Below are 144,179 nucleotides of genomic sequence, written 5' to 3' on the forward strand. Positions count from 1 at the left end.
CATCCGCACAGATAAAAAGGGAATGTCCAAAACACACACACACACACACATACACAGACACATACGCTCACACACTTTCCCTTACTCCAGATACTTTCTCTTCAGTTTTTACCCTCCAATGTTCCACCCCCCAATGTTCCACCCCCTACTCCTATCTCCCCCTCAGGACAGGTTCAGGGTGAGGGCAGCTCAGAGGGGGAGAGGATAGAGAGATAGAAGGAGTGAAGGCATGGAAGGAGGTGTAGCAGCACCAGTCCATTACTGCTACGTGGATCCCAGTTAAAAACCACAACTGATGAGATACTGCCATGCTGCTTGTGTGTTAGAGCCGGCACAGAGCAGCTTAGCTCAGCCTGTCCTGAGGACCAATCGCAGCTCTTGCCGTCTCCGTAGTCCCTTGACGGAGTGACGGACACTTAAAAAATATTTCGTGCAGACGGAGACGACGCAGAGGCTCTTCGACAGTCTCTGCGTCGACGCAGAGTCTCTACGTAGCCTACGCAGAGCACTTTACGCAGAAGTATAAATTGGGCTTTAGTGTGTGTTGGTCAGTGATTTCATGTGTGGATGCATCAACACACACACACACACACACACACAGAGAGAGAGAGAGAGAGGAAATACATGGAAAACACCATGGAGTGTTACATAGTGATTGAGTTCTAGTGTTAGTTCAGGTTTTCTGAAGTGTTTTTGTAGCACTGACCAGCTGAAGATGTACGAGAACATGTTTTTGTAAAACTCACTTTCTCACACCAAAGTCCACTGAGAACAGCTACAATTTAAGCTCACAGAAGGACGAGAGCTGCTGGTCCACTGGTGCCTCATTTGCTAAGTTTGTGTCACTAAGGTAAATCTGAATGAAGGACGTTAAACACTCAAGTCACAGAATAACACATTTTTTTAAGAAATAAATCTACAATCTACTCTTTCGTATGAGTTGTTGAATCAAAGTTATGATTCATCTGACAGTATATCACATTTTTAGTAGTGATATAGGTAGCAATAATTGTGCAGAAATCACAAAATATATTGTTTTTCTTTTTGTGCATTCAAGATTTCACAAATCCAATCCGATTTTAAACATTATCAGTGCTTTTTGCTCAGGTGTGTTTATATAGTTTGTGTACATGAAATCATTTTTTTTTCCAGATTGCCTAGGTTGTGCTGATAATAAGAATATAAGAAACTCTATATTGCATATTTTTAAAATCTCTGTATACTCTTATGTTTAAAGAACGGAAGTTCCAATTAACACTGTTTTTTGGTGTGTGTCTGTGCCTTTATCTCGTTTATGCAAGCGCTCTGAAAACGCCTGGAATTGTGACCTAAGGATCCAATCTCCTGAGCAGCAGATCCTCCTGCTCTGGGCACTAGTCCGCAGAAGAAGAAGAATGTCCGTTGTGGAGGTGAAAGTGTCTTCTGAATGTTAAAACTCATAAAAACGACTTTTTGATAATGAGTAGCAGTGCATCCACCTTTCCAGAGGGGGAGCTGCGCTTCTGAGAGCTGACTTGCTAATTATGTCACTTCCAGGTACCTGGCCATCACAAGACAGTTGAGAAAGCTCTCGTTGGCTGGCCAATCACAACACAGTTCAGTCTTCTGGGGGTGAGATTTCAGTCTGAAACAGCGCCAGTGACGAGAGCTTCAGTGAGGAGATTTTGATCAGCTGGTTTGCAGCAACTAGGAGGTTTTTGACCATAAAAATGTTAAGCTATGTAAATAGACCTCCATAACTCACATATGTGTAGTAGGACCACCTTATGGGAGCTTTAAACAAAAAAACAGCCCGAATGCTCTGTGTTCTAAGGGTTACAAATCAACTTTAAAGGTGCCATATGTAAGAATGTGGTCAAAAACTGTTACTACATTCAAATTCAAAATACCGTCTTCAAGTCAAGTCTTTTAGGTTTCGTTTTCTGATGTAACTGGCAACCCGGGGTTGCGCGGCAGCTGAGACTCTACTGACTGCAATGATTGGTAGATGGCGGTAGGTGGCGCCACATGCCAAAACATGATTTAAAAAAAAAACATGATTTGCAGTCTGCAAAAAAATTTTTTTAATGAAAATATTTTGTCTGTACTGTTGTTGGTGAGTTCAGTTTGTTATATGAACATTATGTCTGAGTCTCTGTGACATATTAGGAGGATTTAATGGCCAGTTGCTTTAGATTTATTACATAATTCACCTTTAAAAAAAAAAAATCTGAAATATATTTTTAAGTAAAGTTTTGTTTTGAATTTTTTTTATATTTTTTTTATGCAGATGATACACTGATTTATACCAACATGCAAAAAAAGTACATGCTGTTATTAGATGTTACATTTTGTAATAACTGTTTTGGAGGCAGAAAGGAATCACATCACTAAAAAAACAAAAAAAAAACAAGGTAAGACATCTTCATCTACCTAATTATTGTTAGTATACCTGAAAAAAAAAAAAATATATATACATATATTTCCTGACTTTGTTAGATGACGAGCAGCTGCTCAAATGGCAGGGGCGACCGATTTATGTTTTTGCTGGTGGGTTCTCATCATCGTGCTTGCATGATTGTTGCTATTTTGACACGCGCACATTCGTTTCATAGTAAAACACAGATCAATTAACAGCAGCGGCCGCAGTGAACGCACGCACGCACACGGACACGATCTCTTTCACAAACACAGTCTACTCGCTGGTGATGCATATGAGGATTTTAATGTCAATCATGCAACCCTAACGCAAAAGACTCCGATGAAGAAAAAAGAAAAAGGAAAAACCAAATCCACAACCCAACACCACAGCCTGGATTGAACAGCATAGCTACCGTAACCGCCTATAAGTTTATAGGTAATAACACCAACTCAACAGCAACTTCACTCATTAATTAAAGAAATTATCAAAACCACCAAAACTGAAGCAAAAAGGCTCAAATAAAAAATCTCAATGCAACCCATTGATAGGTAGTGGTCATTAACAAAGCAATGACAAGAGTATACTGGCACATGTTAGTGCTCGGCGATCTCCGGGAGCATCCACAGAATCGGCGCCTATGATCCCATTGTCCATTTCAATATTTCTAAGATATTTCTTTATTCTTAGACAAGGGATTCCCTTCAGTGATTGGTCTTTTCTATGGACACCGAAGTGACGTTACCTAAAATTCTGTTTACGGCACACGATACTGTCGTAATTCAGCTCTGAGAGTGACCCTTAAGATTCAGTCCTACACTTCGCTGAAAGTGTGAGTAAGACGCTTGATAACTAACTTTTAAGTGCAGCTTTCAGTGAAGATTTTTTTACTCATAAGTCTACTAGTAGCAGGGTTCTTAGGAGTAATTCTAAGACGCTTGATAAATACGGCCCCAGATTTCTATCTTTTTTCTCCACATACAACAAGCAGCCACTTAGTTCACTCATGCCTTGGGCTGGCTCTGCTTCAGAGGACATTGCATTGATTTATATTCATTTCCTGGAGACTTTTACCTTAACCATAACGACTACTGGCCTGAACCTAACTCTTAACACACCTTAACACTAACCTCATCCTAAACATACAACATGTATTCACCTTAAAATGGTTGTGGACTTGCTTTTTGTCCCCATAAAGAATATAGTCCCCATAATGTGAGTGTGTAAACAGCTTTAGGTCCCCGCAACATGAGTAATACCTGAATACACACACACACACACACACACACATCTTAAAATGTCCCAGACAGTTCTACAGGAACACCAGAACTCAAGTGTAAAGCAGAGGAGGGGGAACTGAAATCATTATCTGCCTAACAGTGAACAGATGCAGCGACAGAAGATGGAGGGCAGAGAGCAGAGGCACCATTCCTGAATTAGTTTTTCTTTTTTCTTCTTCTCCTTCTTCTTCTTCTTCTTCTTCTTCTTCCACATTTCTTATCATATTCTGGCAAAATTGTGGACTAATAGAATCCGGCCTGGAACAAAACGTTTCAACCACTCGAGGTGTCTTTGATGTGACTGATTGATTTGCCAGATGCCTGGATGGCCTCCAAAGTGGAGCCATAATTTCAAAGATTATGATAAGATTTGCTCTACTTGTGTGTTCAAGAAGTAAATAGATTCATTTTTCCCAGGCCTGTTCCTGATCAGAGAGGGAAGGACAGAGGAGGAAGTCTGGTTGGAGACAGTAATGTAAAATTTAATTTTCAAACTGATGTTTTTAAACCTGGCCAAAAAAAAAAAAAAAAAAGGTCACATTCATTTTTTTCACATGGCTGTAAAGAAATCCTTATTTTCCTCCGAAAATATCAAATCGATATTAGTAAATACATAATCTGCTCTTCAGCAGAGAAATATAGGAGCTGATTCTGATTTAGGAGTTTGAGGAGAAAAAAAAGCCTTGAGGGCAGTTGATGGAAGCCATGCAGAGTGAGGCTGACACAGAACAGTGAGGCAAAGGGCGGAAACTCACAGCTTTAGGGTACATTTGTAATTTACAGTGTGTGATCTCTAAACGCGGATATTAAAATCATTACTTCTTTGTGTTAGCATAAGCGCTCCTCGACTCCAGTCAAAGGACGGTGTTTTATGGCTCTTTTATGTAATAATCTGCAGCCGTTAGTCTCCTTCCTCTCCTTCTCCGTGCCGCTCTTATCATAGATGGCCATTGTGTACTTATTACTGAGCCTGTAATCCAGTTATCAATCCTGGCACCAGGGGGGAACAAGTACATACAGTTCTGAAGGTCGACTCACAGGAGAATTGATTTAGAGAGAATAGGCGTACAGACAGAGACAAAGATGGAGCGATGAAGATAAAGGTGGAGATAAATATTTGAGGATAAAAACACCCATGGAGGCAATGTCATACTCAAGTTTAGGACAAACAAATACTGTATTTACATTATGTACACACACACACACACACACACACTTGGAGACTTGGTAGGTTTTATGTTTGTCACTAAGACTAACACTAAAACATTAAACTTTTCAGTGTTTTAGTGTTAGTGTAACAGTGATAGTTACAAGTCTATTTAACATTTTATGTATCTCTTTTAGTGCTACTTTAACACTAATAGAGACATATTGAATACTATTTCAGATTTGATTAACTCTTTCATTCTTACTATAACTTACTTGAAACTTGAGTTCAAACTCCAGAGTGAATTCAACTCACTGCATTTTTCAGTAGTGCATTTTTGAGTGAACAACTTGGTTTTACATTTAAGACAATTTAAGACAATACAATAAGACATTTTTAAGCCCTATTTGGATGGCATTAGTTTTGAATGGGGAGGTGGAGTAATGTGATTCTACAAAAGCATGTGTAATATCAATTGACAATTTGTATGGGATAAGGGATCTCTGTAAAACTACCACAATTGAGAGGGGTAGATGGGGGTAAAACAACTTCCAGGATCTCTGTCTGTCCCAGGAGACCTTAACTGGGCCCAGTCACTGGCTGGTGACCACCCTGACAAGGCACGTGTTCTGTCACCCTACAAAGTAGCAGGAGGGCAATGTCAGGTAGCGAAACCAACGATCCCCACACAAAGAACTTCACCCAGAGTATTTTAGGGTTACTTTCACAATCAAAGTTACATGTAACACTTTCAGAATGTAGTTTCACATTTGCACTGTTACTTCAACACGGATAGAGTTAAATGTAACACTATTTTATTTAGTCTTACTTTCACTTAAAAGTAAATGGTCCTAACCCAATTCCTTTAGTGTTACTTTAACACCAAGATAGTCAAATAAATAACTATTTGTCTATTAGTATTATTATTTTAACAGGGACGATTACAGTTAACACTAATAGTTTAATTTAACACTTTTTCAGAAATTAATCACTATTTTGCTGTTGATTTTTCACCCAAGTGACATTCAGCGCTATTTTACAGTGTTTTTTTGTTTACTGTTACTTCAATTACTTACATTGAATAGTATTTGGTCCTAATGGGAATTTGTGATAATTTAACTCTTCGAGTTTTACTTTAACACTAAAATAGATAGACTTAGCACAATGTGGTGTAGTTAAATATTTTAAAGAGCCCATATTATACCCTATTACCCCAAGTTAAACTAGTTCCTGATGCCCTAATGAACATGTCTGTGTCGTGCTTTAGTCAAAATATCATAAGGATGAAGCACAATAGCAGTTCAATAACCCTGCCAAAACAGCTACTTTATCAGTGCAAAGTGTACTGGTCTCTTTGTGTGTGTGTGTGTGTGTGTGTGTGTGTGTGTGTGTGTGTGTGTGTGTGTGTGTGTGTGTGTGTGTGTGTGTGTGGAAAAGGTGAAAAACAGAGGGGACAGAGAGGCTGACAGGGAGAAAAAGTCTTAGCATTTATGTGTGTGTGTGTGTGTGTGTTTGTGTGTGTGTGTGTGTGTGTGTGTGTGTGTGTGTGTGTGTGTGTGTGTGTGTGTGTGTGTGTGTGTGTGTGTGTGTGTGTGTGTGTGTGTGTGTGTGTGTGTGTGTGTGTGTGTGTGTGTGTGTGTGTGTGGCTCCATGTATCTGGAATTCCACAGCAGAGTAAACACTGAGTCAAACTCTTGTGTTTTATGTCAGGCCAGAGAAATTCATTATGTCTTATCACACTTTCAGAGGTTTTTTGGGGGTCAGTAGCAGAACATAAACCCACACATGTCGTCAAAGTTTATTTGTGTGCACTTGCATATTGTTTCACTCCTGCCTGTTTTTTTTTTGTTTTTTTTCAGAAACTGCATATAAGGGGCAAAGGCCTGCGCTGAAATGTAGCGTTTAATAAATGGGCTGCTCTGCAGGAGTTTGCATGGAAAAGTCATTGCTGCATTAACAGATGGAAGGAGGCACTCAACATAAAATGACAATTACATTTTTTTTTAAAGTCTGCTTCAGAGGAATCTGGTTTCATTCAACAAACCAAAAAAACTAAACATACTGGGTTGAGAATGCCGAACAAGGACACTCTGGAAAGAGTTGCCTTTGAAATATCCATTTCCAAATATTTAATCAGTACAAATACATTAGAAAAAAATCGAATGTACTATCAATACTGGATTACACGAGAGAATCCTTCAGGCTTTGTTTTGCATAATCTGGCCACAATGACCCTAAGAAAAGTGAAAACAATAAAGAATAGAAAGGAGGACATTGTTGGTGAAAACTGATTCCCAAGGCATTCCAGACATATCTGTCTGCTACCATCCAATCTGCTGCCTGTAAATGGTATGCTCTCGATACAGAGAGGTATTCATTCCCTTCCCCGTGGCCTTAGCATTTTTTCTTTTTATTGACCCTAATGATCAAAGGATGTTTCCAAGTTGTTCGCTCGGGCACTTGAGCACAACCTTTTCCTTTCTGATTTGAAATACCTTTGATTTTTTTTTTCTGCATTCATGTAATGGAGTCAGGGGCTTGAATGAGTTTGAAGGCCAAACACAAGCATTGTACACTCAGAAATACAAAATTAGTTGTTTTGACTGGCGAGGCATGAGCTAATTAGCCTTCAAAGCAACCATAAAGACTGTCCCAACCCTCGCATGAACTTTATTGACTTAAACTCTTTACCTTGTGCCTTGTTACTTTCTCTGTCTCAGTTTCCTTTGCACACAACCCAGCAACTTTCTTGACCTAGAAACCAGTTAGCTCCTCAGTGGATAGAGGCTCCCTTGTGTCCTGGATGGCTTTTCCTCTCACTGAAGCAGATATACCCTTGGCCCAGTTCATCCACAGCTCATCTCATGCCCATCAATATCGCTGCCATGTAAGCTGTTTCATGTGCTGTTAAACATTATTGAGTACATCAAGCACTCTGATGCAGTTAAAAATCCCAAGTGTGAGGCTCTTAGTTGAGAATAAAAAGGTTTACAATCACTAGTAAATTTTTGTATATAGCTGCTAAATAACTATTATGTGCATCAATCACTGAACGAGCTGAGCATTGGTTTGATCATCTCTTAACAGATTATGCATGGACATTTGAAGAAACTGCAGGTGATGTTGCAAACTTTCTTGTTTTCAGTTCATCACATTTGTACGAAGGAGTATTATTAGGGCCAACCCAACGGATGTATTTTTTTTTTTTGCCAGATCTGCTGAGTCACTCTAAAAAAACTCAGGTCATACAGTATAGTTAGTTTTTGTCCTGAACTTTGAAGTCGTTGCTTTGTACCTGAGTGATATTGAGTAATGATTATTCAGATCATCAGCAAATCAACCAAAACTTTTGCCGGATTTTTTTCTTTTTGCCTGACTTTTTATTTTTTTTGCCGGATTTTTTTCTTTTTGCCAGACTTTTTATTTTTTTTGCCGGATTTTTTTCTTTTTGCCTGACTTTTTTTTTTTTTTGCCGGATTTTTTTCTTTTTGCCTGACTTTTTTATTTTTTTTGCCGGATTTTTTTTTTTTGCCAGACTTTTTTTTTTTTTTGCCTGATTTTTTTTTTGCCTGACTTTTTTATTTTTTTGCCGGATTTTTTTCTTTTCTTGTGCCGCATTTTTTTTTTTTTTTGGCAGTTTTTTCCTTTTTCTCTGGTTGGCCCTAATACTCCTTCGTACATTTGAGCAGAGGTGGTTGTTCTCAGGAAGGTTTTTTTCTGAAAGTGGAAAAGTATGTTTGCTCCCACAGATGGACCCTATCTTTCTACTGCTTTTGACATTGTGGCCCACTTGGAATACTGGTGGAATACTGGCTAGCACTGTTGCCTCAGAGCAAAAAGACCCAGATTCAGGAACCCCCTCTGACCAAGGGCCTTTCTCTGTAGAGTTTGCATGCTATCCCCACGTGTGTGTGGATTTCTCCGTGTACAGTTTCCTCCCACAAAAACATGAAGAAGTTAATTGGACACTCTAAATCAACCTTAGGTGTGATTGTGAGAGTGTCTCTCTGTCCTCAACCCAGCAACGTCTTTCACATTAAAATGATCAGGGTTTGTGGTTCGAGATGAACCAACTAAGAAAAAAGGTGATTGACACTTTTCCCGTTGCCAGTGGCGGTTCTACCCTGTCATGTTCTATTCACCCCTTCATCACCCATGCATAAAACGTGACTTCACAAAAGAGTCGGAAAAAGAAGAAGAAAACAGCGACACCATGAAGCTTATTGAAAATGTCAGTCATCACTGTTTTTCGTATTATTTATCATCTATCTGTAATTATATGAATAAAAGTGTAAACAGAGATTAGCCAAATGTTTTAATGTTGAAAAAAATGTTGTGGCAGGGACTTTTATATAGAGCCAAAGGACTCTAAGACAGAGGGATTGGTAGAAGTGGAGAGACATGAAGCTGCAGAGGAAGAAGAAGAGGGAGGAATTATTTGTGTGCATAATCCAGCCCGTTTTCATTCTGAGGGCACCATATACAAATGCATAAGCTATCCTTCCATGCCTGACACACCGGATGGTGTGAGCCAACGGTGAATATCCACTAAGCCTAACCTATATATTTATCCTAACTCTAACCTTAGTCCTGTTCTAGCCGCTAACTTCATACTCTGACTTTTATTTGACTCATTTCTCTGCTCTGAGCATCTAAATGTGACATCAGTAGATTTACATTGGAGTCAATTGAAAGCCTTGTGCGTTTCTTTCAGATGTGGAAGGATATCTTGTTCATCTGTAAGACGACGCTTTGAGAGAGCGCAGCTGTATATGACGCTCTGAGATGAGACGGTGTTTCATAATCAGGTATTTACATATGAGCTCCTCCAAATGTCTGAAAGCCTGCCCATAATTACTGCATTGCATATTCCCAGAGCGCTGTGTACCCATTCCTGTAGCTCTGTTCATAAAGAAATAAGAGTGTGCTTCAGGCTTGTGTTTAACACAAGTGTAATTGATTCTATATTGTATATAGAATCCATTCCAATATAGGACAATATTATTATCCTTGGCATGTACCCCCATTAGGGTGATTTGGGCTGCGTGCGAACAAGGACACTGCTGAATATGTCTTTTGCAATTTGCAATGGGAATCAAGGAACTGATCATTCCTTTTTGCAGGAATGTATATCACACTGGACAATCCTGATTTCCCCGATGGCTACTCATGGTAATTAACCCACACTGACCAGCCTTGACGCTTTCCAACACTGGTTCATCCTCTCCAGCCTGATTTGACTCACCTCAGACCTTCCTCTGCTTGCTTTGCAGATTGTCTCATTCCCAGTTTCAGGGGTAGAGCTGTACCCTGACCACACCAGATAAATGAACCCTAAATACTTTGTCATGAAGCAAAACTGTTGGAAATGAATGACCTCCTTCACATGCTTCCTTTCTCCTCCTCCTACAACACCTCTTCTGAGTTTGTGTACGTTCAAGGGCACAGCAGCGGTGGAGATAAGCCCAGGCTAAAATGATTTTGGTTTCTATAAAAGCTTTATTGTACATTGTGTGGCTGTGTGTGAGATTACAAAAGAGAGATGGTCTTTTTTGAGGTGATGACCTCAGTAGGGTAGAGATTTAGTGAAGTGCATAAGGGCAACATTCTCTTTGATGGATTGGAACATTGTGTTGCAAGTCATGAGACAGCACCCGTTTATCCAATGCAAGAGAAACAAAACGTGAGTTGAGAGCGTGGATTTTATTCACTTTATCTGTTTGTACAAATGTATCTTTTCTGAAAGTAACTCCACCTCCAGTGCATGTTTCCCTCTCAACCAGAATGTGTGTATCAGTTGTACACCTGAGACATATTTGCTTGATTTACTTATTGTTGTGATGAGGACTGCACCTGCCGCAAATACACACCGTTTGTGTTTTGTGTTTGACGTCACCCAGTTAGCCACCACTCTGAATTCTCCAGAAAACTGAGGTGGAGAGTGCCACTTGACATCCCGCAGCTGCATAGTATTTTTATTATTCTTCTGTCCAAAACAAAGCCTATAACTCAGTCCCCCCACCCCTCTTTTCCACTCCAGATCGTAAAGGCGGGAATGAAAGGCGAGCGGCTGTTTTACTGCGGGGAGTGGGATGTAAATCCTGTGCGTCGTCAAATCAGCAGCGGCTGGTTTGAAGAAGGCCTTCATGACTCTAGGGGGTACAAAGCCGAACAAAGAGACACCATCTTCTCACAGGTATAGACCACTCTCACTCTGCAGTGAATGTGAATGTAAACACTGCAAAAGAATGGATTTTCAAGAAAGTGAAATAACCCTAATTTCTCGGATGTTGCCCAAAAATAAAACTAATCTTGGCAAACACGTTTTGAACTAAAAAAATTGTCAAATTCTAAGATTTTTTTTATTATTTGTCTTAATTAGATACTACAAGCTTTACTTTAAGCCTGAATTACTAGTAACAGGTTGTTAATGGGCTTAATACTCCACCTACAAGTGGGGCAGAGATTCAGTTTGCACATGCACTGTCCACGCGATTCCAAAATCTGGGCTGCACACGTTGATGACACAAATCACGTCAAGCGTGCGATGCACATTGGGTCCTCGCGCGCTGTACGCAGAAGTAAAGCAGGGCCTTGATTTTTGCTTCAAGAGCAGCTTTTTATCCTCTACCCTGCACTTCCTCTGCTAACTAGCCTTACCGTGTGACCTTAAGTGCTGAGAGTGTGCTATGCTGACGAGCGCAGTGACTGTATTTATGGCTCTTTCATAGGTCCCACATGAATTATGCACGAGGTCTCATCGTGGCATGCAGAGGAGCGCCGTGGATGTAAATCGATAGGTGCTCACTTCGACTGACACATAATGATATCTCCCCTAAGCAGCTCCCCTCATCTTTTCTCTCTGTGTGTTATTCGCTGTCATCTTACACCTCATCCCTGGATAATAATGTTTACCAATCCAACATCACTCATGCTTACAAAAACACATGTGAGCAAAACATGGGATTAGGGAAGCTTTGAATGTCACACAGAATTCAGCGGGGGAAAGATGAATGAGTAAATTCTGTTTATGAAGGTGATTAAAGGAGGAGAAGAAGTGAAGACACTTTGACTGGGGCTATTTTTCTTTCTTTTATTTTGGAGGTGGAGTGTGTCCTCAGTGAAAAGAGAAACAGATGTAATGCCATCACTGTGTGACACTCTATTCTAGAAATATTAATAGTTGAACTGCCACGATGTGTTCTGTAAACTGCAGTATTTTGTTACATTAAAATTGTGTGCATATGTTGTGTAAATAAAAGTGTGTATATATTCTCTTTTCTGTCTGTAAAGGCCTTTCCAAATTGTAAGTGTAGTTTCCCTTAATGTGGAAAAAAAACAAGAGTGAGCCAAAACGCAGACCCAGAACTTCAATACAGATCATACCATGGGCTTGTTGAACTGCTGCTGCCCTAGTAAATGTAGTTTTCCATTAAAAAGTCACATGTTTATTCATCCAAACAGTTGCAAAATGAATAGAAAATATAGTCAAGACATCTACAAGATTAGAAATAATGATTTTTATTCAAAATAATAATTTTGCCCTTCAAACTTTGCTTTCGTCAAAGAACAGCAAAACTGTTTTCAGCTGTGCTAACATCATTGCTCAAGGGTTTTCAAGGGTTTTTTAATCATCCAAAAGCCTTCTAACGCGATTAGCAAACACAATGTACCATTAGAACACTGGAGAGATGGTTGCTGGAAATGGGCCTCTATACACCTATCTACATATTCCATTAGAAAAACCAGACGTTTGCAGCTAGAATAGTCGTTTACCACATTATCAATGTAAAGAGTGTATTTCTGATTCATTTAATGTTATTTTCATTGAAAAAAATAAAGACATTTCTAAGTGATCCCAAACTTTTGAACGGTAGATTAAGTATTTGGCAATAATAATAACAATAATAATAATTCAAAAAATAATATCTCATTTTTAAAGTTACATAGAATTGTACAAGAGTTATAGAATCATTCTCCATCCAGTGAGCTGTTGGCTGAAAATCACCCCCTTTTTTCCAGCACACCCACTAAGATTGAAGTGGATCGGTTGAGTGGTTGTCAAGGAAATTTAGAGGGTAGATGAGTTAGTTTGGGACATAAATTTTAGAAAATGGCCTGCTCTTGTTACAGACCTTGCCATTCAAATATGAAGAACACAGCAGGAGATTGTCTGGTTCTCTGAGAATTTCCTGCCGTATTCTCACATTAAATACGACTAGAGAGCTGACAAGAATAGTTCTGGAAAATGTGGGAGGCAACATTTTGTGTTCTTGCACACCATCATGAAACATCTGAATGCAAGATGTCCGAGTGAGATGTCAATGTTCAGTTTCTGAACGAGGATAAGGAAATACAAAATGACTGGGATTTAAATGGACACGTTATTTTCCTGAAAATACAGTCACATTTTTTCTGCATTTTTTTTTTTTATTATTATGGTGGCGGGAGGAAACATTAGCTCAGCAAATCCTGCATATGTCACAGGCTCGTCACTGCATTTCATTGTGAAAATAATCCTCCTCATTTTTCTCCTTAATGTGTTTTTGCTACTAGAATGTTCTTGGGTCGGTCTTTTTCTGTAGCGTGCTCAGTCACTGGAAACGTCTTTTCCACTCCATTGCCATCAGCCTCCTGTCCCAGTTTCGGAGAGACTGAAAGGAGTGTTTACAACTATCATTTGTTCCCAGCACACAAAAAAGGCTCCACAAACGCCTGACACACCTGTTTTATGGGTCAGAAAGGTCATGAACTGAGAACCGATGGGGCAGAGGAAGTGTTTATCTGGGAGTTGAGAGTCTTAGACCAAACCTGTTCCCATGCCGGTGTCTCTGGCTTACATTTTCTCTCTACCACATTTTTATTTTTACTATTTTTAGTTTTATTTATTTGGTTTTAGGTGGCCTTTTTTATGTCTCTGCTTGTGTTGTGTGATTCTGTTCTCTCTCTTTCTTTCTCACACACACACGCACGCACAAACACACAGTTGTGCTTTCACTGAAGCAGCTTTGACCACTCTCACACGGGCAAGTAGTGCTAATCCACCAGGCTTTGGCTCTTCCCAGACCCCACACACACACACACATATTGGTTTCCATGACTTCAGAGGACATTACATTGACTTCCATTCATCTCCTGGAGATTTAATCTAACCCTAACCATAACTACTACTGGCCTAACCCTAACCCTAATCTCATTTTAACCAAACCACATGTATTTACCTTATAGGGACTTCATTTTTGTCCCATTAAGGATCACATAACGTGACTGTGTAAACAGATTTAGGTCCCTACAAGATAAGTAATATCTGGAACACACACACAGAGCAGCAGCTCCTCCAGAGGCCCTCACTGACGAGCCATTGGCGCCGTATTACATTAAAGGTCAGTTAACAAGAGTTTCCATATTAGCTCTGCCTTCCGTTGGTGGCCCTCTCTGGGCCAAATAAATGAAAGCATTGTCTGTCAGGTTGCCTGTTTGATTCCCTCGTATAGCGGAGAGTGTTTGATTTTTTTTGACACATGGCTTTGGGAAAAGTGAGATTATCTAAGTGTGACAGTGCCAATGAGTATGTGAGGAGTGACATGTAATTATGGTCATGTGCAGTTTCTGGATTAGACTGCAAATGTAATACTCTGATTAGAAACACAGTGTGTGAATATCATTAAAGCAAGAACATATTGACTGTGAAATTGATCAAAACTCTACCTCTCAACCCCAACACACCAGCTGTTTGCATAGCTTTCAACAATAACACAATGTTTTTCAGTCGTGACGATGGGATTGTTGCGATCCAAACCCATGTGCACATGTGGAGAACGTACAAACTCCACACAGAAAGGCTCTCTGTTGAACTGGGGATCCAACACCATCAGCCGCTATAGCCACTGCTTCCAGTTAAAGCTCTGGCATGTAATATAGTGTCTATGTTGTGCTTTTACCTTTCCTGATTGAAATCAACTCTCCTGGTATAGGAGTCACTCAATCAAACTGCAAAGCATTGGTTAATTTCAACTTCCTAAATATAAGGGATTCACAGCTCGGGGCAACAAAAAAAACAAAAAACATTTAAACGTATAGTTCAGGTTTTTTTTTTAACTATGATTATACCAAGTATTGTTCCAGTAAACCAACCTGAGACATGGACACTTCAACATGGCTGCCAGAAGAGACACAAACAAAAGGCTTCATGAAGTCTGCTGAAGTCTACGATATCTAAGGAACTAGATATCTATCTGAATGGAATCTGAAGTTCATGTCACTCCGTGAAATACTCACTCCCCCAGACCAAATTATATCCAGGGCACACAAGTCATTGATCCACTACTGCCTCAATCATTCACTTCAAATGATATTGTTATTTTGTGAATTTGGTGTTTGAAAACCTTTGGCCATAACCTGAGTTACATAACTTTGCCAAACAAGGCCACAGTAGACCAGTAGCTCCTGTGTCCCTGTGAGCTAAAAACACTCACTTTCGAAATGGACGGGTGTGCTGCAAACATATTCTTATGATCACCATAGACTTAGGCAGATGTAGATAATATTTGGTGTCCCCCACAGGCAGATATATGTTCAGTGAGTGCCAGCACCTAAATATGTGTGAGTACCTCAGACAAAAGCTTTTCAAAAACAGCCAAACTTCTACTTAAACAACTTTAAACTTTTCTATTTGTAAAAAAAAAAATAATAATAATAAAGAAAAAAAATAAATGTTTCTTAGATTTCTTTACAGACATAATTAACTTAAAAAATATTGATAATATGAGAACAAACTTAGCTTACTGACAGTTTCACTGTGAAGATACAGTTGCTGTCAGCCCTCGGGGCCATATCTTCTGAGAGAAAAGCCAGGGGTCTATTTTTAAGTGAACTGAATTCCACCCGGCGAGTACAATTTCCTCTTCTCTTTCTCCCTTTACTCACTGTCATCCCCAGTGGATGTGTTCATCTCCTTTGTTTCAGGGACTGAGTTACCCCTGCAGACACTTTATTTAGACTAGAGAAAAAGCAGAGGCTGGAGTGAGAAGTGGATCATGAGTGAGGACGAAAAACAGGCAATGGAAAAAAGGAGTACATTTCAGCGTAAAAGTCATCACAATTATTAATCAATCGATGTGAATGAACAATATTTACACACAGGCTTGTCGAAACATAAGGAAAATGTGTTCGTATTAGCCAAATGTATAGAACTCTGGTTTAGCTGACATCACAAATCTCTCATGCAACAGTTGGAATCAAAACAACGTAATTTTGGAAAAGGCTGAGATTAAAACCACAGATGTAGACACATACTAGGCGACCCATCTTTGGGTCCCGTCCCAGACTTTGACAGTTTGAGTGATATTTGCCTCCACCCTCTTGTACCTATTGCCTGCATTTGTGTCATATCACTTCAGAATATTATAAACATGGACAAAATAACAGAAGCCAGAATATTCTTCTGTGCTTTTATTTATATTTCTAACACCCATGAGGCCAAGAGGGGCTGGTGGACAAGAGTTGTTTGGGTTTTTTCCCTGGACCTCTGACCACTGTTAGTTAAGAACGGTTTCTTGACCCAGTTTAATTGCCAATTAATAAGAGGCAATACTTTGGTTTCCATGGTGATTGCCTCCCCAGATGGGTCCCTTAACCTGCAGTAATGATGGCAAAGATATAGCAATAATAGTTATTAATAGGTGAAGAGCCCCAGCAATAACAAGCACTGACTGGAGAACTGAGCTGAAAATAAAGGTTATCCTTATAATAACCAAGTTTCTTATTCTGTGTGACCTGAGCCAGGTTTGTGACTGACCCATGATAGCTGCTTAATGGACTGTATAACTAGTGTCATGGGTTCAGAGAGTGCCAGCAGGCTAACCGGTGAACCAAAGCATGAACCACTTCATTCAATTAGCCCTAACTTTAACCTTATTACAACCATGCTTTGTCTCCATCACTATATGCCAGTGTGGTCTCAGTGAACCTAAATTATCCAGTAAAGTTTGTAAGCACTTGTACATGTTCCAACACGAAGATGTAACTGCTCTTATATTAAAACAAAAACATTTTGTATACACAATTTTAGGGCTTTATTATACTATGTAGTGGCTAATCCGTGTAGCTGCAAGTGAGAGGAGAAAGCTTCAGGCTGAATTTAAATAGTTAGGTTGTCAGGTTTATACAAACGGCAGATGTGAACCCAATTGCATGACAGAACAGATGGAGACAGAGCAGTTCAGGTATAATAAGTCGAGTTTATTTGACAGTGTTCAAACCAGGAAGTCAGTCCGCGTGGCAAACAAATCAGGCAAGGAGCAGGCAAACGGGAATATCTCAGGTCGCAGATGTCGATCTAAATGGCTCTGTAGTCTGTACACAATTGGATAGACCTACACCCAATCAGACCAATGATCTGGATGACTTTAGCAGAGCGACAGCAAACATGACAACGAATGTGCTTGTTGTAGTTTTCTAGGAGTGATGACTGTCTAGTAATGGTGTCTAATTATGTATGTATGTAATGGATGTATACAAAAGCTGCTAGACGACACTTCTCTGTCTTCATCGTGCTGAGCACACCTCCGCTGGCGTCCTTGCTGGCACACTCGGGGGAGATCACCCAGGCTATATTATAGTCTTACACATTCATTTCCTATGTCAGCCGTTTTTGATCAGGAACACCAATGTGTAACTAATGTGAATAAACCACTCAAAATTCAATGAAAGTGTTATTTGCTCAGATACTTAGTGTGGGCGAGATCATGACGAAAAAAAGATGAAAAGCACAACATTCATGCCCGAGGAAAGTTGTGAAATGGGTCAAATTAGACCAACCACAGGAGGAAGGTTAACTACTCAAAAGGCTATATGCTATACTTTTACACCCGCAAGCACATTTTCTCACAAATATACACAAACACACTGTACTTCTTCTTCCTGCGCACACATTTTTACTGGGTCTCCAGGGCACACACTCACACCGCAATCCACTGTACAGTCAGCCTTAGTTGTTCTTGGACTCTGGAGTCTAGTTAGCAAAGGCCAGTATCAATCATTCAGCCAGTGGAGAGCAGCTCAGTCGATGGGGTCGTGTATGGGTGAAGAACCTGGCCCAGGCCCAGAATCCTTCACTCCAAGGGGGGTGGAGGAGCCCAGACGGGGCAAGGCTGGAGTTCGGGGTTTGAATGATGTTTCAAATAGGATGTGAGGAGGCAAGCTGAGCACGGCTAAATGAAAGAGCTGCAAATAAATACGCAGGCAAATTCCGGCCAGCTATACCAGCCGTCTGCTTATTACACGCAGCTTTATTAAGTACTCAATTTTCACTGTCCAAAGAAAGCACGCTGAGCTTTGTTATTTCTGAAAAACACAGTCCGGCCTCACATTAGACTCTATCACGCTGCATGATCTCAAGTCCAGTAGTTTTCACTGATTTCTAATTAGCAGAGATGAAGAAGAACATGGAGAACAGGAAATACCATCTCATTAAGTCATTAATATTTAAGAAAAAAATCATCTTATGCTAATTTGGAGTCATTAAGGAGTTATGCCCTCCACAGCATGCATTGGGACACACTTGACAGGTCAAACTATAGCCCTAGGTTATTTAAAGTCTATAGCTAATATGACCTGCATGCTTTTGGTGGAGAGAACCAAGGGAGAATCCATACTGTAGCAGAACAGGGAGGTTCCCATACACTGGGGTCATGATAGAGAAATATAGGGCATCAGTCTGGTTGTACTGTATGCTATTAAACATCCTTTTCCATCTGAAAACTGAAGTTTGCAAATTGCTCACTCTCTCGCAACAAAGTCCATGGAAAAAATCTGCCATTTTACATCACAGCTCACAGAAGTCCAATGAGGCAGCAGCAGAAAAGCAGCAGCAGACAAGCAGCTCCTACGTCTGCATGAGCTAAAAACACAGATTTTCTCTATTGAGTTTGGTGTGGGACAGTGAGCGATTTATAAAAGTTCATTTCCAGTCAGAAAAGACTATTTACTGTGGACAGATTGTATTAGTCTAAAATCAAGTACAACCACACTTCAAACAACTTAAATAATACTTTCAGTTTAAATAAACTCCACCAAATGTGTAAACATCCTTGATCAACCTGTGTTGTATATGAAGAAAATGCTCTACTTGGAGTCAAATGTTCAGATTTGACTCCATGGAAACAGTTACACCAGGCTGCTGATGTGATGCAATTCCTTGATATACACAGTAAAAAGACAAAACAGGGTATTTTATGGAGTTTTACGACACACAGGAAGCCAGAACAGAGATTGGTACGATCCTTTCGCTTCATCAATTTTATTAGGAACTCTGGCATGAGTCATCTTTCAAATCTGTGATTCAAGCTCTGTTTTAATGATAATAGTAGTATAACTGTGATTAGAGTTTGATTTACTGTGTATTGGTTCATCACATGATTAAGTTTGCATTATGACAGCTTTATGTCAAATTCCGATTGGGGCAGGGCATTTCTCTGGCACTGAGGCTTCGGGTTTTTTTCATTTTATAGGACAGACTATTCATCGGGACTTGTTCATTTATTTATTACTTTCTTTCATGCTTTGCCTCCATTATATTAAAAACTCAGCTGTTGTTAATCTTCCCAATATTGTTTGCTGTTCACTTGCAATTTCACATGCTGCAGATAAACCCTTGATAATACGTTGCTCGATATTTTATGTTCCTGAAATATAATATGTGACATATATATATATATATATATATATACATATAAAGTAATACATGTTCATCCTCTATATATATGAAGATATAAGTTTAAAATATAACTAGCAATTTCATATTGTGTTTTAAATTTAGACACTATAGTACTATACATCTAGACTATTGCTACAGGTCCTATTGTAAAGTTTGTATATGTACAAACTGTACAATAGGAGTCTTTGTTCATATGTTCTGTGCATATGTTTTTTTGTATATTACCTTATATGTACATATTATTGTGTAAATTCACGCTACATTTGTGTATGGATATAGCCACAGACATATTATTAGCCCTATTGATTATAGTGTAATTAGTTTAATTATTTTAATTAAAACCACAATTATATGTTATTTGTTATTTTTGTTTTCAATTGATCGATGCATGCTTTATTGTCAGGGTCGTTTGTGTTTTTTATTTTTTTTATTTTGTTGTTTTATGGGTTGTAAATATTTTATATAACTGTGTCTGTATACATGGTTTTATTATACGATAAAACCCAGCCAAAACAATAGCAGTATTAGTGTTAGTGTGTATTGGCGTCGTAACCGCAGTGGTCGTAATACATTTTTAATGTGCAATACAAAACCATATCGTCTTACGTCACACAAAACACACACATCTCTTGTGTGAAGACTTGAAAGAAACCTGACATACAGGCTGAAACAGTGCTGCATGATCTTATCATCAACGTCTGCACCACAGTCATCTGGCATGGCTGCTATTTGAATTCCATCATCTGACCTGCTGAAAAGTGTGGATTAGGAGTGTGCAGATCGTGCGTGCATGTGTGCGTTTATATGCCCACATGTGAGCAGTGATAGGAATCTGGTTGCTGTCAGAAGTCCAAAGTCCGAAGCTGCACTGAACGGAGGAAATCGCAGCGTCTGACTCTGAGCAGGATTAGCGAACTCTCCGTCTCCTTTCATCTGCACTCTTTTTTTCACAACTGAGCTCACAGCAGATGATGGATCGCTGTTGTGTCACAAGGTGCTTCTTTCTTTCTTTCTTTCTTTCTTTCTTTCTTTCTTTCTTTCTTTCTCTCTATCTAGCACATATAACACCGGTCGTATTAGGGTTCAGCACATATGGGCTGTCCACATGAAAACATAGTTAGGTGATATATACCCGGAAACTACATTTTGGGAGCATTTTGAAATGCTGTTTTTTATTGGGTTGTTTTTTTAAAAATTAGTGGAAAATCTCAAAATGACCCCTTTGCATTTTCATGTAGACAACCAATACACTATTTTAGGAAAATGATGATGTCATCCTCTTATTCTTGTGTTTTGGAGATGTTTTGGTCTTTTCACTTTCCTCAGTCACGCTGAATGTCTTCTGTCACTGTGTCTGTGATTGTATATGTGTAATTTATACTTTAGAATAAAGCATGCTCAATAAATTCTTCTCCAATTTTGGTGTAACCAGGGGTACAGTGCCACATATGTGTGCCTGGCATATGTACTACAGCATTTTGGAGTGTTTATGGAAAACTTTTTAGAAATGACAAAGAAAAACATCATACATTTTGTTCCATTTCCTTGTGGATCGGGCTATAGTCAGCACTGACAGCACAGTGCGCACACCTCATTGTCTCTCTATCAGATAGCATATTCTCACAAGAAAATTAGGTTTTTCTACAAAGAAATTCAGCATTTTTCAGTAATGGGGACACAGGAGCTGCTGGTCTACTGCTGCCTTGTTTGAAGGTTTGTGTTGAGATAACTCAGTGGGAACATATTCACACTCCAAAGTCACAAAATAACTCATTTGAATTTACTTTTGTTTTAAATGCTGTGTGTGGGTTTTGGTACTGGGATTCAGCAGTGTATGGAACTATACTGAACTTTACCTTAAGTAAGGTTGAGACATAATGACAAGCATATTCTTAGGATATCATAAACTAAAGCAGGTGTATATTTTTGAGTTGTTTTTTTTTTGTTTAGTGGCTGCCATGTTTTACTGGGAATGAGGATCTGCTTTTCACAATGATTTCCTGTGCAGGGGCTGCACTTGCTTGCAGTCAGCGCATGCCAGTAACTCATACAACCACACTTCAAAAATACCTGCACCATCCCTTTAAAGGGTGTAATTTGCAAAGACTTCAACATGAATCCCCTTGCCTGTCTTCCAATTTCTCCTTTCATCCACTCGTTCACTTTTCTCTTTTCCAATCTTCTCCCTCTGTCTTTCTTTATACACACAGCTGTCTGTCCATCTCAGTCTATCAGGCAGTTATCAAGGGGGATTTTGAGTGTTGCTTTCACTGTGATAACCAGGTTTCTGCTTGAGCTGATAGCCTGCTGGACGTTAACCGAGGGGGCAGGAGGTGATGGAAAGGGGGGCGAGGATTGGCTTGATTAACCATCATCTCGCCGGCAGATATAGAAGCCACATCCATCACCCACTTGCCTCTGCAGACAGAAGAGTCCCAGACAAGCAACCTGGTGGCAAGAGAAAGTGGTTTGCTTTAGAGATTAGCATTTTGTATGTTTGTATATGTGTGTGTGTGTGTTTGGCGAGGCTAAAGGTCAGCCTATCAGGTGGGGCCACCAGTATGGCCAGTGGATCAAGATAAAAAGAAATTGAGTGGTCAAGTAGGTGACCTCCCCTCGCCATCATTTGGGGAACAGGCAACTCACAGTGGCGCCCTTTGGCCCGGAGATGAGATTAGTCTGGTGGGGCTGATAAAGCTTTACGTTCTCCCAACAAACCAGAGATTAAGCTCCTTTCCCACCAAGAGCAGGTGGGGATAGATGCCACTTACTTAAAGGTGTCTCTGTTGTTGGTTTAGCATGTAGCCTTGAGCGAAAAAACATGTTACTCAGTAGACTTTTTAAGTGTTTTGCTGAAGCCTGTGCTAATCTTCTAGCTAGACCAATCATACAGAAGTATTTACCCTCTATGCTGCAGTCACACCGGACGGTTTACACACTATAGACCTATTCGGACGGGATTACTTTTACATGGAGTGCATACTACGCTGCTCCTTGACATCACAAGTGCAGACACGGATCAACATAGTGCCTCAATCCATACTTGAAAATCAAATCAGGAGATGATGGAATATCTTAATGAATGCTGGTCTATTCAGACAGGATTTTCCAGACCCTTTATACCCATGGTAAAAGTTGCTGTAATCTTTACATCATGCGGTAATGATTACTGACATGGCACATTTGGACGGGACTAAAATCACAGAGATGCTTTGGTAATAATTGACCTCCACCACATATGTTGGCGCTGGAGCATGTATGGTTTTTTGTCTGTCTCTTAGCAACATAACTCAAAATTTGGATGACATTTTCAGGAAATGTCCACAATGGGACCAGGAACAAGTGATTACATTTTGGGTGTGATCCGTACATGCTGCGCACCAGCAGGATGTATTTTGTAGGCACTGAGCTGCCTTGGTGGAGGTCTGCACTCTCCGTGTGCTTTTCTAGTTACTTTATCCCACCGACTCATGTAAAACTAATCTCTTACGAATAGTGCCACAACTATGTGTGACACAACGTCATGTCTGTGTCCAACAGCCAGTCAGACTCAGTTGGTTCACAGGGAAGGAAAAAATGACCGTCTCTGTGTGTTCACACCAGGAGCTCTACACTAGAAGTTTTATCGACAGAAACCATTTAAAAAAGGAAAAAGCTTAAAAAAATTAAAATAAAGTCAGCGAGACTGCCATTGTGTCACCTTATAAGCCTCTTCTTGGTTTTATTATTAGTGTGTTATCATCCTGTTCACTCACAGCATATTTGTACCTATTGTTTATAATGGGTACTTGTGAATTTCACTTAAGTTTTTCACTGCCTGTCCTTTTACCAATTTAGTCACAAATGTAATAATTTCCAAAAAGGAATTATTGAATTCTATCAAATTATTTTGCTAGTCTGACAAGAAGACAACTCAAATTAAATGGCATAGATGAGCTACAAGCATAGCAACAGCCAAGTTACAGACAGTGTCCCACTACAGTACCAGCTACAGTAGTGTCAGAGTGATTGCATGTTTAACCACCCTTTAGTTTGTTATTGTGATAAATGTGTCTTTTTTTCTCTCTTTAACCTTTAGACAGATGTTGGCAGCCAATGCATATTTGTATTTGAAAGCAGCCATGCTTGATGAGTGCTGAGTAGTGCATTCATAAACAGAGGAGAGCTCCTTCTCCTTCATCTCCATCTCCCTCACAATACCTTTATCATCCGCCCACATCCTGAGCTGAAAATCCCTATTTGGACTCCCAGCTATTACAGAACAAGACTAATGTCATGTCTTCAAGCTGAAATAGAGTGAGCAGCAGCTCTGTGCGTGTGCGTGTGTCTAACAGAAGGCAAATTGAGATGAAGGTCACCTGTTTTTTTTGGAATGTTCAGACTGTAGATCACTGTAGTTGCATGATTGTAAGTGTGAAAGGTCTCAATGCTGACAGCATACTGAAAATATATTTTTATTGGTGCAAACCTCATTGCTTACTGAAGGCGGATTTCCACCAGGCGCGTTACAGCCACGGCACGTCAGCGGTGCGGTCACTATTGCCGATCGCTTCCATTCTAATCAATGTGAGCATTCCCACCAGACGCGATGCGGCGCGTCTCAGCAGCACTCCCGAAGTGGCTCGACGCAGCTATCGATAGGTAGCAGTTCTATTTTTGCCGTTATTGCTGCTGAGTTGTGCCAAGCTCAACAGAGCAGATCGCACCAGACAACAAATCCGACCACAGAATCAAAGTAAAACACAATACGCAGGTCATATCGCCTGTCACAGCTTCACATCAACATTAAGTCGTAACTGGTGCTACTAGGTCAACAGGCAATTCATCAGAGCATCTCGGAGAGTCATAATGTACGACGAGAGACTGATTGTTGAAGTGGAGAAACATAAAATCATTTATGACACCAGATCAACAGTTCTTCCACGTCGGAGAATGAAAAGAAGCTGTGTTGTTGTTTCCCAGTTCTGCTACTCTACATGCCGAACGTCGTAGGGCTAGACACTTGCTGGCTGTGCCAGGAGCATGTAAATGGGTATGAAAGATGTGCTGTATGAATGTGTGAGTGAGTGTGCAAGAACATAAACTGTAGTGTAAAGCAGCTTTGAGTGGTCAACAAGATTAGAAAAGTGCTGAATAAATGCAGACCATTTACAATGGACAAACATCAATCGTTTGCGATTCACTGTTGACTCACTGTTGAAAGCTCATTCGTAGGTTCTCCTACATGCTTGGATGAAAAAATTGAGCTACAACATGCATCTTCAACCAAAACATTGTACACACTGTACCTTTAAAAAAGGCTCATCCACCAAATGAGACAGCAGTAAACCACCAGCTCTTGCCTCTCCATAAGGCGAAATCGCTGATTTTCTATAGGAAAATCTATTTCTATGGACGTTGGTGTGAGAGAGTGACCCATTTAGAAATTCAGTTTCCAGTGAGTATATGTAGGGTAGTGTATATTCTAGAGATATACTCTTATGCTGGTGTAGAATTTATCAGGTGAGCCTTTTGTAGTGGCTAAAATATTGTTTTTCTTTCCTGCTGGCAGCCATGTTGTTTCTGAGATCAAGCGTCAATGTCTCAAGCTGGTTCCCACAGCTCAGTCAGTGATGGCTATGTATCCCTTTAATGCCTCCTCTGATTCTTGATGCCTTTCATATTGTGGGCTGTTTGTCCTTGAGTTTTTTTCTGTTTCAAGAGTGCGTTGAAACAAGGTAGTATTTGATGGTTACACACAAGACGTTTGACGACTTAGACATTTCACAGCCAAATTAAGAAACCGTCTCGCCGCCAGACTTTGCTGCTGTTTTCTGCTCGCACAGACATTTAAATCCCCCGGTGGTTCCATTGCATATGCATTGGCCATCAAGTGTCCTCAGACGTAATACCTCGCAGTCCAGACACAAGGTCAACTCTAAGCATCTTGATAAATATGTGCAGACTGTTCAGAGGTCCTGTTGATTTTCCCACTGAACCTTTCAGCTCTCGTTTTTTTGGGGGGTTTTGGAATCTTTTCTCCTTTTACTACCCATTCTCACATTTCCTGGTACGTCATCGCAGCCACTCAAATTGTCCTTCACAACGACAAAAATGCCCACCAGTCACCCGCAGAGTTAAGAAAACTCTTGACTCAAAATTGCTTGAAGCAGCTGGAGATTAGAGTCAAAAGCATTTGGATTATGGATTATGCCATTGTGTGGACCTGAGGACGTTCTTAAGTTTGACAACACAAAGGACAGCGTAATCGTAATGTCAGTGTGAAGGGTGATGTCCTATTGTGATTGGCTTAGAGGACAGACCAGGCAGAGTTTTTTTTTTTTATTCTTTTGAATCAGGAAATTGAATTATGAAAGAAAGTGACCTGATGAAAAGGATTGCAATGACAGTATGAAGCTGCAGGAGTTAAGCCAGTTTGAGGGGCTGGCACTTCACCTAAAGGTTTCTTAATTAGATTGGTTGCCAAAAGCTTCTCTGGTGGTGTGTGTGTGTGTTTGTGTGTATGGGTGTGTGTTGAAGTTGTACCTGAAGAGGTAGAACAATGGCACTCAAACAAGTAGAGTGGTTTACATAGATCTACTGACTTGGTCTTCAATTTAGCCTCCTTGTTTGGTTATAAAAGTGAGAGGGCGAATTGAATTGAGACTTGATTACGTTATCACAGCTAAGACAAGTTATACAGTGATTGAGGATGAAGTGTTTTTTTTAACATAGAATAACCCGAATCCAAGACAAGAGTATGAACTCTGAATAACTGCCAATGATTTTCAGATTCATTCTTTTTTATAGCTTTTGTGTGTGAAAACTATAGATTATGAAAAAAACAAATGATTGTTGTCATGGTTGTCCTATCAAGTTCCTGTAGTTAATCATGCACTGTTGTTATACGAGCTAATTTATTACATTTCCTATTTAATTTTTGAAATTCACATGTTGTCCAGTTTCAGGTTTCTTCATTTCATGTCCTTCTGTGTTTCCCATCCCCCCCTTGATGACCTGCACCTGCCCCGATGTGTTCCACCTGTCAAATTGTCTCCCCTCACCTCGCATGTTCTCTGCCCTTTCCTGATTGTCCTTCGAATCCAGTGTTCCTCTTATCTTTTGTGCGACTTCCGAGCATTATGTAGACCATTTTTCTGACTACTGACTACAAATTTACATGCTGTTTTTTCAGATATTTCTGCCATTGAGTGTCTTACTAAACCTTGAATTTTTCATTACTAGGTTGTGCATTTTGTGGTTCTACCTGTTCAACCCAGCTTTGATAATTATGGTAAATGGACTTTGTGGCAAACTCCCTTTTAAGATCTGTTTCACCTTGAGCCTGATCAGAGACCCCAGTCAGACCTGAGATTAAAGTGTGTGTGAAACAATAAAAAAAATATGTCTTGTAACTTTGTTGTGTTACAAAGCATCTGAATATCACTGTCTGTCAGTGTTTGTACAGAATAGTAATGTAAAGGCACCAATATCAACCCCCCTGTTCAACAAACATGTAGAGAAGCTGAATGTTCACCATTTTGGTCGCAATTTAATAACATTAGTTACAGCTCTGCTCTCTTTCTCCCTCTTCCTCTATCAGTGTTACTGCAGCCTCACAGTGACTGCAGTAACACTCACAGTGATGGAGTTTTTCGCATCAACGGAAGATGCAGTTGCGGGACAAATACGTCTGAGCTAGCCAGCCGAACAAAAGTTACTGTAGATGTAGGTGCAGATGTAGGTGGAGGTCCCACACATTCAAGACACACACATTTCAATAATTTCACACTTTTCTCACGCTGATAAGTGATAAGTCACTGCACATGAATTAGTAATCTATGAATCAATGATACAAAGGCAGATTGCTCTGTATAGTTATTTCGTACAGCGGTCTTGATTTAGCGACCTATCAGCCAATCACAAAATAGCATTTCTTGTTGCCGGGTAAACACACTGGTTGCAGACTGGACATACTGCGATCTGATTCGCACAGCTTCACCAATTTACACCGCTTGCGTCTCAGGTCCACCCTGCACTTCCACACATCTGGAGTCACGGGGCTAGGTTCTTGCGTTGCTTCTCGCAGGGGAAACACACCGTAAATGTTGCAAACACAAAAACAGGACTAAATAAACAGGAGCACGCTGGGCTTGCAAGGATTCTTTCTGTTATGGTAACAAAGGGACCAGACCCAAATGCAAGGGGCCTGCACGTAATGTTTGATGTGAAGTTGTGATAGGGTATATGACTTGCGTATTGTGTTTTATTTTGAAAGGGGGCGGAAGTGTTTTACTTTGTCTGTGTCAGACTTCCTGTCTGGTGCAATATGTTGAAATTTACGTGGTTCAGCAGCGGCAACGGCAAAAATAGAACTGCTACCTATCTTAAGTGCTTTGGCGCGGCGAGCCGCTTCTGGGACGCTGCTGAGACGTTCCGCAGTGCGCCCAGTGGAAATGCTCTCATTGATTAGAATGGAAGCTATTTGCAACGGCGACCGCGCCGCTGACGTGCTGCGGCTGTAACGCGTCCAGTTGAAATCGGGGGTAAGGCAGCGGTGCTGGAGGAGAGGGAGGAGGGGCTCAACCGGTGATCAGACAGCTGGACAGAATCAGTAGGCCTTTATTAGCACATTTGCAACCTGGTTCTGGTCTGTCTGTTTGAAAGAACAACATGGTGTTTTAAACTAGTCCGACAACAGATGCGTATGTATTTTTCTTATACAGATTGTTGTGTTCTGATTCTGATGTGTTGTAGTTATTATGAGAGAAATAAAGGACTTTCAGTTGGGAAGTGTAGACAGCCTTCACCGACAGAGGGCTAACTCGACTTATACTCTGGTTAGATCAGTTTGGCAGACAGCCAATGTTTCCTTTCCATGTGACCTGCACTCCCTCTGTCTGAGTTGTTTTTTCTTCCTCTCACATTAAATTTTTTTTCTCGCCATCTTGTTTGCTTTTGTTTTGCTTCATTCTCTATTTCTTTCAACAAAATGCAATCTTTTTTTTCCCCCATGCAAGCAGTGCTGCCCTACGGATGACAATGCCAGTAGGTCTCTTAGATTAGATTGACAATATTAAATTCTGTACAGACATTTTTGTTGCCCAGAGAATGAGTACACTCTCTGCAGGGATCCATTTCAAAATTTCAAAAGTTTTGACAAATATAAGATGGATTGCAAATACATTTGTCACAGAGATTCAAAATCATTATTATTATTTTATTTAACCTTTACTTTCCTCCTGGACTTAGACTTTGGATATCACAACTTGTTTTTCCTGTGCCAACAACAGGTCAAAGTATTTTGCATATCTTGTTGTTCTATCTTGAGTTGTTCTGGTACAAAAGTCTGCACAAACATAACAAAACGTTACCTGTGACTTTGTAAACCACTAACTCCCTGCACCAAAGTCCATGGAAAATGATTTTACAGTATGGCACACAGGAGTTGTTGATCCATTGCAGCCAAATCAGAAGACAGCTGCTCTTCAGGAGCCGCCATGTTGGATGAAAACTAAAGCAGCAAGATGTCGCTTTTCGTGGGTTGGCGCCACCTCTAGCACAGCCAGGGCTTTATGATTGGTTCCCTTCATTAGGATTTTCTGCAGAGCATGCTTCAAATCAATAAAAGTGGACACAAGTGGGCGAAACAGCTCTTACAAGTTGCCCTTCAATCTTAAGCTGTATCAGCACATTCAGCCCTTGAATTTGAAGGAAGTGGTCCTAGAAACTCCTTGAAAAGTCCCTGAATTTGTTGTCAACCAAGGTGTGGGAACCCTGGGCTGGGTTCGCCGAGACTAGAGTTCATCTCTCAGGCTTGGAAATGCTGTGCTATGTGTCAGTACATAATATAAGCACACTTCAAATGATAGGTTCTATGGTAAGAATCACCATGGATGATCAAAGTATAGCCCTCATACGTACTTTATATATTATTTAAATGAAAGGTCTATAGCCTACTAACTATAGTATAAAAACAATCCATTCCATCTTGTGCCTCACTGATCTTCATCTGTTGTCCCCTATGAGCTTGCCAAAATTCTGTGAAGGAGGCAAACTTTCCCCTCCAGGACTGATAACCATCTTCCACAGCAAACTTCAGAGCTTTTAATGTATGCATGCCTTGTGCTGGTGATTTCTCAGGACATGTGTTAAATGCCATTTGGCTCAACGTTCGCCCTTGCACCGTTTCTAAAACTGTCCTTTTCTTTCCCCCCGTCTCTCTCTTGGGCCCTTATCAAAGACTGAGGACAATCAGCGGTTTATCGCTGCGGGAAATGAGTGCAGGAAACAGATGTTGTACTGATTAAACACACACATGAATCCACACACACACACACACACACTGCCAATGTGAACAGTGCTTACTGCTGCCTCAAGGACCGAGAGGAGCGGAGGGCCAAGTCTTGGAGTCATGATATCGGCTGTCAAGGACACTAACTGCCAACACTGTGCCCTTTTCACCATGTGTACGTGTGTGTGTGTGGTGAAGTTACAGGAGTGACGGAGGAAAATTAGGAAATGAATGTACTGCCAAGAAAGTGATGTTCTACCATGGCCTCTCCCTTCTGTTACGCGACCCTTTCATTATATGCAATCATATAATACAGCAATCAATGAATAATAGGTAATCAGATCTACACATACACACACACACACACACACACACACACACACACACACACACACACACACACATAATACCTGCAAGACTGATGAAACTACTGATGACTTTAGCATGTCTGTCTGTGTGTGTGTGTGTGTGTGTGTGTGTGTGTGTGTGTGTGTGTGTGTGTGTGTGTGTGTGTGTGTGTGTGTGTGTGTGTGTGTGTGTTGTATTTGGTACCTCTTTAGATCTTTTCTGGCATAAACAATAGTTGTCATGGGGACCAAATTCTGGTCCATTACTGAAAAACTGGTTAAGTTTGACTGTTTAATTGGTTATGGTTATGGTTAAATGAATGGACGTCAATGCAGAGTGGGTGTGTGTGTGTGTGTGTGTGTGCGTGTGTGTGTGTGTGTCAATGACAGACGGGGATATTATCATATGGTTTCTACTTTAATAAGAATGCACTTGGCACCCCCTTTATTTTCTTCACTTTAGGCTATTATTTTACAAACTAGATATAAAAGGACATAAATAAATGACATAAGTTACATGTACCTAGAGCTCCTTGACCAAAAAAAACAAATATAAAACAAAAAAAGAAGCCCAAAAAATAGGATTGTGTCAAAAAAAAAGATTGAGAGAATGTTAGATCTACATGGCTAGATCATATGGCATTGGAAGGCATACAATGAGAAAACAATAACGGAAGTTTTGTTGTTGTTTTTTTAAACCTTTTTTTTTTCAAATCTTTTGACATTTTAAGTAAAGGAAAAAAGTATTTTACAGTACATTCTGGTTTCCTTCTCCTTTCTAATGTATCTTGCATAATTCCAAACAGGTCCTTTTTTATGATAGCTAAAACAAAAACAACAACAACAACTAAAATCTTTGCCAAAACAGGGAAGAGCAGTAGAGCTGTATTAAGGGCGGAGGTGTCTTCTTGAATTACATGAAGCAGTTATGAGTTCAAAAACATTCACATAAGTATATTTCTAAGAGATAATCCAACACAATGAATAACGTCCATTGATTTAAACCTGTAGTGGTATAATGTGCTCTGGAACAAAAAAAAAATGAACCAGCAGGTTTCTCCTTCTCCTTCTTTTCTCTTTTAAAATGCTCACAAGTTCAACAGTGAGATACAGTCGATCCGACGTGTCCAGAAACTCAAGTCTACATTTTTGTCCATTTGAAAGCTGCAGTGACTGCCAGAGAAGAAATGAGTCGCATTCCAGAAAGCCGTATGATAAAAATGCTGTTGCCGGGTAGAGTTTTGCACAACGGGACAGCAGCAGGAGAAAATAAAACCTTTTTTTTTTTTTTTTTTTATTAAATTTTCTGACACAAAAGCTAAAAAAAAAAAAAAGGTTCAGGGTTGTTCTAATATGTAAAAACAATACAACTCTGTTATCTCTTCCTCCTCAACAATGGCATGAATACAGACACAGTTACTGACAGTACTTCAAAGACTTTTTCACACGCGCGCACACACACACACACATATCATCTTCACGCACTCAAACACTTGTTACTTTACATGCAGACAGAACAAAGGCATAAAAAAAAAAAATCACAAAATAGAATGAAACTTTCAAAATAAAAGCACATTATCTGCTGGAGCAGGGCTTCTCTATTATATTACATTCTTCTCATTGTCTCTTGTTTTTGCGCTGTGAAATCAGTCAGAGTTATTCCACCGCAAAACAGGCGGGTGGCTGGTTTGTCAAGCTGACACGATGGGTTTGTCATCTCTGTGTCGGAGGAGAGGAGAGCTGGGGAGGACCGGTCTGGCAGGAGGAGGAAGACAAAAGAGGAAGAGCTCCAGTTGAGCCTGGGATCGTGTTTTCGATGGACGGCAGCAGCTGGGGAGAAAGAAAAGAAGAGGCTGCATCAGTCACGGCGGTTTTGAATGTAAACAATTTAAGCTTGGCATCCAGTCCTGAGCAACAATACGGCTCTCCAAGCTCCAGCTCCTGCTCCAGCTCCGGCTCAGTGGAACATTCGACTCATTCGCAAAAAACAAAATTGTCCAGATAAAGCCAGCAGCAGCACTACAGGGGCAAAATATGGATTTTGTGGCAACGAAGATGTATTAACTTGTGCGCGCCACATGCTGATGTGTGTATAATACATGAAACATGCCCTTGGCTTATTGGCACAGATCAAAAGGCACGACAACTCGCGCTGAATGAGTGTTTGTATTAGATGATTACTCTATATGGATTTAACAGCCGCACAACCGCACCATATTTTTTTTAATGCTAACACACATCAATCCTTTGTAAAGTCTACAACTTGACTCAAGCAGCTGATGACGAATTATAGTCCGTTATTTATCATATTCTTTCATTAAAAAGCCTTGTACAGCATTTTTTTATTTTACTTATTTTTTATTAAATGAAGCAAATTTTTTTTTTATATCTCCTGTTACTACTATTGCGTTCATGCAACAATTCAAAAAGAGCAATAAATAAATTATAATTTTTTTAGTCCTACAATGGGAAAATATAAGTTGCCACAGCAGCCTTAACAGTAAATAATAAACATGCATTTCCACATTTATGAATGTACAATATAGACGACCCTGGGTGTATTGAAAGGCGCCTTCAAATATAATGCAATATTATTATTATTATTATTATTATAATAGAAGATACCAACTATTAATAAAATCGGATAAAATGATTTGATTTAAATGTAGATTTGGATTTAAATGAAAGATTTACAGTATTTTTAAAAGAACTGTTAACTTTGTGAAATAAGGGAGTATAATTTTAATTCATTAATAATATACAATTCTAAAAAAACACATTCCTTCTAAATCTACTACTTCTATTTTACTATTTAACATGAACCACTTAGATTCCTAATGTACATAGAAATGTATTTAGTACTTGTCTCATCTTAATGACATTTTTAAATGCTACTGATTAAATATCTATTTCCAATAGGTTTTGCTAAATTACAACATGTCGACTCAATCAGAAAGTGAGAACAAAGTAGTTGATGATGAACTTTCATTTATTAAGATCCTCCTGTTTTCAGGACAATATGTTTTGTATATGTTTTGCGGGGCCTTTTTTTTCACTACAATTCTTTTGTTTTCTGGGAGTTTTTTTTTAAACTCTTGTGCTCTCTGTGCGTCTGACTGCAGGTCAGCAGTCGATTCATTCTTTTCATTAGCATACGAGCAGCAGCAGGACTGCAGACTGATCACAGACCTGTGGCTGTTATTGATCTGCTCTGGCTGCCTGCAGTGGCATGACCTGCATGTTCATTAACAGTTAGTGGAGCTGATGGGGCCAGAGATTGAGGTGGGGTTAAGAGCCATCTATTTTTATGAGTGTGACAATACCTGTTGGTTGATTATATTATAAGCGTGCTACAGTGATAAAGGGAAGTACAATCAATTCAATAAATATGTGATTTTCTATGGGTATAGCAACAAAAAGTACAATAGAATTGATCCGAACACGCAGGATAAGGAACCTAAATGACGCATTTGAGTCTTGTTCACTATTGAAACTTTTAGGTGGAGAGACGGAGGGGATTGTGTCTATCTTACAAAAAAGAAAGAAGTGTAGTTGAGCATTAGTAAGAGCATCACATTTTGAGCCAGGACCAATTGGTGAGAACTGTGTTAAGAGAAAACATTAAAAACGTAACAAATTAATAAATACACTGGGGGAAAAAAATTATAAAACTACAATAAGCATGATTTCTGGGAACTTGTTCCTATTTTTTTTTGCCTAAATAGGAAAACAATCTTGTCAAGCAAGTTTTGCACTCGAAAAAATATATAATAAAATAAAATATCTCACTTTGTCTATATAAAATATTACAGCTTACCTTTAATTACCAGTAACAAGCTAAAACTGGCTTGCATGAAATCCCAACAGCTCCTTCTGGACACTGGAGTGTATTAAGTATGTGTACAGAATTCTGCTTGGTGTGTGTTTGCAAATATACAAAATTCTAAGGGATACATTTTCAAAGTCAACATTTCTCACATAATTTCCTTCCTTGTAACGAGGAAGGCATTCTTGAATTGTGGCCAGTTTTCATCTAGTTTTTGGCCCTTTTCCTGATTCATAAGGTACATTGATTTGATTTACAAGGTAGTTTTGAGTATTTCCTGCCAAGCAGAATTTGCCGATTATTTTTCTTGAAACAATAAATTGTAAATACATTTAAGAAGGGCTGTTTTTGCAGTGTAAATACTACATTTGAAGGTCCAAGCAATTTATGTTTTGTTCAGTTTTGAGGAAGGGGTGCTTTTCACTTGTAGGTTCTAAGAAAATGCTGTACACCAATTTATTTAATATTTCCCTTTTCAAATGTTGTTCTTCTTTTCCCCACATATTTTGCACTTTTTTTCTTTAACATGAATTATATAATATATATATATATATATATGTAATGCTTAGGTTCATGCTGCAAAATAAATAGTATTAAGACAAAAAATACCTTGATGATGGTGTGAGTAAAGGTGGATGTATTTTCTTGGCGATGACAACGCTGATGATTCTGATGGACTTGGCATCCATTTTGCCTTTGTTGGATAGTTTTGTCCTTGTAAATCCTGCCAATAAATTCCTTCATTCTGGCATCCAGTCCGTAAAAAGGCATATCAACTGGTCCAAACAGCTGTCCATCAACAGTGGTGAGGAGGAGACGCTAGGTCCCGCAGTAGCACAGCTTCGATTCCCATTGCAAGATGAGTGGAAGAATCCAAATTGTGTGTTTTTCTGAGGTGTGGGAGAGCTTTTTGGGAGGAGTGGGGGTGCAGGGGAGTGGGAAGTCTCCTCTGGAAGATCAAAAACAACCTCAGCAACGTCCAGAGGGCAACAAAATATGGCGTTCTGGGAGAAAAACAAGGCCAGAACTGAGGGAAAGAAAAAAAAAATACAACAAGCGCCGCAAAGTAAGCCCCCTCCTGCACTGCCATCTCCCCTTGGAATAAATCCTCAACCTCTCAGAGATGTCCTGGTTATATCTTGACGTGCAGGATTTTGTTTGCGAGATACCAAACAGATCCAACTTAGAGAGCAAACAAAGGTGGCTGGGGCAGCCGGCAAGTTCCACAGCAACAAATTTAATGTACAATAAACACAGTCACAGGATATAAAAAAAAAGATGGAAAGAAAGGAAGAAAATCTGCTCTGCGGATTATTCCAGAAAGAAAGTTCCAGAAACAACATTCTGCCCTTGATGAGGAAGAAAGGTGTGGTTCCCCTCCTCCTTGCTTTTCCTTCCAGACCCTTAAAGGCACTCCAGATTGGCCTTTCGGAAGCACTTTTCCATCCATCCCTTCATCTATCCATAAATGCTGCAGACAGCAGTGCCCCATTCTCCAAAACAACAACAAAAAAAGGGCAAGGTAAAGGTCTGATAAAAAAAAAAGTGCAATTTTCTCCACTTTTTTTTCTCGTCTTCATCAATTCATTCTCTTTTGTTTAGATCCAATTTAAAGTGCACGGATGAGGTAAACTATTTCTTCATAGTTTGTTTGTCTCTTTTTTTTTTCTATATTTCTTCTTTTTTGTTATTTATTTATTTATTTCCCCCCCCCCATAAGAAACAAAGTCGCTTCCATTTTGCCGTTGTTGGGATCTTGTCAGACAGGAACCATTCTGCCTTGCATCTGTTGCATTTGGGACAGCATTCCTTGGACGCTGGTCAGGATCTTATTCTGGTGGGCTGCTGAGGAGATACCAATGCGAGCCATGTCCCTGAAAAATAGAACAAATATAGGAGGCCTTTTAGGACGGCGGACAACAATAACAAACAGACGAAGGCCTGAAACACATGATTAATTTTACAGCTTTCCAGGGGAAACCAGTCTGGCAGTTTTACTGCTGTACGAGGAATTCCACATGCCAACGCAGCACTTCTGATCCTCACATCATAAGAACTGAAAAACTATAAATGTTACAGACAGGTGGCAACTTTTCCCCTCTTCTTGACCAAATAGAATTCATAATTTGTGTTTGGACTAAGCCTGCTGCATCTAGGACACAGAAGTTAAAAAAACGCTGCTAGTTACATTATTATTTGAAAAGTCACGGGACGCCCTACTCACACAGTAGGAGCAATATATTCAGTTACCGCTCAGCAAAAAAAGGAGTCGGTGCAATAAATACAATTAAGTCATGAAATTAATATTCTAAGGTTTCCTCAGAACTGTTACATCATACAATGTTGTTATCCTACTCTATTTTAACTTGAACCCTCTCTGTTTAGACTAAGTTTTGTTTGGTTTAGTTTTTGCTTTCTCTCTACTTGTCTGCTTGTCGTTCCTACTCACTCTTGTGTCATATGGACCACGGCCTCTGGAGTGGTGTAGCCTGCAGCTGTGAAGTTGTCCATGTATCTCTCCATGCCGATGGCCTGCAGCCAGTCCTCCACTGTGGCCACGGCTGAGGACGTCTCTGGGCTGCTGGGTTCCAGCAGGGTGGTGTTGGGCCTGAGAACGGTTGAGAAACAACAGAGAGAATTCATTTCATGATCTGGGGTTTGGTGGAAATCATTTCACATTTCAGCTTGGCTAAACGGCAATGTAATGGTCTGGGTGGAGTTGCACCAATTTAAGCCTCTACTGAATTCATGATTTAGTAATTACTAAACCACACTAAAGCCTTAGGAATTACTCTCTGGTATGGACGCTGTGGCAAAATATCTCAAAGAAATGCAAACTTGAACAAATGGAGGCGGAGCCCCATTCAGCTGAGCTGTTCTCCATTTTCGGCGCTAGAAAGTCTGTGATTTTGATTATTTAGTCACAGCGGAAATAATAAATATCTGTGTCATTTTACTGATCAAAGGAGTCTGAGAGAGTTCTGTCTCCTCCTGTAGTGACATCATTTTCTCTAAACAAACCATCGTTATCTTTGTGCTTCATTCTGTTAGCGAGGCTAGGTTGACACCATCTAAGGCAGGGGTTCTCAAAGTTTTAATACCTGAGGGCCAATTTAGGAACCCAACATTGGACTGAGGGCTGCCGAAGGAAAAAAAACTGTACTTGTACTAATTTTAATGACCAGATTGCAGTTCTACAGTTTAGCTTTAAGTAATATAAGCGTTAATATAATGTAATTTAAGAATTGATATAATAACGCTTTATAATTTACTGGGTAATTACCCAGTATTTTGGCCATTGTTCTTACCTTCTAATTACAGGTTAATACCAAGTAACACATTTCTGTTACCATATTTACTGGGTAAACAGCTAGTGGGCTGTAGCTACCTGCTTATTACCAGCTTATAACCCAATAATACACTAAAATTCACCATATAGAAACTAGATAAATACCCAGTATTTTTGTTTACACTTATTGGTCTGTATCCAGTAATGTCCAATAAACATTTAACAAGCTTAGTAGCTCCTGGATTAAAACTATCAACTGTAATTCATTGCGGGCCGCCAGAAATGTTTCTGCGGGCCGCCATTGGCCCCCGGGCCACACTTTGAGAACCAATGATCTAAGGGGAAGGTGTATACAATTCCTTCGCTTTATACAATTGCTAGTAAAAGTGGTGTAACTGGTGGGTTTTAAATTAGGGGTTGCTAAATCATGATTTAGTGAACACTAACTCTAATGCTACGTATTAACCGAAGCCAAACAGAAACGGCCACTTTACGGGAATCGATGTCCTCACATGACACATAATTTACACATTGTGTAATTTAAAGAGAGAAAAATAAAAAATAAAAACCCTGCAAGATGGAAAAATGCATCACGCCACATTCCTCTGTCCTGTGTCACTTCTTGATGGGATCAGCAGGTCTGTCTGCTTAATTCCTCCTGGGTGTATGTGACGCACACCATTTAGTTCAAATATAGATCAATTGAGCAAAGTATGGGAAGTAAGTAAAAGCACCGTTACTGTGGTGGCATCTCCAAGAAGTTGAAACACAAGCTCCATGAAGAATTTCTCTACTTCAACTTGTGTTTGTGTTTAGTGCAGTGAAAATTTGGTTTTTACAAAAAAATGCTCCATGAAGTCTCAAAAAGCAGACGCCATTAAAATAAACCTACAGTGAAATACAGAAATTACACTCTAGGATAGGTTTTATTTGAGAGCTTAGAAAGTTACAGTGATGTCAGTATGTCACAGTAGGGCTGCAACTAACGATTATTTTCATGATTAATCGAGTACTTGTTTGGTCCATAAATTGATCAGTGTTTGCCAAACCTGATGTCTTGTTATGTCCATAAAACCAAAATATTTAATTTATGTATCTGTGTTTGTATTTGGAGCAAAGAAACCAGAACATATTTACATTTAAGAAGCTGAAAAATTGTTGGAAAATTGTTGAAAAACGGTTTAATCAATTATCAAAATAGTCAGCAATTAATTTAGTAATCGAATAATAATCGAATCATCGTTGCAGCCCTATATCACACAGTATTTTATTTATTGAATCATAGCAGAGTTGAAGGGAAAAGGAGACACATTTAAATAATCCATTTCTGTATTTTCTGAATATTATGGACCATGAGTTCAAATTGGAAATTTAGCTTGTGGCTAGTTTGTACCACGTCTTTCTATCATCGATTAGTCACTGTTTCCCTCATCGATTTTCTGATTATTTCTGGGTCAAAACCAAGGAGCAGAAAGTGTGGAGCATGTACAGAATGTGTCAGCTTGTTTGGGTCCAGCTGAACATAGAAACTCAACTCTAAATGACATAACCCTTGGTGTTATGCTGTGTTCTATTTAAATCAGAATTCGGAAATCAGAAGGATTTAGGAGTGAGATCAACCGGGGTTAGCCATTGTTAGTGATAACAACAGGTAAAGAATTTGAAAGGAACGCCCATCGACCTTGGAAATTCCGTTTTTTTGGATATAAATGGAACACGCCATTAATCGTTATTAGTACAATGGTAACATGTATTTGACAAGGTTTTAATCAGACTAACACATTCATTTAATTTTGTCTAACAACCCTCACAGTAATGGCAGCTCCATTAGAGGTAGCCAGTATTGGTCATTGAGAAAACACTCATCCTGGCTTCACGTTTATACGATTGGTGTCATCCTCACACACAGCTATTCACTTCATCAGCACATTTGTCTATCTCTCTTTTTCCCCCACTTCATTTCCTAAAGTCTTTTGAGCAGCAGCAGCAGCAGCAGTGCTGTCAGGGCCATGAAACATTTACACGGGAATGCGTGGAGTTCTTGTTCTGCTCTGGTGACTCTTAAATTCTCTTTAGTGTTCTTTCTATGTTGTTGACTTGAACTGTGAGAACAGGATGTCAGACTTTTTAGGGCGTCATCAGCAGTCAGTCGGTGGAGAAGCCTGTGCATCATGACCCTACTTCACACACATGATGTTCTCCTTTCCCTCTTTCAACTGTAAAAGCTGCATTTACAAGATTCAGTTCAGCTAATTACACCACAAGAGCTGCCCTCTTGCTCTCATGTGTGTGCCATTAGATGAGTGTGTCCACATTTTTGCGTGCGCTCACACACTCATTAAACACAAACAGAGTCCCACCGGCCTGCGCTGAGTGTAAACACACATAGGTCATTCTTAACACATTTAACCACTAGAGAGTAATGGTTGGTGGAGCTGTTGGGTCATGTGTTTTATATTTTTATTTTTTTTAACAATGTACTTGTCAGTTGTCAACGTGACATTCAGAAATGTGGGTAAAAATCAAGAAACAAAGAATTCATAAACTAATGTTAAAAAAAAAAAAAATCGTCATGTTAGCTTACCGGGTCATTACATATTACATCTCTTTTAATGGAATCCAAATCTTTTTTCAAATGTCTTTTTGACACACAATTTGGGAGCTCTTTCAGCAAATTCAACAATTTCTTAATTTTAAGAAATATCTTAATTTTATGAATTCTTTGTGCCTCTGGTTAGTAGCTCAGTTTGCCATATTATATCCATCCAAAATACAACAGAAAATATATGTTGAGTTAATTTAATGAATTGTCTTGGTATTTTTTTGGAATATAAAATTCTTGGTGTCCTTTTGGTATTTTTTTTGTGTATTATGTAACAAAATGAAATAAGATGTCTCAGAGGAGTAAAAATGTATTTTAAAAAAATATATTTTTTGAAAAGTAGAAAATATTTGTCTGGCTGCTCATCTCCTATTAATTATGATGACATCCCACCTTGTTTATCATTCAGACTGAGAATTACCGACAAAGACCACACCTCCATATCCAGCAGTACCTCCTTTGTGTGGGCATGTGGGTGAAAATATAAATCCTCTGTTCTCTCACCTGACAGCAGTCTCTCCTCCAGTCCTCTTCAGAGTGTTGGGGTTACGAATCAGCTTGTCCAGCATATTGACGATTTGCCCAAACTTGGGCCGGTCAGCTCTCTCTCTCTGCCAGCAGTCCAGCATGAGCTGGTGGAGCGCCACGGGGCAGTCCATTGGCGGCGGCAGCCGATAGCCCTCATCAATAGCCTTGATTACCTGAGAGGTAGATTAAAGCTGCTGTAAGTCACTTTGTGTCTGAGTTTGTTTGACAGGAGTCAGACTGTATATTGTCATATTTCCCCTTAATTTTATAACCTTAACTTATTTTTTAATCACCTGAATTTGGCCTCCAACGTGAGACATTTGCTTATGCATAAATACAAATTTCTAATCATCATTAGCGGGAGCAGGCAGTTGAATTCACTGTGTAATGAAAAAAAATTGATCTAGAGCAGGTATTTAATCAGCCCTGCAGTTCATTTTTGTGTGTTTGGAAAATGTTTGACAGTAACCTGGGAATTATTAAGATCACGCTGGCCATATATCATCATGCGTGTGATTGCATTTGTCCTGACTTACGTCCTGGTTGCTCATGTCCCAGTATGGTCGTTCGCCATATGACATCACCTCCCACATGACGATGCCATAGCTCCACACGTCGCTGGCCGAGGTGAACTTCCTGTAAGCGATGGCCTCTGGGGCCGTCCAGCGGATTGGGATCTTCCCTCCCTTTAATTGAAAGATGGACTGATCAATGAAATGTGACAACGCTGACAAGTAAGGTGACACACACAGAAAGACGAGACACACTCACTACACTACCTCCTGGAGACTGTTAACCACCTCATGTTAACCACCAACATATCTTTGCCTTAAAATTAAAATTAAGTTACACTACATGTGCTGTTCCGCTGTGATCACAGGTGGAAAAACTACAATTTTCGAGCAGCAGGTTTACATACAAAGTCAATGCACAGAAGTGAATTCCGGGTTGGCTGGGCATCTACCTGGTAGATGCAATAAATGCGAATGCACACAAGAATAGCACAAAAATAATCTAATGTGACTGTGTACAAATATTTAGTTATGCCAGAAACAAACACACAAACTCACCCTTGTGGTGTACGCAGCCTCTGGGTCATCCTCCAGTACTCTGGACATCCCAAAGTCAGACACTTTGCACACTAGGTTGCTGTTGACCAGGATGTTGCGAGCCGCGAGGTCCCTGTGAACGTAGCTCATGTCTGAGAGGTACTTCATGCCCGACGCGATGCCGCGCAAGATACCGACCAGCTGGATGACAGTGAAGCGGCCATCATTCTTCTGCAGAGGGAGACAAATTGTTATCATACAAAAAAAAAAAAAGTTATCCTTTGGCTTAAAAGACCTGGGAATTATGCCATAGCATAGTTAAGCTCCCTTAGGTTAACACTTAACAAGGCTTGAGAAAACTGAACTATCCCATTAATGCTCTCAAAGCGAATCATAACATAAGTGATAACAGCTGATAATTGCAGTAAATGTTATGTGAATATGACTATGTTGTGCCTGCATTAGAATGTTTTAAAAGTTTTTTTCAGAAGATCTGACTCAGAGACAGCATTTACTTTTCCCACCCGTTATCTTTCACAGTCGGTGTAGGTTTTGTGGGTTTTTTATTTTGTTCCTGGAAACACAGCGGTTAAAGCTCCACCGGCCGCCATTTCAGAAACACAGTAAGTCAATTGAGATTAGGGTGAGTGCGAACAAACGCTTGTAATTTTGCCTGGTTGACATTACGGCGGAGATAAGAGGGGATCAGGCGGCTACGGGTGTGTTGCACGCTCACACACACGCACACATGCACGCAGACAGACATGCATGACTGACCCTCAGGAATGCATCCAGCGATCCGTTTTCCATGTACTCTGTGATTATCATCACTGGCTTACCTAGAGAAAGAGAGAGAGAGAGGGGGGAGAGGCAGATGATTATGGAGGTAAGCGATGCACATCAGAGCCCGACACAGCGGGAGGTGTTTGTGTGTATGTGTGTGGGAGGGGTGTCAAGGGAGTGTCTGCATGTGTGTGTGTGTTAAGCCATCCATCTCTGTCCCATCGTGATTTAATTAGCTCAGAGTTACGGTTGCCCTGACGTTTTTTTCCCCCCGGCTCATGTGAAGGCATCTCCACCGAAGCGAATTACACACACACACTAATGCACAAGCACAAATTCTTGAGTTTATGCAAATACCCAAAGTCCCATCACAGTCACCCACCCAGAATCCCTCTGACTTTCTCTTTAATGTCAGTCACTGTCCCTTTACCCTCTTTTTCCTCTGCCAACTTTGGTCGCATCTGTCACTCTCCTGCTAGTTCCTCATTATATTGCGTTCTCTTATTTTTCTCCTACTTTCTCACTCCCTTTTTCTCCCCAGTCTGCCCCTCTTCTCTCTGGCCTTTTTCACCCCATCCCTCTGCCTTCCTCTATAGCGTCTCTCTCGGGGGAACGTCTGTGTCTTTATCTGTACGATGGGGCTGGACATTCCCTGGTGGGTCTCTATGTGTCTTTGTCTCTTGGGATGAAGATGAGGGAGGAGGACAGTGGCCATGAGAGAGAGAGGAGGGGGGGGGGAAGTGGGTGACTTGTTTTTGTTACAAAACGGCTGTAAGCTGGTGCCTAACCAGCCTCGACGACAGCACATGCTGAAAAGTGCTGCCACCGATTCCTCCCAGGACCGTGCTGTACTTTGCGTTCCATTTCAAGTGGCACAGTTAAGGTGAATTTAAAAGCTTATTGTGCTGATGGGAAGTGCTTACTGCAGCTTAATGCCTCCAGGGAAAGTTGTATAAAATGTGAGGTGAGGTTTTGCCGCCGTGCCAAGAGGCCGTCAGTCACCACCTTACCCACCACACGACTGGCACTCCAGCTCCTGCAATACTCCCTCGCCAAAAAAAGAAATACGGAGGAAGTGGAGTTAAAGTTAGGGAGAGTATGGGGCCCCCCTCTTTGTCAGCCATCTTTGTTCCCTTTGTCGTGCGCCTCTGCCCCAAGGCTGCCCATGATTGACAGCTCTCCAATCAAGTCTGGGGAGCGTCTGACCTGCGACCTTAAACTCTCGCCTTCCTAGCCCTGCCCTCTTCCTCCCATGCATTTGCATGCTAATTTCTTGTTGACTGAATACGCCTGGACGCCTTTGGCAATGAACTCTGGGCAAGGGCCCCACCATTGGGACGATTATCACCTGCCAACTAAACAGGGGAAGGGGAGAGACTCAACGGGGGCTCAATATTGCGGGAACACTGGGCAAACGCTCTCTTTAGTCTTTGGCGTTTGCCGTGAACACAGATCTGGCTCTTAAAAGCAGATCTTTTCTAAATTAGCATGGTCTTAATTTATTTAAATCAGATGTTCAACACATCACGTCTGATTTTTTAATCATGCTGGAAGATGGTGGAGTAAAGCCAGCAGTTCTCAGTGAGGGATTTTTGCACATTTATGTATGTTAGTGCCTATTTGGAGTTCCTCCATAATTAATAAGGCTTAATTGGCTCTGTTGGACATGCCAGCAAACTGAGGCCAGATTGAGAATTCCTTTTAACTTGACTGTAATAGAGAGTGGAGTGCAATTCAAATAATGGACTTTTAATAGATTCCGCTGACACACTCAAGTGTGAAGGACTAATTTGCCCAAACCTTGTGTCAAGCTCTCAAGTAAGAGTGGAAGGAGGTGGAGTGGGAGTTATCCCATAGCCCTCTTGCTTGGGCTCACCATCCTTTCATGTCAGGTCCCATCTCATATGCTTCCTCCATCTCTCTGTCTCGCGCCGTCTCTTTCTTCCCTGGCCTCCACTTCAGCAATTCCACCATCCTTTTGCTTTCTCCCTCTGTTGTTTTTGTCTTTTCTCTAATCTATCAGCTTCTAACTGCCTCCCTGTCTTTCTCTCTCCACGTCTCTATTTGCACCTTCCCTGGCTGCAGCCGGTGCCCAATTTCTTTTCCTTCCGCCAGTCCATCTGTCTGCCTTTTCTCTGTCTGTCTCACTCCGTGAGGTCAATCCCCCATGGAGAGAGCGGTGTGATAGGTGATAAGCAGTTCTGCCTCTGCTGCTGTTCACTTTAAGTTCCAGCCTGGCTCAGTGTGTACAGTCTGTTCTCATCTATCTGCATGTGTAGGATCTTCTAGACTGAGAGAAACGGTGGTATCTAGCACAGATAAGACGTGGCTACTGTGTCATGACACATTAAGGCACCTCATCTGTCAAACCCAGGCTGATGCTGGCGATCAGATACGCTGATACTCATGCACATATACAGTACATGTGATGTAGGACACACAGACACCAACATGTGCTAACATAAGACATTTGCACATGGAAACTCAGTCAAGTTGTCAGGAAAACCAACAAAAAACATACAATTGCCATGATGAAGCTGTCCTGACCCATTAACTGCAGCTATCATGATGGAATGTTGATATGAATGAATGGAGTGCCATTCTCAACCCCATAAACACAAATACAGTGTTAAACGTCAGTGCAGCATGTTTGCTACCAAAAGAATTGCAGTGTTCCCGACTCCTATAAAATAAAAGGGTTGTAGCATTTCATTATGGTTTTAAGGTGGAAAGTAACAAAATACATTTATTCAAGTTACTGTATTGAATACTTTGTTTCTGTATTTTGTATTTGTTAAGTAAAAATTCAGCACAATGAAGACCTACAGGGGGAAAATATACACCAAAACCAGACGAATGATGATGTTATTAGCACCAGCACTGGCGCATGAACGTGCGCCAAAAGTGACGTAATATCTCCAACATTTTTTTGGATTTCTGACCCCTTGTCATATTTCTACTACCCTCACACCCCACGCAAAGTAACTTTTACTTAAAGTACATTTCAAATGAACCACTTTATACTTCTACTTGAGTACATTTTCAGATGACTACTTTTACTTCTACTTGAGTAATATTTCCTCAAAGTATTGATACTTTTACTTGAGTACAATATTTTAGTACTTTTTCCACCTCTGTTGGCATCACATTTGAAGAATTTCTAATTTGTGTGCTAAATATAATCCAAGAGATAATGTTGGTCAAGTAGCAGCAGCCACAGAAATCAGTCCAACTCATTCTCCGTTGCTAAACAGGGGAAAATGACTTGAGGAGAAAACAGCTGATGTCACACCGCTGTCGCCAAGTTTTTTTCTTTTTTTTCCCTGAAAGATGTACAACCACTCACTCCAGTGGATTCCATTGATTTGAGCAGAATACCTTGCCCTTAGGTAGTGAGGTAAAAAGCACATGTTGCTCTTCTCTCAAAGCTCTCCACCTCCACAGAGAATTGGTATTGATAAGCAGTTGTTTGTACTGATAAAATCCAAATGATTCCTTTTCCTAATGCACATGCACATCTAGTCTAACAAATAGCATCAGGGAGAAGGTGTAAATAGGAAGGAGGAAACAAAGAGACAGAGTGGAGGTAGAGCCAAGGGCAGAGGGAGGGAGATTTGGCCGGAGTTTTGTGGCCATGCAGCAGCAGATAGAGGAGGGATAGGGTATCACTCCCTAACCCCAAACACATTTACGGCTGTCACCATGATTAATGAGCCTGGTGCTATGCTACAGGGCCTGGTCCTGGACCCATTAGACTCCCCTCCCTCTTTACTGCCCAGCAACTTCCCCCTCCCCACCAATGCTGGACCCCTTCCATCTGGACAGAAGCCACCCGGGGATACCCTGAACGGGACAAAAGTCTCCATATACTATACATGAGTGTGAATATAAGTGTCCTGGATAGTTTGCAACATAAGCAGCGTGTGTAACTTCACAAACGGTAGCATTGAAGCACACAGTGACAGGTAAGGATTCAGTTCGTCTCTACTCTCACCTTTCCCCAAAGTCACCCAAAACCACAGATGTACTTTGTCGTGATTTATTGTTACAATTTATTTCAATGTAGAAGGGGGGACAGGAAAAAACGTTTAACATGACGCCAGTGTGAGTGTGCGTGTACATGTGTATGTGAGGTGAGCATTGTTAGAATCTATTATAGCAAATTCAACCTATTTTACACCAAAGTGAGTCAGTACAGGTTATTCTTCATCTTTAAGCTTCTCCCTTTAGGGCTTGCCACAGCAGATCATTTGCCTACATCTTGCCCTATCCCTTGTGGGTTTTTTTTTTAAATGTGAGTAAACTTGCTTGAATTTGGCATCCTTTCCTTTTACCAAATCGTAACACTTTTCTTCCTGGTTTTCTTTTTTCCTTCACTGAGTTGTGTTTGACATCACAAATAGGCATGAACGATAAGAGTGAGTCAGTGACATGTCCAATGGCAACAATTTATGGTCGCATCGTAATGCCATGCAAGACCAATGCGGAATATGTGACTAGACTGAATAAAGTAGAAACTTGAAATGAACAGACAAGTTCTTCACCCGGGTGTCATGTTTCCAATACCAGAGACAGAGCCCATAAAAAATTATTGCAGAATAATGTGATGCAGGGGTGAATATCGACTGAATCTATTCTCATTACAGACCAAATCCAGATGTTATTACATGTAAGAAGGTTTTTTTGACCAGTGGAAATAGTCCTCCAAAGAGTAAATAACAAATGAATTCACTACGTACATTTGGTGACCACGCCCTCCAGGTGAATGATGTTTGGGTGGTCGAACTGGCCCATGATGCTGGCCTCGGACAGGAAGTCCCTCCTCTGCTTGTCTGTGTATCCAGCCTTCAGAGTCTTGATGGCCACACAGATCTCTCTTTTGCCCGGCATCTTGAGGCGTCCGCTGCAGACCTCGCCAAACTCCCCTGCAAACACACAAGTGTTCTGTTAGCACAGCACATGCTGTAAATCACACCAGGAAGGGTGCGTGTTCTCAGGTTAGTGAAAGTCCACTTTAAACATTGATCAGGGTCTCCAATACCTCACTCCCCCTCCCCTGCTCACCTTCTGGTGCACAGACAGAGGGGGAAAATGGATATTGATTCTTCCTCTTTATTATTTTGTCATTGGATGACTTTTCTCTGGCCACAGAAAAAGCAAGGACAACATATTTAGCCGGCCTTGATTTTTTTTTTACTTATTGAACTGTCTAGAGACCAAATGTTGCTGGCTTGAAAAACACTGTACATGCAGGAACAGCAGCATACTGTATTAAACCCAGCTCCTAAAGTGGATGCTTTAATTCCAAATATGTATCAGCTTCCCATTGATGAAAAGTGGTTGAACACTATAGCACTATAGCTCACCGATGCCAATGACTTTCTCAATCTTAATACAGGAGGCGTCGATCTCTTTGGCGAACTCTCGGACGGCTTGGTTTGGGTCTTCGTAGGTAAAGGGATCAACATATATCCTCACTCCTGTAGGAAAAATGTTTGCAAGAAAGAAATAAAGGAAGGAAGTAAAAAAAAAAAAAAAGAAAAGAAAAGAAGGGGGTGAAAATGAAGGTTAATTCATTCCGGCAACAAAACTCCATCTGTTCTTCATTTCCATCATGCTACAGGCTACACTGCCTCCCTCTCTGGAGCCTCCTCCTCCCAATCCTCCTCCTCCTTTCTTCTCTTCATACCCCGTTTCACACTCTTGACTGCGCTGCGTTTCATGTCACTGTGGCCGACTTCAATAAAGACTGGGTTCATTAACTTGAAATTTTTGTGGGATGCAAATAACAACACTGATTACTTGATAATGAGGTGTTTGGCGCATGTTGCGATGCGAGTACATTCACTATAAAACAGTTTGCCCCCCCCCCCCACCCCCTGTTTTATGGGCTTCATTTGTGGTTGAAAGTGCAAGAACATGACACCTGACAGCGCAAATGTTTGCCAGTTACACAGCGTGTAGTAGGTGGTGTGTTTACATGGACGTACCTTGATGTAAGTGCTTCTCTTCATCAGAGTCCTGCTTGGCCTTGCTGTACTTACTCCTTCTGGGAGAAAAGAGAGGAGAATGGTCAGAGAAAAGGAAAAGCAGCAAAGTGTCTCCACTAGAAATAATTAAAATCTCATGCTAATGATGACGATGGCGTGTCATTCCAGTAATCCTTGATTAAAACTAATACCAAGGTTCCTCAACCGATTTACAGCATACATTATTGAAATTCTGTGAAGCACCAATGCCATCACTGGATACTGATAAATTCAGTCTCGTCCCTCGAGCAGAGTAGAAAGGAAAATAGCAAATTGAGTAGAAAGGAAGGGACTAGAGGAGAGGAGAGAGGAAAAGAGAGCATTAGAGTACAGTAGAAAAAAGTAGAGAGAGAAAGATTAGAGTCGAAAGGAATAAGAATAGAGTAAAGTCGATCCCTCTCGTATGTCTGTCCACACATATGTAGCTTACTTTCAGCAGGAAACTGGTATGTGACCAGTTGACCTGACCTCCAATCCTTGTTACATTAAATCTAAAACTCATCTCCTTTTATATCACGGTTTGCTATTATTTTCTCCATCAAGTGAATGTCCTTCCTTTATCAAACCATTGTATTAAACCTGACCAGTTGAATGTACAATCACAGCTTACATGTTCAGATAATGATCATCTGTATAACAGTATGAGAGTATGACATATGACATATGACATATGATACCTCTGATAAGGAACATTCTGAATAATAGGTATTGTGAGTTTTACCGCTACGTTATTTTACTGCTCTATACTTTTACTAAGCTAAATAATAATCTGCAGTTTTAATTTGTTTTATTTCAAATACTGTCCTTAAAATTTGGCCTCTCCACTTTAAATCTGATAAGATATCCTTGAGGAGTGTTGGTCTCTGAAGGGCAAACAGCAAAAACACGGAGTAGAGAAGCTGGCGGGTAAAAAAGCTATAAATAAATCCAAGTGAAAAAGCACTTAAATCCCTCTGAATCCCTCAGGCAGACTGACACCTGTGCTCATATTGATGTGTGGGGTCAGTGCTGGAAATGAGCAGATGTACGATACATTGTCCTCCTCTGCCGCTGTGTAATGATGGTTTAACGGCTACGTGATTACAGTCCCTCCCCACAATCACAGGATGACTGCAGCCCCACAATGACAGTGGCCATCACATGCATATAAAAAAGCTTGAGACAAACACCTGCTTGGTTCAGGAAGGGGAGAGGCAATCACATGGAAACGAGAGGACGGACACACACACACACACACACACACACACACAGTCAACAGCAGCCTTCATTTCCATCGCCAATACACACATGCAAACAATGCAAACAATGATTTGTTTTCCATAAGAAGAACAAAGACACACAATCTGCAGCAGTCTTATTGAGGACACCCATGTATTTAATGTATTTCTGAGCCCCTTAACCTAACCTTAACCATCACAACTAAAGCCTTAGCTTTACCATTATCCTCAATACCCTATATCCTTAAAATCACATTTTTACCCATGAACAGCCATTTTAGGATGTGTCACAAAGTCAGGACCAGCCAAAATGACCTCATTTTGTCAAAATAGTCCTCCCAAAGATACACATACAAGTACACACACAGCGAGAGACAGGCCTCCTTCACACAAACAAACAGTGATTTGGTTTCCATATGAAGAGGAGAACATCGACAGATGCTGATAAAAGGCTCATACACACACAAGCAGGAATCAACATGCAAGTCAATAACAATCCCCTCTCCGTGTCACCACACACACGAGACAAAGCCTTTTCAAACAGTAGGATGAGCACTATCACACACACACACACATAAAAGGGGAGTGTGTGTTTAACAGCCGGAGGTGAGGCAGCCCCATCTGCATGTAATCCCATCTCTGTGACGGCGCTTTGTCCCGCTCGCTGGTTCACACCCTGAGATTGGGTCACTTTGCACATCCCACCTGATGCCTCTCTCCGTCTCACTCTCTGTATTCTATCTCCCTTTTTTCATTGCCCGCTTATCTCATTGTCCACCCGTCCCTTCCCCCTCCCTCTTCCTCTTCCTCGTTCTCCTCGTGGCAGTCTGCAAAGCGCAACAGTAGAAAATAACCAGCGACTGGGATTACAGCCACTATAAGCGGAAAGATAGAGGCACACGGGTGTTGTGATGATGTGAGGAGTCTGGGAAGGAGGCAGAGAAAGAGGGAGCGAGGGAGGTCACTGATTGCATCTCTTCGGCTGTTGGAGCTGTCAATCACGGTGCCGGTGTGGCGAGTCATCACTTGTCCAACGTGAGTCAATCGGACTGGCTGTCCTAGTGCGTTTTTTGAGTGACGTCTGTCTCCTGACAGCTACTTTTCCCGTCGCTAAGTAAGACATCGTTCTCCTCAGGGGGGGAAGTCAGAGAGACAGAAAGCAGAAAGGACAGAGGGAGAGATGGAAAGGGATGGAATGAAGCTCACCTTCGGCTGATGACGAAAGCGCTGATGAGGATGATGAGGAGGACAACACTGCCCACCACTGACACCAGCAACACTGTGGAGTTGGCCCCGTCACCAATGATAGGAGCTGGAACTGTGGACGAAGAAAGGAAATCATCATCATCTTTGCATCATCAAATCATCCCTGAAACAAACAAACATATTTAATCTTGTTTCTATTCATCCGTTTTTACAATTCCTCCTCTCTAGTGCGTTGCAGGTCCTCGAGAGACAAAGGTTGCTTATTAGAATGTGAGTTTGACCGTGTCATTATCATGCACCACTGTCTATATTTACATTACAAAGAGGACACCTGGGCTAATAGTGGCGGTTTGTCTGCCTCTGTTTGTCTGCCTGCCAGGTTTTGAGCAGCTTAGCTGAAAAAGTACAGGATAGATTTGGTTGAAATTGTCTGGAGATGAAGGCTATGAGTCATGGAAGAAGAAGAAGAAATAATAAGATTTTGTTGGTGGTCCAGACACACATCCAGAATCAGGGTGTTTTTAAATAATGTGTATTGACACTGTGGGAAACTGTAGCCTAAGCATAGTTTGGCAATCTCCAAGTGCTTCACTGTAGTTCTCTCGTCCTTCAAGAGTGCAGATATCTGCAAATGGACTTGTTTGAGTTTTGTTGAAGTTGTTTCACCTCCCATCCAAGAGGCTGCCGTAATTTTGGGAACAGTTAAGACCAGAAGAAGCCTCATGTATGAGAGGTGAAACATCGAAAGCAAGTCCACTTGCTTATCTACACTCTTGAATATACAATGACCTGAATGACTGAGAACCTTCACTGACATTCTTCTCTTGAATGATTCTGATTAGATGCAGAAATGAATAGTCAGAAATGTAATACATCTTAGCCATCATATAATCAAATCATAACCTTAATAAATAAAACATGAATCAATTCATGAGCCACCTAGAGATGTCCTCCCCTACATTTGCAGCCATGCATCATAATCTGTCAATAATAAGGGATACTTTAATGAGGTCAATCAAATATGTTAATAAAGAGTAGGAAGTTATCATCAACTAATATTACAACATGTTTGTTTAGGCCATTTAACCAAATTAACAGCAATCGACCTTTCAGTATGTATATTCCTTCCTCCACTCTTAAATATGCTTAGTATCAGCTAAGCAGTGGTTCTCTTCCTCCAACAGAAACCTGTGGAAATCTTGGGATCTCCACTCCATTTTGAAATAAGCGTCTCTGAGTTTTGAGAAATTCTTGGTGGCACTATATGAGAGTCTTTATTGACTGACCCACTGGGAGGTCAGTGAAGTTTAATGGGCTAATTTAAAATTGTGATCACGGTCCACCCATGTAAATGCTGCTAAAGTTGTTTTCTTGGGCTTTAACTTTGTCTCAGAGTCAGCTGGAGACAGTAAATACTTACTTCTTGGCTTCAAATTGCTCACATTTAAATTGAGGAGAAGCAAAAAAAAGTAGCTCTCAGCACCTTCCAATGGAAAATGTCAAAAACAGTATTATTCTTCAAAAACCCATAAAGTTTGAACTTAGCTGGCACATTCACTGAGACTCATTGCATGTTGAATAATGGAAGCTACTCAAGTTGCCAGTCAGGTGCTGGAGCACAATATCATTTATCTTTTATAGTTGACAGCTATGCTGATTAATGACTCCACAATGAAAGGGACAGACTTATAAAAGATGCTATCATTGCAGAGTTTTGCAGAGGGAGGCGTGATATATCTGGCTCTGAGCCGCTCTCTGCATCTGCATTCATGTCATCAAGAAAAGTAGAGTAAAGGCATCGAGGCTGAGCTCACCGGAGTTGGTCATGAACTCAAATGGACCGCTGAATTCCCCGTATCCTGCTGCGGTGCGAGCCCGCACATGGAACACATAGGAGGTGAGAGGAGTGAGGCCCTTGATTTCCGTGTTCCTTGATGATGTTTTTATGATACGGTAGCTTCTTTCATTTTGATCCTGAGGAAGGCAGATAAGAGAGAGACAGACAGAAAGAAATGATCAGGAGTGTTTTTTTGTTTTTTTTAAATGCATACATTCTGCTAGGGATACACCTGCTGTCCACCTGGTGCTGACTTATTTTTGGCCACAACTTAAATATCAAGCGTAAAAGAAAATTAGGTAACGCTTTCTTTTACAGTCCCCTAATTACCAGGTATTTACCTGGTAAATTCATGGTAACCTAAAAGTGTTACTAGGTAATTACCAATGGTAATAAGAAAGTAAATACAATGAAACTATGGCCAACATACTGGGCATTCACCTGGTAACTATATAGTAAATTATAGTGTGTTATTGGGTAAATACTGTGGGTAATAACGAGGTAAGTACAATTAAACTATGGCCAAAATGTTGGGTATTTACCTGGTAACTATATAGTAAATTATAGTGTGTTATTAGGTTATAAGCTGGTAATAAGCAGGTAGCTACAGTCCCCTAATAACTAGCTATTCACCCAGTAAATATATGGTAACAAAAATGTTTTACTAGGTATTAGCCTGTAATAAGAAGGTAAGAAAAATTAAACCATGGCCAAAATAAAGGGTAATTACCTGGTAAATTAAATTGTGTTATTGGAAAATTACCACTGGTAATAAGCAGGTAATTATTTCCCCGTTATATGTATGGTAAATCAAGATTGAGTTACCAGGTAAATGTCCAGTATGCTGGCCATAGTTTCATTGTATTTACTTTCTTATTACCATTGGTAACTACCTAGTAACACGTTTGTGTTACTATGAATTAACCAGGTAAATACCTGGTAATTAGGGGACTGTAAAAGAAAGCGTTACTGAAAATTAAATAATTAAAATGTCCTTAGTAACACTAATACGCAGTTTGTGTGTATAAAATAGCATGCTGAGCATTGCTATCAACTGGTATTGCTAGAAAATCTACTAACATAAGCTAGCCCAAGATATGTTTGCATCCATGTTTTTTTTTCTGACTTCTCAACTGGAACTCAACGATGAACTCAGGGGTGGAGTCACTCCAACATGGAACACATGCAAATGCAGAATACTTCTTAAACAGAAGGGAAATGCTTGTCCGGACGCATACTAATGTTTGATTGATTTATTTATTTAAGTAGTAAGGATGTTGCCCACATCTCCCAAGAGACCCCTCACCTTCTCATAGTACTTGACTTCATACTCTAAGATAACCCCATTGGCTCTGTCTGGTGGCTGCCAGGCCAGTGAAATGGTGTGTCTTGTGATGTCCTTTGCCTGGATGGAAGTCACCGGAGATGGAGCTGGTGAGAGGATCAAAGAAAGAAAACAAAATTAGAGATAGAACATAGAGCAGTTTTAGTCAGTTGTTGTCTCCCTTTCCTTCTTGTTGCTTTCAACATTGGAGACACTCAGTCTGTTTTGTGTTGCTCTCCTAAACCCCCCTCTCTTATGCTCCTGCTGAGACACTAAAACAGTGGGCCAGGCCACAAGACAACCACTTCCAGTTGTTTTTGAACTTGGCTTCCATTTGAAAGCTGAGGCGTTACAAAGCTGTGTGAATACACAGCAGTACTAATATTCTTTTGGACTATTATTCCTGAAGTAATAGTTGGTGTCCATAAAACTCTACTAGTTTCCCTTTGGCTGATGCTAGAATCTCATCCAATTTCCATACAAACGCACAAAATAACTTCAAATTCTGCATATGCCCAGCTCACCCTGCAAAACACTGCTACAATCTGCCCCAAAACAGCTCAAAATGAGCTCAGTGCCTTTACTCTTTATGTCTTATAGGGAGCAAATCAATTGGTTTTCATTAAAGCTCCAGTGGGCGATCTTATCTCAGGTCCTTTTCTGCCTCAGCTGATAATGAGGCCATATTTCAAGCAGCCGTGTGCTATCTGCATTCAGACGCTTTTAACATGTGAAGGTTAAAGCGCAGATAATGGCTCATACTCGTCCTCTCCCACCAGTGTGTCACAGCTGCACAAATCAGGACTTTATCTACGGGGTCTGTGTGACAAGGCTAAAATTGGATCATACACACTCAATGCTACAAAGAGAAAATCCATAGACGTAGGAGAGATAGAGTTGTAAACAGAGAGACACTCATGTACAGATTGAGTTTTTGAACAGTCAAGAAGATAAATGGGGACAGGTGGAATAATAGCCCCACAGCAACACAGATGAACACACACACACAGACAACACAGGGACAAAAGGAAAGAGGACAAACACATTCTGCACACATGGAACCTCAAGATGTATTTCTCTTTTTCTCTTCTTGCTTTTCTTTTCTATGCCATCGCCCTGTCCTAGTCTCTGATTGGGTGGGGGAGCTTGAATTAATGGTACATTCCATTAAGGGTGTGTCAGGGTTGTTCCTTCAATGGGAATACTGACCACAGACAGGTTGCCACGTTGAGCATTGTTATCGACTGGTATTGCTAACAATGGCTAGCCCGAGCCCCGGCATAGCATAATCAGGGGGTCTTCACGGGTGGTGTTTTTTTTTAAATATTCCACACTTTGAATTGAGTTCAGATTGAGTGCCAATTAGGGCTGCTTAGCTTCAACTAGCATAACATATATTACTGGATTATCGGGTCAAAAATCATCAGTCATATAAACGTTGCTTCAGGGCACAACTACCCTCAAAAATTAACGGAGCCCAGGCAGTATTTCATTTTGACATCTGGTCTTACAAGTTCTTGAGGCGGGAACCTTAACCTCTGAGACCCACAGATACTGTAACCTTACTCATTTCAGACCATCTGCCTTTTAAAAAATTACAAGCGGGATGATTAATGAGGGCTTTGCGGTCCACTGATTATGATTGGATTATCTATGACATTATATACATTCTCATCACTTTGACCGGGGGCTCCAGGGAGCCTAGCCTCCAAGCTAATGCTAACAAAACCCTGCTTTTAGCTGCAGATTGAGTTCAAACAGATCTGGAATTCAACCAGGAGCCACGGATAGAGTTTCAGAGACAGCGAGGAAGCAGCAGGATGGAGGGGCAGAATGGTGTGGGCTGAGATGGAGATAGAGAGGGATGGGATTGCAGACATCTCTTGGTAAATAGATTAACCCAAGCTTGTGTCATCCTGTTGGCCTAATGTGTTGCACCTCTGTTAAACAATTAGATGGCAGCCATTTGTATCCCTCCGATCAATCATACCCAGCAGCAGAGCCAATTTGAAGGCCCTCCTGGGGCTGACCAGGAACGCTCCGGCTGAGAAAGAAAACCCCTGAGGGGTCACAGGGCTTCATTCCCCTATGGTAATCCTCCCATCAATCTTTCCTACAAAGATGACAGATATGGCATTTTAATAGGATTCCCCTCCTCTTGTTGCGCTTTTTATTTTGCCCTCGACTCAAGTGAGGATAAAGATGAGTGATTCTCTCAGAGGCCCTTTCTGAGGTTCCCTGTGTAAGACAGCAGAGCAGACACTGAGTATGTCGTCTGTCAAGGCCATGTTTCATGGCTTGTTAAAGGTAATTTAGTCTTTACCATCAAACGTAAATGATGTACATACAATATTCATACTATTAGTAAACTGTCTACATAAAGAAGCTGTTGCAAGACTAAATCGGGCATGTCTATTCTGAAGAGAGAGAAGTTGAACCCAAGGCTGTGATTTCTGCAGACCATGCAAGACAAGCTGGCACCTCAGTAGATAAATTATAAAAATTATGGAGCCTATCTGTAATTTCTTGCCTCCTGAATGTGTGGGCTTGAAAATGCTGGTGGAATAGCAAGTCTTAAACGCAAATGAATATTTAGATGCTATTTCAGAAATGTGCAGTCAATAAAAATCTCTTCACTGCCACTTGTGTGAAAACAAACGCGGCATCACCTGAGAGATCTGATAAACAAATAAATAATTGACAAAAAAATTATTTAGCTAGTCACATTATCTCACACAGACGGGCCACTGCAATTACCCTGCCTACAGAGGTGGGACAAAAAAAGATGCATCCTTATTGTGTCTTGTACAATTATGAATCGATGCTGGAAAAACCTAATAATCGGACATTAAATATATGCTTGCTCACACTGATGCCTTGGGATACTTTCAGTTAGTTAAATACACATTAATTATAGTTGGAATTTATGCATTATTGTCCGTCAAAATCAGCTGAAGCCCTGGTGAAGTAACAACTGATTGCTACAGCACAGCTCGTAAGTCACAGAGAGGCAGAGTGGGATATGTTGTTCAACTTTACGAATGATACTTGAAATCAGATAGGAAGGCATGGATTAAAAGCTAATTATTCATTGCAATTGCATCACAACAAGGTGAGAACAGATACAGGGACATTGAGGAGAAGAAGTTAAGTTTTTTTTGCAGAGTTTTTTTCTCTGCAGGGAACACAGAACACAGATTGTTGACTGAGCGAGTTTGTCTTTGCGAGCGTGTTTGTCACAAATAATTTGTGCTTCGAGGAGCGGCTGTGGTCTGCACAAGCAGTTGAGAGAATATGCAGTCGATTACAGTCTTGACATTAAAAGAGACGGGGGGTGGGGTGGGGGGGGGGGGGGCTCACATGTGGTTGCCAGATTGGAATCGCTCAATTTCGCTGCCGCTGAGGGAAAGAAATAGCCAAAGAGGGGGCCATTTCTCAGTGTGTGGAGAAAATGGCTCCCTGCATATGGGACGCGAGCAGCCTCCCCTTCCTTTTCCACATGCACGTCTGTCTGGTCAGGCAGTAAGATGGAAACACACACGTGTGCTGACAGACATGCCCACACACACACACACACACGCACAGACACACACACTTTCTCTCGTGCACTTATTCACTTTCAGTCACCTTAGCCTGCCAAGTATTTTGTATGGAGACATAAACACCTTTCACTCCAAGACTCTCTTTCCACACACACACATACACGCAAAGTGCTTGATCCCATAAAAGGGGAAAAAACATCCATTTACAGCCAGGGGTCAGTTCAAAGCTTGGCTATCCCGCCTCTCACCCCCTCCCTTTCGAGTGAGAGGGTTACACTTTGGCTGATTTATGACAGTGGAATTGTTCATGGAGAGAGATTTGGAATCTGAACTCCATGTACACACACACACACACACACACACACACACACACACACACACACACACACACACACACACACACACCTGTTCACAGACATGTACACACAATCAACAACATGTCTTATTTTTTTATTTTTTTGTCTTCTGACATTTATCTGCTTCACCTTCATCCACTGTCTTATCACGTAAAGCTTCCATAAGTCCTCTCTCCCAACTCACTTCTCCCGCTGTAGCTGAAATTTGAACTTTTATAGGAAGGCGGCAGCGGCGCTGTCTTTTCCACAGCATTTATAAATCCTAATAAATCCATCATAATAAATGTGTAATCCATGGTGTCTGGATAAGGGGGAGGCGATACAGCGAGAGAAGGACAGCCGCAGATGACTGGCTGGATTACCAGCGGCTGTAACCAGATCCTGCAAAGCCCCTACTGAGCATTAGCAGTAAGAAATCCAATCAGTCTGGAGTTATTCTCTTTAAGACACACACACACACAGCAGTGACACATTGTTTGAAATGTGGGTGAAATTTCTTTGTCCATGAGCGTGCAAATATTTCGTGGAACATATTCGCTCACTTGCACTCAGTTGTGCACATGTGCAAACACACACACACACACACACACACACACACACACACACACACACACACACACACACACACACACACACACACACACACACACACACACACAGTGATGCCCCATGAGGTTGCTTTAGGCTAATCTGTTGACTTCAGGTTGTAAGATATAGATGATGTTTCCTATTGGTCTCATCGTTGTTTGCTGCATGTTTTACAATGCACGGCTTAGTCGTAGCTTGAAAAAAAGTGTCTGTGGATGTCTGTTTGAGAGTTTGAGCTTGGGAGTTTACAGCGTACTAGTGTCATCAGACCCAGGAAGATCATTCATTCATTCATTTCTTTTCTACCACTTTATCTTCAACACAAGGGTGGGGAGGGGAGAACCCGAAGAGAACACATGAGGAAACCCTCCACACAATTGCACCATGTTTATCCTGTATGAAATGTATGAACATAAAATGGTGGGAAATTAAGGGATATGGAGGACATTGAGGTGGTAATGTACTTGTAACTCGGTTTGTGGCTATGTCTGCACATTGTTACATTGACAGCATCCATGTATGCTCGCTGCAATGCTCTTGTTGGTTTTTAAAAAAAAAATGGGGGTTTGATTCTTGCGTTCAATGTCACTCTCATGACTCTTCCAGTGACAACATGCTCTGACCAATCAGTGGCCGGCAATCTGTCGACCGGCTCAGCTCAGCACCTCACCAGAGCAGGTACCAAAGAAGCAGGTACTATCCCTCATGGAAAAGCAAAAACAGCCCCATATTTGTCATTATCTATTTTTATATTTAAAAAAATTCTGGATTATCCCTTTACCAGCAATAGTGGGATATCTGTAGAAAGGGGGGGGGGCTTCTAAGATGTTATTACGAGCCTTTAATGGGTGTGCTTCATTAAAGCTCTCACACATAGCCGTCTGGCAGCACTAGCTGCTCTCCCAAAGGCAGCACATCCATTCATCTCTATCTTTCTGACCCCAGCTAATAAATCAAGCCACTGTGTCCTTACATTGCCAGTCCAAGCCCTATTCAAGATATTCGCTTTTCCCAGGAATGGAAATTAGTGATAAAAAAAAAAAAAGGCGACACAAAGGGGCACTTAGCTTACCACCCAAGAGCAGAGCAATAAAGAAGGCTAAGGTAATGATCGGCTATAAGTAGAAGAGAAAAGGGAGAGATGAAGAGAAAAGGCCAGGGTCGTAAAATCCATTTGCACAACAACCAGTTACAAAATGGCTAAATGACAAAACAACAGGAGGCTTTGAACGCAACCCCAGGCTCTTCCCCAGCTCATGAGGAGACGCTGTATTCATGGGTGTATTTTACGAGAATAATTACATGCATACACGTATACAAACACACACGATCCAGCAGCATTTGTAATGAAGCCTCCACAGATCAATACAACTCATCTAATTCATTAGCTTCTGAGCTAAATATAGCGCCTTGCTCCTATCTTCAGTCTGGGCTTCTCATGCCTAATTATGCAAAAACTCAAGTGAAATATTGCAGAAAATCATTTCCCAGTGCAGAGAATCCATCATCCCCCCCCCTTCAGTAATCATCCAGCCTTCAACCATATTATTCACAGCTTTAATAAACATGTTTTGACACGCAGATTGCCCCCAAAAAGTGCTTCAACTTACAACAAGCCTGCATACACAGCTTAAAAGCTTCTCTAGCAAACTTAAGTCCAGAAACAAAGTTGGATGAGAGAGCCAATCCCTGGAGATGCCCTACATTTAGCAAACTGAGTGATAAAATCTGACGCTGTGTATTGATACATGAATAATTCATGAAACAGAGAGGGAAAAGACAAGGTATCAAATGCAAATTCATTACTTTCCTTGTCATTAGTCTGTAAAGTGCATTTACGCACAGAAATGTATCGTTTTTGACAAGTATTACTCAACACAACTGCCTCTAAATGGTGTAAAAGGTTGTGGTTGTGGAGTAATGGAATAAGTATAAGTCATATCCATATATCTTGTGTGAAAACATTTGCTGTGACTTAGTAGAATCAACCCTGGTGTAATTCATAGGAAATACAACAAATACAAACTCTATTACTTTTACTGTTAAAAGCACTTCTGTTGTATCGTTTTTACAGTAAATCTGTCGTACACATATCACTGTTTAATTCAAAGTCATTATGTTATGATGTTTTTTTCTGCACAAAATACGAAGCTGAGAATATTTATTTACTATAATCTATAATATAATGAGATATATTGATGTTTCTGACTTCTCAACTGTAACCTGGTGAACCAAGTTCCACTGTAAACTGAACAGAGAATAACTATGCTACTTAAAGCACAGACCCTACAATATCCAAACAATGTCACTGGAAAGTCTTTTCCAACTGAAGTCTGTGTCTCTGGGTAAACTGCTCACTCCCCATACCAAGGAAAATCCACAATTTGACATCACTGCACAAAGCTGAGTTGTTTATCCACAGTTGCTTCGATCAGTTAATTCAGATGTGTTTTACGTGACTTTAATGGGTGTTTGAAATCTTTTGCACAAACAAACTCACACAAACGTATCAAAGAAAGCGACAGTAGACCAAAAGATCACGTGTGCCCAGATGTAAAATCTTTTTTTTTCCTATTTTCTATTTCTAATGGCCATTCAAAGCAGTAGACATATTCTTAAGATATCGTAGACTTAAGCAGGCGGACGTTTTATGAGGTGAACCTTCTGTTACAGTAAGCGGTTAACATCTGTTTTTCCGCGTGTCCCCGCTGGCAGCTATGTTTTCAGTTACATTGAACTGGTTCCCGGTGCAGGGGCACACACAGTACAGTCAGTGCTGACTACGTGCCAGTACCTCATATAGCCACATTTGAAAGAACTGATCGGTATCTTCTTCTACCTCCTACCTACCTTCTGTGTTGCAATTTGAAGAAACATTAGTGAACTCACACTGCACTACAGGAAACACACATCCAGCAGTAGACACTAAACCCTTCATAACAGGTAGAAATCATGTCTGAATGCCTTACCAGCCTGGTTGGTGGTGACGGTCACTGACACGGCCTGCTCCGGCCCGGGACTCTGAGGCGAGACTCCATTTACTGCCCACACCTCAAAGGTGTAGTTGGTGTGGGCCTGCAGCTCATTGATGGATACCCTGGTTCCCTTCAGGCTCAGCTGCTGGGGGCTGAAGTGAATGCCGTTGCCACAGGGTTGACAGCGCCGGCCGTCAGGCCCGCAGCGCTTGCAAACCACATTGTATGTCAGGTCCTGGCGTCCTCCCGAGCTCCGGGGCGGGCTCCACTCCAGATTTACAGAAGTCTCATTCACATTGGAGATGAGATGGATGGGCGCAGAAGGAGGACCTAGAGCAGAGGAAGACAGAACAAAGAGCTGATATTATCACCAGGAGAGGTTAGAAGCTATCATTTATGTAGATTTTTTCCGTTTCTTCTTCTCTGGGGGTCGCCACAGCTGATTACCAGCTTTTTCAGTGATCCTCAGAAGGGGATTCATTTTTATTTGTTATGCCAGGACCACCAGGAGTACTGAGGTCAAGTTAGAGTGTCCTATGTTAAACCGGATCAATGGAGAGCAATGGGGATTGGGTACGTTGCTCAGAGGTACCCCAGACCTCCACATGTCTAGGCTGCCCCCTATCATTTATGTTGACTAAAATGTGTTATTTTGTGAGATGGAGAGAAAAAAAAAATATTAGATGACCTCTAGTTGTTTTGTCCATTAAATGCTGAAATTTATCCAGAAAGTCCACTTTTTGCTCCAAACAAGAGCAAATACACAAGAAAATACTATACTATACTATACTATAATACCACCATACAATATTAATATATTTTCTCCATATATATATATACATATATGTATATATATGTATATATATATATATATAAACCTATAATTGAGAGTGTCGTCTCATGGTTGGGACCTGAGACTTCTCAAATTCCTTTTTAATGTCCTGTCCATTATAGCAAGGGAGGGTCCAATTTCAGTGCAGATAATCCAGCACGTTAGCTGAAATCCAATAGGCCGGCAGATTTTCTTTCCCATTCATACATGTATGTGGAATCAGCTGGAGGTTGGCAGAGGGAGACAACTTACAGCAGGCCTTTATGACACCCACTCTATAACTTTAGACAAAGGTTTGCTCTCGACCCTGCGAAGATTCTACTTTGATGTAAAAACCTTAACTGCAGTTCTGTGCGGGAGCACGTGACACAAACTCTGCGCCTCATCAATCCCACTTTGTGTGTCAGCTCCATTGTAATGAATGTGTTGTTTTGCAATGCTTTCAAACACAACAGCGGTAATTGACTTAACTCTCCCACCATCCCTCTCTCTCTCTCCGTCGCTGTCTCTGACTAATGAAGCGCATGCGAGCGAGCTGGGGGGATCGATGCGGGGTGAAATATGAAAGCGAGTCGGTCCACACACGATTCATTTCACAACGGAAATTAATTATCAGTATTATTTTTGGAGGAGCACAGTGACAATGAGTGATTTCACAGAGACGAAGAGCAGCAATAGAGGGGACTGAGTGGCACATCGTGTGCACACCAGGAAGAGTAAGTCCACTTCAGGTTTTATTGGGAGGGCGTGATTTTACAGGTTTACCTGTGGACAAGATGCTCATACTATGTATATGGACTGCAGTTGTATGCCAGAGTTAGTCTGACACATCAAGGTGAATAAACAAATGCTGAGGAAGAGAGAAGGACATAGGGAGAAGGACAAACACCGTCTGTTTACCTAGGCTACAGAAGCCAGCGAAGGTCTGGATGGATGGATGGATGGATGGATGGATTGAGGTAGGGAGGGGGGCAGGAATGGATGATGTGGGGTCAGGAAGATTGTCTCTGACTGAAAATGACCTTTAGGTCAGGGGTTGTAACATGGGTCAGGGACTAAGGCTGAGCGATTTTGGGAAAGTATCGCATTACGACTGTTGGGACAGATGTTTCAAATGCGATTTGATATGCAATACAACTTTTTGAGTCATGGATCACATTAGGATTAGAACTTAGATATTAACTGTATCCAACATATTTGAGCTTAATTTGTTTAATATGCATAGAGCTAAATAATTAAATTGTAGCATTGCCTTAATTTGAATTTGCCTTAATTTGAATTTGCCTTAAATAATTTGTTCAGCACTACCAGGGAACCCTTGGTTTGCATTAAACAAAGAAAAATATGGTTTATCTCGTTTCTTCTCCTGCTTCTTCTCTCTTGTTATATGAAATATGTAAATTTGATTGAAGTAATATTTTTCTTTCCTGGTCTCAGGTTGGCTGGGGTGGTGTTTGTCATCCCAGACTTTCATGGGCCATCCTCATCCTCACTGTAACTGTACTGCATATGTCGTGGAAACCCACTTGATGTTTGGTTTTGCTCTCTCATCAACTCTTGACATCTGTCGCTCAAACACACCATAACTCGTGCCTTGTCCTTCACTTGACATAGTGAACCTCAGACACATCTGTGTTCAAAATAGAAAGCCTGTTTTGCATGGAGCGCCTGCAGGAAAAAGTCTGTTGCAATAAACTTCTGGTTAACAGATTTCATTCACGCATAATCCTCCCAACCTTTCACTAGCTGTCGAACCATCTGTACATACAGCTACACCTTCTATTGTCATTACAGCATCCAGAGGTCTGAATGTTTCCTTTGTACTACCTCATACATCAACTTTTTATATATAAATGATATTTAATCATTTTATATATCATTATTTCATGGACCCCAGGATATGAGTTTGGACCCACAGAGGTTCCGAGACCCCCACTGAGAAACCACTGCTCTACGTTCCAAGATACAGTCGGTGAGATAAAAGGATGCAGAACATACTGTGTTAATATCAGCATCGCTCAGCCTTTTCCCACAAACCGCTGCCTCCAATGAAATCCTATTAATAAATTCTCATTAAAAAATGTGATAAAGCACTTTCTCCCCCTTCCCCCCATTGTCTCCACTTTCTCTCCTCCCAGCCACTGTTACTGCTCACTCCTCCACCTCATTCCCTTCATTTGCTTCTCAGATGTGGGGGACAAGTTATAGATGGGGTTTCTAAAATAAGGTACCTACGATCACTCATAGTGTGCTAAGTTCAACTATAACCTCCACTGGCCTTTGTGCCATCTGAGAGCTATGATTTGCATGCAACTAAGAGTAAAAGGTGATTTCAATGTCCCTGGCAGTGTGTGTGTGTGTGTGTGTGTGTGTGTGTGTGTGTGTGTGTGTGTGTGTGTGTGTCACACTGGTCACTGTCACAAAGATACAGTAGAAGCAAATTGTGCAGAACAAAATCCGGTTTTTGGTACAAATCAGGTAGTAGACAGTGACCAATAAGAACTAATCAGGAAGTGAATGCAGGCAAATGCATCATTGTAATCAAAGGCCTCCATTCCTGTGCATCCAGACTAAAACAAAGACAGCAGTGTTTTCAAAAATTCCGTTTTGGGGGCTTAAAAATGGGCAGCAGATGTATCGGGAGCAGAAATTTCGTTTTTAAATGACAATGGACTCCTGTGGTTGTAACCATAGACACAAATGGTTAACTTTTTTCATCAACATTACAATGTGCAGTTTTAAACTCACAACATTTAAGTTTACATTTCGGAGTAATATCCTCGAAAGTATGCAAGTGTGTCAATGCGTGTTTGTAGAATCACCTCACAAAGAATATTTTGTTGCTCTAACAATGGTTGCAAAAGGGTTTGACAACGTTATGGGTGTATGGAGTCTTTAACACATTCCACACACATTCATACACTCACTGGCCAACTCTGGCTGTACCTGTCGCTCTCTCCACCAGAACGATCCAGTGGGAGCAAGGGAGCGTGGGAGAGCCGTCGGCTGTGACTGACACTCCGTAATTAATCCTAGGAGAGACAGAATGGTACGGGGAGGAAGGAGCGCAGCACTTAGAAAAAGAAACCTTCACAGAACTTCATCTCAATGCATCCTTAAAGAAAAAAAAAAACTCCTTGTGAGTGGTATCCAGTGGGAGACTTTGCGAGTTTCTCCAGAAATAGTCGTCTCTTTTTCCCTCCGCTCCATTTTCCGTTCGTTTATGGCCGTGATATTTGCTCTGAGCCTTATTTCTTTTTCATTCCTGTCACGCCTTCACCTCCACCTCCACCCTCCCTTCTTTAATTGGTCTTTCTCAATTTACTTCACTTCACATTCTACATTTTTTTCCTCCCTCTGCATGCCTCCATTTCCCATTTCACCTCCTTTCATCCCTCTCTCTTTCTGTCTCTTTCCATCAGTAATTGTTGGCTGAGTGTTGTGCAGCACCAAGGCAGTGAGCAGGCAAAGTTGGCCAGAGAGCCGACCTCGCTATTACCATCCGGCTGGGATTCATTGAGCCTCCCCCTCTGGATCCCTCCTCACTCTGTGTTCATTCCTCCCTCCCTCTTTCCTCTACCAAACCACCGCAAAGAAAGCTGGGTAAAAATCTGACAAACACATCAAGAGGCAACAGAAACCCCAAAATGGAGAACACCCGTCCTTACATGGTGAATGCCACGGGCGTCAATTGTCATTGGTTCTTATTACTGTTCTGTGAGTGAACGTGTGTGTTTTATTACTACAGTACACTTCTTTGCATACTTCTTTATTGAAATTAAAGCTGTAGTCTGTAACTTGTTTTTATTCTGCATCTGTTCTGACTGAGGGAGCATTTGTGTGTATACAGCAGCGGCGACGATGCTTTCGTTGGTGCTTCTTTGTGTTTTCAGCTGCCTTACTTTACTACCTGTTTTAACATAGAACAAATCACTTCTTGTCTCAATGTAATAGACATTAGTTAGTATTTAAATGTGATGCACCACAGCAAGTTATCAAACGATTTATTGTATTCTGGAAAACATTTATTTCTACCTTAGTACTTTTCAGAGCTGCCACATTATAGTATTTATAATAAAATGATATTTGTATACAAGAATCTATAAATACTTTACTTTTTATCAATTTTACTCTGTACTTTTCACTACAACGGTGTGCCTGCTGTATAAGTCAAATGTGATATAAAATGTAAACCCATACAGTGCACTATGACCATATAGGCTAGAGGGTTAATTATTCCGCTGTTGTATGGGTCTCAGGAGGTGTGACAATCTTGGCAGGGCCTACAAAGTATATAATAAAAGTAACAAAAACACAAGTAAGATTAAAAAAAAAAAAAAAACTGCCAGCAAAAATAATGGAGGCAAGCCAGGACGCATAAATAGAAAGCATAAAAACTGTAAAAAAAAAAAAAATCTGTTTTTGAAATGCTACTTAACCATGAAGTCAGTCAAATTAGAATTTTAAATGTCTTAACATTGCCGTTCAAAAGGACAGTCGCAAGGTCCAAACAGATCGAATATGAGAAGAATAGAACCTGCATACAAGCAGTCCCATCATGACAGAATTACACAACATGCAGTTTTAATCATCCTCTTGCGTCGTAAGACCTCGAGCTACGAGAGGAGAAGAGAGCAGAGGAAAAGCGTTTTCAATTACCTGCGCACACACACACACACACACACACACACACACACACACACACACACACACACACACACACACACACACACACACACACACACACACACACACACACACACACGCGTTCCCCAATTACCAGCATGCTGGCTCTTTCCCAGCCTCATACTGAACAAGTCAAACAGGGAAATGACTTGAAGAGGGTTTTTTTTTTTTTTCACTCTTCATCTGCTCTGTTCGTGACTCTGAGTGTGTTTTCAGTTTTCTTATTCAAAATGTGAATAAGAAAGGATGTATGAGTGACAGCTGTAATTACACAGCGCTGACACGTGGGTGAGAAGAACTTGCAGAGGGAAGGATAACAGCAGACGACAGACAGGGGTCGACAGTTCAAAGATCAAATGTTGACCAGCTGACGAGGCGGGGCGAGGGTCACGGAGAGAGAGTCTGGCTGTAATGTTCACTTCCTCGCCAAGTTTCGGAATGTAGGACGAACGGCAGCACAGGGTCCAATAAAATGAGGCGAGTAATGAGCTTTGACAGCTGTTGCTCGCTGCAGCTCTGCTCAGATGCCACAGTGACTAACGGGACGACGGGGATGAGCTCCAATCCCTTCCATTAAATTAGAGGTTGTAACTTAATACAAGACAAGTCCTGTGACATAGTGGCAAGACTTATGTTTAATCGTCTGAGGATTTATCACTTTTCACCGAAAAACTATGAGTATTATTATTAGGCGGAACTTGTGTTAAAGAATAACAACCATAAAAGCACAAATTAAATAGGTTGTAGTTGAACCACTTTATATATATATATATATATATATATATTTCCTTTAACAGCAGGAAACAGGAATATGTGTATATCTATGCATATTTTGCAGTTTCAGAAAAAAAATGGTATTTTCAGTCACAACTGTGTAATAATATAAGAGCAATTCAGTGTTTAAGAATACTGCACTCCGACATTGCTGACATGATCACTGTAGATATTTTATTTAAATTACTAAACAGTCTGATTTTAAAAATGCGTAAAAATGTAAATTACGATTTCCTAGAGTGTCCTAATTTTAGGTGACAGATGTGAAATTTATTTAAAAATAAAACAAGAAAAATACATGTGGATATTCTCACATTTAAAAACAATTCTGGGTTTGTCATAATATTTCTTGCAGACTTTAATGTAATAAAAAATATTAATATAAATATATTTTTATATATATTAATATTATATAAATATTTGATAAAATTAAAATAAAATCTGGCAATAATTATTGACTAATTATCAAAATAGAGGCTAATTTATATTATAATCAATTAATCATGACATACTTATTCACATTCTAGCTTTTTTTTAACAAAATATGTTTAATTTATCAGGGAATAAAGTTTGATGTGTTAGGTCTAATGATCGTTGCAAAAGATTGTCAGTGAACTCAAGTGTGTATTCAACAAAAGAGCAGAGTCTCTTTAACAACGGGACAATAATAACTGGAACTTCAGTTATGCTTCTGCTCTGACAGTTACATTTGGGGGAAGTGAGTGTGTGATTAATCGACAGGACATTCAGGCGTAACACAGAGCCAACTATGAGCAAAACACATGTGTAAATTACTAGATGACACACACTTGCTCATACATAATGTCTGTCATGTGAAAGTATGATTGCTCTTGTTTCTCTGGGAAGTTTGTGTGTGAAGCTGTTTCTGGAATAGCACGTTTTTTCTCGACTTTTTAAAGATGCCAGATTAGTGTGACCCAAATCACAATCAAAAAATTATAATAACTGTATTGTTTAGTGACCCAATTATAACTGTAACAACAAATATAAAACATTCAGAGATGTTTGGTCAATTAATATTAAAAAAAGAAAAAAAAGAAAAAAAAAATATGGATGCAAATCTTAAAAGGTTTGGGCAAAAAAATTTGGGGGACCCTAAAAAAAATCTCCCACAACCCATTGGGAAACCCTGTTTTTCATTAAAAAAAACAGCTGCATTTACCTCCGAGTCATTTTAATAAACAACTAACTGTATACAGAATATTCTGCTTCTACATATAATAAATACATAAACATAAAGTCTGTGCTTTGTGGAGCATTGACATGAAATCTCAGGTTTTTTGGATCATCATGGATTTTGCGCTTTTCTGTTTCCGTTTTCCAGTCGTTTTAACCAAAGGTATGAGTTGACACCGAGTGTTAAGTTGTCTCATCTTGAATTTCTGCCAGTGCAAACTGAGAGGAGAAACATTGCCTAAAAACAAGATCACTATGCAGCAGTGTTTGTTATCACAGTCACTGTGAGTCACGGCCTGAGGTCAGTAAGAAGCATGTTCACCAGGAGTTGACTCACATAGCCAGAGAGAGGAAAGTCACACATCCTGAGAACTTCAGCTCAAGATCTTCCCTCAGCTCCATGTGCTCCTGTTCTTGTTTGAATTTTCCTTCTCTCTCCTTGGCATCTTAACCTTTTTTATCTCTTTTTACCATCAGAGTTATTCTTTGCATACCATCCATCTCGAGCTTTTGCACCTGCCCTCGTTTTTTTCCCACTACATTTGCTGTCTCTGTATACATTTCATCTCCATTTGTCGTCCTTCATTGTTCTCTTCCACCTCTGTTGTTGCCCAGGCTGGGATTCAGCACTTTAACAACCCTGTTAGTTATCTGTCACCATGACTCACTAAGTACAACCCGGTGTTAAAACGACTGTTGGTGCTTTTCCGTTAAACAGTTCTAGCTCTACATGGTTCGGTATCAGACACGTCTGTTTTCACTTCATAGAATCTCCTCAACGTGGGCAGGATCTTCATAGCATGGCAGCATGAAACTGCATACTACGTTGTTTTATACGCGATACAAATGTGCAAATTAGGGATGAGAAAACCAGTTGTTTTTCGGTGTACTGAATCATTAGAATCAGTTCATTAAAAATGTTGACTGATCAATCAGTGGCCGGCAGTCTACTGATGTCGCATTTTAGTATTGGCTCAGCTTGAGCGAGTTGAGCCAAGCTGAGTAGTGCTAGATTTTTTTTTTTGTGGAAAAGTGCCATAAGTGACTGAGGTAGTGTTAGTCAAATGCAGTGATTTATTTTACAGATCAGCCAGTGGCGACAAAGTCAGCCATCTTGGAATCCTAACTCATACGAGCGGTTTTGGGGTTGGAAATTCAAGGTCATGGACCTCAAAAATTCAAAAAGAAACACAGCATGAAACCATGCCACTGCTTTGTGCGTGAGAGGGGATAATTCAGGTTGCATGAGAGTGTGGGTGGCTGTGCTAAAACACAAGACATTGTGTTTACAAGTCACTGTAAACCGTTGTTAATACAGCTGTATGAATGTCATGTATTCCAGGGCCACATGTGGGTGTACTTACGGGTGCAGGGCATGGATGCCGGGTCCGTCTCTGAGCGAAAGTATCCCTTGTCGCAAACACAGGAGGTGGATCCCTCTCTCACTGAGTAACTGTGGAGCGGACACTTGGAGCAGGAGCCGTCACTGGCCAGAGCCCGGTAGTATCCAATCTTACAGGCTGGAGGAGAACAAGGACACGGAGGAAAGGTTAGATTGGATGTTAAAATAGTGCTCTGCTAACATGCTCTCACATTCAGTACTGAATGTTTGGCATGTATATAACTCTGTCTTAAATCACACCTTCAATACATGACTATTGACCATTTTTAAACGTCAAGTTGTAAATCAACACATTACATGTATTTTGCCACTTCTTCTGATTCCTTTCCATTTTTTTTTTAATAAATGGCTTTGGATGTTTATTATTAAATTGAATGCATTAGCCAATTATTGCTCATTCATGTAAGTTTACATATATTTGTTCCCAGAAACTTGATAAATGCTGCAAAGTCATTGTTAAAACTTCATTTTACCATACAATGTTTTTTCCCGCTAAGTTTGTATATTGATGACAATTTCATGTATTTAAGCATTAGGTTGTGCATTATTTTTATTTAAAATATGTGTGTGCTGCCGTGCAGACACATCGGAGACAGATGGTCAATGATGTTCAATAAACTTGTATTTCATTTGTATGTATCATTTACTATTGTTAAGTGCTGTATTCGATCAGATCGAGGAAAAAGGGGGTAAACAATTTGGCATCAAATATCTTCCATCATCTGCTCTTATTTCTTAACATTGGCCTTATTGGCCAATCTCTACCTATGATGTCATGTTTTTTTTGTTTTTTTTTTAATTCAGTTACCATAATACTGTATACCCTGGGAAAATGTTAAGATGGTTTCACACTACCAAAACTCGGATACCGCCCAAACCTCGAAGAAAAAGCAAAGGTGTGTCAGGGAAAAAATCCCCCCAATTGTATCTTACAATAAAACTCCATTAAAAGGTTTGTCAGGTCTCTGTGATATGTCAACACGAGGACTACATGAGAAACTAAGATACATCAAGACAAACAGGTGTTTTATTCCACAGATGTGGTAAAACAAGATGCCATTGTTGTCATTCATCATAGCCAAAGTAAATAATCCAGTAAACACAATGAAAGGGAGTAAAAACCGCTGTCTGCAATGCTACAGCGAGTAGTGAATATTCTGTAGGTTATATCCACAAGAAGAATAACAAATAATGTTAAATAAAGGCTGATTAAAGTGATTCAAGTATGGCGATATAGGAATAACACCATGTCTTTGCACTTGACTTCAAACAGTGCAGGGGTAGAGACTGACTCTTGTCATCTCGCCCATTTTCCACAAATTAGCAGCAAGAAAACAATATGTTACCCTGAGGGGACTTCTTCTCTCCCCAGTCCTTCCTCCATTCCTTTGTCTCCATTTTCCTTCTTCAATACTTTCACCTCTTTCCTCACAAACCTGTGCTCTGTTATCATACATAACAGAACAGGAGTTTAGAGGCTCTGGATCCTCTGACAAAAACAGAAGATCAAATAACTTGAGATTGTCTTTCTCACAAAGTCAACCAATGCGGTTATACTGGCAAGACCAGGAGCCTGAGTGAAACCGAAGCTGCTGGTATTTCATAAACCAGTGCCACCACACTTGGCACACCAGGAATTCTCTCAGGACAGGTTTTACTCTCGAGGGCCTTAAACACACACACACACGTTTTTGCATTATTCTCAGTGAGGACACTCATAGAAATAATTCATTCCCAAGCCCTTACCCTAACCTAACCATCACAACTAAATTCTAACCCTTAACCTAAACCCTAACCCTAAAACCGAATCTTAACCCTCAAAAAGCCCTTTTAAGGAGTAACAGAATGTGAGGACCTGTCAAAATGTCCTCACTTTCCCAAAATGTCACTAACCCTTTGGTCTTCACAAAGGTACCCATACAAGAACACAAACACACACACACTTCAGTCTGAAATTGTAACCTAAGTGAAACTTTTTCGGTGACAGTGCTCGCATTCCCTGTGAGTGACAGTTTGATGGGAGGGCTCCTCTTTTAAGGAGTTCCTCCGCTCCGTCTATCCATTCCTGTAATTGCAGTAGAAGCCTAACAGGTTTATATTTCACCCCCTCAGCACTGAACCAGAAGAGCAGGACAAAAGAGCAATTCTCTGAGAGGTGTGGCGCACAGCCGCAACACTGATTGGACCAAATAAGCTGTCAATCGATGAAGCTGATGTGTGAGGGGCAGCACACAGCAAATGGAATCGAGGCTGGAGGGTTAGGTTTGGTACAGAGGGTAGAATCAAAAATCAAGAATCAAGAATTTTTATTGTCATTATGGGGACATAACGAAATTTTGCAGTGACCCCCGGCTTAAAAGCACACGATAAAATAAAGCACACAATAAAATAACAAGAATGACGAAAGACTTGACACTTAAAAGGACACAACAAAATGTAAACGCAACAAAAGACTTAAACACTTGAATCAGACACAACAAATGTAAAACACAACAAAATATATGACTAGAGTATGTGCAAGTAAGACATAAATATATAAAACTACAAAACTAAAAAAGGGTAGTATATATGAATATGTTTATGGGTGTGTTTTGTTGCCTCTTTTCTGGTATAAAACACTGACTTTTTCAGGACTAATAGGGGTCCAAAACCAGGTCCGAACTGGACAGAACCTGGTTAAACTAACCTCTGGTTAAAATTTTAATTAAGATGCAAATTGTGGTTGGGTTAAGATTTGGAGAAGAATTCACTTACTAAAGAACTGGATTTCCTCACAAAGTCACACACACAGTTCAGATCTAAATGTGCATTTGAAAGGTATGGACTTCAATGCCATAATCATGAATTCATCTGAGGATGCTACGTACAAAAGAACATAAACAAACTCCCACGTGTCCACCACATTAAAAATCAAAATCTGTCCTCCAACTAATTTTTCCAACCATGCAACATGCTCACAAACAAACAGCAGAGAGAATCCACAAACCCTCAAAATACTGGGAAATCCCTCACGTGGACTTTTAATAAAGTCAGAGCTCCTCTGAAGCAGCTGGATTAGCGTCGGCCTGGCGTTAACCGAGCCGGACTAGCTGCTACCTGCTGAGCCTTTCTGGCCCTGCTCAAGTCAATCACGGCTAAATCTCTGCCGCTTCACTCGCTAACGCTAAGCTAAGGGCCTCTTTGATTGTAGCCTGCAGGGGTGTGTGAAACCCGCCGTTTCTTTCCTCCACAGTCGCAAGAGAAAAAGAGTGAGGAGATTAGTCGGGAGGTGCTTTGTGTCATCTCTTTATCTTTTAAAACAATCTCTAAACGCCCAATCCCATCACTGGAGACAGAAGGACACTGGGATTTGTGGGTATTGTTTAAGGGGTTGTGACCGCTTCAGGTGACAAAACATAAAAGTTGCTGTGAGGGGGTTTGTACATGTGCGCTGACCAGGAAAGTGTCCGGAGTTGAGAGAGGGGTCAACCAGCTGTTTGAGAACAAGACGCCCCTTCCTAAAAGCTGCAGGGAGAGTTAATTGAGTCCCATGCTTCACAGCCTTCGGGTCTCTTTAAAAAGACACAGTCTAAGTGCATGCTACCTCAAACTGTGCACGCTTGATGAGTTTTTCCCCTCTGTCAATTATTAAGCTGTCCCAGGCTGACCTCAGACTCCCCACCGGCTGTGCCACAATTCTTTGCAGAACTGCAAATTCAGATTTGTTTGCCAGTGACAGGATTTTGGCTCTTTAATGTGTGGTTTTTAAACATTTCAAAAATTCTGTTTGAAAGCTGTGATGTCAACATATGAATGCTTGTTTACAGCAGTCGCTGATCCACAGAGAGGAAGAGTCAGGGGGGATAAAAAGAGGCAGATATTCAAGTAAATCTGGAGAATTTGTTTCTTATTAGCAGAATGTGTCTGTGTGTGTGTGTGTGTGTGTGTGTGTGTGTGTGTGTGTGTGTGTGTGTGTGTATGTGTGTGTGTGTGTGTGTGTGTGTGTGTGTGTGTGTGTGTGTGTGTGTGTGTAAGGGTGAGGGAAGAGACCGCAGTAGTGGGTGGTCCAAAAGACGGTGGCTTTAAAAAGGAATCTCCCTTAAGACTTCTGGATTTATCACTGTCCGGGTTAGCCATTGCAAACCCACATGCAGACGTGAAAGCAGACACACACACACACGACCACATGTGTATTTAGTTTTTGTGGGAGCTGAGCTCCTCATATCCTCTTATACGTCCTCTTAAAAGCCTAACCTGATTTTTCCACACCGCTTTCCTTCACTCCATCACTCTTTAGCCCTCAGATATTATTTTTACTCCTTGCTTCGGCCTCTATCTCCGTCTCCCACTCCTCCCAAGCTTTCTCTCTGCAGGCCTTCTTTCAAACAGAGAGGGGTTTGTCAGGTGCCAAATCCCTGAGATGAGAGATCAAAGGCAAACAAAGAGACTGGTGACTTACTGTTCTATTCTGGAAGGGCAAAAAAATGGAATCCCTCATAGACTGGGACATCGCATTCTTCGCCCTTTTCTCCCCTGGCAGCTCTTTCACTTATTCAATACTCCTCTCTGGCTTTAGTCCCTCTTCCCTTTTGTCAGTCTTTCCCCCGCCCAATCCACATCCCTGTTTGTCTCTAAGCTAAAGCACGTTTGGAGAAAAGGGGGCAACAAGGGTGGAGGGAGAGGTTTGGGGGAGTTAATGAGTAGTTTTGTCCATGTGGTGGGGATTTTGCTCGCTGAATTGGTTTCACCGCATGAGGGGAGGGGAAATCGGGAACTTGTGTTCAAGACTGCACCATCAACGCAGCTTCAGCAATAAAAAAAAAGGTAGGCGTGCACATTAGCTAATGGTACAATGATAGCTACCCACACGTGAGTCAACTAAAACCCAGCTAAGTTTCCCTCTGAGTGGTAACCAGGTTTTGAACAGCCGTAGATCGCTCATCACACGGCGGCCAACTACAACCACATCTACCCACACACCCTCCCACTGCAGCCCACCTCGAGTGACCTGCACCGCAAGCCTGATAGCGGAGCTATTCTGCAACCTGCACAACAAAAGTGTCCAATACACTGGGGACTGAAAGCATGAGAGCGCGACAATAACCGTCCAAAAAAGCCCAGGAATATAACACCCAGCACACAGCACACAATAACTCTGGCTGCCCAGGCAGAACAATCGCTTCTCTTGTAATCAAAAAGGAGAGAATTAACATCAAACTATAGCGTTTTCTCTCTCCTTTCAGGGCTGTGCTTTATCTTCCTTGGGTGATGAAAACTTGGTCACTCTTCTTTTAGTCATAGCAGACAGGGAGCGCACTTCAGAAGAGCAGTCAGAGAGGCATCCTCACAAAGCTGCTCTTTCAACAAATGCAGCGATCGACTTTCACGACCTGAGGCCAAGGAGAGTCTCTCTCACTCTCTCTCTCTCTCTATATCTCTCATCCCTGCACCGCAAGGACTCATGTATCTCTATTCACTTTGCCTTTCTCTTCTGTTTCTACCTCTTTGTGGAAAGCAGTTTGTTGCTCAGGTCAGACTCCTGCTGGAAATGATTGTCATTTCACCAGTGCTTCATATGCCTCAGGCTGAGGGTTCCAAAACTGGATTACAAATATACTGTATATATATCACTATGGATGTGTTTAAACTGTCCACCAGGGCTGAATGAATTGGGTTAAATCATTTCAATTAGATATTGCCTGGCCTTAGCTGGGATTGGCTCCCGCTCCCCCGGAATGGATGACTAAGTTAAGTTGGAATATAACTTTTTAAGTCAAGCTTCAGGTCAATATTTACTGTGTTATAGACTTAAAAGAAGATGGAGCATTACCACATCAGAATATTAACAACTATACTCTAATGCAAAGATGATATATTAAAGAAGTTAACCGTTTATACCATTGGTTCTCAAAGTGCGACCCGGGGGCCAATGGCGGCCCACAGAAACATTTCTGGCGGCCCGCAATGAATTACACTTCAGGTACTAAGCTTGTTAAATGTTTATTGGACATTACTGGATACAGACCAATAAGTGTAAACAAAAATACTGGGTATTTACCTGGTTTCTATATGGTGAATTTTAGTGTATTATTGGGTTAAAAGCTGGTAATAAGCAGGTAGCTACAGCCTCCAGTTACTAGCTATTTACCCAGTAAATATATGGTGACAGAAATGTGTTACTTGGTATTAACCTGTAATTAGAAGGTAAACAATGGCCAAAATACTGGGTAATTACCCAGTAAATTATGAAGTGTTATTATATTAATGCTTAAATTACATTATATTAATGCTTATATTACTTAACGCTAAACTGTAGAACTGCAATCTGGTCAATAAAATGATTACAAATGGGATTTCTTTCTGGTTTTTTTTCCCTTTGGTGGCCCTCAGTCCAATGTTGGGTTCCTAAATTGGCCCTCAGGTATCAAAACTTTGAGAACCCCTGGTTTATACCATAGAACAATACAACTGCAGCCTTTGCAGTTTGCTAACTAACTTCTGCTTCAAACAACGATTTTGGTTGGAAAAAGATGAATAGCTCAGTCCAACTGCCACCTGTCCATCACTAAAACAGGCATGCAGATGATAAAAGACCAAACAAATCAATACACCTGAGTCACTTACATATTAACAGGGATAACTAGCTGCTGACCATTAACATCTGTCACTAGAACAGCAGGAGAGTGGAGCAGGTTAACTCATTAATTCTGTCACCATGGGTTATTAATTACCTCCGGCCCTGACGGCGGCACGCAGACACACGGCCAGCGAAACCCTTCAGTGTGATGGATGAGGGACACACGGCCACCGAAACCGATCACCGTGATTGATGACGTACACTCGACACACATCTTGACCTTGACCTAGCAATGGGAGAAAGGTCCCACTCTTGTGCCGTCCTTTAAATGCTAAACCGAAAAAAAACACCAGGCGGTGAAATCTGGGTTTAGCCTTAATGAAGGGTAAGAACAAAAGCCAAGGAGGCTAATGGTTTTAATAACACACACACTGACAATCACTGCAGCTTTGCTCATGGTGGCCAGTATTAGAGCCAGCAGAGTGTCATTCAAACGCTGGATGATTTATAACTGTATTTCCAGCAGCATCCATCCATCACACAGGAGCCACCCAGGATGCTGGCCTAATTAAAATATCTGTACCGACACCAGCCAAAGAACCAGATGAGCAAATATGTTGTGAACAATGACAACAAAACTGAAAACAGGCAATGGTTATATTCAGTAACAATGGGATCATTGAACTGCCAAATACAACCAACTGTTTCTTTCTGGTCATTTTAAACCAAATTATTTCCACAATGTGCAAACATGCATGCACTGTTTAACATGTAGCACCTTTAAATGTTTTAAGTAAAGGCTTGGGTTTTTAAAGTGTGATTATATTATAGTGACACATTTTCGGCGCTGACGTTTGCCAAGAATGAGCTTGAGACACAGGCTGCCAGCAGGGACACACGGTAAAACAGATTTTAGCCACTAAATTAAAGGCTTCTGACTGGAAATTGAGGATTGTGTCATTTTGTGAAGTGCTCAACTTACCAAATCAAATTCCAAAGATAAAATATGTTATTTTACATCATGGTTAACAGGAGTTATTGGTCCACTGTTGCCCTAATTCAAATGTGTTGCTCTGTGACTTTACCTAAGATTTACTGAAGTGGCATACACTTACCAAAAGAGGCAGCAGTAGACCAGCAGCTGAGCTAAAAACATTCATTTTCTCTATGGACTTTGGTGCAGAAGAGTGAATGGTTCAAGAAACTTAAGTTTATAGTTGGAAAACACTATCTGAAAGCAAGGTATTATGCCTTAAGTGGACATATATTCCATCAGGTGAGGCTTTTGTTGAATGTCTAAAAGCTGATTTTACTTGTGTCCTTGTGTGACCACTCTTTAAGCACAATAACAAGGGGTTTTGTAATGTACAGGACAAACCTGTTCCTGTTCGAATATAAAGACATTTTTGGTGGTGCCACCTGTATTGTTATGGTTTGGATTGCATGACCGTAAAAAAAAAAAGAAATATTGTTCGGAGGACTTCCTGCAGACCGAGGTCTTGACACGTAGACTTGACTTCCCCCATATTTTCTCTAGCCTGGCTTTAAGAAACAATATTAGAACAATGGTTATATCGCAACCATCTAAAGTATTCCACCCAAGTACTTCAGAATGGACAAAGGACACTCAAGACCCAGGGTACTGAAGGTTAATGTAAGGAGAGAAAGAATTGGAGGGGACATAATTGAGCCCAGCGAAACAAACAGGGCATGGAGAGAGAAACAGGTCCATCTTTGTTTTGTGGAACACTGTTTGACTTGGCTACACTGGGCGAGAGCCACTCAGATTCCACTTTTGCGCCCATGCCAGAGCCACAAAGGGATGGCACCACCCAAAGCCGGGCATGGCGCCAAACCATCTCTGACCTTTTGTGACCTAAGATTCACACACAGCAGGTGGGTAATAGACTATAATTCAAAGCAAACAAGACAGAGATGTACAGTCTGTACACAAACTAAACGGAATGACAAACCTGTGCACACCTGCACACTCTCAGGGATTCACTCACAAAGCCCTTCAAAGGCCCTCTGGACTACACTCACGCACGCTGCAGTACCTTTCACACATGCAAAACACGCACAAACACACACATCCACTGAAGTGGCTTTGTTTAAGCATGAGGACATGGAGCACAGCAGAGACGATGAAAGGTAAACAAACTCAGTGAAGGTATTGTTGTGGTCCAGTTTCCCCCAAGTCTCTAGAGGTTCAAGGCTCATGTTGGATGTGTGTATGTAAGTGTGTGTTTGTACCTAGCTCTCCTGACATTTGTGATGAACAGAGCCTCATTTCAATTCAATTATGGAATAAAAGAAGTAGAGAGGTGGGGTGGTGCTGGTGGGAGGGTTGGTATGCTAATGTTGTTGTGCGAGGGGACACTCACATGCGCACACACCACAAACACAATCGGCCGAACAGCTGAGCCGCCGTGAGCTGAGGAGAATGGGGCAGGAAAAGGGAGGATGTGCGAGGAGAACACACACAAACACACACTAAGAATAGGAGAAGGAGAAGAGGAAGAGGAAGCGATAGGGAGGCCGTCTCAATGGGGCCTCATGCAATTCTGTAAACAAGTGCAAACCACGTGTCGTGCTGTGGCACAAAAGACAAATCCGCCAAAATGTCCCATTTCACATTGACTTTTGTGGACTTTAAGTTTAAGATAATTGCACCTTTAAAAATTTCTTGATCTAAAAGCAAGGGGAAACACAGCCATTATGCGTCATTTTATTATTGCTGCGTTAAGATTTTTTCATCCAAAACAAGTAACAAGTGCAAAATAAATTGATATACTGGTATAAATACTAAATACAGTACACCACATTGGTTTACCCAACCTCATTTACTGACGAATATTACTTTATATTGTTTGTCTTATGTCTCCGCAGTGACAAACTGTTTCTCTGCAGCTAAAGGTGATTTTATCATAACCCGTATTTCCCTATATAAACAGCAAAATTTAACATGTTCATATCTGAAAATATATCCTTTTCTGCTTGTCCACCTAATTATCATTTTTAGTGTTTCTATCCTTGCTGATTTGCTTGCAACAGGTGTAAAAACGTATTGTAGACGAGGGTGCAAACCTGAACTTTCTCTTTAAGCCTAAGATAAAACCTTTATCTTTAGTATGGAAAGAAAATGGGAAACCAACCACATGCAACTCTGGGGGGATTAACACAAATATCTCAACGTTAATATCTGTTGATATGCGATCAATAGGATATGGTAATTATGAAATCATCACCAAAGTCAGTGTGGCTCTGCTACAATAAATCACAGGAAACATACAGAACTTTAATTACCTGCTTGTGTGTGTGTGCTCTCAGGGGCAAGTTTAACATCAGCCCCGTGGGGGATTTTTTCAGAGGCGGTGTGGATGGAGGGAGGGGTGCTGGAGAGGGTCGTCTTACGGGTGAAAAGGAAGGTATTTTTAGGTTGTTTGTTTAGGTAATCTGCTTGTAGCTCTCAGACGACAGCCTGTCTGGGGCCTCAAAAAACACCTTCCATTGTGCGTGTGTGTGTGCATGACGGTGTGTGTCCATGAGAAAACTGTGCCTCTGCATTGTGCGTGTTTAAATGTGGTTATATGCTGTGTGTGCGTGTGTGTGTGTGTGTGTGTGCGTGTTAATGCAGGGTACATAAAAACTTTTCTGGGTCACTAACTCTTCAACAGCACATGTCAGTGCAGTGATGGTCCACTGGTCTCTGCTGTGGCTGTCACCGCTTTGACCTTTGTCCTTTGCTGGTGTCACTCAGGCCTCGCTCGCTCGCTCGCTCCGCACCACTTTCCCCTTCTCTGTCCCTCACCTCGAAGTGGCATCCAAGTTGCTGTTGTCATGGAAGTGAAACCCTGTGTCAGCTCCTTCTCCGATGCCATGGCTTTGCATGACGTGATCTGTGTGTCTGTATGTGTTCCAAAGTTAAGGCCACATTATACTTCTCCGACTGCGTAATGCGTTATCCGACTGCGTAACCACGGAGAGTCCTCGAGCCTTCATACTTCTGCGTCGTGGTGACGGATACGCGCTGCAATTTCCCACCTGATCAGTAGGGGTCGCTGCGCAAGGTTGTTGTGCTTCTGGCTACAGTGAGCAATGGCGTCCGAGAAAGAAAGAGAGAGAAAGACTGTTGTTGTTGAAAAAGTGGCCGTTTCTCACTTTTCTGTGTCACGGAACGCAGTTTTAAGATAATTTGAGGCGAGAAATTGGCCATTTAGAGTCTAAACATGTGCTGTGTGTGTTAAGATATGACGTATTTATAGTTCGGCAGCGGACTACGCTGCCGAACTATTCTCTTTCAGCGAAGACGCAAAAACAGAATGGATTGTGGGATCCGATTGCATGGCGAGCTGGTGTGTGGGCACCGGTGGATGAGGGCCACAGTAGAGTATGTATCATCCTCTCACACTGCCTTTCCCTTTATCTGTGCTTATCTTTATGGTTTAAACCTGGCAGATGATTTGAGCAGCACTGCTGAATGCAGATGATTTATGTCACATCTACTCATGCTTCTTCTGTCTTTTAAATTGCTTTTAAGTGGTAGTTCAGTTTGTTTTTTTTAAAGGGATAGTTCGGAATTTTGAACATAAGACCTATTTTCCAACCGTTACAATCGATTTGCCTCGGGTGCACCGTGGAGTCGGTATGAGTGTTTTTAATGCCATGCTAACTTGTATCATTGACTTGCGCTAGCCATAGCATCAGCGAACTCGGCAACTAGAAGAACAGAATGAAATTTCTTGAAAACGTCTCCAGACGTCTCCATCACACCGGCTGAGTTGGAAAATAGGTCTTATGTCCAAAATTCCGAACTATCACTTTAAGTGAGTTTTTATCATGTGAGGTACACTTGAATACATGGATGTGGGACTTATTTTAGCCATTGAACAAAAGTCACTCCTGATAACATGTTTGTCCACATAAAACTTACAAACGTCCACACATGACTGTGTCCCATGGCAGTCATGTTTTCAGTGAGAAGACAAGCTGCTTTTAAGTAGTGTCATACAACCACACAGGCATACACCTGAACTACCACTGTAAAGGTAAACTGTGTGTGTGCCCCACTTGTCCTGACAGTTTTTCAAACTGACTAATTCTTCAATAAAAGAAAAATGACCCATAATGAACCAGTTCAAAGTCTGTCTGTGTCAAACAGTCATAGATACTGACAGTAAAATCAATCCAAACTGCCGGAGGTCGTGACAAAACCACACTACACTCAAAGAAGCGATCTCCCTCTGTACCCACAACCCCCTTCACCTTTCACACTCCTATCCATTTATCAGGACCCTCCCTGTGCCACACATCCATGACTCTGTCTCTGTCTTTCTCTGTTTTCTTTCTCCTGAGTCTTCAATGTAATGTGTTGTTGATTTATTTTTCTTCTCCCTCCCTCCCCTTCCAGCAGTGTTTGACAGCTCACTGCGGATCAGAAAGGATCAAGGTCTCTAATCCCTGAGACATGCCCTAGCATGGACACACCTCTGCCTTTGGCTAGAGATCAGCGGCTTCGGATTCCCCCACTGCTGCTGCTGCGAGACCTCCACATCCCCAAATTACATTTCGGCACCCCTGCGGAGCGGTCAGCCTGACGGTGCAGTTTGAAACACGTGTAGTTTGCTCATCAGTGCCCATACACATGTAGTCACGGCAAGGCATCGGCCACCTGATCTCAAAGTCTCAGGGTGGAACCAAGAATAGGAACGAGGAGTGAGGAGGTGTCAAGTGAAGAGTTTTCTCTGAAAGGATATTTTGATATCTTTCTTGCTGAGAAGATCAATAACATGCCCATGTCTGCTACTTAATATATGAAGCTACAGTGATCAGTCAATTAGCTTATAACTTAACATCATGACTCTGAAGTAAGAGAAACAGCTTCAGATGAGTTTTTCTCTGCTAAAGTAATAATATACAGTAATAAAAGTACCTCGGCGAATGATGTTTCCTCATTTGCATAGTAAGCTTCCTCTTTAAAGCGCAAGAATAAAATATATGTCCAAACAAGCCTCCACAAAAGGCCCTTGTCTGAAATGTTCAGTGTGTAAAATTTAGGTGAAGTTGATTTAATTTGGCAGAAATTAAAGATAAAATACAAAAAAAAATAAAGAAATCAGAATAGCCCAACTTCCGCTAGTCCGATAAAAACACTGTCAAACATCAGGCTTGTCTGCTGTGGGAATAGATGCAATGATTCCTTGCTGAGTCATGTGACCAGACACTGGTTATTATCAGCTCTACAGAGGCACTGTAAACATTGACACCTGGTCGAAAATGATAATTTGCCATTGACTCTTTAATTTTGCAGTCGTCTGTTGTGTGTAGTAACACATTGGTCGTTCAAACACCTTCATGACCTGACTCATCAGAGGACAACCACAAAGAGGCAAACTCCTCTACTGGCAACAGAATAGGAAACAAGACCTCACAAACACTTGCTAATTTTGTTGTAAAAGAGGAGTGTGAGCCTTGGCTATTGTCAAAGAAGACAGTCAGAGCAGAATGTATGGATGTGCCACTTGGGAGATAAAGCTATGCTGTAGTTGCACAATTATAAAGAATTTGACCCTTTTACTTTACTTTTCTGCTGCTTTCAGTCGACACTTCCTCCTTCTTATATGGAGACACGTTGTTACACTAAAGGCCACATTATACTTCTCCGACTGCGTATGCGTTATCCGTCTGCGTCACCACGGAGACGCCTCGAGCATTTATACTTCTGCGTCGTGGTGACGGACACACGCTGCAATTTCCCGCCCGATCAGTAGGGGTCGCTGCGCAAGGTTGTTGTGCTTCTGGCTACAGTGAGCAATGGCGTCCGAGAAAGAAAGAGAGAGAAAGACTGTTGTTGTTGAAAAAGTGGCCGTTTCTCACTTTTCTGTGTCACGGAACGCAGTTTTAAGATAATTTGAGGCGAGAAATTGGCCATTTAGAGTCTAAACATGTGCTGTGTGTGTTAAGATATGACGTATTTATAGTTCGGCAGCGGCGTTATCGGCGGGGATCAGCTCCGCCTCTGTCAGGACGCCCGGAGCGCACTGAGAGCCGGCACAGAGCAGCTTAGCTCGGCCTGTCCTGATGACCAATCGCAGCTCTTGCCGTCTCCGTAGTCCCTTGACGGAGTGACGGACACTTAAAAAATATTCCGTGCACCCGGAGACGACGCAGAGGCTCTTCGACAGGTTCTGCGTCGACGCAGAGGACTCTGCGTAGCTACGCAGAGCACTTTACGCAGGAGTTGGGCTTAACCTTCATTCGCCTTTTGACACCTCTTGATTCACAATCGACACATTCTGAAGTGTTGAGTGTTGTCCACGGTGAACCAGTGTGACATTCCCTCCACCTCTGTGATTAAAAAGGGATCGCAGCTTATTAAAATGGACACTGCGTCCTGCGTCTCTGGGCCAATCAGTTTACAGAGCAGCAAGGTTTTTTTTTGTCATAACCGATTGTGACGGTGCAGCATTTGATTTGGCCGCTGAACTTTGCAGCCACCGGAGAGAACATGCGACAACAAAAAGAGGGGGAGGGGGAGAGACCACCACCACGATGGAGCTGGGAGCTTAGGATAGAAGGACTGAGGGACAGATAAAGTATTTCCAAGGTGTTTGCAATCAGCCTCCCATTGTCAGAGGATGAGGGAGAGTTGGCCGTCAGTGTGCAGAGCTGCTGGGAGGCTTTGTCTACGGGGCTCAGATCACACAGCGAGATTGGAACATTAATAGAAGTTTATGATACATCACGCGATATGTCTCGCTGCAACAGATGCACGGAATAAATATAGGGCTGATAATAGTTCAGCCTGCTGCAGCTATCCTTTTAGGGACATGCATTGACTGCCCTTCATTTTGGACAGCCTAAACACAGCTTTATACCCAACCTCAACTCAACCACAAGTCACATCTTAGCCCTAAACATAACCAGTTCCTCGGAGAGGAGGTTGTGCCTCATTAGCACCTGGTTTTGTTTTCCATGTGGTCCTGACAAGGTCAGTGTTTATGCCAGAAAAGTTCCTAAAGAGGTAACAAACACACACAGAGCTGCTGTGATCAGCAACACTGATCAAAGGGATGTCCATGAAATCGTGAAACTATGGATGAAGTGTAGAAGAAAGCACAGTTGCCAGACTGGAAGTGAATCTCTATCTACCTCACCTCCCATCCCTGTTTTTTTTTTGTCTGCTTTTCTCTCTCTACCTCCCTCGTCTCCATCTCCTCCACTCGTCTTGGCCTCTCTTTCAGCACAGAAAAGGTGGCAGAGGCCCTCGTTTTCTCTTTCACAACACACTCGCGCTCTCTATGAAAACCAGTCCACCCATGCCCACTTGATCGCTATCCACTTCTCTCTGCCTATCCGTCTTTCGCTTTACAAACCTCTGCCTCCTCTCTCTCTTTCTCTAGCAGAGTTTTTTTTATTTTTTTTAAAGTTAGTGAAAGCGAAGGAGAGAGAGGGGCTATAAGGAAAGAGCATGCAAAGTGGGGGAAAATGGAGGGAGAAGAAGGGAAACAGCCGCAGGAATGGGGGAACAGCAGGGCTGGATGGAGGGAGAAGGGAGAGTGGGGGGTGAAAGGACTGTAGGATTGTGTTGGTAGAGAGCTGGGTATTGATTCAGGGCCTTTTGACATGCTAATTTGCATGCTGACTGCTTTAATCGCTCCCTTTTCCCATCACGGGCATCAAAGTGAGGATGCTTTTCAAAAAGATGAGGGAGAGAAAAAGAGAAGAAAGCAGCTCGGCACATCAACACAGACCCATATTGCTGACAAATATGTTAAACTGTAACAAAATTCTGAATCTGAATCTTACCGTATCTAAAAAATGAGTCTGACATAATTACTAGTAGGCAATAATAATATAATATAATGTAATATAATATAATAATCACCATATAAAACAGCAATATGTTAATCATTGATGTCTAACAAATGTGGGTTGAATTATAAATATGTAAAATTGTTTTATTTTTAAAGTTGACATTTTAGAATGCATGGATCACATAGGCAGAAACGGTATATAACAATGATATGGCTGAAAATAAAACATACAATTGCATTGCTAGAAAGTTTTTGCAGTTAACTTTTTTCTTCGGGATGTCATGTCGTCGTGGCTCGAGACACACACACATTTGTGTTCCTAGTTGTGTAGCTAAAGAACAGAGCAACAGTGTCCATCAACAAAAACAGAGGCTTTTTTTTTAAGTGGAGTTAAACAAGGTACTTATGTATATTATGTGTGTTGCAAAAATGGAATATAAATCAGTACATCTCTCTCCAAAAAGCCAGTGCAATTAATGCTGTCTTCTCGCTGTGAAAACACTGAAGCATAACACCTCATAATCCCATGTTAAAAAGTCCAAACTATACCTTTAATATCATAATGGCAAATTTGAACAAATAAGAACTAAATTAAAAAAAAAAGTATTCCTATCTTCTGGTTTCGTATTGGACATTTCTGGGGACTTAAAGAACTTAAAGACGGATATTCATGGCTGTGCACACAGCAGTGTAAAGCTGGCACTGTGGCCGTGCACTGGCCCGGGTCACGGTCTCGATCACTGGTGGCTTCCTGCCCTTATGGCACCGCAAGGAGAAATACAGAGAGGTGATGAGTGTCGGGAAGTGAAAAGGGAACAAACAGCGAGGCAGGACGACAGCCCGAGCAGGAAAAGCATTTCAGCACCTCAGCTAATGATGGCTGGATTACCACCACCACCACCACCACCAGCAGCACCTCCGCCCCTCCCGCCTCCAGCCAGTCAGGGGAAGTGCTGAGAGGAGTTTTTGTTGAGCTAAACAAGAACAGAATATTAAAAAAAAGAGGAGGGGGTGCTTTAAGCAATTATTTCCGCAGGAAGGGGAGGATATGATGAAGATTGCTCATGAGACATTTTGTCCTTTCTGTCTGTATCTGTTAATCTTTCCCTGCTCTTGGCCAGTAATAGATTCCTCGTCTCTTCTAAGCAGCACAAAATGAGGCTCTCTGGTGGCAGCGAGAGTGATGAGTACATTCACCTCTATTCTGCGGCACCATGCTCCGCTCAGCTCAGTGAATACACACTAAACCTCATGTGTTGTACATTAGGGCTGGACAAGATATGGATATTATATCTATATAGCGTGACATGAGACAAAATATGGTCTTAGATTTCTGGTTTGGAGCTATTATATTAAATACTTTTGTGAAATACATTAAAAATAAAAATTGAATAAAAAAATACTTTTTTATTTATAGGCAATTTCATTTGTTTGATAAATATCCTTCATTTAACATTAAAAGCTAAATAAAAAAACGAGTTTTATCTGAAATGAAAGTTAATAATTGCATTTTAAGATCATGGAATACATATCATAAACAGTATATATTTTAGTTTCAAGTGTATTTACAGTGTTGTCACTCGAAGCAGCTTCATATCCACATGATGATTTGACTTAAATTGTGATATATATTGATATTGAATGATATTGCATTTGCCGAGCCCTACCGTACATGAGTCTATTACTAACAACTAACAAACAAAGTGTCTGGATGTCTGTGTCTGTGAGGCATCTGTCTCTCTCTCTCTCTCGACATGTATTTGTTTAAACATGTTAGCGAGTACACGCACATTTCAACGTGTGTTTGTGGTAAAAAAAATAAATAAAGCCGTTCCGCGCGCCACTCACAGCCGACTCCCTCCCAACGGTGAAGGTAATCTCATTATTCAGCCCACTTCCTGTGGCTGCCACCAGAGACAGGCTGACAAACACTAACCGCCACAACGGCTGGAGCAAAGACATGGAGGGTGAAGAAAGGGAGAAGGATGAAGTGTGAATGGGTGAAAATTACTCAAAGCAAAAAAAAAAGTCATATTTTTTGTATCACTATCCATAGACTTTAAGAAGCTGTTAAAGGAACAGATAATATGAAAAGGATGCAGCTGAGGTGACTAAGACAATGCAAATAGACTTCATTTGCACATATGTTGAAGAGAGGGAGGACACAAACGGGGATGAGGAGGAGCGTGAGGGATGGAGTCTGTGTACATAAAGTCACTGGGGACCGGTGGGCTAAATAGAATTATGTGGTGAATTTAGAACGATACTCCCAAGTGCATATTTAACACTGTCTGCAGAGAGAGCATTGGAGACCTACATACACACACACACACACACACACATCCACACAGCTATTCTTGACTCCCATTCATTAGAACAGCCTAACAGTTAATACTGATCTCTGACCTCAACATAACAATAATTAAAATCTTCATTCAGATTCATCATTAAATTAAATTTTGGGGTCCCCATGAGGACAACTGGTCCTGACAAGCTCAGTGTTTTTGCCAGAAAAGGTCCTAAAGAGCATAATGCAAGTACACAGACACACGCACACACACACACACACACACACACACACACACACACACACACACACACACACACACACACACACACACACACACACACACCATTTAAGTTGACATCACAATTAATTTGCCATTCCGAAGGTCTCCTGTTCCAACTTCACGCCGAACTCAAAACACCCCAGCATCCTGCCACCACTTGTGATTTTAGAAGCTGCGAATCTATGACCAAAGACACAACAGCATTGGTGTTCTGTCCTTTAACATAAGCATTAACTTTTTTGCAAACCCACACCAGCTGCTGCCACTGCTCAACGTTTATTCACATCAGCTAAATCACACCGTTAGGATAATTTACCCATAATGACATACTTGGTTCTCAGTAATCTCTCCCCAATCAACACCCCACTAACAGTAGGAACTCCCTCACCAGATGAGAAGCGAGGCGACACCCTGACCCTCCACCCTTCCCCACTGCGTCCACGGGGGGAGGTGGTTAACAGGGAAAGGGATCCCAAACGCAAACAGACAGAGTCTCTCGTCTTAGATCAGGGGGCCCTCTTGGCCCTCAGTGCCCCAGTCTCTTGCCTTGGCCCTGAATGAACACCAGAGCCACCCTTGGCCCACCTCGAGCACACACACACACACACACACACTCTGCAGCCACAGCTGTCAAAACCCTGATGTCTTAATCAATCCTCGATCCACGACCCTGACAGACACAGCGGTAAGATGGATGCAGGAGGGGATGACCCCTGACCTCTGCCAGGAGTGGAGAATACAACTCATATGCCCCCCCCCCCCATCGTTCCCCAAAAAAATATCACCAGCCCCAGTCTGCTCTGCTGCGGCCCCAAACAATGACGGAGGAGAGCCCATTCATCCTACGCTGGGAAACAGGGACCAAAGTGCCCTCGTAACCTCACACGTATACGAGACAAGCACAGACACACAAGTAAGTGAGCAGACACACACACACTACTAGGCTCAAATATGATTATGTCTATAATGTTTTTTTTTCTGAATGGAAACCAAACTTTCTGTCCTGTCAAAAAACCTTAACTATTATTACACTAATTACCCCCCAAACTCAGCTCCCATGTAAAACCTTAGGTCAGCGTGGTAACACAGTAGTGGAGCTCCTCGCCTAAAGAGCCTGTCACAGTGTGGAATATTAACCAGCTCATCAGTGCACATGAAGACTGACCGTGGCCAGCAGTCTTTAACCTTAGAGTCAGTGGAGCAGACTCACGCCGACGCCTCTGGCTGCCACACAACATTAAATCAAATGCATGTTACTGAGTGAACAACTGGCATTGAAATGTTTAACTTATTAAATGTTGTAATCGGAGCTCAGAGTGAACCGAGTGGATGTGCTGGCACTGTAAAGTTAAACAAAGCAAAGCAGATGCAGTGATATGTGAACTAAATGGATATATTGGCTTGAAAAACAATACTGCCAGCTCAGAGGCTGGCAGGCACTGCGGGACTGCATTAGTCATATAAAGCCAAGGGTTCCAGCTCCTTTATTGCCTTCTTTGCAGACTAACAGCTATTCATCTTAAGTGGAATTAAAGGAGAGATGAAGAGTCTATTTCAATGGCGCAGGCAAATTAAAGTTATGATGTACAGCATGAGATCAGGGCTAAAATGGGAGGTTGTTATAGTAAACAGCATGACAGATCACCAGTCCTGGGGAGATTCTGCTCAAGTCTGTAACTAACTACCGTCTGTTCTCCTTCAATCATCCCTCCATTTCCCTCTGCTTCTTTGAAGCCAACCCCGGGGACAGAAACCGGGCCACAGCCGCCTGAGCTCAGAGACAGGGAAGATGGACAACATGGATTCTTTCAGCTCAGATGACAGTTTAAAAAAAAAAACACTCACAAGTGCACACACCTAAGGCCACAGCCATACTGCTACGATGTCAGTTGACAGCAGTGTTTTTTTTTTTGTTTCTTTTTAAATACGATCCAGGTGAGTTTTTCAGCTCAGTATCAGACATAATCTGCCTTAGAGAGCTGGGCAGTAATTCAATAACTTTTTTCCCCCCAAAAAAAGTAATGGTGATATTGAAAAAAAATAATGTTTGTGCATTGTTGAACACACTTTGACATATTCAGTATGAATGTCAGTTTGGTGTATCTTGTCCGTAAAATAGCTTTACAAATTTAGATTAAGTTTCACTGGTTTCAACTCAAAAATCATTATGTCTTTTGACATTACATTTAACAAATTCATTAGCAACATCAGGTGATTGTAAAATCTTCTGTCATGATTATGTTTGTGATGTGTTCAGCCTTAATCTACATCCACATCCAGAGCAGTGATTTCAAGCCTAAAACCCATGTGTGACCCCACTCGCAACCCGTTTCTACCCCCACCCCAAACTGTAAGTCGCCAGTGGGGTGTAATGGGATGCTCAACTCAGTTGGTACACATTGACTGAATAATGTCAATTATTGAGGGAGGCTGCAGGTATATTAAAAAAAAATAAAAGTAATGGGACATGATGATGCAAGCACAAACATGTTCCCGTTATTTTAATTGCTACTATGTAAGATGTTAACCATGCTGCTGCTGATAAAGGGGGGCTGCAGGATCCCGTTGCCACACTCATGCCAGTAGCAATCCTAAATCACCAGACCTGTTTGTCAGGCAATTAGTCCTCCAAGATAAAAGCTCCCTTGTAAATTAGGGGAAGTGTAGCAGGACCATCCCACTGTTAATCACCCATGCCCAGCTCCTGGCCCCCTTTAGTGTTGTTGCCCACTGCTTCTTTTTTTTTTTTTTTTTTTGCGCACCAATCCAGGGCAAAAATTAGCATCCACTCATCCAGGCAGCGGACAACTGTGCCATGCCTTAGTTGCATGTGACCCAAAAAGCAGCAGCTGATGCCGTCAACAGCACCATGCTGCATACCACAAACTGAAATCTAGTTAGTCATCAATCAGAAGAGTTCAAATTAGGGGAGAGTCAATCAACATTAGATCCTATGCAGGAGTTTGATAATGGGTATTTCTGAGATATATGTTGCATTCACCAACCTCCCAAAGCCTCATGCTAAACCATACTATTCCATTTTCATTTAAGAATGCAGAAATGCACTCTTTGGAAGAGACTCTTTGGAAATGATGGCACAGGTTTGGCATTTACTTCCTGACTGGTTCTTATCTACCAAAATAAATCTTTGTTCTTACTTTGGACCACTGTTGGTTTTCACATGATATAGGTTTTTAGGAATATTAGTACAGATGCGGATTACTTCTGAAATTGAGTTAAAAGAAATGCTTGTGTCGATGTAGATTATTATACCATTTCCTAATTTATTTTAAATCTGAAAGCCTCATTTTTAAATAAGAAAGGTAGTAGAATGGCTTAGCTTATCGGATGCTGATGCTCTCTGATTTATAAAATCCATGAGGAGGAACTGGACACTGACCTTAAAATCTCATCAAACAACCCGGTATATAGCCACCGTGAGCTGAGGCTGGAATAATCGCCCACAAAGGGCCAATCCCCCCCCTTACAAAATAACACTATTCCTACACCATCTCACAGCTGTCTATTTTCACTCCTCTCATACCTGCTTGGAATGATAAACTCTTTCGCTCTATTTGCTGTCCTATAGAGCTGTCTATCTCTTTTCCCCAGCTTCAGGCTCCATTGGGAAAAAGAGAAAGAGCAGGTGGGGGTGAAAGACGCAGCGTTGCTGCAAACCAGTTGGAGCTCAACTTTCCCCTTCCAGTGTCACCAATTCCCCTGGGATGCACCCCACTGCACAACACCTCCCAGTGGGTGCGCTAATTACTCCATTTACAATCATCATTGCTTCTCTCACCCGACCAGGCACTGGCAGGAGCGCGAGGAGAAAGAAATATCCAACAGAGAAAGAGGAAGGTGAATCAAGGGAGGATTGAGGGGGAGAGGACAAAGAGAGTGAAACAGGCATAAAAAGGGAGAGACAGAGGGAGGGGGGAGCAATAAAATGTCTGAGGTGAGGTGCAGTGGAGAGAGGCAATGTCAGAAAAGAAAGAGTGTTCTATAAATAGTGGCGATGCTGAAAACAGCCCCAAAAAACACAGGAGACAAGTAGGACTTCCTTACCTTGGCATTCTGCATTGCGCTCCTCATATCCAGGGTTGCAAAGGCAGTTCCCAATGGGGACTAACCACTCTCCATCAGCCCCACAGTACATCTTAGGAACCTCCTTCTCCTCTGAATTATCCACGCATGAGCCACGCACTTCCACAAGCGAGGAGGTATCTGCTCCAGTGATGGTGTCAGGAAACTGGGCCAAGTTACGCACTGCTAAGGGACACTTCTTGTAGAAGACCCTGACGGACACTAGCGCAATGCACGCTCCGACATCCTGGAAGGCTAAATAGAAACCTTTCCTGGTCAGAGCACCAACGTCGCGCACCTCCGTGTTCAGCTTCATGATGCGGTCGCCAATGTCCACCTGGGTGAAGCTCTCATCCGCGGCGATGGTGTCAATCTTTCCAAACTGGTTCTCGCGGATGTAGCGCTCTTTGTCATTGTTGGACTCATAGTAGTAAAGGTTGAAGGTTTCCTTGCAGGTTCCCATGACCCCTGGCAGGCTGTTGCAGTCTCGGAGGGTGAACTTGATCTCGATGTAGACGCGCTGAGCGCCGCCGCGGGGAATCCAATCAGTGCGGAGCCAGTTGTTCTGGTTTGGCTCCATGACATTACACACCTGGTACGTCCGGATGGGAATGTTCTTCTCATCCATAATGCTCACCTCCTCCCACTGGTTAAAGACAGAGAAAACAATGTTATGCGGATATTCTTGAACCTCTGAAACACATAAAAACATCAGAACTAATTGTTGTTCTGGAGTATTTCCAGGTTTTCATACGCAGTTAAGTTGAGCTAGGTTTTGATGGTGATATATGCCCTTTCCAGCTTGTTAGTAGCATGGCTATTCCAGTTAACTGATTAAGTCACACACCCAAATATCCTTAGCTGGTGGCTAGCATGTTGAGCACCATTCCAAATCTTTGTATCATTCATGAACTGAAATATTAAATTATTTGAGCTGGCAGGGACTTTAACTTGTTTCCTTGTCATTCCAAAAATGCACCGCTCTCAATTTCATCATGTTTTTTTTCCCGCTGTTGTCTTCTTCTGTTTAGTGGCCTCTTTAACTAGTTCAAAGCCAGGGGGCAGGAACTGCATAACATGAGCAGAGCACTCAAGCCAGTTTGGGTCTAGCCGATCGTATATATGGTAATTGAACGCCCAACCAGCTGGGTGTTTGTTTGACTGATAAATTTGATTTGGTAAGTTTTCAGCCACACTAACATGTTAACATGTTAAGTATTTTAAAAATCAGTTTTAATAAGACTAACACAACACTTACAGAATGAGACAATGCAAGGCTCTGCCAAAGAATGAGCGATACTGTGCAGAAGAGCATTCAGGAATGATGAGTCAATATTTGAGTCTCACCAGAGCAATTAATTGACGGCTAAACGTAATGCATATTTTATCAATGGCACCTATTAGACATGTTAGACTCGAATAAAGGAGCATATATTGTAGCTATTAATATTCATGTTTCATCTCGAATGTGTGCGAGAAAGACAACTCATAATCAGCTCTATGCATCAGTAATGACGACAGTTCAATTATTTCACTGGGAAGTTGTGATATCTTTTTAACACACACACACACACACACATAGAGGAGAGAAGATGAAGTGGAAGGAATGAAAGTAGGGAATTGCAAAGAGTAAAGGTCTCTGAGAATCAATGCTGATGATCTAATGTGTGCCTGCTTCACGTCTGCATACAGGATGAGGACTGCGAGACAGCACAAACGCTCACCGCTGTCGAGAGGGAGTGAGTGAGAGTGGGAGACGCTGACGTGGGTCACATGGATTACGTTACCCAGCGCGGCCTGGCTTATTTTTGCCGGAGGGCATGTTTGTTTTACTTATGATAAAGTTCCCCTTCTCCCCAACAGAGCACCGTGGAGCAAATACGAGTGTGTACTAAGAGGTTCAAAGCGACATGTTCTTCCCCCCCTGAAGATTTTCACAGTGTGTCTTAAATGGAGTCTTTTACTGAACTCTGCTGTAAACAAGAGCAGGCAGGCCTTTAGCTGCCGTAACGCCAACCATCTTGAACAAGAACAGTATAAAATATGCCAATAATCATAATAATGATAATAATAAGTGAGTTAAAGATATGGGTTACACTGTGACACCTTATCATAAACAATCTGGCTTACAGCTTTATTTCCCTGGAGAAGAGTGGGGTGAATGCTAAACATAGCTGCAGCGGTACGATTTGAGGCAAACGTCTATCATTCCCTGCTGTTCCATTCCACTCTGCTCTCTTCCTTTAGCCCCCTTTTGTTGTGGAAATCAAGCAGTGCTGAGATAAGGCTGCACCTTCCCCTGATAGCAGGGAGGAGGAAGAATAAGGCCAATTGGTGGTAATGAGAGGCTGAATGTGGGCTTGACGGCGCTGCCAGGACCCTGTCAATCACTTGTTTTGCAATAAAATGGCCCGAGAGGAGGGTCTGAGCTCAATGCTGGTGGAGTTTATTATGAAAAAGCATGTGAGCAACATGTGCACATGGAGAATTTCTCTTCCCCCTGGGTTCATTTTCATTAGCCGGCATTATTGTGGCTAATTTGCACTAATCTTCATGAAATATTAAAAGGTTTGTCTTTGTGTCCGTGTCATTTCTGTGAGGAGAATAACAGTCACCTACTGTTGACTGGCCAGATATTGGACTAGGTGGACTTTTTTTTTATTAAGGTGACCACTGACTTTAAGTGCGATAAACGTACCCTTTCCTTTTTGCATCGCAGGATTTAGATTTTTTGTGGGCATTTTAAGATTACATTTTTGTCTAAGGTCCAGGAATGACTAGAAAGACAGAAAAGGCTCCCTCTTGTGGCACGTCAAAATAAATCGCTAAGTCTTTTCAAGCAATTCATGTGAAATACTCCATGATTATCCTGATAATGCTGCACAATATCTTATTGTAGCGACAGACATTTTGATTGTGGTATGATTCATAATCAGTATGACTATCATTTTTGTTAACTTAACTGTCTCTTTTATTAAAAAAAATAAATCAAAATTGTAAAGATTAGACGTTTTTTGGCTTCAGTCGGCAAACTGAAGCCAAAAAAGAAGACCCATGCGAACAAGACTTTTTTGGCTGCTGAGTTCCTGCAGCACTGCAGTATTTCAACACAATTCAGTGTCTTTGTCTGTATGGATATTGCACTTGGGTGTATTGCGATTTTGCGATCAACCCCAATGGAATATCAAATCATTGTGAGTGCTGTTTATAGCGATGTGTGACAAAATTGTCCCATAATTGAAAATATATCAGACCTTGTAAGGCATGGCCGATACCCAAAAAAGCTAATGCTAATGGCACATCAGGGTCACTGAGGCCTTACCATACTCAAAGGCACGATTAACTTGAGGGATTGCGCATTTCATCGACCCGATTCCCCATTGCTGCACAGGCCGACCTAGCCGTGCTGCGGCAGGAGCTGAACCCCACTGCACTTTCCCCCCTTTATTCATCCATACCAGAGGAGCCTCTCTCAGCTGCCAAGTCGCTCTCCTCTCTGTCTCCCCCTCCTCACTCTACGACTCAACGGTGGAAAGGGATATAAAGTTTCTCCACAAAGACCGATTCAATCCACCGTCTATTCAGGAAACCCGACGCCTGCTGCAGTATCAACCCGAGCATCTGAGTGGTTAGAGAGACCAGGGGATCGAGGAGAAAGAGGGGCTACTTATGGACCCAGTGGTTCTCAGAGTGAACACTGGGGTCCCCATGGGGCCCCTGGACAGCTTTCTGTATAAACAGAAACAGCCAATTCTGATTCATCCATATGTCAGTGTCATGATTTTTGCAGCCTGAGCCTGACGTCCCATCAGTGCAGCCAGCCGCACAATAAATCAAATACATTACCATGAACCCCTCAAAAAATCCCATTAGAGGACTTTGTATATCTATTCTGCCAATAAAAGATAACATCTCCCCACTTTGGGCTCAAATAGGGATCATGCATCCTAACCGGGGGACACTTCATTGCTGAAGCCGACTTACCCCTCCTTCTGTTGGGTTGGCGACCCATCCCAGCTCCCCCTGTACAGCTCTGGAGTCCAGTAACGTGACTGGAAAACAAGAGCAGTAGAAGTGAGTGTGCAGATCCTACACACAACAAAACAACATTAATGAAGCACTTCATATTTATTATAGGCAGAAGGATAATTTTATTGTAAATGTTTAACTTTTTTTTTTTTGTAAAGTGATTCATCAGATATAAAAACACAGAAAATTATTAATGTGTGTACACCAGGAGAATAAAGGGCTTGCAAATGACACACTTGTACGTGTTATGTTATGTTTAAGCCTCCGCTGAGCTTTACAGGTGTCACATGGATTGATTTTTCTTGCACATAATGATTTATTTTCTTTCTTTTTTCTTTTTTTTTCAATGGATGACAAATTCATTTCCCGAGTGTGTTTAAATAATGATTTTTCAATTTGCTCTGCAGCAACAGCAGCAGCTCTGAGTCGGATGTGATCGGAATCAGCCACAGAGAGAAGCCGTGGTGATGCGGTGCGTGCATAAACTTATAAAAATAAAATATTAAAATGCGCTCTGAACGACGGACACGGAATTACCTTGTAAGATATTTTTTAAACACGAAATAGTACAATATTACTTTAATCATATGGAGATGTAGTGATTTTGTATACCCACATTCTCTAAATATATCCTTTAGTTTGAATTCGGCGCATAAATTAGTCGATTTACTCTTTATATAAACACTCAGTTAAGATTATTTTAAATGTTCAGCACATTATTTCATATTTACTCAACACTGAGATCGTGATGCATCATTTTGCGGACTTGTGTCGAACAGCTTCTTCTGCAGAAACAGAAAAACGCAAGTTATGCAGCGGACACACTTCGGATCAGGGTGTATAAAGGTAATGATATACTAGAACATGTAAGATATTTGTATTTATAGTGAATATTAAATGATGTGAATCAGCGCGTTGAGCATTTTCAAACTGCGTCCTGGAACTCATCTCCAAGATCTGTGTGTGCGGAGTATGGGGCGCACGTACGATCATTATAAACTTGTTTTGGTTTGGGGTTTTTTCACTGGACACATAATAAACACAGATTACTTGATGACCATTAACTAGAAGACGCTATTATTACATTTGTATTTGCAGTATATGCAGTTGCGTGCACCATACGGTAAAAAATAAGTTTGGGGTTTTATGTTCCATCATTTTCCAAAATCTAAACTCAACGTGCCAACGTGGGGCGGTCATTTTAATGAAAGTGATAATTGTGGAGCTGATTTTGATGATTTTTGTCAGCGTGACCTTCTCAAAGTAACGCGCAGAGCCCTGATTACAACAACTTATATCCCTGTTTCCAGTATTTCGGATCCAAACCCCGAGTCGGTGCCTCGTGCCGGGACAGCCACAATTCCACTTTGTCTGCACCCCCAAAAAGGTGACACACCGCTGTTTCCATTTAAAAAAAAAAAAAAAAAAAATCAAGCTTAATCCGCACTACAGTCGCAACCACGCAGGGGCCACGCAGAAGTGAGATTCTCCGCTGCGCAAACGCGCGCACACGGAGCGAAAGTCGCACAAGTCCACTCGCGGCAGTTGTTGTTGCTGCTGCTGTTCCTTTTTCCTCTCCAAAACATCCTTACCTTCATTTGGAGGATAAATCCTAGCCGAGGAAACAAATGTAGAGATCCCAGAAACAAGAAAGCTGACCGTGAACAAAACCCCTGCCATGAGTGCCATTTGTGTCCTTGTCCCGTTTTTTTTTTTTTGTCTCTCTCTCCTCGTTTTCTGCCGTTGCTCTTCTTCCCAGCTCCAGCTCCCTCTCTCTCTCTCTCTCACTGACACACACACAACACACACACACACTCACACTCACAGTCTCTCTCTTGCTCCCTCTCTCGCTTTCTCTCTCCCCGTGGAATATGGGTTTGAAGCGGACACAGACACACTACTGAGAGCGCACCACAGCCAGGAGGCGGGTCTATGGTGTGTGAGTGACGCGGCGGTGACCGTCAAACCATATAGGAGGTGGGGGGTGGGGGGGGGGGGGCAAAAAAACAGTGGAGGCTGCAGAGGGATTGGGGGGGGGGGGATAATGATTAAAACCCCCCCACCACCACCCTGTGTACCGCCACTGCTACCATGCACGCCAGCTCTCTCTTTTACAGTCCGCACATTCATGTTTCCTTACTTTGCACCAGTGTTCATATTCTATATGCTAAATGTTATATATTACATTTTCAAGTTTTATTCACTTGCTAATGGTGCTCTAATGTACTTATTTGACACCATCTTCCTGTTGCATTGTTCGCTGTACACCAAACACGCCAAAGCAAATGAATTGTATGTTTTAAAAAACCTACTTGGAAATGAACAATGATCTGATAAATGTAATGCAAAAAAAAGAATCATTACAAATAACTTAGTGGAAGTCACAGATCGCGTATAGAGCAGAGTGTGGTTGAAAATGTGCACTAAATGTCAAATGCATCCTATAGTGTGTTTTGACACGTGTGAGTTGTATTTGCCTCTCAAATATATGTACACATTAACATGCACTGCGTCACTTTTTAGTCTCCTGTGCTCCTCCAGAACTCTCTCTCTCTCTGTGTGTGTGTGTGTCTCTCTCTCTCTCTCTCACACACACACACACACACACACACACACACACACACACACACACACACACACACACACACACACACACCGCTCCTGCATCATGTAGTCTGGCTCCAGTCGAGCGCAGCGCTGCGCTGTGCTGTCCAAGGTGAGCCCCATCAGTCCAAGGTCGCCACCTAGCGGATGTACAGACGCCTGCTCCTGCCAGCAAAAATTGGATCAGAGAACAAGCACGAGCAGTGACCTCCCTCTGTGACATTACACGGTTTTGCACTTTGAGAAATTGACATTCTTCCGATGTACTTGTAGTGGGCCATGTCTCTTTGCGTTTATTGCAGTGTTTACCTCAGGTATTATGGGTATTCATGATGAAATCTGTGCCCGTGCATGGATGTGCAGGTGCATGGACCTGCATTTTTTTGAGGTTGCAAAGGTGAAAGATGCAAAGGAATCAATGTTACATCTGCAGTTTTCCCTTCAAACAAAGGCCTTGTTGTTCGTGTTTTAGAAAAGCCAGCTGTGTCCAGGTTTGGGGTTGTGCCCACAGGGTGCTCCCACTCTTTCATGTCCTCCCACACAGGTCTGCGATTGCTCCCATGAGATATGACCATTGCTGTGGCCAGAAGGCAACCTTTCAATAATCCACACAGGAGATAGTCACAGTGTGGGCAGGTTAGGGTTGTTGTTCTGCATCACCAGACACATCCACAACCAGCAGCTTCACATTATCATTATATCCTACTGAGTGGAATGCTGTTTTTTTTTTTTTTTTTTACATTTTTACAGAGACAGTGATTCAGCGGGAAAACATCCAACCGCGTTGAAGTGTCCTTGAGGCAAGTCATCGGATCCTTATCTACTGTAAGAGTTATGATAGTTTCTGAGAGTGGAAAGTCAAAATACACTCAGATCACTCAGTCGAGAAAACTGTGATATCTTGATATCAATGTGTGAAATCTGTGACCTTTAAAGCAAACGATGGAAAGAGCGGGGCACACTTTGAAATGAACACACGAAATAACAAAGAGATACTAATAAGTGTTATAAACAAACACAAAATACAACTGATATACTCATATCTCACTCCTGCTGCCAAAATACTGGAAAATGTGGTCGTATTTTAGTGAAACTGTGGATTTTGGCTGCACTTCCTCTGCCATTTCATTAGATTTTGATGTGAATAAGTTGTCTCTTATGATGTTTGTTGCTATGTTTGTATGTCTTCATATGCCTGTGTTTGAAATGATAATGTGTGTTTATTGTACAGAAGGCCAAAAAGGGCATACAGTGTTTGTTGGAGTTATATCGTATACAGGATATAATTACACATGTCAGTATATATGTTATGTATTATATATATATGGATATGTAGGAGTGTTCTTTGGGATAGACTTTATGTATATAACTGTAAATGTGTTGCTACAATTTGAATTTACATTTTTATTGTCTGTGCAGAGAGAAGCATTCGACAAAAAGGATTTTGGATAGTTTAATTTTTGTTTTTATGATAGCGATGCTCACTATCATATTGTAAAAACAATACATTTGACAAGATGAAATTGTGCCTGAAACAAATCACTGTATGGAAAGAAGTTGGATGTATTTTCCATTGAGGCAACATCACAACGATTTAAATCTGTTTTAGATGATGAGACAGATATATTTTCTTTTCATTACAGTATCATTGTCGTCATAGTTATGTCATTGTGAGGACATAATATGTCTATAGTCTATAGCCTCTAGCATCCGTGTTTGGCACAGTGGCAGTTCCCATGCCTTTTTGTATCCGTCACACTAGCCTCTTCCAAGACTTGGCTACAATATATATGTCCCTGCACAAACAAGGAAACATGTAGAAGTTTTCTCATACAGCTGATCTCACTGTGAATAGACCCTCCTTTGTCTCAAATGCTTTCACAAACATAGTGTGGGGCTTTGTTTTCCTCTCACAGATGCCACTCAAAGAAAGAGAGTGCAGTGTTTTTATTTAGATGTGGTTGGAAGTTGGGAGGCAGTAGAGTCCAAATCTTGGATTACTTAAGGAAATAAAAGCGTATTAGGCTGATGTAGAGGAGACAGATATGATTGTATGTGGGTTTATGCGGGTCAACTGGGATGTATGCACTATACTGTGCCACTGCAGATTTAAAGACCGTCTCAACTTGTGTAATGAAGCAGACACAGCACATGGTGCTCGACTCAAATTGTCTAACTTATTCCCAAAAACAATGATTGTCCAAAACAATGATTGTCCCTGTTTAACAACAAGCATGGCAACCTTAGGGAACCCAGAGCGGGACCTGGAGAAACCCCTCTGATCGTTTTCAACCAATGGCGGCAAGGTTTCAGGGACCAACGGTGGCGGCGCGTGCGTGATGGTGGTCGAGGGTGCGAGTGGGTGGGTTGTGGTTCTTGTCTTCTTTAATTGTCTCACAGTATTTTTGATTGATGACGCTCCCATCGTTCTTTTATTTTCTTGTCAAAGCAGGAGCTTTTTTTTGGTGAGTGGGAGTGAGGGAGGAGACCCCACTCCCTCCCTAAAGCAGCCCACTGTGCTTTCTCCACATGGCATCTGCTGCCCACACATCTGCATTGTGTGCCAATCATGCACACCGACTCCAAACCCTTACACGTACACGCATGCATAACCGAATTAACTAGCACTAACTTGTGCTGCAGACTGGTTTGTTTATGTGGGTCTCTGTGTTTGGTCAGCATTGCCTTTATTTGATGATGGATATTATTGAGTGAGTTTTTAAACATCGGAAATATCTCTAAAGGCAAGCGGGACAGTTTTTCTTAAAGCTTGTGCTATACAGAGATGTTAAAAACGACAGAGAATTAAAAGAAATCAATACAACAAAAAATGTTAGAAAGAGTGTTAAACAAATTAAAAAGATCAAGAAGAGAAGAATAAAATGGAAAATTAGAAAAATAAGATTCAAAAGCTTGGGATTGTGTTGAAAAATAAAAGAAGTAAACATCCATAAAATAATTATATATACAAAATGTCTAAAACAAAATACAAAATATAGAATAAAACAGATTAGATAATAAATAATGGTATTTTCACTGGGTTCCACCACTGTACTGAATAATAACTAAATGTTGATATAGATTTTTATTCACACAGAACTTTGGGTCTTCTTTTTTTTTTTTTTTTTTTAGAATTGAGAAGATTTTGGCAGAAAAACTCTCCACATTATGTTTATCTGGTACAATAAAAAAAAACTGCTTCCAAAGCACCGTGATTAGACGCATACGTTCTCCAGCAGAACACCAGGAGAGTCCAGTTAATGTAGTTAGTATTGTCAGTGAGCTCTGTGTACACTGACATATCTTAACAGAGGTTGTTGCAATACAGAGAGAGCTTTAAAAAAAAAATACAGAAGCCAAACAAAAGAGCATGTGCACCCATGATCAATATTTGCTACATACTCATTAGCATTCAGCTATTTCAAAAACTGCCAGATGAGATGGTGACACATCTGTGCATCTTTACACTTCAGTGCATTTCTTTGAGATTTTGTCACTTAAAGGCATAGTTCTGGTTTTTTAATTGTGGTCATATGAGGTGCTGACTGTTGAATGGGCGCCCCCTCAAAACAACACATTTTAGCCACATAAGAAAACCTTATCAATGCAACGCCATCATAAGTGAATTCTATCTTAAGAACGTTTGCCAATCTCACAGCTTTTTCGACCCAAAACTCACGTTTTTAAACCGCTCACTCTCCTGCACCAAAGCCCAGAGAGACAATCTGCATTTTTTAGCTCACAGGGACACAGGAGCTGCTGGTTTACTGCTGCCACATTTGATACGTTTGTATCACTTAGATAAATCAGACAAAAGGAATTCAAAAAACAAAGTAAAAAAAACAAACATATTTGAACGATAACTAGTGGATCAACGACTCAGGGAGTGCTGTGATATTCCATAACTGATCTCTGAGGACATTGGTGCGTGGAGAGTGAGCAGTTATTGTGAAACAAACATCAGTTTCCAATCAGAAAAGGCTGCCTTAATTTAAAACTTTATGTTTCGTAAGTTACTTTAAAAGCAGAGTGTTTTCTATTTAAGAATGACCATTGTGTTTCCATTGTATTTTATACAATAAACTCTTTCCTTTTATAAAACTTATGTCGACTATTTAAAATGTTATGCATGATATTCATGTAACAGGGTGAGCATTGATTTTTAAACATTTTTGGCTGATGATCAAAATGGAAACAAAACAAATTGGCTGTTCAGGCTTTATTGTTTTAATCACTATTTATTTCTAGATGCTTTGCAACAAATGCATGTAATGTTGTATAATAACGAAAAATACATAATCATCATCAAGTTAAGCATCAGTGCACTTGATGATGCTTATCTCAAGCTACTAAAATACCACTATGAATAATGTAATGCCAATCCAATGCAATCTTAATCTAAAATATGAAAGTGGTAAAGGCCAAAATCACAGGATTGGATATTGCAAAAGGTGAAGAGGTAGAATCTGATATGATCCAAACGCCCTTAATATTACATGCATGCACATGTCTGCGATGCTGCATTGATTGTGTGAGCTAAGTGGACATGTTTTAAGATAAAAGATGAGAAAGAAAGCAAAATCAGTTAATTTCATTTTCTGAAAAGTTTTTATCGGACTGATATTAGTAACCTGTGACATTGATATCGGAAATGAAAAAACTACGATTGAGCCGTCCCAATCTTTACAGAGCAATGTAAAAGTCTTTACTTTCAGCAACTTAAAAACAAAAGTTGTCAAACTTTCACCTATAAACCACCACAGCAGCCTCACTCAATCATTCCTCTCCAGGAAGTGTACAACACATTTATTGTCAACAAAGCCAAAACCTCCAACAAAGACCCCCTCCCTTACTCCTATTGTCATCTTCTCCCACCTCTGTGACTATAGTTTGGTCCATTGTTTCAACTAATTCTCCTAAATTCCCTCCTGCCGGCCCGTGACCCTCCAGGCTCTGGGATCTGCCCACCGCCTTCGGATCCCCATGCAGCTTCACGTGGGTGTTCCTCGGGGCTGCAGTCAGGAAGGCCGTCCCCGGAGGTCAGAGCAAGTGGGAGTCAGAGGAGACCGGAGCAGAATGGGAGGATGGAGATCAAAGTGGCAGCAGCAGCAGGAGAGTTGCTCTGAAGCTGAATGTCAGAGATAAAATCCACCGGACTGGAAAAACTGCTCACACAAGCAATACAGATACACACACACACAAGTTACATACACTACATACACAAGTGTCCTGTGTTATCTGACGTAGTGGAATAACATGTAGTGGAATAACACAAGGCAATTTTTCAGTCACATACATTAGATCAGCCAGCTCACTGAAAACTCAACGTTATGTGAAATGCTGATGATTTCAGAGTCGTAAATCTCTCTCTGACTACACTGTCTCACTTAGTCTCCAAATTACATCTTTCTTCATTCTTTGTCTCCTCTTATAATTACCATATACATCTATTTACAGCATGTGTTCTTTACATTGGAGCAGACACAATGCCTCTCTGCTATTTCCTTTTTATCTCAGGCCTTTGAAAATGTTTACAATAACCTGACGTCTGACTCACATCATGTCTGTGTGTGATCTTCCAAACCACTGCTTTATCAGTTACACTTCCTCCTCTGTTTACATTTGAATTAGGGATGCACAGACACCAGTACAATTACATACATTAGGATACTTAATAATACCATCCATCCATCCATTGTCTACTGCTTTATCCTCTACAGGACTGTGGAACAAAATATAATATTAGATACTATTTCTTTAAACATTTACAGTTTTCCCCAAATATATTGGAAGAGTGAGGACTACTCCTTTATTTTTTGCTGTCAAATATGATATATATTTGACATCAAAACATGAATATAAGACATGAGATCAGTATTTCAGCTTTTATTTCCAGGTATTTACATTCAGATATGTTAAACTACTGCGTGTTTGTAAGGGAACAGCACATTTTAGGTGAGCAAAAGTTTAAGAATAGTAAGTTAGACTTGAATTGGATTTATAAGTAGTTAATATTTTCATTTGCTGTGCTTCGTGTTGGTTCTTTAGATGTTTTATCAAATGAGTATTTCCAAACTACTGTACTGACATTGCAACGTACCCGCTTATTGCCGCACACCTGCTCAGCTCACTTGAAGTTACATATAGTGGTATCAGCTGTGCAGGTGCAGCCGTATCTGAGTAAATATATATATATAATATAGTTTTATGAAAACAAATACAGGACACGAGGGCAGCATTGGACCCTATCCTGGTGTCATTTCAGTGCATCCCATATTCAATATAGTTATTTGTCAAGGCTGTCATTCAGAGGGAGACAATATAATCATGTTCAACACTCAACCAGATGTACTGCTCTCCCTGCAGTTCCACTTTAAAGCATTAAATATAAAGTTTAATTGTTTTCTCTTGCAGTAATTCCCATCTGGAATTGACTGAATATCATGGCAGTTGCTTGTGTTGACAGCATGTTGCATGCATGGCAAAACTGTAGTGGAAAGTGCTTGGAGTGGTCATCTGCATACGTCATCCAGATTATTGATCCGATTGGTTGAAGGTCTTTCCAATTGTGTACAGAGGCATTTTCATCTATGTCTGTGGTCGTGGAGGAAAATAGGAGGTGGCTACACCCTTTCCAAGCTCATACTTAATCTCAAATGAGATTGAGATGCAGTCTGACATTAGAGAGGCTAGTCTCATACACAACATTTGTTGCAGGAGCAGAAATCCAAAGCCTGACAGGCCTCTCAGTCTCTATGAATGCTATAAGCTATACTTGGCACTGACAGAGACAACTCAAATCAAATGATTATCTCAAGTCACTACATAGTAAGGCATAGACCTTACAATATTATACCAAGAATAAATGAGCAAGCATTTGGCATCAGTGGAGAGAAAAATCTGTGGCAGAAGCAGACTGAAAGATGTGCAGCCATCTTCCTTGGCTTAACATGTGTTCCCATTTAAAGGTTTAAATGATGGTTTCATATGAAGACAGGCACAGTGGTATATAACTAAAAAACAAGAGGAAAAGATCACCAACTCTCACAAATAAGATAGAAAACTCAACACCCGTTCATAATCTGTCCACCGCTGTTATGTGACCTATTTGTGCCCCTGTCACCCAGCTCTTTACCCCTCCGACGACAGTATGTGAGTCGATAAGCATCACAGCAGTTTCACCAGTCGGGCCCAGCGGGTGAACATTTTCTCTGTGGCGGTGGAAATGTGAGTGAGCGGCAAGAGACCCTTTGTGTCGCTTCAGAATCACCTGAAGGTATTCACAGCAGACCGGTGTTGAGTCTACCCTGTTGTTTACCGCCCTCCTTTTTACAGTCTTGAGTTGTTGTTGTTCTAAGAAATGCCAGCGGTTTGATACATGACAGCAGGAGGTATTTGTCCCCACAGAGAGTCTCTTTAATGCCACGCTGTAATATTACTTCTCTGATCAAGACATATCGAGGTTACATGCCTCTCTCCGGTTCAGTCTGACAGGAATAAGCAGAAAGTGCCACAGAAATAAACAAATGAATGTTTCTAAGGCTTTGACTACAGTGTTGCACAAGATGCTGTGTCTTGTTTTATGGCACGTAAAGGTCGCAAAGTTGTACCAACATCGCAAATTACTTCTTGCAACTCTATGACAAGCCAGTCGTCACACTGTTTTGTTTGTAGATGCATTACTTTTGGTTGAGTAATGACCCAGGAAACTCTCATCTGGCTGCCAGATTAAGCTGGTGTTAGATGCATTTTTAGATGTCTGTGGTGGTACAGTCACTCAACGCTCGAAGCATCAACACTAGACGCTACAAATCAGGTCCAATTCCAGGCAGCTGTAGAATTTTTTATGTAAAAGATTACATGCAAAAGACATTTGGCAGCCACAACAGAGAATGAAGTGCTCCAGGGGAGATGATTTAAGGTGTCTTTAAGTTAATTTATGGCACTGTGTCAGGGACTTTGTAAAGCCTCCTCCTGATTATGATTTGAGGAGAAAGACAAGGAGGTGGAGTTGTGACAGCATGTGTACAGAATGTGTATGTGCAGGTGTGAGTATGGTGTAAATAGACTTAGACTTGACTTTATTGATCCCTTGGGATGACTCCCTCAAGGAAATTAGATTGTATGAAGTGTGCAGGGCATGTATATCTGTCTATATGTTCTGCTGTGGTAACGCCGACAGGAAGAAGCTGAAAGATGAGGGAGAATACATTTAGATTAGATAAAATTAGATTAGATAAGACATTATTGAAATTCACTTGTTAGCAGAGATGGGAGCAAACAAGAGCTACACTAGATTAAATAAGCAATATAAAACATATATGCGCCGAGAGACAATATCAACAATATAAACACACTTGGGGTATGAATATGACTTCATTGTCATTAAACTTGTTCTTTCTCTCCCTAGTTTGTGTCTTTCCTTCCTTTCCTCTCTCTCTCTCTGTGTGTCCTCATCTTGCAGGTTGCAGGATCCAGATCCAGTTTTGAGGCTACCACTAGTATTATTATTATTATCATCATAGATGTCATCACCATGGCCCTGTGATGGACTGGCCAACTGTCCAGGGTGTAACCCTCCTATCACCCTTTGTCAGCTGAGATAGGCAGAGCACCCCCCCCCCCCCGTGACTCTCCGGTGGAGGATAAACTGGTTGCAGGATCCAGATCCAGTTTCGAGGCTGCTACTACTACTACTATTATTGTTATCATACATGTCATCATCATTATTGTTATGCTATAATTAAAAGTCCATATCAATATAATTTTTTAAAACAATCCATGCTGCTGCTTATATACATGACTGTAGTTCTATGAACAAACTGTCCTGTATAAATGTATAACTTGACACAGTTGTATATCTGCTCCTGGTCTCTTTCTTCTGTCTCTGTCTCATCTCCCTCTTGTCCTTTCTGTCCCCCACCTCTCCTCTATCCCCCATTTTTCCCTTCACCCCAATTGGTCGAGGCAGATGGCTGGACATCTTTGAGTCTGGTTCTGTCAGAGATTTACCTACCTATTAAAAGGGAGTTTTTTTCTCTCCACTGATGCCTAGTACTTACTTGCACTGTGTGAATTGTTGAGTTTCTCTGCTCTACATGATGTTGTCTATGTATAGTGCCTTGAGATAATGTATGTTATGATTTGGCACGATACAAATTGAATTGAATTGAATTATATTTTGGGTCTGCTGCTGAAAGAGCTGCTTAAAGCTGCCACAGTGTAGGAGGCGAGAGGTGTTGTCCACGATGGAGATCAGCTATGCTATAATACTTCACTCACCCACATCATCATTGTTGTCCACAGGGATGTCCAGGACCAGCCTGGCTTTCCTCACCATCTTATCCAGGCTTTTTCTGTCCCTCTCAGCACCCAGCAGACCCCGGCGTGGAACATTGCAAACATCACCACAGTGTAATAAAAGGTCCTGTGTCCTGTGTACACAACAAAGGAGCTCAGTCTCCTGAGCATGTGAAGACGACACCTTTTTTACAGGACATCTGTGCTTGTGGACCACTCCATTTTGTTGTTAAGGTGAACACCAAACTCACCCACTAGCATTCGGCCCTGTAGGTGAATTCAAAAAATTGCAATGTTTTATAAATTGCTTGAATTGCTTGTTTAAAAATTGTTTCGGCACGACTCCCCACCGCAGTCCCTTTTATGACTTTGACCCGGAGTCAGACCCAGAGTCAGAAGACACTGTCGGACATTATTCTTCTTCTGCGGTACAATGTACGCAACCAGATGTGCCCGGACTAGTGCCTGGAGCAGGTGGATCTGCTGTTCCGGAAAAACCATTGGAGAAAGATGTATTTGAAATAGCTTGAAATGACTCAGCACACATGTGCTGTTAACAGATTCATAGTTCAGGATACTCAAATTTGGGATATTGCATCAGAATTGGACACGGAAAAGTGGCACCGTGTCACTCCTAGTACTGACACAGAGTACTGGTTTTGCTGTGTGTGCCCTCAACTCAACCCCAGCTTGAGACATGAATGCTAATTGAGGCACAAGGGAAAAAAACAATATTAATTACTTTGCAAAATTCTTGCCTAGCATCAAATCTGTGTCAGCTGAAGTCTATGATATGTGAGAATATATGAATCAGCTATTTTAGCTCACAGGAGCACAGGAGCTGCTGCTCTATTGCTGCTTAGTTTGTGTCAGTTTGGTGAGTGAACAAACTTTTTGAAGATCTTCCACAATTGTGGCACCAGGGGATGAACTCATGTTTGCCATGGTGTAAAACCTCTGATTTTCGACTTTGGTGCAAGGAGTGAGTTTTAAAAAGTAACACGAACTTCCATTTCCAATTGGAAAGATAAATCAAAGCTATTTTTAACATATCACATGACTTAAGCAGGCACATGAGGCAAACACAGTGTAGTCAGCACTGACTATGTGTTAGAACCTCACTTCTAAAAAACCTAATCCATCATTTGTGGACATATGAATAACACACAAAGTGACACTTGGCTGAACCATCAAACTTTGGGGGTTCATGACGGAGACTGTTCCAACTGATCTCATCTCCTAATTTAGTGCATAACCAAGAAAAAGCACAGACGGCGGTGGGAGTTTTGAAGCACACAATGAGCATTTGGTCCTTCAGCTGTTCCTCTCACACAAACTAATATCCAAAGATTCTGTCGGAAGAATTCAGTTGTCGGTATTATTACTAAAAGCAAGAAAAACAGGAACAGAAATGTGGTTTGCAAAACCTACCAAGACCACAATCTCACTCACAGATTAACGCTAACCAAAATAAAAGCTTAATTTCTATTTGTCACCTCCTCTTCCTGTTTGCAACCATAAAACATCAAACGTTACTGCCAAATAGAACCCAGTCTCACAAGTGACATGTAAAAGTGATGACAGAGGCCAGTGAGTGACGATAGTGCAGATATGTTGGCGGTAAATAGTTATTCACATACACATCGTTAACCTACTGAATTCATGAATCTGCATATTTATTACATTTGGATGTATCAGTGAGAGAAAGAATAAATACATAGTGATGGACACATTTGGTGTGAAAAGTCTCACCTCATTTACTGTGTGAGATGATAAGGGGAGAGAGGGTCGTTAGGCTACAAGAAACCGAGCATTTGCTCATAATAATGCAGTACATTAAAGCTGCAGGGCGTAACTTTTGATGCTTTGTTGACATTCTGCCTCTGTTTGGTGTTCATGAACTGAAATGATGTAATATTATTTGTAGGTCTGATATGCAATACTCTCAGACCTGACTGAGGGAGCGTTTGTGTGGATACAGCAGCAGCTCAGGGGCGGCGGGGGCAAGAAAGTGTTTAGCCACTTAAGTTCTTCAGCAACTGGAAATGTATTCATTTACTCCTGAAACATCTTGTGGATGCTTCTTTTTGTTTTCTGTCATCTCAATGTACTAGCTCAATTTCCTCTTTTTGGATGAGCGATCAGTATAGATCACGAGAAGAAGACCAGAGACGAGCACTGAGGAGGAAGAAATGGCGAAAGAGAAGAGGTGAAAGTTTAGGCAGCTCATGCTCAGAACAGAGCAAGTGTCGTGGAAGTGCCATCAAAGGTCCTTGAGTGTTGAAAACTCACACACAAACACACATGAACATACATACATACTAAAAAGGTTTTTTGTCAGATGTTAAAATTGTTGATATAAAGTACATTTGTAAATAAACTATTGTAATGTTTGTATTTGTTGTTTTATGTTTTACGTCATTTTCGAAGCGCTTGTCAGTCGCGCTATTTCAGCCATAAATCTCGCCCGAGAAGACAGAGTGTGTTGTGATTGGCCAGCCAGCGTAGAGCCTTCCCACCTGTGTTGTGATTGGCCAGGTATCTGGAAGTGACGTAATCTATCACGTCAGCTCTCAGAAGCGCAGCTCCCTCTCTGGAGCGGTGGATGCACTGCTACTCATTATCAAAACATTGTTTTAACAGTGTTTAAAAATAGCTTCGTCACGACTCCCCGCCGCAGTCCCTTTATGACTTTAAACCGGATTCAGACCCAGAGTCAGAAGACACTGTTGCTCGTGAAACACCTCCACAACGGACGTTATTCTTCTTCTGCGGTTCAACGTACGCAACCGGATGTGCCCGGACTACCGCCCGGAGCAGGACGATTGGTTGTTCAGGAGAACCGCTGCTTACGTAACTATTACGGGATTCTCAGTGATCTCGTTGAGCCCCGAGATTACAATAAAACACAACGTTCTCAGCAATGGCTGAACTGTTTGTTTCGAACCGTCAGGCTTCATAAACAAGGTAATGACGCAGATACACACCAAAAAAAACAGCGTTAATAGGAACTTCCGGTCTAGTTCCGCTTTAAAGCTCACATAGAGTGGTCCTGTTGCACATATGTTAGTTATGGAGGTCTACTTACATACATTAACTTGTTTTTATGGTCAAAAACCTCCTAGTTGCTGTAAACGAGCCGATAGAAATCTCTCTTTTCTGACGGTGTTTCCCAGCCGCGAGATTTGAGACTCAACTCTCACACCCAGAAGACAGAGTCTTGTGATTGGCCAGTACCCAGAAGTGACATATTCAGCAAACCCGCTCTCAGAAGCGCAGCTCCCCCCTCTGGAACGGTGGATGCACTGCTACTCATTATCAAAACATTGTTTTGTTCTAGGTCCGCTTTAAGTAACCTTAAGAGTATGAGATGAATATTTACAGCGTAAACTGTTGCACTTGAGATTTTGCACTTGTGTAAAAGTGTTTTATTGCACAAGGGTTAGTGTGATACATTGTTCCAGTTTTATAATAATAATCCAGCTGGATTATCTAGTCACTTTTCATTTGACATTAATGCTGTTTGGACTTTTTGTTCTTTAGTTTTCTCTACCTTGGGTTTTTAATTTCCATTTTCTTTCCAGTTTTATTGTGTATTTCTTCCTAGTGTGTGACCTTGCTAAATTATGTCTACCCACCCTTATGTGATTGGGTCAAATGTTGTTTCACCTGTTGTCTGTTCCCTTATGTTTTTGATATATATATTATATATATATATTTTTTTTGGACATCTTGAGCTTTTGATTTAGTAAAGACTTTTTTTTTTTTTTTTTTCAATCTGCATTTGGGTCCTCAATTGTAGGCCCTGAACAATGTGTTCCTCAGTTATATTCACTGTCACTGTTTAACCTTAAGCCTATGATAAGGCCATACTACATGATCTTTTTGTCTATTACAACCTGTCTGTGACTGAGTAGGTCATCGTGACGAAAAAGAAGACTTTGGCTTCTGATGCAGTGTGCTTGTTACTTGTTACTGTGCTATGTTCTAAAAAGCCATAAATAAAAGAAAGAACACAACTTTTTATGCTTCCTTGAAGACAGTATGGACTGTCCTTCCTTCAAAAAGAGCCTGAGACAGCTTCCTCACTCCCGTTTCATCTCATTAATTGGTTTGTTTATGCTAAATACCTTTTCACATGCATGATTTCCAAGATATGTCTTTTATTGTGGTTCATTATGAGACAATACATGGAGTACAATGATAACTTTTCAGGGCCAAGGGGCCCCAAAAACCTACATCTTCCAGGCTATAGTTTTCATGTAGAGAGTAGAAAGCTTCCACTTTAGTGCACTAACATGGCTGCTTCCATAAAGCAAGGGCCTTGGCTAAAGTACATATAAATCGGTGATACACTTCTTTAAATACCTATGTGTTGTAGGTAATTGTTGTGCCACCACACCCTCCTTAATGTTACACGTGGGACCCTCTACTACAGCCATAAAGACAGGATTTAGCAATTCAATCAAAATCTACCAGAATCACTCTCAGCAGATGTGGGTGCAGCTCTAGTGCCAAGACTCTCATCACTCTTTTTTGACACACAGATTTTATTGATTTACCTATTCTTTAACGTCAAGCAAAAAGAGAACTTGGCTTGTGACTGATGGGTTGCTGGTTTGAGTCCCTGTCAGTTCAAGGGCTGAGGTACACCTGAGCAAGATATCCAATCCCCATGTCTCATTGCTCATTGGACACTCTACAGCAAAAGAACCTAAACAAAATGTGTTATTTAGCTTTCCTTTGACAAGAGAACTGGTTTAATAAACCCAATGAAACTCAGTAAGCTGTCTTTGCACCAATTATCCATACATTGGTGTCATCTACTTTTAGCTGCAAATACCTTTATTTATTTAATAACTCCTTACAACACTGTTGGTGTGGAAACACAATCCATGTAACAACCATAGCTGGTTATTCACACCATTTACGTCCCATTTTCACAAGTAGAATCACTACTGTCTGACAAGTCACTGCAGGGACTCTGTATAGAGATGGAGAGATGTTGAGGTGAAATATTTTGTTCAGACCAGCTATTCTCTTCCTCTTGGTCCCCTCCCTTCTGAAAGTGCAGGCTATAATTGCACCGTCGGTGTTGATGGAGGATGTGGGCGAGCTAGCTGAACACCGTAATCACCCAAAGGTGGAGCGGTTGCTATAGTGTCCTGATGCCGTACAGCGACAGCAACAAGAGCTCATTGAACTGCACAGAGGAGAGAGCTGTCTCTCCTCTGATGAGATGTGGAGCACACTGATGATACACACACACACACACATACACTGAGGCTGCTCATACAAAAATGTGCAATGGACAGTACTGGAATTACTTTATACTTGAGGACCTTTTATTAGCTGCAGTAATATGCCTTTTTTTTTCATTTTCACACCAGACCCTGAAACTAAGGCACCTTTACATTGCTCAATGCTGTTTCATAACACATCAGATTTGACAGTCACTTGCATTTGACGTCCATGTGTATGTGACTGTCCTGTAAAACTGCAAGCATGTGCACATTGACCTATTTGCATGTGTCATCGACGACAACAGATCATGTGATATTTGTTGTGAGTCCACTCAGTATTGGAAGAAATGCAAGCTTATGTGGCAGTCCATTTGTGGGTCCTAAAGCAACACAGTGTCTGAGCAGGTTTACATTGCCTGCATTGGCACTATGGTACTTCTGGTTTTGGGTCTGTGCCACAAGAAGTATTACAACATTCTACTTTACGGCATACATAGTTTGAGCTTGCTGTGTTGTTGAACTCATCTCGTCCTCTTGTCCATCTCATTCACAATTGACTGAAACAATATATACATTGAGCAAAAGGTTATTATAAGCCGGGTTCAAAACACAAGCTACACAAACTAACGCAACATCTTTCTTTTGTCATTTTTTCCAGGGTTAGCTTCCGTATTTATTATATTGAAAAGTAAAACAATGTCATCATATTTGTATAAAATGACAAAGTAATCAAACATTTGTACATTAGAAGTCCTAATTCAAAATTAGATCTGAGTCACATCAACGGAACCAAACATCGGATTTGAGTCACTTCAACATGATAATCTAAGCCTAAAATTCAGTAATTTTACTGACTTGACATTAGGAAAAATAATGAGTTATATAATGAGTTATATAATAAAGAGTTTTAGAATACTAAAATACAATATGTTTTTCTTCGTCTGACTGAAACTGTACTAAATGTAATTTCTCATAGTTGGACTAACACACCCAGCTAATACAGTTAGAAATAACATTACTGTTGCACGAATATGTTCAGCTGGCCCACTATGCCTATTCAACAGCGCTCAGTACATTTCTGAACTATGACTATGCAATATTAATTTATGCTTTTTAATATTGAAGAATTAAATATTTTGACGTTAATGTATATTGATAGAATGACATTCAATGACCATTTTGTTTATATAGCACTTTTCATTCATTCAAAGTGCTGGGCTTAATACTAACAAGCTGAAAGGAGGAATATTGCTACCTCAGCAGAGTGACACAGAAATGTATTTAATAACTCAATCTCCAGCAGGTGCTTGTATACTGGGACAAGGGCAGTCGTCCAATTACACAGAATTGTCAAGCTACAACTGAAGCTTGACTCAACTGTGCATGGAAACCACTGACTATACTCTCCTCACACGGGCACCACTGATGTTGAAAAATTTAACCATGCAGCACACGCACAGTCGGCAATGCACACAAAGACAAAAACAGTCATTCAAAATGAATATATTCACCAAGAATCTTCCAGAGCAACTGACAGCTGCCCACATATTGGCTTCAAATAAGCATACACGCACGCACACGCATTTTAGGAGAGTAAGAGTGACAAAAAAAACAAAAAAAAAAACGAGGGAGGTGGAGAAATGTAGTCACACCAACCAACTAAAAACACACGACAGCAGCACACTTGCAGCAAGGGACAATATGTACTGATGACAAACAGCGGCGGCCCAACACCAAATATCAAGCTGAGGAGCTGTGGGCTACAGACACAGCCGACTGTCTCCCACTGGACACAAACTAACACATTAAGCCAGCCAGACATGTACTGCAGATAGAGAAAGAAGAGGAGGGAAAAGAAGAGATTCATTCTGTCAGGGACCAAACATGAACACACACGCACATATGCATACAAATCAATCTCAAATAGATTCACATCTCTTACTCTGAGTCGTATTGACAAGATCCTTGCGCACACGCACACACACACACACACACGCACACACACACACACACACACACACACACACACACACACACACACACACAAACAGGTAGCACCTCAGTGCCAAAATAGCAATTACCCGTCCTGTGCTGTGAGATAGGAGCTGCTGGACCCTGGAGCAGCTGCCTGGTAATACTGATTTAAATATCCCATTGCAGCATCTCTATCCAATTTGGGGAAGAATGGCATTATGTATATAAGTATGTATGTATGTATGTGTTTGTGTCTGAGGTTTATTTGCATATAGAAATGAAGGGAAGAGTGTGTGTTTATGCATGCAGTGTGAAAACGGGCAGGATTGTCAGTGCGGTGGTGGGAGGCAGAGATACAGATGTTGTGTTGATAGAGATCCTTATATACAACAATCTATACATTTCAAATAGAAATGGGTGGAATCACTGAGAGAAAAAATCATTCTGGAAAAGTACATCTTAAAGTATTGGATAACAATGGCTTTAAAGTGACAGTTCGGTTTTTTGAGGCACTCAGACAACTTGCCAAGTCCAACTATACGTGTGGGTGTTGGTGTGGGGGAGGAAATCGATGTATTGGCCCTGTGTATGTGGTGCTGTATCTCTTTATAAGCTAGTGCGTGTTGAATCAGTTTCAGAGATAGATTGTGCTGTGGTTACGTATGTTTCTTACCAGCTGTACAGGATGCCGACGCCATATGATTACCGACAACAGTTCTGCAGATTATATGTCATCTCCTTCTACTTCCAGGTCAAAGACTGAGGAGGACATTTTGGTGCATGCACAGAACGCCAAATCAGACTCCAGTCTGATTGGCGATACAATAACTACTACTACTATTACTACTACTTCTACTACTAATAATAATAATAATAGCGTCAGGTTAAATTTGCATTCCCTCCCAGATTGAATGACTCTGAGATGCACATTGCACATATATTTTTGCAAGCCATTTCCTTTCCAACACAAAGCTACAACATGTAGCCTATTCATACTCCAGTCGTTAGTGATCCTTACTTTTTAAAACTTGAGACAATGACCTCATACAGAGACAAAACTCCATAGCTCTGAGTGATAAGGTACAGTGTCTGCCTTTTTGCATCTTTTATTCTGATCTTTCTTTAAATAAATCCATCCGATGATCTGATGAATGAATAAATGAAAAACACCACAGCGGAGAACGATCATATGGGAATGGTGTTAATTACCTTTTTCAGCAGCTTCACTCAGGTTTAAAAAATGCACCTGTTAATTTCAGTTTCAAAGAGGCTTTAATGTACTGAATACTTGCCACTTTATTTTAACAACCCATTTTAGCATATAGGGCATATTCATAGTCATATTATGCTAACTTTCTACTATTGCCCATAAAACAAATGGATACTACATGGAATACTTTGACTATGGTGTTACTGCACAAGAAAAAGAAATGATACAGTATAGAATAAGCATGAGTGTGTGTATACTTGAATCAGATTTCCAGCAGTTTCCACACTTGTGGTCACATGAATAGAAAGTAAACAGTAGCTGGCAAATTATTAACAGACTCCTGTCTGTTTGTCTGCTCAGACAGCTGGGTGATAAAGTGATATGTGAGCCATGACCTCCTGACCTCTCTCACGTCACCACACTGACTCTGCACTAACTGTGCATTCACCAACCATTTAACTGGTGATGTCACAGTGCCACACACACATATTAAAAATATATATATATATATATATATATATATTCATAAAAATAAGTATGTGACAAATTAGTTGATCCAGGATTTGACTGAGGTGTTTGTTCATTTGCTTATATATATATATGTATATATATCCCAGCATATATATTGCCCAGCAGCCACTGAATCCATGTGAGCTAAAAATGTTGATTTTCTCTATGGAATTTGGTGTGGGAGAGCAAGTGGATCACAAACTGCAGTCTTTTTCAGGTTTTTGTTGTTGATTTACTGTGCAATGTAAGCCATCACTTTAAGTCTGTGCCTCATACAACCACACATTCTCTTACATCCTGGCCTATGTCTGCATCATTACAAAATTCACCCCCAACAGAGGGACATCACCACAGTCCCATATAAAAGTAAAGCTTACCACACAGTCCTGCAGTGAGCAGGCACTCTGTTAAACCACTTCAGCCACACTGAATCCACTTACAGCTAAAAGCTGGTGGGCTTCTCTAGCCCTCTCCACTATAGGTTCAGATATACCTATATGGAGAGGAATCCCCTGTGTCCCCCTTGCAACCTGACCTACGCAATAACCCCCCTCCATCCTCCTCTCCAGTTCCCCCTCAAAGGTTGCAGGTAAATGGAGTAATCTCCTGGCCCATCGCCCCCTCTCTCTGGATGGATGAAACTGGAACCCCCCAGCACAACTTTTAGACCCCCATCTTGCCCACTCCCAACAAGGCCTACCTATTCCTCTCTCTCTCTCCTTCTCTCCCTCTCCTCCTATCTAATCACAGTCCATTAGCCGCCCCATTAAAATTCTTTTGTCCAATTTGGAAGGAATGCTACCCTTGTGGAAAAACAGAATGAAGCCACAATAGGGCCTTTTCAGATCACGCTCGACTTTTATTACTGTGAGTCGCTGAGTGCCACCCACCTCCAAGTACCCAGGCCCCCCCCCCCACCCCACTCCCCCGTGTATGTGTGTGCATGTGGGTGAGAGAGAGACGGGGAGACAGGTTTGTCATTACCAGTCACAATATGAGATACATGGTAGTTGATGGTGCTTGGTTACTCACCATTTCTTACTATGACTCGCCTCTTAGGAGACTATAACTATAGCTCTAAACTAGTATAGCTTTGGTGAAATAACATGTATTTTGTAAAGGTAAATGTAAATAAATGATGGCTTTTACTGAGTGAAGTTGTAGCATTCCACACCTCGATGGTGTGCATCATAATGTCATGCTGGTGAAGGTGCAGACTAGATTGGGCATGACTAGACTGCCAAATAAAGTAGCAGATGTGAAATGAACACGTTCACATAAGTGTCATGTTTACATTACTACCAAAGCTGATAAAATTCAATGCCAAATTCAGATTCATTTGACCAGTGAGTGAATGCAGATTGTATGTATTCTCATCATCTCATCATCATCATCTCAAGAGATCTTGGCGGGTTTTTTGACCAGCGAGAAATGGGTTTAAAGGCACTACGCTTCTTGAGCACTCTCAAATTCATGTCAATTTTCACACCACATATCTACAGACTGAGTAGAGAATTCTAATCACAAGACAAAGGGTTTCCTGTTTTCGTGACCAGCTTTTCCAGCGCTTACTGTTAAATTCCTTTGAGCAGTTCAGCCAACTGCATTGCTGCATAGCAATTCCTGGGCTGGTTTGCATTTCTCATGTTTGACGAAGCTTTTGAACAGCCTAGATGCTCCACTGTGATGCAATCATTCTTCAAATGCAACTTCTGAAGGATGCTCTTACGAGCCCCTCTGCAGTGCGCCGGATAGCTCCAGTGCAAGTCCAAGCAGCATTTATTCAGACTCAAGGCAATATTCTTTTTTTCTTTTTCAGCTTAAGACATTTCTTAAGGGTAAGGTTTAAAGAACAGGTTCAATAGGATACAAACAAGAGGAAGATAACGAGTGGGTGGATAAGAGTAACTGAGCATTAGAGAGAATTATATTTTCTCATCAGAGAACACACAAGAACAGTAAAAATTACCTTCCTCTTCTTTAGAGACAGGCTCCTCTTCTTCACCACTGCACTCTTCTTTGACAACAGTTATTCAAATACCACACATTTGTGCAAAGAACACATAGTGATTCTGTGCTGTCTCATCTCATGAAAACAAAGCAGCGACCTACCAATACTTTACGAATGTGCAATTACCCCAGCTGTTCCTCAGAGACTGTAAGAAGAATGTACAAATACCTCAGGTCAGGTTTCTCTGACACTCATTCAGTGACCTTAGAAAAAATGAGATGTCGAAGAATAAGACAATACCAACAAAAACATGGTGAAATTCAGGCCAGTACATTTAATTTAAGTTTTATTTTTTTATGTTCATGAATGGTAGGATGACACCGTATGGTGGACATCATGTAAACAATTATCCATCAATTAAAACAGAAATCACCAATACCAGGGGTGGGCAATTTTTTTTCCAGAATAATGTTTGGTCTGTATTTTGCATATATGCAGATGTATTTGCTTGGTATGGCACTCCACAGATCCAGATATCAGACTCTGAAGTGGCTTCTGCGAAAAAAAAACAAAAAACTATTTAGATGTCCATTCGTGGTTAAAAACGCAACATTCGAAGGCAAATATCAATAATATCACAGTCAATATTGTATGTGAGGACCTGTGAGTATGTTGCAGGACGGATAAAAGTGAATTGTTTGCCAGATCTGGCCTCAGGGCCGCATGTTGCCTGTATGTGCATACTACGAAGAAAAGGAAAAAGGGGCGTGTCACCACCTGAGCATCAAGAAGGCGGGCACACCTCATACTATAAATCCATTCTCTACTAATGCTTGTATACTGAGACAAAGACAGTGTAGTAGCTTGATGTACCTGTCCTGCACTGAACGTGAGTAATGGATATTGACCTCAATAACATTGTTAGTGACTTATGACGTTTAACATTGTTTCTTCAAAAAAAGCTGTTCTTTATTTCAGTGACATAGACCTGACATCAAAACCTATACTGGAAGAAATCTAGCTCATCATGTCCTTTAGCAAATAACTGTTTGTTGGACTTAATTTCCAGCTGTGTTCTGTGTTGAAATGATGTCGTGTTACAGAGAGCATCTTGTTTCAATTGAATGACTATTTGTGTAGTCACAGTGTACCCTTGATCCTTGAGTGTTCTGTGAGATTAACCCAGGAGATCGTGGGAGCCATTTAAGTGGAGAGAGTGTCACCCAAGACGTGTGCCCAACTGGCTAATATAGTACATGTGTATACACACACACACACATACGTATATACACGCACTTAATCTCAGGCTTATCTGTCAGCATTCTGGGACACTGGCTGCAGACGACAGGCAGGTATGACAGGCCAAGACATGCTGATAAGAGATATGAATGGCTTTTTGACAGATGGTGTGAGTTTGTGTGTGTGTGTGTGTGTGTGTGTGTGTGTGTGTGTGTGTGTGTGTGTGTGTGCATGTGTTTAAAATAATAGTCTTGTTTATGGTGGCATATCTTTCCTTACAATGACAAACATTATGGCCCCATAATGTAAATTATTACATTTCATGGTGAAGACATAACTCTAAGTTAAGATATGTTTAGGTTCAAGTCCGGGTGAAATAGATAGTTTAGGTTTTAAAACGTAGTTCTGAAAGATATAGTAATATAGATATGTTCTATACCTGATGTTAATCATGAAATAAATTAAATTGAGCATGGCTCATGTGGTTGCCTTAGCAATAGCACTGCAGTTTATAGGTCATTGGAAGTTTGGTGCATGCTCAGAACTCAAAGTCCAACTCCAGTCCATTTAAGTGTATATATGCACAAGTAATCAGACTTTAAATCTAACTAAGAATAATTTGATACTCGGACTAACGTGTTTATGTCTGCTCTTATGTCTGCAGACATAGGAGAAGCAGAGGCCCGTTGCACAAAACTAGGATAAGTGATTAAGCTGGGCTATGTTGCTTATCCTGGCTTAATGTATCTGTGATCCGGTTGTTCAAAAGCAGGATAGGGGAAAGCAGGATATGTTATGGCATTAGTTACCATGGAGATTTATCCTGTGGCGTTAGCCTGGGCTGGAGCAGGTTAAGTTCCAGGATTTATTAAAATCTCATCCCTCATCTCAGCCAGCAGTCACCACAAATGGAAACCAATAGTTATTCCACTGCCCACTACACAATGTTTCCACATTCAACTATACCCACTGTCATTATCTAGACATTTGTGATAATTGATGATGATGATGATGAATGATTACAATAATTAATTAATTAATTAATTAATGAAACATTATTAATTATCATTTTATTTGTATACACACAATATAAATATAAAAACACATCAAAGAGTAACACGATGTTGCTTTATTGAATAAGGATAAATCAAAGCAAAGTAAATCAGCTCCTTTCAAAACTCTGTCTCTAAGCACCAATTCAAAGCATACAGTATTATAGAACATCAGAATAAATGCACATTCAAAAGGTCTGTATATAATACAGACCCCACGTCTGCACATTGAAATGAATGCAGGACAAATCCTTACACAAATGAAAAGACAAATGAATGGATGTCTCCCAGCAAGCTTGTATGCATACAGTATACAACACAAACATCATACGAGGCATACTATTAATACATATTAACTGAAATGGATGGCAGGATTGTCCCAGTCCATGTGTGAGGACACTCTGGAAGCCCTCTCCTTCCTCAGGCAGGACACACTGTGAAGGACAGCACAGATAATGTGTTCATATGCTTCCTGTAGGTAAAATCATGTATGCTTGTGCATTGTTAAGTATTAGTCAAGGCACTTGTGAATTAGCACATGTGCTACAACACTCAACGATGTGCTACAACGATGCATCTGCTTTGTCACCAATCACCATTCTGCAGGATGGTCTTGTATTTAATGTTGACGTACTGCCATGTCCACTTTGGCCCAGTCATGTTTAATCTACACGTACGAACACACCCGCACACAGTAAGTGTATTTTACAGTCTAGAGGAAGTGACATTTACACATTTTCACTCACAATTTCAACTCATTATCAGAGTACAACTACGTTTTCTGAGATGTTAAATAACTTTTTGGATTGTAAATGTGATGGTTTCGGCAGAGGAATTAACTCGTATTTCCGCACTAGTTACGCATTCAGGCGGTCTCTTTTTGTCGTTGGTTTATTATCATGGCTGTCTTTCCTTTCTTTTTGATTTGGTCTTTCACTTCCTCGTATGATTCCATGAGGATTTCAGCCTCCGAGGAGGAAAAGAACGCCTCAGTTGTCATGGTGAATCTGAGAATCTGCAATCGACAGGGAGGTCTATTTGAGGAAGCTGTGTATGCGCACTTATCCAGGATTGGTTTCGCCTGGCTTGATGAATCCGTGTCTGCTCATCCTTGCTTGGTCTTTGTGCAACCAACTGAGCCTGGATACCCTTGTTTTGGATTTGTTGAACCAGGCTCAGTCATTCATCCTGGATATCTGAGTGTCGTGTAGCCATGCCAACATCTCTGGACCTAGGTCAAAAAGGCTGGCTTCCGATGGTGGTCTGTATAAGGGGCAGGTGGTGATTATGTGGTCGGCAGTCTGCTCGGGGTCGCCACACTCACAAGCCGCACTGTCTGCCAGGCCCCACTTCTTCATTGATGTTTTGAAGCGACCGACCCCAGTTCGTAAACGGTTCAGAGTGGTCCAGTGCCGGCGTGGCAGGTCGTCTCCTCCTATGGCGCCATCTCCTGGGTCCCAGATGTAACGATGGATGCGGGAGGGCCCTACTTTTGTGCAACGGGCCCGTGGTCTACTGTTTATGTCACTTGGGTAAATCTTCTAACACCAACATCCCAAAAACTTACTGATTGAGGCAGTAGAGGTTTACCTACTGTGTGATGTGGTTTAAGATCACTGATTATCACTATGAGCTTTGGTAAGGGGAGAGAATACTTCTATTAAACAGCAACATAAAGCAGCAAACATGTACTTAAAACATTGACTTAAGCTGGTATAGATTTTACAAGGTAGGCCTTACTCAGTTGATGGAGAGACAATGACAATATGGAAAAGTCAACATTGTGTAGTCGATGTTGGCAGGTGTTTGAATGTGTGCATGCGTGTGTTTGTGTGTGTCAGTTTGTACTGCTCAAGGGCGTGAGGCTTCCATTACACCTTCCATGTTGTAATTACCAAAATGAGGCCAGCACACTAGGGTGGGGGCTTTCCATTACCCTTAAATGTAACAAAAGGGTGTATGTGTGTGTGAAATCCCACCATAGCTGTTCTGAATGTGCGTTTTTATTACTAATGCTTTAGTTGTTTTGCTGTTTGTCCAACATCATGACTTAAAAATGTATTGATTATTACAACAGGTATTGTATTAAGTGGATTAGGTAATAGCTCGATTGTCACTGCATGTGTGTATGTGTGTGTGTGTGTGTACATGTGAGAATGAACAGCTACGATATAGCAGTTTGAATAACCCTCGTGTGGATGTGAGTGGGTGGAAAAGGTGAAAAACAGAGGGGACAGAGAGGCTGACAGGGAGAAAAAGTCTTAGCATTTATGTGTGTGTGTGTGTGTGTGTGTGTGTGTTTGTGTGTGTGTGTGTGTGTGTGTGTGTGTTTGTTTCCTATTATACTGTAAGCCTAGATGTAATCCAGAACAGGAAGCAGGGCAGGGCGTTACAGTAGGTGTTAAAGCTCCACTGCTTTCCTGAAACACTGCCGTTGACTGTTTCACTCAGTGCCCGCTAATATGGAGGCCCTATTGAGTTTCAGTGCTGTAACCCGCAGAGTGCCTCCGACGACCATTGCTGGTGTAGAAACCCACCAACTGTACACTCAAGGTCACGCTGTGTGGAGACATTGCAAATAAACGAGACACATCATTTACAAAAATGTGTGCAACAGTGCATTTAAAGCAAAGTCCAGATCTTTTCAAGTGTGGTTATAAGGCACTGACACGTGGTTACCACTAACTGAGCTGGACTCACCTCCATCTCACCCCCTGCGTTGGGAACCAGTTGAAACAGAGCAGTCAAATATAGCTGCTAGCAGCTATGTACAGAAATGACTGTTTGTAAAACACTCAATACCTGCACCAAAGTCCATTAAGAAAATCATGTATTTTTTCATCACAGCACACGTGAACTGTTGATCTACAACCTGCATGATGAAGATAAAATGTGTTCTTTTTGACTTCACTGTTTGAAAGTATTATTTGTTTACATAAGTGACACAATGTCACCAAGTAAGGCAGCAGTACACCTAAATACTAATCTACAGTTCGGCGTTATTCGGTTTGATTTTTCTGTCAGACGTCAAGATCACGACTCTTCCAGTGATGACACCATCTGCCAATCGGTGGCTCAGCTCCCTTAGATCCTCACCAGAGCAGGTACCAAAAAAAAACAAAAAACACCAGGTACCAAGTGCTATCCCTCAAGGAAATGCAAAAAAAGAGTCAAGCAGATTATGGAAAAGCTGTTGGTTCACTGATTTTAAATTAAAACATGAACTGATTTGCAGCAGATGTTCAGAGTTTGCGTCTGAGATCAGAGTTTGATCTCCATATGGTTTTGTTTTCTCATGACATTCATCCCACTCTGAGCACAGTATTGCTGAATCAGCGCAAAAGACGACATTGTGATACATCACAACATGTCAAGAGCTTCCTGGTAAAACAACTGCTGCCTTGTAAAGGATGATCATTTACTTCCTTCGCCGAAGACTACAACAGTGGGAACCCAGCTGTCTCTTCAAAAGAACGGGACACGTCAGCATGATTTCTCTGGCAGGCCTGTCAGAAGGAGTCTGGACTGTTGGACAGCTACCTGTCAACAAGATATTGGAGCTTTGTCACCCACTTCTCCTTTTCCCAGACCTCCCATACTCTCTTCATCTGCTGATAATGATGGTAGTGTGATGTGGTTGCGTGGGGGTGTGACCCTGCTGCTTCATCATGCTACTTTTCACTCTCTCACTCACTTGAGAAAGACAGTGTTACCTGCTCTATTATGTTATCACTTCCATCGTTTGTTCTCACCGCCATAGAACCCCTTGATGTTACATAATTTTATATAATTTAATGTGAAATGAATGCACAATAGGTGAAATGGACCCTCTAAATGTCACTATAAGTGTTCATCGCTGTCTGTTGGCCCTGCGATGGCCATGGTGATGATGGTCACCTGTCCAGCGTGTACCTGCCTTTCACCCTCTTTTCACTCTCATCTGAATGATAAGGTGATAGAAAAATCAAGGAATGGTCAGACTTAACTGAGCACTGATATGTAATGAGAGAGGATGGATGATACCAGGTCTGAACAGGGCCTAAATGAAAAGCTAAACTGCTTGTTGATTGTTTATTGGTGGGTGCATGGGTTTGGGGGGTGGGATTAGACAGGAGCCTGTGAAGATGAGTGAGGAGTAAGCTTGATAACAGCCTGATAACGAGTGGACAATTGGAGCCAGTGTCAGAGCAGAGGTGGGGGTTCACTTTGTTCACAGAGAAGTCACTTGATGTGCAAATCTTTATGAGGTTACGTTAGATTACTGTGAATCTGGTGCCAAAAGATGCTCCATCAGCAGTGCTGAAGACAGAGTCAGCACTCTTGTACAAAACACACTATGTGCTCTGTTTAGAGTCTCACTAAATGACTGTTATGGTCAACTAAAGTGTTGCAGGCACAATGGAAGCATGCATTTGTTCTCCTCTGCTAGACAACATAACCTTCTCTTAGTTTCTGCAATGACCCAGTTTCCCCGGAGAGGTCATTAAAGATTCATCTCATCTAAAGTGCTGGAAAAGTTGCTTTGAACGCATAATATATAGCTCATTAATTTTTCGAGGAAATACATGAGATTACACTCTTTTCTGTAGAGAATTAGGGTTTTCTTCTGGATCATGAGAAGCCAAGTGAGTGTTAAACACGAGGCATTGGTCATTAATGTGTCTGTTTCTACTACGAAAATATTAAGCAGCCTGAAATCATTTGTCATTTGTCTTTACTTTGGAATGACTTATGGCGTAAGAGAAAATAAAGCACTAAAATATACACACATGTTCCAGTAATAATATGATACATGATTGTAGATTAACTTTATTTCCAGAAAAATTACATTGCTTCTACAATTGGCTAAAGTTATTGCACTCCCTCTCACTGACACTGCTCTTTCTCTTCCCACTGACTTCCTGTTTATTCATGTGTCCCATCATTTGAGGAGGGTGTCCACACTCTGGTGTCAGTACACATGAAGGTTGGCTGAGAAATGTTAGAATACACATAAGCCAAAGGTCTCCAGACTAGACAAACTCACTGTGTTTACATGAAGTTACAGTATATATTGTTGGACAAATACAGGACTTTTAATATGTGTAAGCAAGTTAGGGTGAATTCCAATTCCTTGCTTAACCCTCAATCTTAACCCTCAATCTCAAAAATGCGCGCTCCCTCTAGTGCAAGTGCTGTCCCGATTCTCAGAAAAATTAAGCTTAGGGGCAAGTTTAAGGCCTGTATCGCCCTCAATATTGAGATTTTCAGAGACCACCCTTGGGAGCAAGGGCTACCCAGAATGCTTTGCGTTTTTTCACATAAGAAAGATGGCGTCGAAAGCAGCGAAACGAGTGCGATACAAATTAAGTATTTTCTTTGTTAATAGAGATATACAAATTATGAAAACCATTGTATTATCTTAGTTTAGGCCCATATTATGGATTACTGACGTCGTTGTTGCGTAACATTTATTTTTATAATACGATCTTTTGTCAATAGCCGGCCGGTGCGGACAATCGATCGTTTGCTATCGTTTACTTTTCAATAAGCCGTGGTGTGTGGTAACTGTCAGCTGAATATGTCCGTGGTTGTGGTATTTGTATGAGTATCATCTTATAACTAACTGACAACCTAATAACTTGACTGACAAACGGATCGTAATAAATAATCGTGACGTAAATGTGTTCTTCTTCTTCTTTTTTGGAGTTGACAGACTGGACGCAGCTTTCGCGTTATTCTGCCCCCCACAGTCTGAAGACGTATCTGCATTTAAGGGGTGTCCCATTTCTAAGTGACAAAATAACCCTCAACACTTGGTTTTGAGGGCCAGTTAAGATAAGGGTTGAGCTTGAGGGTTAAGACTGAGGGTTAAGATAGGATTGGATTTGGCCCTTAGTCTGACTGCACTCTGCACACATGTATTACATGTACATGTGCAACTGGACCCAAATTCCTTTCTCAGGATTTTACCCATACACAAGAAGAAGACAACAGTGACAAAACGGACTGTAAATTTTCAGACTGATGAGAACATATGTACTCTGATATTTTGAAGTTATAAACAGTGCTCAATGAGGTAACAACTCGTGTCTAATACCAACGAGCCAAAAGAGGACAAGTACTATGACAGAAGTATCTCTCATGTCTTATGTCAACTCTTATGTCAATGCATTATCTGGCTACCATTGCAGTTCATGCTTCATCATGTTGGGAACTTCTTGAAATTAAAAAGCAATTCTGAAATTAAAAAAGGTTTGGCCTCAAGGTAGAGGAGTCTGACACCAGGGAGAACATCAACAACAGGAAAATATCTACCCTGAATCTCTTCAAAAGCACCAAAATCTGCATTTCCACCAAAAGATGCAATGCTATTTGAGATGTAAAGCCCAATGAATACTTCTGCGTAAAGTGCTCTATGTAGGTTACGGAGACCCCTCTACGTCGCCGGAGAGATGCTGTCGGAGAGTCTCTGCGTCGTCTCCGGCTGCACAAAATATTTTTTAAGTGTCCGTCACTCCGTCAAGGGACATCGGAGACGACAAGGGCTTGCGATTGGTCCTCAGGACAGACCGAGATAACGCTGCTCTGTGCTGGCCATTGTGCGCACTGAGCGTCCACAGAGGCAGAGCTGATCACCGATGACAACTTCGCTGCCAAACTATAAATACGCCATATCTTAATACACAAACCACATGTTTAGACTCTAAATGGCCCATTTCTGATCTGCCCTGTGCTTCCACCACAGGGAATGTAGACCATATAGCTGTGATAGCTGGGTGTCACTGAATGACATCTTACCAGTTTAGCCCACCAGTAAATTCAACATAGAACTAAAATGTGATAGTAACAACTGCTGTTCACCATATTAAAATAGAAACACAGACTATCTTGAATCCTCTATGTGTGTGTTCCATCCATTAGGGGTCATGACCCCTGGATTTATTTAGGCAGTCTTTATTTGTTGACTGTCTGTGTTTGAGTTTATGGTCCATGTTTTCTTTTTCATTTTTGTAGTTTTTTCCTTGTATATTTTGTCAAAGCATTGCTACAAACATTAAATACACAGAAGAAATTAACATGTTCACTTTGCTTAAATTCCCACCGATGTTAATCGGACCCAAAGCTGATTAAAACCCATGTGCATTGCAGAGTAATATGAACCGGGAGTTAATGCCACTCAAACCCATTCAAACCAGGGATTAATAGGTGTATTTAACCAGTGGGATTTGGATATAATGGAGAAGTTATTTTGGTATCCTTCAAGATAAAAAGATACACATTAAACTGAACCAAACTCGATAGATTGGTGGAAACAGGGCTAATTCAACAATTTAGACTCTTAGATAAAACAAAATTTGAAAAATGGTAAGTCACCATATGGTGGTCATTATAGCATTTGATAATAGAAGGAACAATGGTCGTTTAGATGCTGTTCTGAAAGCAGTCACTCAGCTTCATTTGTTTTACATGACATGGAACAAGAGAAATTTGAACCTTATGTCTCTATGACAACGGAGCAAACACCCATCTGTTGTTGAAGACAAAGTGATATGGCTGAGAGCGCCACAACTACTACTAAATGGACCTTGACGTGAGATTTTTTTGTCACTGATCTTGAAAAGAATTTTGCTCTGCACTGTGTTGTTGCAAGAAATGAGCCGTAATGTGGATTTTCCTTTTCAGTGGGCTGGGTACAAAGTCCAGCTCCCCCACATTTATCATTAACATGTTGAACATTTTAGCAAGCACTGGTAAAGTAGGGGGCTCTTGAATGTTTGTCCACATATGAGGCATGAAACAGGGCCTTAAGGCAGCAGATTTTCAAATCAGGCTTTGTTATTGTAGGAGGCCGAGGAGGAGAACAGATGCTTCGCTTATTCAATCATGCCTGTCACGACCCAGACTGCTCTCTGGCTGCCACACTCAAACTCTCTACTGCCACCACTCAGTCTGTGGTATACACTCTCTGACCTGGTGTGTGTGTGTGTGTTGCAGAAAAGATACATCTGGCGCTGAGCTCTAATCTAAGCCAGGTGGTGGAAGACCCCATCACTGTTGTCATGAATGTGACAACAAACTGTCAGGCACCTAAACACCCCACACTGACCCCACAATGAGGAGGAAATGTGTTTGTTGATATCTTCTTGTGTCTGTGTGTGTGTCCTTGATCTCACTATCCACAGAAGCCCACCCATAACTTGGCAGACTGGGGCAATCAGGGTCCTGGTGGAGTGTCAGTGGATGTCATAGGGCTCTTTACCTACCATGACAGATGGGAGTGGGGTCACCAGAGAGGCACACTTTTCTTTTAACGCCATTACACAAGAACAACACACACACGCGTGTCAGTTTCCCCTCTCTGTTCAACTTTTGCCCGGACTGAAGTAAATTGAATCATTTATCTTCCACACTCGTGTATCTAGTTTATCTTTTGCAAATTGAATGCAGTGGATTTTGAGATGGATGGTCATTCTTGACTGCACTTGTCAAAGCAATCTGTTTTTTTTCTCTTCACATCTCATTTTGAAAGCAATACTGCATACCGAAACCACGGCAAAACAATCTGTCTAGTTCCAATAATAGAAGAAATCAAAGAAAAAGGAAGTAGCCTGATAATCTACACCAACTAACAGACATCCCTACCATTACTATGTCCATCAATATGTCAACGAATGTGTGCTTTTTACTTCAGGAGTCATACAGTTGCTGAGAAAAAGCCCTGTCTTTGTGTGTTGAAGTGAGACTTGAGGTTTTGAGTGTGGTAGTATGAGGTTCTGACACATAATCAGTGGTGCACATGCCTACTGCTGTCCCACTGTGCTGAAAACCAGCATGAGACAGGGAAGCTTACTCGTAAGACTTCTCAGTGAGTCACTTGAGAAGAGACTCACTGAATGACATATATGTTTGCTTAAAGGGACACTGTGTAGTGTTTATGGGTTTATATAACCCATAATCCACTTTTTATACATATTATGTGCTCCTGCATTGTCTAGTTGCTGTATAATAGTTTTTGTTTCATTTTCGTAGTGTCATCTAAAATAACATCGTCGCTTTACTTGTAGCGGAAGTCCCGCCTCCTCTCTCTCCGATTCGTCTGCTACGGCCGCGGTAGCTCGCCCTCTCCCTTGCCTCACGAACCTCATCTGCTGACACGAAGAAAGACGACGAGGACGACATTTGACCGGCTGCGGATACCGTAGCGCTCAGGGAAGGGAGGGGGTGAGCAGAGGAGCAGTTCTTTGTTGTAAATTTCAGCCTCTCCTCTAGATGGCACTATAAACTACTTACTTCACCTTTAAGTCGAAAATATCTCAAGAACACTGTTTTATTTTGCCATCAGAAAGCTTTTTCTTTGAAAACATTCATAATTCCACACCAAAGTCCAGAGACCGCATTCAACTCATAGGGACACAGGACCTGCTGCATCGTTTGGTCAATCAGAAGAATTCCAATCGGCAAAGTCACAGAATAACATTTTTTCATTCATTGTGTGCTGTGATGTAAAATCAGTGATTTCAATCATTCAGGATTTTTTTCCGGAGAGTGAATGATTTAAAAAGCAAAACAAAAAATGGTTATCTACAGTGGGATCAGGCGACACTCATATTCTTAGGATATAGTAGAATAACATGTTGTAAAGTGGGCCTATTGTTCAGTGGTTAAAGCCTGGAACACATTGTCTAGATCAGTGGTTCTCAAGCTTTTAATACCAAGTGCCGCCTGAGAAAATATTGACTTCTCAAAGTAACACCATTATCACCAACGTTAAAATACAGTGGTGTAAACAGGCCGAGCAAAGTTAGCTGCAGACTTTTCACAGTTTACAGATTTATTCCCAATAAGTTGCTCTCTGATCATCCTCCTCTTCCTCACTTAATGCTATATACTTCACACACGGTATCGTGAAATTAGACTAAGATTATTAGACATTGTTTTTATTGTTTTACTTTCTTTGCACTCTGGTCATTCCTCAGCTCCACTCCAATCACATACCCTGGTACATACAGTAGAACAGTATTTCTGTTCCTCCAAGTAGAACCACAGTTTGAGGACCATGGGGCTTGAAGGTGTTGTACATTATGCAACTGTGGGACTTCCCTTGCACTCAGGTGGCAGCAGTTTGTATTCACCAGTGAAAAAGACAAACCTGAAGACCTATTCTGCAGCGACCGTGCTTGACTATCATGTGACTCAGTCATTACACAGAGGCCCACTCCAGACTACGATTTTATAGTTGTAGTATCAAATGTGTAAATTGGATAAGGTAAGAAATAAGGTGTGTAGGCTTTTTTGTTTGCAAGTCCTTTGCTTACTTTGTAAGTTCTTTTCTCGTCTTCTGATTGGCTGAATCCTCTATAAAGCTGCCAGCAAGCCTCCTGTCAACCCAGACAAGGTTTGTCTGTGCCGCACACACCCAATGTAAGTTGAGTATCCCATGGCCAGCCTTTGGGGCACTTGTACCAGGCTTAAAATCTGTCCCATGTTGCAGCTATGTTTTCACTGAGTCAAAATCCAAGGGCAAGGGAAGCACAGGAGTGTGCAGCTGATGGAGGTGATGGCGTTGCCCAAGTCTAATGTTGTGTTGTAAGTTAATCGATTGTAAGCGCCTTGTATTGTACAAGTTTTTTCATAATAAAGGTTAAGGTAAACAGCTGAAATGTGAATATAGTTCGTAGCGAAGGGTACATCTGTTACAAACATCAGCTGCATTTTGTTCACCGCATTTGAAGGAGTTGACAAATCATGGGACAGCCTACGATAAAATCCGGACGATGAATGCACACTCCTGAGCCCTTGAATTGGGACACAGCCTGTGTCTAGTTCAGCATGCAAGGTGCTGTCTGCACTAAAATTCTATCATTACCTCATACAACCAACAGGATCTATCGCTTTAATGAACATTATTTGCCACTGCAAATTTATTTTTCCTAATTCCAACTCTGTACAGCTTGCATTTGGGATGTGTTAGGATGCACTGATCGAGCCGATATGCAATGGCAAACAGTAAGGAGTTGACTTTGTGCAGCTTTGTGAAAGAGAGAACAGGAAGACAAATGACTTTCAGATATTACTTCAGGCTCATAGGCCATTAAAGGAACATTTTGTAGATAATTACGTACATGGATGTCCTTGGGGTAGAGTATGTAATACATTAAATCTACACCATAATCACTTACATACTGACAGAAGTTCCACTGCCTAGAGTACCTACTCTGACCCTTTCAGAAAACAAAATAAACACTACACACTGTAGGTCTTTCACAGATAAATAAGCATGGCAAGCATACATATATCCCAGTAAAAAAGAGGTTCTCTCATTCCCTAGTTTGCAGTATTGCACAAAATAGGGGCAACATTAAAGGGAATTCATTCATAATTTACTGCTTGTTGAATTTCTAAAGTTGAGTGCTTATCAATTCGGAAATAGTGAATGAATGTGGAAGCTTATGATTACACAAGTCAGCTGCCCTCTTCCTGTTGGCAGAGATCCAATCTTTATCCTGAAAAATGTAGTTTCATGTCGTGCACTGTCGCGCACAACACAAGTTCCTCTGCACTGGCGTCAGCAACAGGATCCAACAAAAACTAACACTCCACTGTGAAACTACCTGCAGCACCGTGACTCCGTTTTGGTTGGCAAGGAGGAATACTCCAGACTCCCCATGTGTCACATCCTGACTAGCAGAGCTGCTGCTGCTGCTGTTGCTGTTATGATGGCTGTGGGCCAGGCAGCAACACAATCAGCCTCTGCCTCTAGTTTAGCTGCAGTAACTCTGCTGCTTTGACTCTGATAACATATTATGTAAATGCTAAAGCAATTGGTTCTGTTGACTGTGCATGTTCGGAGGAAGTTTCATTTGGAAATGCAGCTCAGACCAAGCTGCAGTGATGCCTCCTGGCAGACAGAGGAGAAAATAAACCTAATGTCAGTCATAAATCTCCCAGCATGACACTGGAACATGATGCAAAGATGCAAAGTCAACCTCATCCAACTGTTAAATTTACACTGTGTGCTTTAGCACAGCAACATGAAGATAAAGTAGACAGGCGTTTACTGAGAATGATTCTGTCTGTGATCACTTCACATTCATTACTACAAGTACATGACTAAAGCAGATCTGTTTAAACAGCTTGTTACTGTACATTTGTTTGACTTTTTGGACCCGATGTTGCTAATGTGCAACTCGTATTGCATTCAGTTTGAACCTCCAGTGTAAGAAGACTTTCCTCTCCAATGGTGCTATCCACTATATAGTTCTAACACTACTGGGATCTACTTGACTCAACTCTACTTGGTTTGGTATCAGGGACATTGTTTTCCATTACTTCATTGGTTATCATAGCATGGCAGCGTGAAACCGTTGGGATGTCGTTAGTCAGTTAGTTACAAAGATTTGTTCACCAAATCGGTCAATACTTCCTGCATACCAAAAAAGCACCAGGTACCATGTTCTGTCCCTCATGGAAAAGCAAAACAGCAATTAGAGTAGATTTGAGCCAAGTAGTGCTACAACTGTATCATGGAAAAGTGCCATGATATGATTGTTCACGGAAATAAAAGGAAATCAAGAAAAAAATATTTTGTATTTTATTATTTTAAATGGTCCATGTATTTACCATTTAATAATTCAGACAACAAAACCAACACAGTGATAAAGGAACCTCCCTAAAGGCCACATTATACTTTACTGTGCAATGCGGTATCTGACTGCATAACCACGGAGACCCCTCGGGCCTTCATAGTTCTCCGTCGTGGTGCCGGATGCGCACTGCAATTTCCTGCCCGATCAGTAGGGGTCGCTACGCAAGGCTGTTGTGCTTCTGCTTACAGTGAGCAATGGCGTCCGAGAGAGAAAGACTGTTGTTGTTGCAACTGAATAATATTGAAACAGTGGCCGTTTCTCACCTGAAATAAATATTTTTCTATGTCCCGGAACACAATTTTAAGATCATTAGAGGCGAGAAATTGGCCATTTAGAGACTAAACATGTGGTTTGTGTATTTAAGATATGACATATTTATAGTTTGGCAGCGACGCTGTCGGCGGTGATCAGCTCCGCCTCTGTGGAGGACCAATCGCAGCCCTTGCCGTCTCCATTGTCCCTTGACGGAGTGACGGAAACCCACAACTAGTCAACAGTCCTCTAAACATCAGCCCCACATCTGCGCAGCCTTCGCTCGCACTCATGTTTTTTTTCTGGTTAATCAGATGGAAAGTTTGACATTTGGAAATACAAAATTTAAGAGCTTATGATTTTTTTAAATCTATTTTTTGCATAATATGTGGGACCAACCACTAACAAAGGAAGAGAGAAGACATCCCATATTCCCACACATGACTCTGTCAGGAAAGACTCAAAGTTTTGCTCCTGATGTTAACTGTAGTGTCGACATTGTCCATGGTAGATGTCAGGTGACCCAGCTTCACCCAGCTGGCCTCTCGCAAAAAGAATGGAAGGAAGGAAGGAATTTCAAGGTACATGATGTGGTTTGAGGTAGAAAGAAAGAAAGAAAATTAACTCATCTTCAACAAGTCTCTTATGTGTTCATTATAAACAAATCAGCAACATGGCTGTCAAATCTCTGGTGTGCTAATAAGAGCGTTGGAGCTGATGGGCAAACAGAGATGACAGCAGCCTCTTTGTGTTTTTAAACGGCCTCCCAAACAAATGCCACTGGCTCTCTGCAAAATCCATTCATGGAGCCATTAATGTAATTGTGTCGTATGACAAGTATGAAATCAACGACAATGCCTCACTGCCTCAGCCCATTTAGCGACATGATGGACTGACACACTGATTTGAAGGGGGGTGGCGATTCATGTGGAATAAAGACAGGTGGGTTTTCCACACACATGCACACGCACACAGGAAGCATGCTGAGGATGATGAAGACTTCTTTAACAATGAAATAAAAGAAAAATTACAAATTAATCACAGTCTTCAACCAGACACATGACTCTTATGCTGTACTCGGGGACAATTTATGCAATTCTTATGTGCCAACATGCTGATGTTTTATAGGGATACTATTTAGCTTGATAACATACATTGATTTGCCAAAAAGTGGGCGACGATTAAGGAAAAATTACTAATAAACTGTGTTTCTATCATGTGGTAACGGTGCGGTTTGGCTTTGCCATTCCGAACCACACCGTAACATGATGAAAAACAGCAATAGTGCAAGACAGGACCAAGAAGACTGGGGCAAAAAAAACATTTCACACAGTGTGATTTATGTTGTGTATTTGTATGTTCATTGGTTGTTTTATATTAAACTGTCTTAATGCATTTACTAAAAGCTCTATACACAAATAAAAATGTGTAATTGTTTATCAATGCATATCATTCAATAATGATAGATATTTCACTCTGGACCGATTGATCCAGTCATGGAACAGTGGGAACTTGACCTTTATAGTCAAACTAAAATAAATGGGAAAATGAAATGTTCACGTCCCAAATAACCTGAGTAAAATAATTAGAAGTAATGTTGCAGTAGGCAGAATTCAGTTCAGTATCAAATAATCCATAAAAACCTTCAAGCAGAAGATGAGTAGAAAACAACATTGCAGATTTGTGGCTAGCACTCTTGCCTCACAGCAAAAAGGCCTGGGTTTGTGACATGGTCCGGCTGAGGACCTTTCTGTGTGCGTGGGTTTCTGGCGGCCCGCAATGAATTACAGTTGATAGTTTTAATCCAGGAGCTACTAAGCTTGTTAAACGTTTATTGGACTTTACTGGATACAGACCAATAAGTGTAAACAAAAATACTGGGTATTTACCTGGTTTCTCTATGGTGAATTTTAATGCATTATTGGGTTATAAGCTGGTAATAAGCAGGTAGCTAAAGCCCCCAATTACTAGCTATTTACCCAGTAAATATATGGTAACAGAAATGTGTTACTTGGTATTAACCTGTAATTAGAAGGTAAGAACAATGGCCAAAATACTGGGTAATTATCCAGAAAATTATAAAGCATTATTATATTAACGCTTAAATTACATTATATTAACACTTATATTACTTAACGCTAAACTGTAGAACTGCAATCTGGTCATTAAAATTATTACAAATGGGATTTCTTTCTCTTTGGCGACCCTCAGTCCAATGTTGGGTTCCTCAATTGGCCCTCAGGTATCAAAACTTTGAAAACCCCTGCTCTACATGGACCATAGGATGTGGTTCATCTCTGTGTCCTGACCCTGTGCTGGACTGTTTTGACCCCACCTTTCACCCAATGTCAGCTGGGATTGACTGCAGCGTCCCAGCAAACCTCATGTGGAGGAAATTAACACTTTTTATTTCTGTTCCCAGCTTCACAACTAAGCCTTCGCAACTTCAGTGTCATTGTAGGCTTTGACCAATCGCAGGGCAGTTGGGAGCAAGAGAGACTGCTATTGGCTGTTCTTCTCGGACTACTTGTCAGGATCACACTCTCCCCCTTCGCTATCCCTATTATTCTGGAATGTGTGGGTTTCTTCTTCGTGCAGAAGAAGGATGGGTCCCTACAGCCCTGTATCGATTACCAGGGGCTCAACGAAATAACTATTAAAAACAAATACTGCTTGACGCCGCCTTCAGTCCACTCAACAAGGCATGTATATTTTCAAAGATAGACCTAGGCAACGCCTATCACATGGTCCGTATCCGGGAGGGCGATGAGTGGAAGATGGCCTTCAACACCCCATTGGCCACTTCAAATACCAGGTCATGCCTTTTGGCCTGACCAATTTGGCCCCCACTGTTATTCCAGAACCTGGTCAATGACATCCTGCGTGACATGCTGGACAAGTTCCTCTTCGTCTACTTGGACGACATCCTCATCTTTTCCGAGACGAAAGAGGAACATGTCCAGCATGTCCGCCTGGTCCTCCAACGACTTGTGGAGAATAAATTGTTCGTAAAAGTCGAGAAATGTGCCTTCCACGCCTCCTCCGTTCCCTTCCTGGGGTTCATCGTGGAGCGAGGCCAGCACTCTCCGGACCCAGCTAAAATCAGCACCATAAAGGACTAGCCCACCCCTTCCACCCGTAAGCAGCGCCAGCGATTCCTGGGCTTCGCCAACTTCTACAGAATATTCATTCGCAATTATGGCAAGGTGGTGGAGCCTCTTACCAGACTCACCTCCCCCTTGAAGAGTTCCACTGGACAGGAGAGGCGGAGACTGCCTTCGAGCAGCTCAAGGAACTGTTCATCACCACTCCTATCCTGTCTCATCCCGACCCCAATCTCCAGTTCACTGTTGAGGTGGACACCTCCGACAGCGGGGTGGGAGTGGTGCTCTCCCTAAGGAGCACCTCGGACCAGAAACTCCACCCCTGGGCTTTTTTCAGCCGCTGCCTTTCACCTGCGGAAGCCAACGTGGGGAACTGCAAGCTGTTGGCTGTCATCGTGGCTCTACAGGAGTGGAGGCACTGGCTGGAGGGGATCCTCACAGCCCTTCATCATATGAAACAACCACAAAAACCCCGCCTATCTCCAAGCGCCTCAACTCACGGCAGGCATGGTGGGCCTTGTTCCTGGGACACCTCTGCTTCAACCGAGAGCTACGGAGTTAGTTTGCCTATCACAGTTATCATAGTTTGAAATTGAAACACCTGCATTCAATACTAAACTAGGTGTATATAGTATATTAATTCACGATTTTTATATTAATAACAAACATTTACTGAAATTATTATAAATTACGATTTCCTGGCGAGCTTGACAGCATTTTCTAGTCTCTCAAATAAATAATTAAGGATTTTCTTCAGTCACGATTATCCTGATAATGAAAAATGACAATGATCTACTTTGATAGTCTTCTTCTTTTGGCCTCCATCTTGTCCTTTCCTTTGTGTACTCTTTTCCATCTACCTAGCAGCTCCATCTTCAACATCCTTTGTCCAATATAACCACTGTCCATCATCTGCACAAGACCAAACCATCTCAATCTTGTCTCTCTTACTTTATCTCCACACTGTTCAACCTGATCTGTCCCTCAGATATGCTCATTTCTAAAGGCCACATTATACTTCTCCGACTGCGTATGCGTTATCCGTCTGCGTCACCACGTAGACCACTCGAGCCTTTATACTTCTGCGTCGTGGTGACGGATAGGCGCTGCAATTTCCCGCCCGATCAGTAGGGGTCGCTGCGCAAGGTTATTGTGCTTTTGGCTACAGTGAGCAATGGCGTCCGAGGGAGAAAGACTGTTGTTGTTGAAACAGCGGCCGTTTCTCACTTTTCTGTGTCCCGCAACGCAGTTTTAAGATAATTTGAAGCGAGAAATTGGCCATTTAGAGTCTAAACATGTGCTGTGTGTGTTAAGATATGACGTATTTATAGTTTGGCAGCGACGAAGTCGGCGGGGATCAGCTCCGCCCTCCGTAGCGCTCGGTGCTCACTGTGAGCCGGCACAGAGCAGCTTAGCTCGGCATGTCCTGAGGACCAATCGCAGCTCTTGCCGTCTCCGTTGTCCCTTGACGGAGTGACGGACACTTAAAAAATATTCCGTGCACCCGGAGACGACGCAGAGGCTCTTCGACAGGTTCTGCGTCGACGCAGAGGACTCTGCGTAGCTACGCAGAGCACTTTACGCAGGAGTATAAATTGGGCTTAATCCTGTCCATCTTGGTTACTATCAACAAAAATCTCAGCATCTTCAGCTCAGTGAGTGCTTTTGATAGTGATGTGCAAAAACATGTCTGTCATCCTAACCCTAGTTCAGTGAATTATAAAGAGATGCTGTGGCGAGTTCTTACTCTATGTGCAGGTGTGTTTAAGCATGAAAGTCATGAACATTTACGGTGTATAAATAAAAAAAAAGGCACAAAATAATAAGAAAAACCAGCCAACCAACAGCAGTGCTGCTCAAGGTCAAAACCGTACCATGTCATCTCATGTCCTTGTCATGTCTGTGTTATGGGTTGTCGGTTTGACTGCTGCACCAGTGTTAATGATAGCTCCGCTCTCTCCCAGGGTTAAACTAATTCCCTCGTTCTGTTCTCCAGCCTCATTCCTCAGTACCAGAACACCGCACCATCCGTCAATGGCACACAAGTCAGAGAAGCAGAGACAGGTCATATTTATCACAGTAAGCCAATGGTAAATGACTCAAGCCAGAAAACTCACATATGCACATTCCCACATGATCAGTGAAGGCAGGTGTCACACTTTACAAAATGTAAAGCAAGGAATGACTGACACCAGGCTGTGTTGAGAGACTAATAGTAGGCTGCAACAGAAACATAAGCGTATGGTTCAGCACTAACAGCTTTCACAAATATGACAGTTGTCAGAAAATCACCTTAATCAAGTCATGAATATGTATTTTATTTGGTCTTCTAGCAGCGTCAGCTTAAAATAATTCAATTTGTCACACTTTGGTTTATGAACAAACACCTTCAAAATTACAAACCTCAGCTGTACTTTGAGTTTAGTGTTAATTAGAAAAACATGCTAATACACTGAACTACATGAGGTGCAGCAAGTGTGTTTTTTTGGAGAGTGTTGAAGTACATTGACAAAATCAGTGATTTTAACATCACAGCACAGGAGATGTTGATTCACCACCGCCTCATTCAGTATGTGCAAATGTGTTGTTTTGTGACTTCAGTGTTTAAAATCCTTTATTCAGATTTACTCAAGTGGCACAAACTTACATGGCGGCTGTAGACCAGCAGCTCCCATGTCCCTGTGACCTGATGATCATTCATATTCTCTGTGGACTTTGGTGTGAAAGAATGATTGGTTTGCAAACTTTGGTTTCTAGAGCGTCAGAGCTGTCAAACAATAAGATAAAGCAGCAAACATGTTAAGACAGCATAAAGAGGTGTAGATATTATGGTGAGCCTTGGGGACACATGGGGAAGAAACTACAAAGTATAATAGGAAGTGAACAAGGAAACCATTCTACAAATTAAAACAAAATGTGAATATCCAGAAAGTCCAAGAAGGAATTCTCGGAGTAGCCGTGTCCATTTTCTGATTAGTAATTGTCTGTGTGTATTGTTTTTATTGTCCGTAATGTATGTAATTTACTGTATTTTTTTCAACAAATAAAAACGTCCTAGCCCTGTGATGGACTGGCGACCTGTCCAGGGTGTACCCTGCCTTTTGCCCTATGTTAGCTGGGATTAGCATCAGTGGCCCCCAGGACCCTCATGTGGAGGATAAAGTGGTAGAAGATGGGTAAGTAATTTACAATTACTAATGAGTTTAGTAACCTGATAGCAGAGGGATAAAAAGATCTGCTAGTTCTCCTTGACGTGCGAGACCATGAGTAATGTTTTAATGTCGACAAACTTCCTTAATGACTTAAAGCAGATAGCGATGTCACCAACAGCCAATCTGTTCTTGTGTGTGTGCTTTCACTTTCACTCACTTTCACACACATTACACGGCATGTATCCACAAACCCCGACACCCTCTTCCCATGAGGCTGCGTTACAGTCCTGTATGTCACTGTTAACTGCAGCCATATGGCTCCTCTTAGAGCAGTGGCAGTGGGTGTCAGTCACAGAGCAGCCGTTGGGGACAAGGCCCACAGGCTACTGACAGATGACAATAACACGGCCGTTAAAAGCTGCTGACTGCGGCAGAAAGAGGGACAGAGAGGTGATGACTATGAATCTTTCATTTTGTTTAGAATATATGTGCATCATGGCATATAGAAATACAGTGTCTTTAGGGTTAAACTATTCAGAAAAACATTGATAGAGAAACAATAAACCCACATTTTATTAAAGTAAAAACACTCAAACTTAAAGGTAAAAACAAATGACCTACAATAGTATCCAAACGGTGTATCAAATGAGGGGAAAACACCATGACCTGAGAGAAATATAATTATTTTTAGCAAGCATTTTCTATAAAACATGAAATAGATTTGTATCATTAAATATGGTCAAAGAGATGGTGAGAAACAACAAACTGAATGGATATATGATGGAACATGGATGTGGAGATTGTCACTCTTTGGATCTCTTCTTGTTTGGTTCCTGATTTTTTTTAAATAGTTGAAATGAATATAGAAACCAAAGCAGAAAACCAAGGAGAAAAGAACATATCAGAGAGGGCAAAGAAAAAGTCAGGGAGCAAATAACAAGTTGCTTCGTGAAAAGTGTTGTTTGACACAAATAGACATGAAGCTCGTGTGGCCCCCAGGTCACTTGAGTTTGAGACCTGTGGGTTAAAATAATGACACTGTATCTGTCATGACCCCTATATTATACAGGTGCTTTTTGTTGGGACAATTGTCTTTGTACTTTTTTTTGTACTTTGTGTTTTCTTTAATCTTGACGTTGAACTTTTATTTTAACGTATCTGGGTATCTGTTCCTCATCTTATTTTTGTAGTTTTTTCCTTGTGTATTTTGTCCTCAGTGTCTATATCTCTTCCTGGTTCCTGTTTAAGGTAAAGTTAGCTTTTTCAGCTCTGATTTAAAAAAAAAAAAAAAAAAAAAAAAAAAAAAAAGTGAGGGGATGTGCATAAACATGAAGGGTTTCTCTGATCAATAATGTTTTCATTTCACCAGCTGGAGAAAGTGTGTGCAAAAAATTTGCACAAGCATGTGTCACAGTTCGACCTCAGGACATTGAAGACACAAAGGCAGCAGCGTCTGCCTCTTGAGAAGCCAAGCGTTCCTTATTGACATCTTCAGCGCCTTCGTCCTCACCGACCCCCCACTGACTAAGCTGCATCTCCCAGCCGTATTTAACATCAGAAAAGACCTGGCATCTTCACTGCGTTACTTTAAGTCCCACGAGTCCACCTCAAGTCACTTACAAAACACTTAATCACGTTTTGGGATGTCGACCATATAGTCTCCACCACTATCACTAATCCTCCCCGCGCCTTCACATTACTTTTGTTTTGTGCTAAGACTGAAGCTTAAGAAGGCTTACAGTCTTCCAGTCTTCTTCCTGAGAGGCACAACAACGGCCTCTTGAAATTAGACTGAGCCCCCTGTGAGGAGCTGAATGTTTGGGGGGGTGGGGCTCCCCAATCACGGCAATATTATGAATCATATAGCACAGGATTTATTTAGGAGGAAACCCAGCTGCCAAGCTCAGGAAGTGGAGCTGTATATAAACATTCACATCAGCACGATCCTAAGTGTGTGTGTGTGTGTGTGTGTGTGTGTGTGTGTGTGTGTGTGTGTGTGTGTAGCACCTCACATCACACAGAGGTTAATCAGTTTTAATTGGTTCCGTCTGATTATTATTTATTATCATTTCCTCCAAAACTTTTTTTTCTCCCAACAAGCCTCTGGATATGCACTCAGGAAACAGATTGTAATTACTAATGGATGAAGACAAAATGTTGGGGTCACCCAGTGTGTGTGTGTGTGTGTGGGTGTGTGTTAAAGTGTCATTAATGAGCCAAAAGTGGAAGAAAAACTGAATCCAAAAAGAATTCACTGTCAGAAATGCATGAATGATGAAATGTTGCATGAAAACAGATGTGAATCTATCAGGTGTTTTCCAGTACAGTTATTTATTCATTTATTTATTTTTATTTTTTTCAAATAATGCAACGCTGTCAATGAAAGTGAGGAATGGAGCTGTTACTTTTGTTTTTCACCAGGTCCCGGTACGATTTCCAAAGTGTTCAACACAGCACGAGCTGCTGCAGTTCCTAAGGGTATAAACATACAGTTAATATTATAAAGTCATTTATTTTATCTTCTTTTAGTGTAATAATAAATGTATCAATTACTTATCATCTCTTTAAAAAAAAATAATAATAATCTAATTAACGACCCATAAAATTACGCTATTTCAGTCAGTTCCCGCTGACAACAAACAAAATAGCTGCTGCTATTTATCATGATCCTATTTAAAGTTACTGGCAGGATAGAGTTGTCTTTAAATGTGCTTTTAACTGTGCTTGGCTTGATAAATCTGCTGCATTCTGGTCTCACATGCATGGATGATTTGATACAAAAAAGGTTGGTCTGTGTGTTTGTTGATGTTTGAAGCACAGGTAACACTTTCACAACTTAGTTCCAAACTTCCAAAATGTGCTTTTAACGTCATGGTGCATGACAATGGGCGGGCAGTGTAATGAGGCACACTTAAATTCATAGAATTTTGAATGACATTTGGTGTAGAAACTGTGCCTCACAAAAACAACACACAAGTAATTATCCCCTACCTCTTAAGGCCACATTATACTTCTCCGACTGCGTATGCGTTATCCGTCTGCGTCACCACGGAGACGCCTCGACGGACACTCGCTGCAATTTCCCGCCCGATCAGTAGGGGTCGCTGCGCAAGGTTGTTGTGCTTCTGGCTACAGTGAGCAATGGCATCCGAGAAAGAAAGAGAGAGAAAGACTGTTGTTGTTGAAAAAGTGGCCGTTTCTCACTTTTCTGTGTCACGGAACGCAGTTTTAAGATAATTTGAGGCGAGAAATTGGCCATTTAGAGTCTAAACATGTGCTGTGTGTGTTAAGATATGACGTATTTATAGTTCGGCAGCGGCGTTATCGGCGGGGATCTGCTCCGCCTCTGTCAGGACGCCCGGAGCGCACTGAGAGCCGGCACAGAGCAGCTTAGCTCAGCCTGTCCTGAGGACCAATCGCAGCTCTTGCCGTCTCCGTAGTCCCTTGACGGAGTGACGGACACTAAAAAAATATTTCGTGCAGACGGAGACTACGCAGAGGCTCTTCGACAGTCTCTGCGTCGACGCAGAGTCTCTACGTAGCCTACGCAGAGCACTTTACGCAGAAGTATAAATTGGGCTTTAGTCATTGATTCTCAAAGTGCAGCCCGGGGGCCAATGGCGGCCCGCAGAAACATTTCTGGCGGCCCACAATGAATTACAGTTGATAGTTTTAATCCAGGAGCTACTAAGCTTGTTAAAT

At 41.2% G+C, this 144,179-nt stretch overlaps 1 protein-coding gene across 1 annotated transcript; it reads right to left on the bottom strand.

The window, feature by feature from the left end:
* Positions 1 to 35,746: 35,746 nt before the first annotated feature.
* Positions 35,747 to 97,946, bottom strand: epha4l (eph receptor A4, like; the record flags this gene model as incomplete). Its single annotated transcript, XM_083886273.1, has 17 exons — positions 35,747 to 35,861; positions 36,437 to 36,595; positions 40,383 to 40,579; positions 40,943 to 41,092; positions 41,477 to 41,686; positions 42,233 to 42,294; positions 46,978 to 47,163; positions 47,605 to 47,718; positions 48,229 to 48,287; positions 50,691 to 50,802; positions 52,505 to 52,664; positions 53,834 to 53,958; positions 61,307 to 61,642; positions 70,166 to 70,321; positions 92,211 to 92,874; positions 96,213 to 96,280; positions 97,850 to 97,946. 17 exons carry the CDS (start codon positions 97,944 to 97,946, stop codon positions 35,747 to 35,749), a joined length of 2,970 nt encoding a protein of 989 aa, XP_083742399.1.
* Positions 97,947 to 144,179: the final 46,233 nt, after the last annotated feature.

This window comes from Microchirus variegatus, assembly GCF_963457635.1.
Source record: "Microchirus variegatus genome assembly, chromosome: 3".
Lineage (NCBI taxonomy): Eukaryota > Metazoa > Chordata > Actinopteri > Pleuronectiformes > Soleidae > Microchirus > Microchirus variegatus.